Source organism: Mesoplodon mirus (genome assembly GCF_964341445.2).
Source record: "Mesoplodon mirus genome assembly, chromosome: 5".
Taxonomy (NCBI): Eukaryota; Metazoa; Chordata; class Mammalia; order Artiodactyla; family Ziphiidae; genus Mesoplodon; species Mesoplodon mirus.
In genome coordinates, this window is record NC_138980.1 from 35,598,391 (window position 1) to 35,717,763 (window position 119,373).

A 119,373-nucleotide genomic window follows, 5' to 3' on the forward strand; every position below is an offset into this window, starting at 1 on the left:
TCTAACTGTGACTCAAGATAAACTTGGGGGGCGGGGCCGTCCGGGGTGCTTCTTTGTGGAGCTGTGTGGATCGTAAGAACTGCCCCAGTCCTCAGGTGAGCGCTAGGGACACGGGAACGATGTGTAGGTTCCCGGAGCCCAACACACAAGGTAAGCGCTCAACGCTGACTTCTACATTTGCTGAATAAAAGAACAAACCACAGGTAATGTAGCGACCAGCAGCCACGTCGCGTGACGACGAAATTTTAACTAGTCGCTGCTCACCTCTAGAGGGCGAGGGCGCAGCGCCTTCTCCTCGGAACTTCAAATTCACTGCGACGCCGGAACCTTTTTTTTTATTATTTATTTTTTAAACTTATTTTATTTATTTTTTTGCGGTACGCGGGGCCCCTCACTGCCGTGGCCTCTCCCGCCGCGGAGCGCAGGCTCCCGACGCGCAGGCCCAGCGGCCATGGCTCATGGGCCTAGCTGCTCCGCAGCATGTGGTACTCTCCCGGACCGGGGAACGAACCCATGTCCCCTGCATCAGCAGGCGGACGCCCAACCACTGCGCCACCAGGGAAGCCCTCGCCGGAACCCTTTGTTGCGCCCTTACCGAGGTTGCAACTGGGGAGGGAATACAGACGGACTCGAATGTTGACAGGCGGGGATCTGAACCAATGAAAAGGCAAGCTGTGTACGCAGCAGCCAATAACAGTGGCTGAAGGAAGTGACGGAAGCGGAAACACAAGGGATAGATAGTCGGGGAAGTTCGACAAGCATTCAGCCTAATTAGTACTCTCGTGATCGTGAGAGGAGTAGGAGGTAAAGATGTCGGAGCGAAAAGTTTTAAACGTAAGTGTTGGGCAACTAGGGTTTTCGACCTGGGGCGGGACATCTCGGAGCTCGGGCCGAAGAGGGCTATTTATACTCTATTAGGGCCTTTGCTTTCTTCCCCAAAGGCCTTCTGCAGGGCGGGGCTCTCTAGACTCCTCCTAATCACCTTCTGCGCGGGGTGGGCCTTCACTAAGCCTTCCCTTCGAGACTGGGGTGTACCCAGTCACCTGTGGGGGCGGAGCTTAGGCTATTTACCCCATCACTTCTTTTTTTTTTTTTCTTTTTGCGGTATGCGGGCCTCTCACTGTTGTGGCCTCTCCCGTTGCGGAGCACAGGCTCCGGATGCGCAGGCCCAGCGGCCATGGCTCACGGGCCCAGCCGCTCCGCGGCATATGGGATCCTCCCAGACCGGGGCACGAACCCGTATCCCCTGCATCGGCAGGCGGACTCTCAACCACTGCGCCACCAGGGAGGCCCACCCCATCACTTCTGATTGGATTTTCTGAATGGAATTATCCAATCACTTCCCTTGGGGGAGGAGCTTCCTTAGGATATTGGTATTCCCACTTTACATCCTCCCCTCCAGGAGGCGTGGCTCTAGTTAAGTCTCTCCCCGCTTGGGGTTCTAGCCAATCGTGTTCCTTGGAGGGATTAGGCTTTGCTAAGGTCTTCTGCTCCGCTGACAGGGACCCTTCCAATTGCCTCAACTTCTCCCAGTTCCGTTGGGGAAAACTGAGACTCTTGGGGTGTGGAGCTGGTCTCTGGAAGGCAGGATTCAGCTTCTGGAGAAGAGCGCTCCGGAATTCTGAGTCCCTGTTCCCCGCCCTTCAGCAGGGTGTGTGCTCCCAGGAAGGGGGTGAGCTCCCCCAGCCTGGGAGTGTGTAAGCCTAAGATGTCTGGACGGAGTAGAGAGGAGACCTCCAGACTGGTGGCTTGGAGCCCAGCATGATGTCCCTTGCAGTGACTAGACTCAGTGCTCTAATCTTTTAAACACCTATATTAGGAATTCAGCCCCAGCCAGCCCCAGTGCAGTGTGCCCTACTTCGAGTCCGTGAAAGTCCTTCCATCCCGAGGATCCAACTGGCAGCCCAGTTATTTCCATAACTTGCTGGTAGATACTTCTGTGTCAGGCACAGCTCTAAGTGCCTTGTTCATCAGGTCTTCTCAGGGGGACAGGTTATCCCTTTTTCAGATGAGGAAACTGAGGCCCAGAGAGGTTATGTAATAGCCAGAGAGTAGAGGAATCAAACCCAGACACCCCTCCCCGCCAGCTCTGTAACTGATGCTTCTAATCACTGTACCACAGTTTCCCCAGAGCTGTGTCCCTGGGTCTGAATCCTGGCTCTGCTGCTCACACTGTGTGACCCTGAGTAGCTGAAACCACCAGAACTCAGTTTCCTCTTCTGTGGAATGGGTACACCATTCTCTGTCTCATAGCGTCTTTGCAAGAATTCTATGAGGCAGGAGACATAAAGCTCTCTGTGTACTACGTGGAGCCTGGTAAGTGCTCCAAACGCAAAGTGCTTTATTTTCTGATTATCGTATGTAGTTCTCTTTCATAATCCAAACTCTCCTTCCCCACATCTCCCATCTCAGGCTCCTGTGCAGAAAGAGTTAATGCAACAGGCTTGAGGCTGCTGCCTTAGAAAGGCTGGCTTGCAATGCTGGACTTTGGCTGGTATCCGGGAACCTGAATTTTGGGATGATTCCCAATGTTCTCTGAAAAGAATGGCTCCCTGGGGTTAAACTGTTTGTACAAACAGTGCGGTTTATGCTGAGCACCTGCTCCCCTCCGGGAGTCTAGAGTCTGGAATTGTCATACGTGCCGGGTAGAGGTGCCTACACACCAGCCCCCAATGAAAACCCTGGGTGCTGGGTCTTCCTGAGCTTCCCTGGGGGACATTTCACACACGTTGTCACAATATATCACTGGGAGAATTGACTCCATCAGGAGAAGTCTCTGGAAGCTTGCGTCCAGTCTCCCTGGGCCCCTCCCCACATGCCTTTTCCCTTGGCTTGTTTTTCTCTGTATCCCTTTGCTGTAATGAATAGTAGCCATGGGGACAAGTGTATGCGAGTCCTAGGAGTCCTCTCACCAAATCCTCAAACGTGGGAGTGGTCTTGGGGCCCCAGACACAGCTCCCCAGAGCCCTTTCCCTCTGCCCCCGGCCTGCCGCTGCATCTGAAAGCAGCTCCCCTGACCCTTCCTTCCTCCCCACAGAAATACTACCCACCCGACTTCGACCCTTCAAAGATCCCCAAGCTCAAGCTGCCCAAAGACCGGCAGTACGTGGTGCGGCTGATGGCTCCCTTCAACATGAGGTGAGCGACCCCGCGGGGCCCCTGCACTGGTCGTGGTGGACAGACCCAGTGCCCAGCACCCACAGAGAGCGTCCCGTCCCCAGTGCTCAGACCAGGTCGTTGGTCCTGGCTCAGACGTGGACCCAGTGAGCGAGTGACCGTGCCAGACCTCACCCTCCTGCCGTTCAGGACTAATCTCCCTGATGTCTCGGAGCTCCCAGCTGGTAGCTGGTACCTGTGTTGAGATCTCAGTCACTGGTAGTAAGAGTGAGCACACGAGACAGGGTCCTGTATGTACATTCACATCCTCCAGCAGTCCTGTCCGTTCCCGCCCCAGGGCCTTTGCACAAGCTGTTGCCTCTGCCTGGGACACTTTTCTTTCTGCTCTCACATGGCTGGCTCTTTTTTTTCTTTTTTGGCTGAGTTGGGTCTTCGTTGTGGTGCGTGGGCTTCTCATTATGGTGGCTTCTCTTGTTGCTGAGCACGGGCTCAAGGTGTGCGGGCTTCAGTAGTTGTGGCTCGTGGGCTCTAGAGCGCAGGCTCAGTAGTTGTGGCGCACGGGCTTAGTTGCTCCGAGGCATGTGGGATCTTCCCGGACCAGGGCTCAAACCCGTGTCCCCGCATTGGCAGGCAAATTCTTAACCACCGCACCACCAGGGAAGCCCTGGCTGGCTCTTTTTCACCCTTCAAGACTTGGCTTAGATCTCACCCCCTCAGAGAGGCCCTCCGGATCCCCCTCCCAACTCTCTCCATCCTTCCCACCCCATCACAGTCCCCAGGCCTCGTCCTTCATACCGCCTCGGAATTACTGTACCTCACCACAATTTTTCACATCTTAGCACATCTGAAATGAAGTGGTAATCAAAGCCGCCTTTGTTAGTGAAATTCAGCCCGTGTTTACGTATTCTTTCTCTCCTCCTTCATTCGTTTTCCCTCAGCAGTCACTTACTGGGCACCTGCTGGGCACCTGCTGTGCACCAGGGCCTTGGCTGGGTGCCAGGGACACTGTGGGCATCAAGACTTGCCCCCCCGCCCCGGGACTTCCCTGATGGCACAGTGGTTAAGAATCCACCTACCAATGCAGGGGACACGGGTTCGAGCCCTGGTCCGGGAAGATCCCACATGCCACAGAGCAACTAAGCCCGTGCGCCACAACTACTGAGCCCGCGTGCCACAACTACTGAAGCCCGTGCGCCTAGAGCCCGTGCTCCGCAACAAGAGAAGCCACTGCAATGAGAAGCCCACACACCGCAATGAAGAGTAGGCCCCACTCGCCACAGCTAGAGAAAGCCCACACGCAGCAACGAAGACCCAACGCAGCCAAAAATAAAAAAAATAAATAAATAAAAAACACTTGACCCCCTCGAACCGTCTGGTGGGGAGTAGAGATAATACACAAGGGCTCAGGCGTATTCACGAAAGGTGCATGTAGGACACATAGATGGTCACGAGAGAGAGAGAGGGACTGGACGGTGGCCAGGGAGGGAGGGCGCTTTGCTGGGTGGTCAGGCAAACGTCGGAAGAAATGCCAGCAGAACCGGGATCTGAGGGATGGAAGGTGTCACGGGCTATGGGCATTGCAAGGGTGAAGGCCCGGAGGTGGGGCCGAGCTGGGGTGTTTGTAGGAACAGCCAGGAGGCCAGGGGGCACAGGATCTGAACAGGAGGGGCCGCGGGAGGGCAGGGTGCGCCAGCTCTGCCTTGCTCCTTGTGGCACCCCTCCTGGTGGAATCCGCCCTTTGGAGGTCAGGATGCCCCATGAACTCCAGGCTTGCTTCCGGGAATGGGTGATAGGCGAGTCTCACCTAGTCTATGTAGTCTGGGTGCTTCCCAAGAAGGCAACACTTTAGCCGAGACCCAGGCAGATATTAATGAGAAGAGTATGCCGTCTAAGGGAATCAGTACACACAGTGGGGCAGTCTTCTTGGGGGGGTTGGGGAGCTTCCCGTCCCTGGAGGTATGCAAGCAGCCATCTGCCAGAATGCTAAAGCGTCCTACCAGTAAGAACCAGGGTACCGAGATGGCTTGAGTCCCTGTCCTGACCCACAGGTGTAAGACGTGTGGAGAATATATCTACAAGGGCAAGAAGTTCAACGCCCGCAAAGAGACAGTGCAGAACGAGTCCTACCTGGGCCTGCCCATCTTCCGCTTCTACATCAAGTGCACGCGCTGCCTGGCAGAGATCACCTTCAAGGTAGGTGGCCGGCCAGGCTGGTCCTTCCTCCCCTGGGGGTCAGTGCTCCTGTCCTCTCCCTCCAGGGAAATCCCATTTCACCTTCTCCGCAGGAAACAGCAAAGGTTTGGGGAGAAGTTCACAGCAGTGTTGTTTATAAAGGCAAAAAACCAGAAGCAACCTAGATGTACGGTGACAGGGGATTCAAGGGACAAACTACTGTACAGCGGACTATTGCACAGCCAGTACCAGTCACCTTTTCACTCTGTTGCTCTGAGGTGGCATGAAGGTTTGGGGAAAGGGTGAAGAGAATTTATAGTGTGCACTTCACATACCTTTGGACTGTTGGAGCATTTTTGTTTGCTAGGGACTTTTTTCCTTCAGTTAAAAAACAAGATTTGGTTAAAATAAACAAAAAGTACATTAAAAATGATACTTTAATTTTTTAACAACAGTTTTCTGAGATATGATTTTTATATATGCCATGCAATTCTCCCTTTTAAATTGTATAATTCAGTGTTTTATATTCCTGACGTACCAAGCTGTCTTCTCTAATTCCATGATGTTCTCTTCACCCCAGAATTAAGCCCCAACCCTATCAGCAGTCACTCCCCATCCCTCTCCCCAGCCCCTGTCAACCACAAATCCACTTTCTGTGTCTGTGGATTGCCTGTTGTGGACATTTCATTATCAGTGGAATCACTCTGTAGCCTTTTGTGTCTGGCATCTCTCACTGAGCATCATGTTTTCAAAGTCCATCAATGTTGTAGCATGTGTCAGTGCTTTACTCCTTTTCAGGGCTGAATAATATTCCACTGTATGGATGGGCCACGTTTTCTTTATCCATTTGCCAGCTGATGGACATATGGGTTGTCTCCAGAAAATGGTTTTTTTACCTGAATTATGAAGTATGTATATATTTAGATATTAATGAATACATATGAATTTTTTTAAAGACTAAAGAAACTATGGCAAAATGTTATAAATCGGCCTTTATAGTGAAGAATTTCAAATAACTAGGATTGCATATGTGTGTATATATACGTGTGTGTGTGTGTGTGTGTGTGTGTGTGAGCAAGCATATGGTAAAAACAGAATTCCCACAGTAGTGCAGGATTAACACTGGAAAATTTGTTTACTGCTCCCCTCTGCCCAGCCAGCCCCCATGCATAGAGACATTTATAACAGTTTCTTGTATGGCTTTCAAAAAAAGTGCCCTGCATACACATGCACACACAGGGATCACTATCTTCCCTGCTTTTTCTTTTTAAATAGTAAGCTTCTTATTTTGGAATACTTTTAGATTTACAGAGAAGTTGCAGAGAGTTCCCATCTGCCTCTCACTAGCTTCCCCTCCTGTTAACGTCTTCCATTTCCACAGTGCATCCGCCACAGTAAGAAACCAACACTGGATCATTACTGTTAGACAAATTCCAGACATGACATGGATTTCAATCTTTCCACTAATGTCACCTTTCTGTTCCAGGGTCTCATCCAGGATACCATGTTATATTTTTGCTTCTCCATTTTATAAACACAAATAGGAGCATGCTCTATACATACTTGATATGTAATTCATAATTAAGGGAAGAAGGTCAAGTGTGTGCACACACACACACAGACACACACACACACCAGAAAAGATATGTGAAGAGGCCCAGAGACTTTTATTTGCAAACATGTAGAAGGTGAAGGGCAGCAGGGAGGGAGTGGGCAGGTGGAAAAGGGTCTGCAGGTCTATGCTGGGGAGTTCAGCGATTCTGCAGAAGGGGACAGGAGCACTAGAAAGAAAGAACTGTACTCGCCAAAGCCGTAAGGCAAGAAAAAGAAAGAATTGGTATTAAGAGGAGTGAAACACGGAGAGAAGGTGTCCCAGGCTGCTGGCTGCTGTTCAGCAGAAGCTCTTGATGCTCAGAGATGTAGGAGCTGATGTCTGCCCTATTTTCCCTCCCAGACAGACCCCGAAAACACAGACTACACCATGGAACATGGAGCCACGCGGAACTTCCAGGCTGAGAAGCTCCTGGAGGAGGAGGAGAAGAGGGTGCAGAAGGAACGGGAGGACGAGGAGCTGAACAACCCCATGAAGGTGAGTGTGTGTGTGTGTGTGTGTGTGTGTACGTGCACGTGCACACACGTGTGCCTGTGCTTGGGTGCTGGTGGAATCAGTGCCCCTTCCTGCCTCAGGCCTCCAGGCAGGGTGATGGGGTGGGGAGTGTGGACATCAGAACTCTAAGATGTGCCCAGAGCCCTGACTCCTGGTCACACACCTCATCCAGGCCCAAGACTGTGCATACAAGTATCCTATTCCTGTGACTGAGTTATGTTAGGTTAAACTGTGGCACAGTCGCCCTTGTAAAAGGGAGATTATCCGGATGGTCCCCTTAATACGGGTCTAGAGTCAGAGACAGAGGACGTCAGAGACAGAGGACGTCAGAGACATGAAGGACCGACACTGTGGAAGTGGCCACGTGGCAGGGAACAGCAGGCAGCCCCTAGGAGCTGAGAACAGCCCCTAGTCAACAGCCAGTAAGAAGGCAGGGACCTCAGTCCCACAACCACAAGGAACTGAATTCTCCAGCAGCTTGAGCGAGCTCAGAAGAGGGCCCTGGGCCCTTGATCTCAGCCTAGCAAGACTGCCAGGGAACCCAGCTGTGTCGGCCCAGACTCCCAACCCACAGAAACCAGGAGACAATGAATTCGTGTTGTTTTAAGCCACTGGGCTGGTGGCAAATTGTGGCACAGCAAGAGAAAACTAACACAGGGAGTCAGGAAGTTGGACTTCAGAACGCCAGGTGCTTCCTGCAGCCAGCTGCCCCGCAGTTTTCTAAGGAGGTTCCCATTAGGCTAGTTTGGATTAAGACTAGAAACAGAGAAGGAAACGTTCTCTTGACCATATCCTGGCTGTGTGACCTTGGCCAAGGCACTTGGCCTCTCTGTGTCTCAGCGTCCTCATCTGTAAAATGAGATGAGGGGCTTCCCTGGTGGCGCAGTGGTTGAGAGTCCGCCTGCTGATGCAGGGAACACGGGTTCGTGCCCCGGTCCGGGAAGATGCCACATGCCGCGGAGCCGCTGGGCCCGTGAGCCGTGGCCGCTGAGCCTGCGCGTCCGGAGCCTGTGCTCCGCAACGGGAGAGGCCACAGCAGTGAGAGGCCCGCGTACTGCAAAAAAAAAAAAATGAGATGAGAATTGTGCCCCCCTTGTACACTTGTGGTGAGGGTTAAATGAGTTCATACACATAAAACTCTTAGAACATAGCTTGGCACATAGTAATTCATAAATGTTGATACTCCTTTTGTTGTCCCTTAAAGAAGTTATTTTCATCTTTAACTGGACATTTTTTTTCGTCTTTCTCATAAATAGTAGAAAGTCCATGTTCTCCTCTGTCTCCTCCCACCCCCATAATTCCCATCTCTTCCTGGACCCTCACGCCTCTGCCAGCTATGTTTTCTGATCAAGCCATGTCAGATCTGATCTGATGTCTTCAGCAGCCGTGCGGAGCAGCAGGGAGGGAAATAGGCCTTAGAGGCAGTTTGCTGTATTCCTGGAGCTCCCTCAGTGCTGTCCATGTGCTGCTCTAGTTACTGCTACACTGGCCAGCATGGGGTTATTACCCTGGTACTGGTTAGCTGTCCCTGTGTAACAAGTCGACTCAAAACCTTGCAACTTCCAGCATTTATTATCCCACAGTTTCTGAGGGTCAGGAATCCAGGAGTAGCTTTGCTAGATGGTTCTATGGATCCCTCCCAAGGTCACAGTCAAGCTGTCTGCCAGGGCTGCCTCATCTGATGGCTCAGCTGGGGCTGGAGGAGCCACTTCCAGGGTGGCCCCTTCACGTGGCCATTCCCTGGAGGCTTCATGTCCTGTCCACGTGGGCCTCTCCACAGCGCTTCTTGAGCCTCCTCACAACATGGGGGCTTCTCCCCCTCCCCCAGCAAGAGTCCCAGAGAGAACAAGGAGGAGGCCCAGGCCTTTTATGACCTGTCTCGGAAGGGACACACCGTCATTCATCGTGTTGTGTTCATCAGAAGCAAGTTACTACACCAGCCCACCCTCACAGGGAGGGGAGTTAGGCTCCACCTCTGGAAGGGAGGAGTGTAAAAGATTTTGTGGACGTATTTTCAAACCACCACAACTGCCATTTCCCAGAGGGTTAGTTCAACAGGGTCACATGGCCAGGAAGTAGCCAAGGCAGGATTCATTCCCAGCCCCGCCTGGCTCCAAAGCCACCTCTCTTGAGACCTGGAGGGGCCGACCTCACCTCTCTGAGCCTCAGTTCCTTTGTCTGTAAAGTGGGGGTTATTGCGAAGATTAAACGAGATTATGTCTGGAAACGGCCTGGAGCCTGGCATACACCAGTTGCTCAGATCGTCTTTTTTTTTAATCTTTATTACTTTCGCTTAGTGACGGAGCCAGGCTGGAAGCCCAGGCCACCTGGCTCCACCGTTGACCCAGCCGCATGGTCTTGGGCAGTCACTTTCCCTCCCCGAGCCTCAGTGTTCCGAGCTGTGAAATGGGTACAGCTGCGGGACCAGGTGCTGTGGATCGAGGCCCCAGGGTGGGGGGGGTCTCCCCTTGCCTGTGGTGACCCCAGAGGCCAGGCAGGCCGCGTGGAGGGGTGGAATCCCAGCTCACTCAGCCCTGCGTCTGCGCACCTGCCAGGTGCTGGAGAACAGAACCAAGGACTCCAAGCTGGAGATGGAGGTTCTGGAGAACCTGCAGGAGCTCAAGGACTTGAACCAGCGGCAGGCGCACGTGGACTTCGAGGCCATGCTGCGGCAGCACCGCCTGTCGGAGGAGGAGCAACGGAAGCACGAGCAGGCGGAGGATGAGCGGGAGGCGGCGTGAGTCCCCGCGTGCCCGCCCCCCGAAGCCTCTACAGGGCCCTTCCCTCTGCCTGGAACCTCCCCTTCCGGATCTTTGCACAGCTCCCTCACGCGTCACCATCTCAGGGAGGCCTTCCCCGCATCCCCCTCCCCATCTCGCTTTGTGTCTCGTGGCGTCTGTGTTAGGGCCCCCAGGATCACCCCCAGGTTTGATGAGTTAATTACAGTGAAAAGTTACAGGGAAAAATCAGCAGAAGGAAAAGGCAGGTGGGGCAGAGTTGGCGGACCGGGCGCAGACTTTCAGACGCCTCTCCGGGTGGAGTCCCACAGGACAGGCTTAATCCCCCCAGATGGGACGTGACAGTAGAGGGAGGGGCGGTCCCCGGGGAGGCCCACGAGACCCAGCCCGGGGTTCTCACTGGGGGCCGGTCACGCAGGCACCTTGACCCGGCACGGCCGAGACCCCAGACCCAGGAGGAGAGCGGGTGCCTGTGCGGACCCCGTGTCTGCACAGACAGTGTCGGGACAGGGAGCCCCCCATCAGTGAGGGTGGCAGGAGCCCCCAAGTCCAGATCCAGATGCCACCCCAAGGGCTGGCCTGGTGAGCCAAGCTTTCTGAGGATATGGGCTCAGTCCTGCTGTGTTCATGCTTTTGCCCGGCACCTCCCACTCTCTGGAAACTTCTTGTTGATTTGCCCCTTTCCTGATTTATTATCTATCTACCCTCATCTAAACTCTGAACAGGGACTTGGTCTTACCTCTGCATCCATGGCCTGGAACACGGTCAGGCACATACTAGCTGCTGTTGGGTTGGCAGGTCAGTGATACCATAAATAACAGTGAGAGGAGTCTGCATTTATCGAGCCCCTCCTCGGTGCCAGGCACTGTTCTGAGTTTGGCTCTGTCGTTAACGGTGGTCAAGAGAACTGAGGTTCAAGGAGCTCCCAGCACAGCCCTGACTGAGGCCCCCCAGCTGGGGTTCAAACCTGGACTGGTTCTGGCCTCCAGGCACTTAACCACCCCACTGGGCTCAGTGGACAAAGAACTTTTTTTTTTTTTTTGGCTGTGTTGGGTCGGGTCTTTGTTGCTGTGCGCGGGCTTTCTCTACTTGCAGCGAGCAGGGGCTACTCTTCGTTGCGGAGCCCGGGCTTCTCACTGCAGTGGCTTCTCTTGTGGAGCACGGGCTCTAGGCACGCGGGCTTCAGTAGTTGCAGCACATGGGCTCAGCAGTTGTGTCTCGTGAGCTCTAGAGTGCAGGCTCAGTAGTTGTGGCGCACGGGCTTAGTTGCTCCATAGCATGTGGGATCTTCCTGGACCAGGGCTCGAACCCGCGTCCCCTGCATTGGCAGGCGGACTCCCAACCACTGTGCCACCAGGGAAGCCCCCGGACAAAGAATTTTTTTTAAGTTATTTGTGCATCCCCATCCCTCACTCAGTGAGATCAGAACAGGGCAGCCAGGCAGTGCACCTCAGTGTGTGTGTGTGGGTCCCAGCCATTGTCCCACAACAGAGCACGTTCCCAAGTCCCACGTTCCTTCCCACAGGGCCTTAGTGGAAGAATCTAGGAAACGAAGACTCCTGGAAGACTCCGATTCAGAGGAGGAGGATGCTCCCACCCATCCCCAGCAGGCCTTCCTGCCCAACCCCACTGCCATCCTGGATGAGGTGAGTGGGGCCCGCCTGCATCTCCACATGCTCTCAGGTGAAGCAGGGACAGAGTAAGCCAGAGGTTGGCTTAACTTTGTCTTGAAAGGCCAGTCTGGGTCGTAAGTGGTCAACTCTACCATCATAGCACTAAACAGCCGTAGATAGTACATGAATGAGTGGGCGTGGCCGGGTGCCGATAAAACTTTATTTACAAAAACAGGTGGCAGGCCTCCCGGACTGTAGTTTTCCACCCCTGCTTCAGCTGCAGAAACAAGGAGACTCCCCACACTTAGAGACATCAGGCAGATGTTTATTTCTCAGTCACTTCACAGTCCTGGGCTGGACTCCCAGGCAGCCCTGCTCCATGCAGTCACTCAGGGATCCAGGCTCCTCCCATCTCCTAGTTCTGCCCCTTCCTAGAACATGGATACCAACTCCACGGTCACAGCTGGCTCAGAGCACCCTGGGGTTCCAGCTGCAGGAAGGCGGAGCATGTGTGGAGGACCACCAGCCAGCGCCTGGAGGCCCGGGTTCACATGCAGCCCACCTCCATTCCCCTCGAGTCCCAATGGCCGGGCATAGTCACATGGCTGCATCCTGCTGCAAGGGAGGCTGGGAGCTGCCTCCTCTAGCTGCCCTTGCTGGCAGAAAGAAAGAAGAGGATTTGGGGAGGGAGCTAGCATTTTCTGCCACAGGTGTCTTATCCAAGGTGGTCAAGGCCACTCTGGTTTGTTAATCGAAGGAGGGGGTTAAAGTGGATAATCATAAATAGCACAGACACCCCCAGAAACTTAATATTTTAATTCAAAACATGTTCCTGGTCTGTATTAGTTAAATACAAGTCCAGCTACTGGACAGGACCCAAGTGACAGCCACTTCAACTACATGGAAGTTACTTTTCTCTTGAATAACAGTTGTGCGGGGCTGTGCAGAACAGAGAAGGTGGACCCTGGTGTCTGGGTCCTCACTGTCCTGCCATCCCAAGGATGATGCCCTCATTACAAGGCAGCTCAGTGCCACGTCTGCATCCCAGCCAGTGGAAAGAGGTGGGGACAAGGGAGGAGGACATTGAGGGTAACTCTACCCTTGATTGAGTACATCCTTCTGCTCACACCCCATTGGTCAGGACTGAACCACCTGACCACATCCTGCTGCAAAGGGGGCTGGGAAATGTAGTCTTTCACTGAGGCAGCCATGTTCCAGCTGAGAATTCTGTAAGTGTCTGAAGAGAGCGGGTTTGGGGGTCATGTACTCTCACTCTCACCCATTAACCTTTTGACATAGAACCAAAGTGTTTTCCTTGAGGCTGTGTCCTTGATCAGAGTTCTCACGCTGTCTCTCTTGCATAAACCAGCCTCAGAATTCATGGTCTAAAGCTTCTTCTTCTTTTTTTCTTCCAAGTGGAACAAGAGATTGAAGGTGCTTTCAAAGCAGTCTGGCCTTGTATGATTCCCCCCAGTCTTTTTTTTTTTTAATAAATTTATTTAGTTAGTTAGTTAGTTTTGGCTGCATTGGGTCTTCGCTGCTGCTGCGCTGGCTTTCTCTAGTTGCAGCGAGCGGGGGCTACTCTTCGTCGTGGTGCCCGGGCTTCTCACTGCGGTGGCTTCTCTTGTTGCGGAGCACGGGCTCTAGGTATGTGGGCTTCAATAGTTGCAGCACGCAGTCTCAGTAGTTGTGGTTTGCAGGCTCAGTAGTTGCAGCACACGGGCTCAGTAGTTGTGGCTTGCAGACTCTATAGAGCACAGGCTCAGTAGTTGTGGCACACTGGCTTAGCTGCTCTGTGGCATGTGGGATCTTCCCGGACCAGGGCTCGAACCCATGACCCCTGCATTGGCAGGCAGATTCTTAACCGCTGTGCCACCAGGGAAGCCTACCTGCCAGTCTCTTACAGTTACCTTGCTCGTAGCTAATTTGATGGTGGACTTCTTGTATTTTGCTTTACACAAACTTCACCATAACTTTTACGGAAACATCTCTCTTTCACTCCTCTGTTCCCTGGGTTTAGTTTAATGGGGACATGTAATGGCGTTTGATGAAAGGTGAAGGATAGCAGCTAGCTCCGCCAGTCAGTTCAGTGGTTCCAGATAAGCAAGCTTCGGCTAGGACTGCCGGTCTCTCCCTGCGCCGCCAGCGGACGGCTTCTGTCTCGGTTACCACACAGCGGGGAGGCAGTGAGGCTGCTGTGTCCTCCTCCTGCCCCCACTCCCCGCCCCAGCTGTGCCAGCCCCCTCGGATGGGCCAGGCTCAGTCCTGCCTCCCATCTCTGCTTGCTGACCTCAGCACTGCGTTCTGACCTCTGCTCTGCTGGCCCCCGATCAGCAGTAGCTGTCCCCCCAACGCTGTCACACCACCCTGACTTCTTTCTTTCACATCACTGATCAAGACAGTGGTGTCTGGGGACTTCCCTGGAGGTCCAGTGGTTAAGACTTCCTATTCCCAATGCAGGGGGCACAATTTTGATCCCTTGTCGGGGAACTAAGATCCCTCATGCCCTGCAGCCAAAAAAAGGAAAAGACAGTGGTGTCCTGAGCATCTACTTGCTCATCCACCCTCTTCCTCCCCAGATGGTGAGCTCTGTGCGGGCAGCCCCCTGCCGTCATGCTCCCCCTGCACCCTCAGCTCCCAGCTCCGACAGGGCCTCCTGCATCTAGTGGTTTCCAGTTCCTCTATTTAAACATCAAACAGATAAAAGGGGTCCCTTCTGGTGCGACTGAAGAGCTGGAGGTGGGGCTGAGCCCCTCTCTGCCTCCCGCTAACTGGTCCCCAAAGTGGGTGCCCCCATCTTCTGTCATTCCCTCAAACATGTTGATTGAGCACCTACTACAGACCCAGCAGTGAACAAGGCAGGACCCCGCAGCTTGGTTGCGGAGGCAGTTAATAAGGCAGTGGAGGCCACTGCGGGCACAGATGTGCAGCACGCACTTGAGCTTGAAATGTGAGGAAAGGCTTCCCAGGGGAGCAGATACATGAGATGGGTATTGGAGGCTGAGTAGGAGTTCACCAAGTGAACTAGAAGCAAAAGGGGCATTCCAGGTGGAGGGAATGGCATGGGTAAAGGCGTGGAGGTGAGTGGTCACGGTGTGATTTAGGAAGTGTAAGCGCAGGGTGTGGGGGGCCACAGAGGAGTTTCGAGCAGGAGAAAGAGAGTTGGTCAGCACAGCAGGGGGAGTGGGAATGGTAAAGATCCTGACTCAGCTGGGGACTAGGAACCCGGCTGCCAGGGAAGGAGCAGGATCTGGGACAGACCCCCCAGTCATGCCTGCCCCCTGCTACCCCGCCACAAACTGCAGGCCCCAAAAGCCAAGAGGAAGGCGGAGAGCTGGGAGCGCAGTGTGGGCACCTTTGGCAACAGTCCCCAACTGTCTGGCCTGGTTGTGGTGAAGAAAACAGACCTGGGCCGCAGCATCCAGCGAGGAGGAGTCCTGCCCACCCCAGGTAGGTTCCTGCAGTCCCTTAGCTTCATGCAGTGCCAAGGGCGGCCACCAGGTGGCAACAGCACCCCCGGTGTTGTTCCGGTGCGGGGTGAGGTGTGCCCCCAACCAGGGGTAAGGGGAGAAAGGCTGCTGTTCCCTTTTTTCTTGTAATTACAAAAGGAGCAAGTGCTCGCTTTTAAAACCCGAGTCAGGTAGAGGCGTGTAGGACAAATTGTCCGATCCCACGGCCGCCCATATCCCAGTCTTCCGTTGTACATAGACGCCAGCCCCAGCCTCCAGGTTGGTTCCTGGACGTCCGCACCTCGGTGGTTGTGTCGCCGATGCTCTGTGTGTGTGGCTCTTCGGACTCTCGGGAGATGGAGAATTAGGGTGAGGTCGGCCCGACGAGGTGGAAAGAGCAGGCTTCCAGGGCAGGCATCCCTCCGCCTCCGCGCGCTCGTTCTGTGGCCTCGGTCAAGGGCCCTCAACCCCGGTCCTCAGTTTCCTGTCCTGGAAGATGCTTATGACAACGGGACCAACCTCGTAGGGCCTCGTAGGGTTTGGGGGCTGATTCCATGAGCTGCTCCATGTCGGGCGCCTGCAGTAGATCCTGGCAACCAGTGAGCCTTGTGGATACATGAGCCATTGTTATCAGAACAGTTATTACCCCATTTATCAGATGAGGAGACTGAGGCCCGGAGAGGTGAAGCCACACAGCCAGGGTGGGTGGTGGAGCCAGGGTCTGCCCCTCTTTGTCACTTGGGACTTGGAGTGATTCCGTTTTCTGTGTTGCACCCCCGGCACGGGCACCTCTGCCCACCTAGATCAGCTTTCAGAAGCGGAACTGCTGGGTCAAGGGGTGTGCGGGTTTAAACCGTGATGGGTCTGCCAGGCACTTTCCACAAAGGCTGCAAACAAGCAGGAATGGCCGAGCCCGCTCTCCCAGCCTCACCCAGGCCGAGCCCGCCTGGAACTGTCCCGAGGTGGGCTGCCGGGACGAGGAGGCACGGTGGGCTAGCTCTCGCCTCTCCCCCAGATGCAATGAAGAACGGGCAGGTGGCTGGCCCTGCGCCCCAGAAGTCTGGCACCTCCTCCCTGAGCCAGCTGGGTGTGTATTCCGACAGCGAGGACAGCAGTGGCAGCAACTGAGCCCTGCCCCCAGGCCCTTCCCCAGGTCAAGATCACACAGCCAGCTCCAGCCCATAGTCGGGGCAGGAGGCCCTGGGACCAACCAGAGTCACCACTGGACAAGCACAAATGACCTCCAAGGCTGGTGGGGTCAGCAGGGGCTTCAGCTGAGGGACTCAGTTTCTCTCCCGTCCCCCCACCTTCCCCGCTCCGGAGCTCGGGGTCCCCAGCTCACATGGCGACATCCCCGGAGCAGCTTCTGGCAGGACTTCGAGGTCGTCGCGGCTGACATCCTGAGATGCTTTGGGCACGTGGGTGAGCCCACCCACCAGTGGTTGGCTCCATCCCTTCCCGCCACAGAACCATCTGGAACCCATGAAAGGAACCTGCTGATCTGGCCTGGGGGTGCCTTCTCTCTGCCAGCATCTGAGGAGGGAGCTGCAGAAGCATGCAACCTAGCCAGTCCTGGACTCTTGACTCTCAGAAACTACGAGATAATAAATGTTCAGTGTTTCATACACTCAGTTTGGGGATAATTTGTGAAGCAGCAGTGGAAAGCTGATAACGGTCATGTAAACCAGCAAGTCTGATTCCAAAGCTCATGTTCTTTCAAGGTTGCCAGATTCCAGCTCATGTGTTCCCCTCCTGCTGCAGTATTTTCTAGTTGAAGGTCCTGTGTCCCCGCCAGACTGCTTCCCAACTTGATCAGCCCCCATCTCTGGTCTCCCGCCCCTCCCGGGGTCACAGATGTTAGCCCTCCTCTCACACACAGACACACACAGACTGTCATCTGGCATTTGATAATGAGGCTTTGTGTTTTTCACTGTCAGAGTTTAGGGGATGAAACGCCCCCACTTTGGGGATTTGCTTTCCTACGGTGATTTCCTTGCTTAGGGGCAGCACAACGAGGTGAACCGGGGTCCAGCCAGGGCCTCTGATGAGGGCTTGGGGGTCTTATATTACAGCTCCATGGCTGCGAAGACAGGACCTGGGTGGGTCTGATTCCAAAGCCCTGATGGGGACTCCCCTGGCAGTCCGGTGGTTAAGACTCCGCGCTTCCACTGCAAGGGGCATGGATTCGATCCTTGGTTGGGAAACTAAGATCCCACGTGCCTCTCGGTGTGACCAACAACAAAAAAAAGCCCTGATGGTGGGGACTGAAGCCAGCCCACACTGGCAGCTAGTGAGAACTGATGGCTCGTGCATCTCTTCCCAGTTTTGCACCCAGCAGCATCATATTTATGGCTTAAAATTGGCCACCACGGAGTGTTTACACCATGGAAATCGGCAGATGCTTCAAACCAGTTCCCCACGCCAGAGCCAGTCGTGAAGCCCGTACCAGCGCACCACTGCCCGTTTTCCCCCCAACTCAGCATCCTGCAGACAGTGCCCTGGACGTGGGCCATTCAGAGACTCTGGGTTAAAATGTCATCCAGGGAATTCCCCAGCGGTCCAGTGGTTAGGACTCGGAGCTTTCACTGCCGAGGCCCTGTGTTCAATCCTTGGTGGGGGGACTAAGATCCCAAAAGCTGCTCGGCACAGCCTAAAAATAAAAAATAAAAACAAAAAAAGTAAAGAAGTCACCCAGCTTAAGTAGTTGTGAAAAGAACTTGGGGGGCTGAGGGCTCTCTGCTTCATTTCAATTCATTCCTTCAGACTGTTTTCCTGAACTGCCATTGCTCTTAATCCACCACAATTTTTGCCATGTACATGCACCATCCGTTGCTATTATTTACTTAACATTATTGTTAACCTGACTCCATTCTAAAACATGGGTTACCAAACTGTGATCCACAGGCCAAAGGTGGCCTGTGGCCTGTTCTTGTAGATAAAGTTTTATTGGCACACCTACACACCCATTTGTGTGCATATCACCCATGGCTGCCTTTGCTCTCCAGTGGCAGAGGTGAGTGATTAAAACAGGGATTCGGGGGCTTCCCTGGTGGCGCAGTGGTTGAGAATCTGCCTGCCAATGCAGGGGACAGGGGTTCGAGCCCTGGTCTGGGAGGATCCCACATGCCGCGGAGCAACTAAGCCCCGTGAGCCACAAATACTGAGCCTGTGCGTCTGGAGCCTGTGCTCCGCAACAGGAGAGGCCGTGGCAGTGAGAGGCCTGCGCACCGCGATGAGGAGTGGCCCCCACTTGCCGCAACTAGAGAAAGCCCTCGCCAGAAACGAAGAGCCAACACAGCCATAAATAAATAAATAAATAGATAGATAGATAGATTAGATAGATAGATAGATAGATAGATAGATAGATAGATAGGGATTCGGGCTTCCCTGGTGGCGCAGTGGTTGAGAGTCTGCCTGCCGATGCAGGGGACCCAGGTTCGTGCCCCGGTCCTGGAAGATCCCACATGCCGCGGAGTGGCTGGGCCCGTGGGCCATGGCCGCTGAGCCTGCGCGTCTGGAGCCTGTGCTCTGCAATGGGAGAGGCCACAACAGTGAGAGGCCCATGTACCGCAAAAAAAAAAAATAATAATAAAGCGATTCTGTGACCTGCAAAGCCAAAATATTTGCTCATATATCATAATAAGATGTAAACAAATGGTAAGGTAGTTCTGATGGGAGTACCTAGGAGGTGTGCCTACTGCTTGTGGCTCCCTGTATTAGTTACCTAGTGCTGTGTAACCAGTGATCCCCAAATCTAGCAGCTTAAAACAACAGGAATCTAGATGTGGTTTCACTGGGTTCTCGGCTTCAGGGTCCGTTACAGCTGCAATTGAGATGTTGGCTGCGGCTGGGGTCTCACTGGAAGGCCCGACTGGGGTAGGATCCGCTTCAAGCTGACCCACGTGGTTGTTGGCAGAATCACTTACTCACGGAACGTTAGCCAGAGGCCACACTCAGTTCCTTGCCTGCACGGACTGGCTTCATGAGGAGAGTCTGCTAGAAGTGACGGCCCATCACTGTTGCCGTGTTCCACGTTTAGAAGCCAGCCACAAATCCCTCCCACGTTCCAGGGGAGGGGCTCACATGGGTGTGACAACCAGGAGGTTGGGGTCATGGGGGCCACCTGAGGGTCTACCTGCAGACCCCCCTGCCCAGTGAGCTTTGCAAGGGTCCATGTGTTGATGAGTGTGTCCCCAGCACCTAAGACCAGTCAGGCACTTAGTAGGTGCTCAATTAATGTATGTAGCCTGAGTGGGTATCTCCCCATTCACAGTTGAGGAAATTGAGGCCCAGGGAGCCCCACGCTTCTGCCCACTCTCCGCCACCCTCCCCTTTCCTCCACAGTGCACTGGAATTGTTTCTTTAATTCTTATTTTCCCTGCAGGCTTTTACACTTTGTTCTCCCACCCGTGTCCTGGGAACAGTTTGGCTCCTGGCCCCCAATTTTCTTACAGGGGTTCCCAGGGCCGAGCAGGCAGAGGGACAGCACAGCAAAACTTTGGGCAGGGGGTCTCTTGTGTGTGCTGACCCTCCAGGGCCTCAGCCTGCACGCCCCCTCGCTCCCTGCCTTGAGCCCGCCACCCCGAGATCCACACCCCCTTTTTGCTCTCTGGAGCCTGCCCTTCCCCGCTCGCTGCCAACAGTCCCCATTCCCCACGAGTTCCATGTCTGTCATCTGGTCCTTGGGAGCTGTCAGGCCTCATCCGGAATCTCCGCCATCAGCTCCCCTGGGGGCTGCCTGGCTGCCAGAGCACATCAGAGGGACTGGGGGGGGTGGTCTCCCCTATGCAGGAACCCCCTCCCTCCTGAGCCTGGGCTTCACAAAGGAGACAAGGGTCCGCTCCTGCTTCCCAAGTTCTCACTGAGGGCCAAGCGCTGCCCCAAGCTCCCTCCATGCCAGGGCTCTGAAACCCACGCCCTCGGGCACATGCTCCCTTACCCACCGCCCCATTTTACAGATGGCAGGAGGCTCCTTGGCCAAGGGCTCAGAGTGGGTGAGGGGCTGGACCTGGCTTTGAAACTGCGAGGCTCCAGGGCTAAACCTTCGATCACCACACCCTATAGACTGGGAGCTTCCAGGGAATGGTCTGTGCTTCCCCCATCAGGTTGGGGCCTTGGAAGGCCAGTGTTAGACGGGGAGCCCTTGAAAGCAAGCACATATTTCCTGTGTCAGACTGGGTACTTCGAAGGTCAGTCTTATGCCTCCTCCAACAGACTGGAAGCTCCTAAGGTCAGAGCCATGCCTCTCCCTTCCAACTGGGAGCCTGTTAACGCTTGCACACATCTCCTCCGTCAGACTGGGGGCTTCTGAGGGCAGGACCATGTCTCTCCCATCAGACTGTGAGCTGAAGGCAGGGCTGTGTCCAGGAGCTTCTGAGAGCAGAGGTCATCTCTCCTATCAGACTAGGAGCTCCTAAATCAGGGCCGTGTCTCCTCCATCAGATCAGGAGGTTATAGGCCCCACCATGGGTCATCCCCACTTGGTTCCCTCCTGTCCTGGTGCCTTGGCTCCCATCTCCCCTGCAGACATGGGGATCCGTGAGACAAGAGCAGGCACAGCCCCCAGCCGGTGACCTCCTATGGCTTCTTCCTGAGGTCCCATCCACCCTAAGCATATATTGAGCACTTACTGTATGCCATACAAGAAAATACTATTCAGGGGCTTCCCTGGTGGTGCAGTGGTTAAGAATCCGCCTGCCAATGCAAGGGACACGGGTTTGAGCCCTGGTCCGGGAAGATCCCACATGCTGTGGAGTAACTAAGCCCATGCGCCACAAGTACTGAGCCTGTGCTCTAGAGCCTGTGAGCCACAACTGCTGAGCCCAAGTGCCACAACTACTGAAGCCCATGCGCCTGGAGCCTGTGCTGCGCAACAAGAGAAGCCACTGCAATAAGTCTGCGCACCTCAACGAAGAGTAGCCCCCACTCGCCGCAACTAGAGAAAGCCCCGTGCGCAGCAACGAAGACACAATGCAGCCAAAAATAAATAAGTAAAAAATAAATACATTTATTTTAAAAAAATTTTTTTAAGGCACCCAAAACAGTGCCAGGCAGTAAGCGCTCAACAGAGGTTAGCTGTTGTTCCATTTCATAGATGGGAAAACAGGCCAGGTCACTTACTCAAGGTCAGGTGGGCTGGGATTCCAGAAACCCAGCGCTACCCGGGAGGAGACCTTGGTGGAGGAGACCCTGATAGACCGTCTTTCAGACCCTGAATACTGGGGGAAAAGAGGTCCCCTCAGCCCAGGACCCCCAGACCACTCACCTTCTTGCCTTTGTTCATGCAGTGCCCGCCTCCTGGCTTTGCTCTCTTGCTCCCTCCTCCCCCAATCAGAAAGGCAAAACCCAAGAGGTTACTGGCTATTCAAGGTCATACCACTGCAGGGCCACAGGACCTCCAGCCTGGCTCTAACCCTCATCCACCATCTCCCGCCCCTCCTCAAGCCCCCTCCCTGCTCCTGCAGTGGGAGTGGGGGCAGCCCCAGGAGAAGCCAGCTCAAAAGCTCAGGAATGTCAAACGCCGTTTGATTCTGCCTCCAGGGCCTCTAATTGCTATTCCTGACACACACCGGAATTAGAAGGCCCCTTTCAAATATTTATACCTTAGACATAGCGTATTTATCTGACAGGGAGAGGACTCGGATTTGATGAGATCTGTCAACAGCTCATCCCCGAGCCGGGTATTGCCTTGCAGCTGACAGAAAACAGGACAATTACCTGCCAGTGCTCCCGGGGCAGTCCCCAGGGATGCTGCCTTGTCGCTGATCAGAGAGGGCGGGGTGGGGTGGGGGTCTGTGTGAGTGCTTTTCGGGAGGGAGGACCGAGTTCAACAGGTTCGTGTGGAGGCCAACTCAGCCAAAGCAGGAAAGAGGAGGGGAGGACATACGGATGCCCCTGCTGCCATGAGGCGCCTTGCCTCATCGGCTCTGGACCTCAGTTTCCCCATCTGGAAAATGGGGCTAACAGTGGAGGGGAGATGGAGAACCTCTGATTCCATGAAGAGACCTGATGGGGGTCGAATGCCACCCCAAGCCAGGCCATATCACAGCATCCAGGCAGAAATGAGCTGCGGGGTGTGGATCCCCTCTCTGTGCCTCAGTTTCCCCATCAGGAAAAAATGCCACATCCTCCTGACGATCTTTCCTCCAGCTTTCTGAGTTTTTCCTATTAGAAACCCCATTTTTCAAATCAGGAAAGCAAAGCGTGGCCTGCATAGACATTGCCCAGGCCCCACTATTCTTTGGTGGGGGGCGGAGTGGGGGAGAGCTCACAGCAGTGTCAGCTCTGACTTGTGTCTGGTCCTGCCTCCCCTCCAAGCCACACGCCCAACCTAGGGGGCTTGGAGAAGGGAATCTGAGGTTCCATCCTTCCTGACTACTCCTCTCTTACTCTTTCTATTAGGGGTCACTGAGCAAGCCCCCTTATGGGGAAAGAAAAAAAAAATTTGTTTGCTCTGGAACTGGCCAGCAGCTCCCTTTGCCTCTCTTTTTTTTTTTTTTTTTTTTTTTTTCTTTTTGCTGTATGCGGGCCTCTCACTGTTGTGGCCTCTCCCGTTGCGGAGCACAGGCTCCGGACGCGCAGGCCCAGCGGCCATGGCTCACGGGCCCAGCCGCTCCGCGGCATATGGGATCCTCCCAGACCGGGCCACGAACCCGTATCCCCTGCATCGGCAGGCGGACTCTCAACCACTGCGCCACCAGGGAGGCCCCCCTTTGCCTCTCTTACTCCCCCCAAATCCTTTAGTGTCCTCGCCCCCTGACAGCTGCAGCTGCCAACAGGCAGCCAGGCTAGGCGAGACACCTCTCATTTCTGTCCCCCTCCCGGCCTCCACTCCCAGAAACCACAAAGGGACAGATGCCGAAGGCACACTCCAGGCACAGATACCATCTCCTTTCCCCTGGCCAGCTGCCCCAAACCCCTTCCCCCATCCTGCAATTAGTCCCCTGGGGAGAGGGGACGGAGAGGAGCCCTCCTGGGGGAGGGGAAGCCAGAACCCCGTCCCTTCCGTTGCAAACCCCCCTTCCTTCGGCTGCGTCAATATCCATTTTAGCCGGTGACCTCTGGAACAATTTCCACACACCCAATCTCCTGGTCAGTTTCGCCGCCAGATCCTGGTTCAATTTCAACCCTCAATAGTGGTCACGCTCACCCCCTCTGCTGGTCAATTTCACCCCTGCTCGCGGTCAAGTCCAGCCCTCCATTTCCCGGCCAATTTCCACCTCCCCTCCCTCTCCCCCTTCCCCATCTCAACACCTCTCGCTCTCCGGGGCAAGGTCAGCCCCTGTGGGTTTCCACCTCCCGTGCTCCTCGCTCGCTCCTGCCAGCCTCGGTCCTCCGGGTCACTGTCCAGCCGCCGCGGCCTCGGCCCCCGCCCCTCCCGCCCCGCATACCCCCTCCCTCCCCGGGCAGATGCTCCCCTCCCTCCCCAGAACAGCTGAAGGTCTCAGTCACCTCCGGGGGGAGCGCAGGGGGAGGGGAGGGGAGGGGGCGGGGAAGCCTTGACGTCGCTGCCCGGGACCCGGCCCGGGGCTGGTAGGGGCTGGGGCGTCCGTCTGAGAGCCCCCTCCCCAAAAGTCCCACCTCCCGGGCGCGCGCCGGCGGCTGCGGCTAAAGTCTCTCCGAAAGCGTGAAGGGGGATTGGAGATTTTATTTTCCTTTGTGCCCGCGACTGGGGCCGAATCGAGGCGGCCGGGCCGGGGGCCGCGGGATTGGGGCTCCCCCCGGAGCGGCGAGGAGCGCAACAAAGGATGCGCCGCACCGGGGTCACCGTCCCCGCGGCCCAACTTTGCGCGCGGCGCCCGAGCCCCCGGGGAGCCTGCCCGCTGCCCTGAGAACCCAGGTGTCCGGGCTGAGCCAGGGCTTGGGGGCGTCCGCAGGCGGCGCTTTCCCCGCCCCCGCCCCCAGGAGGGGATCCCGGAGCTTCCCGGAGGCAACGGGTGGCCGAGCCGTGCAAGGAGAGCGCGCTGCCCGCGGAAACTCCGCGGATGCCCCTCGCTCTGGCTGGACGACCCCGCGCTCGGCGTTCAGAGCCCTACGCGGCGCCCCCTTCCCCCGCCGTCCTTCCAGAGCCGGGCTAAGGTGCGCTTTTGCTTCTCCTCCCCCTTCCTCCCTCCTCTGTCTCCTCCTTTCCCCCCCCCCCGCCTTTTCCCCCTCCTCTGAGCCCAGCCAAGGGTCACACCTGATCTTTCTCCTCCTCCTTCCTCCCTTCCTTCTCCCCCTGCTCCTCCCTGGGGACTCTGCTGAGGAAGGGGGCCCAGAAGAGGGCATGTGGGTCCTCTTCTGACAGTGGCCAGGTTTGGGGTGACAGGCGCTCAAATGGCCAAGTGGCTACGAGACTACCTGAGCTTTGGCGGTCGGAGGCCCCCTCCGCAGCCGCCCACCCCCGACTACACGGACAGCGACATCCTGCGGGCCTACCGGGAACAGAAGGATCTGGACTTCGAGGACCCCTATGAGGATGCAGATGGCCGCCTAGAGACCGACTCCGCGGGACCCGGGGACTCCAAGGGCCCTGGAGACACCAAGTACGACTCTCCAAAGCACCGGCTCATCAAGGTGGAGGCAGTCGACGTGGCCAGAGCCAAGGTCTTGCTGGGCAGCCCCCGGGAAGAGGTGCGTGGCTAAGGCCCAGAGGTTGGGTGGCCCCAGGAGACTGGGTGGGGCGGCCAGGCTAGGTTTCCCCAGGACTTTGAGGAGCGTGTTTTATGTGTTACCCCAGGGAAAGACCAGGGCACCAGCCGGACACTCCCCAATCCTCCATCCGCTTGGTGGAGTTTGATATCTGCCCCTTTTTACTGTACAGCGCTGGTTGTCCTCCTCCCTCTCTGACTGGCTTTGTGCCCCTGTCCTCCTGCTTCCTGATTCCCCCCTTCTGGATCCCTCTGGACAGCTTCCCTTCCTCTTAGCAGCTGAAGGGATCTTCCTTAAACAGATCTGAGTGAGTCAGTTTCCTGCGGGCACTTAAACATCCTCACCACTACTCTCCACCCTTCCTCTCTTATTACTCCCATTTTACAGAAGTGAAAACTGAGGCTCACAGAAGAGAAGCGACTGGCCCAACGTCACATGGCTGTAGCTTGTTAGAACTTGAACCCAAACCTGCCTCCAATGCCCATGCTTTTTTTTTTTTCCAGTACTTTTCCTAGAGGATCACGGGGTCCACCCCAAACCCTCAGTGGAGAGACAGAGAAGGCTTCAAAGAGGGTTACGGTAGGCTGTGTCAGGTAGTGGTTAATGGCACAGAGAAAGGTAGGAGGAAGCAGGGACTCAGGGAAGCAGACAACCTAGGATCAAACGCTGCTTCTTACTTATCAGCTGTGTGACCCTGAGCAAGTCACTTGCCCTCTCTATGCCTTGGTTTCCTCATCTGTAAAATGGGGATAAGGTACTTACTGAGTATTGGTACTACAAGTAAATATATGTGAAGCCTTTAGAACAGTACTGGCACCTAATCATTAAAATGATTGAAGGAGGGAGGTAGGACCTGTGTCAGGGAGAATCAGAACAGCACAGAGGAAGAGAGCAAGGGAAGCTCTATCTGCAAACACTCGCGGGTGGAAGAGAAAACTACTTGCTTGGAGGGGATGTATCAGATGACACAGAGACAGCAGGCAAGAGGTGTAGTATCGCCCAGCAGGGGTATTCAGAGCTAGGCTTGGTCCCCCTGAGCCCTTGACTCCCTCCCCTTCCTTTCTGTCTTCAGTTGGAAGTCGACACCGAGTACTCAGACCCCTTTGATGCCCAGCCGCACCCGTCACCCCCGGATGACGGCTACATGGAGCCCTACGATGCCCAGCGAGTCATGAGCGGTGAGTGGGCAGAGCTTGGGGGAAGGTGATAGGGTCCCAGGTGGGAGTGGGAGCTGACCAGTGTCCTCGGCCTCCCAGAACTGCCATACAGGAGGGTGCAGCTATATGACACTCCCTATGAGGAGCAGGACCAAGATCTGGGAGATGGGCCTCCTTCAGGGTGGAAACCTCGGCAGAGCCGGCTGCCCCAGGAGGATGAACGGCCAGCAGACGAGTATGACCAGCCCTGGGAGTGGAAGAAAGACCACATCTCCAAGGCGTTTGCAGGTGCTTCTCTGACCCTGACCTCTGAATGCCTGTGTCCCTCTATTTCCTGCTCTGGTCAAATCCCCTGTTTCAACTTACAGAGTAAATCCCCATCACCTGTCACTTTGGTAGTTTGTTAATTCTCACTGAAGTGTGAATGACTGATAGTCATAATCTTCCCAGGAGAATCTGTAACTGCCTTGGAGACTGAAACCCCATTTATTGATTGATTGATTGATTGATGCCACACCGGTGGCGTGGCTTGCGGGATTTTAGTTCCCCGACCAGGGATTGAACCCAGGCCCTCAGCAGTGAAAGTGCAGAGTCCTAACCACTGGACTGCCAGGGAATTCCCTGAAACCCCTTTCAGAGTGCAATAGAACCTACTCATTCTGCTCAGTATAGTGCAGGAATAGGTTTGATGTCAGACTAGATCTGGGTTTGTGTCACTTGGGCAAATCCCTTTATCTCCCTGAGTCTCAGTTCCCTTACCTGTAAAATGGGGATCATTCTAGTACCTATCGAATAGGGTACTTGTAAATTGAGTTCTAAGGTGCTCAATTACACAGTAGCCATTGTGGAAGAAGGTGGCATATCCTGGAGTCAATTCATAACTGAGTTGGGTAAGCTTTGATAAGTCTCTGAACCTCAGTTTCCTCTTCTGTAAAGAGGGAATAATAAGGTCAGCTTTAAGAAATAAAATAACTTGGACTTCCCTAACGGTCCAGTGTTTAAGACTTCCATTGCAGGGGACACGGATTCTATCCCTGGTCAGGGAACTAAGATCCCACATGCTGCATGGTGTGGCCAAAAAAAAAAAGGAAAAAAATAACTTGGACCAGGAAGAGTTGTGCGTACCCAAATCTGCCCCAGAAGTTGTATGACTGTGAGGGAAATTGGAGCTCAGTGCCTCAGTCTACCTGTCTGTATATTGAGGGTGGTTTTCTAGCTCTATGAGTTGGCCAAAATCCGGCAGAACTTCCCACCCACCCCTCTAGCCACACCCCCTGCTCTCTGATTTATCACTCAGGGAACTGCCCACCCTTCCATGCCACCAGATTCAAGAATGACCACACCCCTTTCTTCTGAAGGCTAATTGGTTGCTTGCGTACCAATCCCGCCCCAGCCTTAAGCCCAACCCCTCCTCTTCTGGGTTCTGATAGGTTGCCCTAAGCTGGCACCGCCTTCCTACTGAAATTCCACTGGCTTGCCCCCACCCCACCCTCTTGAGATAGGCGGGACTTAACCATTTTCTCTTTAAACCTTCTCCAGTGCAGTTTGACGGTCCGGAGTGGGAAAGAACCTCAGGCTCAGCCAAGGAACTCCGGAGACTCCCGCCCAGAAGCCCCCAGCCTGCAGAGCGCGTGGACCCGGCCCTGCCTCTGGAAAAACAGCCGTAAGTGGGGAAGTTGAAGGTGGACTTGAATCCCTCCCTGCCCCACACCAGCCACAGATTCCTCGGGCCAGGGGGGCTGGAGGAACTTTCACTCATCCACTTCATTCATTTTTTCAACTAATCTTCGCTGGGTGACAGTGTCTCTGTGGGCCAGACACCCAGCTCGGTGCAAAGCAGAATCAGATGGCGTCTCCATTCCCTCCGGCGTCAGATTCTGGGTTCAAATCCCTTCTCTATCTTATGGCTGTGTGGCCTTGGGCAAGTCACTTAACCTCTCCAAACCTTGGGCTCAACACCTCCAAGACAGTGCCTGCCTCACACAGAGTAAAAGGGGATTTCCTCCCTTCCCTTGAGTGGGGTTTATAAGGCTGAGATCAAAGAGACATCTTTCTCACCCCCAGGAGATCTTGTGGTGAAAGTGGGAGGAGCAGGATTTTGAAGGGGTCCCAACTTTAGGCTGGGTTGAAGCTCACAAGCTGGGAGAGTCTGGGTGTTCTCTGTGTCTCTCCAGTCTAGGAGCTTCTCAGGGAACTCCCCGAGCCCCCAGAGCCCAGCCCTGTGAGTACCAGGGTGTGTTTATCACAGTCATTCCCAAACCTCTTAGGTAAGCAGTACAGAACTGCCTAACTAACACAAGCACAGGGGATTTTCTTTCAATACAAACAACTATTTGGTGCTCATCTGTCTTTGACACTTCGCTCCCACTGCTAACTTCTCTTTGAGCACATTAAAGAAAAATGTTATGTAACAAATGGTACAGGTGGGTTGGGGATACAGGATGTGGTGAATCTCATGCAAGTGATATGCAAGTGATTCGAGTTGGGGGATTAGGGAGGGGTTGAGGACACTTGGAGACTCAGCTGAGGGAGGCTGTAAAAATCAAGGTCGGGGTATGTGCTGAGTTGGAAGAGCAGCTCCAGGTTGACCTGGGTTCAGCTCCCTCCCAGGGAGAACCTTGTCTGCCTGAAAATCAGGCTCCTCTTGAGAAATCCAAGGGAATTTGTCTCGCTTGTTTGCCTGGACGTCCCAAGTCCTTCAAAAGAGCTGTGCCTGCATCCAGCCCCAGGACGTGTTGGAAAGGGGGATTGATTGCCCTTCAGGAGACCTCTGTCCCCACCCCCTAGGTGGTTTCACGGCCCGCTGAGCCGGGCAGATGCCGAGAACCTCCTGTCACTCTGCAAGGAAGGCAGCTACCTCGTGCGGCTCAGCGAGACCAGCCCCCAGGACTGCTCCCTATCCCTCAGGTGAGACCGCAGCCCCCTGGAGGGACAGAGAGGGTCACAGGACTGCATGCTTCCCGGAGCAGAGGGGTGTGTCTCCAGCAGCCAGTGGGCGGGATTTCCAGGGCTGATGGACAGAGCTTTCAGGCCAGGGGGTGGGGCTTATGGGGCTCGTGGGCGGGGCTTCCAGGCCAGGGGGCGGGGCTTCCATAGAGGCCACCGGCTTGGTTCCGACTGAGAATGAACTCCCTGTCACTGGAGGTACGCAAGAAGATGGAGAGGAAGTCATACCGTAGATCTAGGGCTTGAGGGGAACCAGGGACCCTAGACTGAGGGTAACTAGTGAGGAGCCCAGGACAGGTAGCACAAGGTTTCAAGAGGTTTGGAGAGAAAGTGCCTTCTGTGTTCCTGGGGAGGGACCCCCACCTGGTAGGAGCTCCAGCCTGTCTTGATAGGGGACAAGTTCGGAAGGCATCCCCGCAATGTGCAACTAGCCAAGAGCTTGACGCCAAGCGGCTGTTAATCAGAAATATTAGGGGATGCCAGCGTCGGGCTCCTGGGGGCCATGAGGGGGTGGCTTTAGGGTTGGAGAGTGTGGGCGGGTCTGGAGTGCTGGGAACCCCCTCTGACTCCTGTCTCCAGGAGCAGCCAGGGCTTCCTGCATCTGAAGTTTGCTCGGATCCGAGAGAACCAGTTCGTGCTGGGTCAGTACAGCGGCCCCTTCCCCAGCGTGCCGGAGCTGGTGCTCCATTATAGCTCCCGCCCACTGCCCGTGCAGGGCGCTGAGCATCTGGCCCTGCTGTACCCCGTGGTCTCACAGACCCCCTGACTGAACCTCAGCGCCCCCGCCCTGGGCTGTGAGGACCCAGATCAGTGGCTGCAAACGGTGGAGGTCTTTCCAGTCCTGGGGAAGGCTGTATGGAGAGACCCCCGTGCCCCTCCAGGCTCTGGGTCTTCATCAGAGCCGCCCTGCTCAGCCTCCTTCTGGGTTCTACGGATCAGAATTGGGTCTCGAAGCCCTCCTCTGGCCTGGAAAATAAATAAGTTATTGTGTGTTTCAAGTGTCCTTTCTGGGAGGTGGGGATCTCAGCCCCTCAGAAGGAAGAGGGGAGGCAGACCCTTGGAGGGGGAAGAGCATCCCCAGCTCCTCGTTTTGGGGATGGAGCTGGGGTTGGAGTCTGAATGGCTCACGGGGAGGGACCAGAATTCAGAGAGCTGGAGACAGGCAGGGAGAGAGAGGCATGGAGGCAGATAAAAACCCGGAGACAGTGGATGGAGACCAGCAGATTAAAAAGATGGAGAAACGGAGGGGGCGAGGCTCTCAGGCCAACCCTGCCCCCACCCTGCCCCTCCTCCCTATCCGGGGCGGGCGGGCGGGCAAGGGCTGATGCTGCAGAAAGGACATCTGTCCCCATGGAAACAGCAGAAGTGGGGGAGGGGAGCCAGGCCCAGCTGGTGTCACTTCAAGGTGACAGTCGGGCAGGAGACCCCGGGGGCTGATAAATGCCAGGAAGCCCCGATCTCCCCCCGCACCCAACTCCAAGCCTGCCTGGCGGGGAGATACCAGCTGGGGAGGGGTGGTGCGTCCAGCTCCGGGCACTGTTTTGAAGCCAGGGGCATCACTTCTCTGCTAATTGGACATGTCTCTCCAAGAATAAGAGGCGGAAGGCTTGCGAGTCGTCAGAGCCCCCTCACCACAGTGGTCCTCTGAGACCCCCCTGATGGCTCCTTAGATCTCTTTAGCACTCCCAAATTGCCACAAATTCTGGCTTTGCTTTCTTCATGAGCCTTTATTGGGTGTTCTGTGGGCAAGGAAGAGGTCCAGCCTCATAGAAATGAGGAGGGGGTGTGTCTCAGGGTGAACTGCTGGACTTCATGATCCTCTTGGAATAAGTCACATCTTTACGTAGCTGCTGGGGGGTCCTCTCTGGGTCTCTGGGGGTTCTGATTCATCTTCCCACTTCAAGGAATCCTCTTGGCCTTGGCTGCCCAGAGGAGCCTGGGCCAGGAGGGAGGACTCCAACTGCAGAGATGGGGTGACTGGGCCTGGGGCTGGAGGAAGACTTGGGAGCCAGAGGCCACTTGGGGGTGGGGGGCCAGGGGAAAGAGATCGAATAGAAGCTTTGGCCCTTCTGATTCTTGCTGGAGATGTCCAGCACCTTCCCCTACACAGGCCTTGCCTCACTCTTCCTTGGGGCCTTCCGGGGCTGGTATAGGGCATTGCTGTAGACTGGATTCCCTGCATTGGAAGGAGGGGGGTATGACACCAAGAGGGGAGAATCACTTAAGAGAGCCTGGCCCTCTCCAGCCCACTTTCTGGAGGCTTTGTCTATGCCTCTGAAAAAACATGGGTGTAGGGGCCAGCCTTCCCCATCTATTCCCCTTCTCTGCCTCCCAGCCTCACCCTCGCTCCTCCCAAAAGGGGCAGGTATCAAAGTCAGAAGGGTCTGCGTTCCATCCTTGTCAAGCAGCTGCAGTTCCCGCCTCCGCCGTGCGGGGGCGGGGTCGCCAGTGGATGGCGGTGCTCGTGGGAACCGTCCGCCCTCCGAGCGGCTACCTGCGCCGTTCCTTACCTGCGTCTCTATTCCGGCAGCGGCGGCGGCCCCAGATCCAGACGCCCAGAGCGAAAGCGGCCACGGCCACGGCCCCAGTCACCAGCAGTGCGAAGGAGAGCCCTGGGGAGGCGGTGGTGGTTTGTGGGCGGTCTGACTGGGGACGGGGGGCGGGGCTGGAGGAGGGACACGTGGGCGGAACTCACCTGAGAAGCTCCGGTTCAGTAGCCAGCCATCTGCCGAGAAGAAACCTACGTCTCAGGGGAGCTCACCTTCGAGTCCAGCTTCCTGCAGTCCTTCAGGGTAAGAGCCCGTCTACCCCCTGTGGGACCTCAGGGTTCTTGCCCCTGCCATGCTGTGTGAGTTCAGGCAGGGATTTGCTCTGAACCTGTTTGCTCTTTTGAAAAAAGGATACTAATCATTCCTATCTTCTTGGGTTATTGTGAAGTAACTGCGGAATTTTCTCATCATGAGCTCCATCATCCCCACCATGAGCTGCACCACCCTTGTCATGAGCCCCATTGCTGCCGCCCCATAGGCTCCACCGCTCCCATCACAAGCCTTATCATCCCCACCCTTAGTCCCATCACCCTGAACATGAGCTCCATCATCCTCATTTTGAGCTCCACCATCTTCACCAGGAACTTTACCAACACCACCATGAGCTCCATCATCCTGATCATGGGATCTATCGTCCTCATGGCTCCTGTTTTTTGAGCGTCTACACTGTGTCAATCCCAAGAAAACTGAGCCTCAGAGAGCCTGAGTCACTTGCTTGGAGACACACACACAAGCAACAGCTGGGCCCTGCTTTGAACAAAGGTGTTTCTCCCCTCAGCTTCCCTCTCCCTTCCCTGTTTCAGAAAGAAAGGAAAAAAACCAAACCAAAACAAACAAAAACTTACACGGGCCTGAATTTTTGAGTCTTGCTGAATAATCAGTATCATAGAACATAGTAAGTCTTCAGTAAACTTATGTTTACTGAGGACTTACTATGTCCAGACCCTGCAATAAACTCTTTAGATATAATCACTTTAAATTCACCTAATCCGATGAGGAAAGCACTATTAGCTGAATTTTGATGACTAAGGAAACAGGCACAGAAGGGTCAAGTCACTTGCCCAAGGTCACACAGCAAGTGAATGGCAGAATGGGGATGTGCTTTCAGGTCTGTATAACTGACATGAACCCCAGCCAAAGGCGCCTTCTCCTGTGACTAAGACGAGACCCAGAGCCCCCAAGCCCTTCATCTTGCAGGTTCTAAAGTTGGCAGTGGTCCCAGGGTTCCAAGCAGCTGTTCAGGGATGGGAAAGCCAGCTGTGGGGAGCTGGACCTGTGCCCGCTCACTCTCGCTCCCTCACAGCTGCCAACAACTCACAGCCTGGTGCCTCTGCTACCCTGCCTCTGCTAATTGGTAATTGGCCCCCTCATCACTGGAGGGGTGGGGGGCAGGCAGGACAGCCATAACACACCGCCCCGGAGGCAGGCAGTGGGTGGGTCCTGCCAGCTGGAGACAAATGGGCGTCTCTTGGGCCTGGGAGCCTGGGTGGTGCTTCATTCTGCCTGATATGGGCCAGGCATGTGCCCAAGGCCCTCGGGAACCGCTGAGAGAGAGCAGGACCCCATCGGGTCAACCTGGGTCTCCGGCCCTTATGGCTTGGCCTATAATGGGGTGTCATGCAGAGTGGGGGAAGTGCATGAGGTGGGCTCTGGAGAAAGCTGGCTGCATCCCCGGCTTGTGTGTGTGGTTGGATGTGTCTTGGCCCTTGCTGGGCCTCAGCTTTATCCTCTGTAAAGTGAGGCAGCTGGCTTAGCTGATCGGGAAAGTGGCTTCCAGCCTTGAGAGTCCATGGCTTTCTTTTGAGTTTATTTGTTTGGCCGCGCCACACGGTTTGCGGGATCTTAGTTCCCCGACTCACCAGGGATCGAACCCGTGCCCCCTGCAGTGGAAGCGTGGAATCCTAACCCCTGGACCCCCGGGGAATTCCCGAGAGTCAGTGGTTTTCAATTCTGGATTCTGGAATTCTAGAATTTTCTGCTCCTACACACTTTGTGATTGCAAAATTCTAAGAGTCTCTCTGGGACTCCCCTGGTGGTCCAGCGGTTAAAATCCATCCTGCAATGCAGGAGACACCAGTTCGATCCCTGTTCAGGGAGCTAGGGTCCCATGGGCCGCAGGGCAACTAAGCCCATGCGCCACAACTAGAGAACCTGAGTGCTGCAACTGGGACTTAACACGGCCAAAATATAAATAAATAAATATTTAGAAAAAAAAATTCAAAGAGTCTCTCTTTTTAAAGTATTTAAGACCGGTTTCCCTGGTAGCACAGTGGTTAAGAATTCACCTGCCAGTGCAGGGTACACAGGTTCGAGCCCTGGTCCAGGAAGATCCCACATGCCGCAGAGCAACTAAGCCCGTGTGCCACAACTACTGAGCCTGCGCTCTAGAGCCTGCGAGCCACAACTAGTGAGCCCTCGAGCCACAACTACTGAAGCCCGCACACCTAGAGCCCCTGCTCCGCAACAAGAGAAGCCACCACAATGAGAAGCCCACGCACCACAACGAAGAGTAGCCCCTGCTCAGGGCAACTAGAGAAAGCCTGTGCAAGCAACAAAGACCCAACACAGCCAAAAATAAGTTAATTAATTAATTAATTAATATTAAAAATAAGTAAATAAAGTATTTAAGACTACAACTCTAAGATTCTAGAATCTTCCATTCCTTTATTTCAGTGTTTCTCAACTTCTTTCATTATCACTCCCCTAAGTAGACTTTCTAAGAACCTTAATTTGTTCCCCAATGAAATGTTAATACCGCAGACATTCTGTAACTCTGTTTATGGGCTGTCTGCATATAGATGCTTTGTACATAACAAGAGTAAGATTTTCTTTGCTCCCAAGAACAAAGGACTGCCTCCTTAGGAGTGACAGTCCCATGCAGAACATATGCTGTAATTCTCAGAGCTTAGAATTTATGTCCCTAGGATTCTAGAACTGCAAGATTCTATCTTGTGGTTTGAGATTCTGGAATTGTCCTCGGTACAATAGAAATGTGTCCATATGTTGACCAAAAGACAAGTTCTAGATTGTTCACAGTAGCCTTATTCATAATAGCTAAAACCCAGAATATGCCCAAATGGTCATCAGTAGGAAATTGGAATGATTGGTGGTGATGGAGGCTGCTCTGCAGCAAGGATGAGCCACTGCTCCACACACCAACATGGAGGAATCTTCCAGACATCATGTTGAGTGAAAGATGTCGGAGACAGAATATACTCTGTGAGTCTATTTAAGTAAAATGTGAAACCAGTTAAAATAGATTTATGCTGTTAGAGGTCAGGATGGTGGGGTGGGCATGAGGATGGCATCTATGAGGAAGCAGATACGTGTGTTGAGCATGGTGGTGGGTACCCAAGTGTGTTCAGGTTGTGAGAATCTATTGCTGTGGTTTGTATACAACCCTCCAAAATTCATATGTTGAATCCTAACCCCCAATATGATGGTAACTGGAGGTCGGGGCCTTTGGGAGGTGATTAGATCATGAGGGTAGAGCCTTCATGAATGGGACCAGTGCTCTTATAAAAGGGACCCCAGGGGACTTCCCTGATGGTCCAGTGGTTAAGACTCCATGCTTCCAGTGCAGGGGGCACAAGTTCGATCCCTGGTTGGGGAACTAAAATCCCACATGCCATGCGGCATGCCCCCCCCAAAAAAAGGACCCCAGAGAGTCCCCCGGCTTCTTCTTCCACGTGAGGACATAGCTAGAAGGTGCAAGCTATGAAACATGAAGAGGGTTCTCACCAGAACAAAACCTTGCTGGTACTTTGATCTTGGATTTCCAGCCTCCAGAATTCTGAGAAATAAATCTGTGGTTTATAAGCCACCCAGTCTGTAGTGTTTTGTTATAACAGCGGCCGAACAGACTAAGACATCCATTGAGCTGGCCACTTACAGTGTGTGCATTTCTCTGCTTGTAGGATGTACTTGAATAGCATGTTTTAGGGGATTGTTTTGAATCAGAATCCAGAATTATATATATTCAAGGGTTTTTGTTTTTGTTTTTGTTTTTTTGCGGTACGCGGGCCTCTCACTGTTGTGGCCTCTCCCCTTGCGGAGCACAGGCTCCGGACGTGCAGGCTCCAGACGCACAGGCTCAGTGGCCATGGCCCACGGGCCCAGCCGCTCCAAGGCATGTGAGATCTTCCTGGACCGGGGCACGAACCCATGTCCCCTGCATCAGCAGGCAGACTCTCAACCACTGCGCCACCAGGGAAGCCCTCAAGGGTTATTATAATTGTGATATCTTGGAAAAGGGCTCAGCAAATACGGCCCATTGCCTATTTTTTTCAATAAAGTTTTATCGGCATCCAGGCCCGCCATTCCTGTAGGTCTGCCTCTGGTGACTTTCATGCTGCAACGGCAGAGTGGAGTTGTTGCAACAGAGGCTGTCTGGTTTACAAACTTCTTGCATCTGCAGACTTTCTGTTCCTAGGAACCTGATTTGGAGAATTTATGTTTCTAGGAGTTTGAGATTCTACAGTTTTAAGATTTCTAGAAGTTCCAAGTCCCCGGCTTGCCCGCACATGCTCTCATACCCGTCTCCACCAGGAGCTGTGTCCCACTGCCCAGGGCCTCCTCCAAATCAGGGATCTCCATGGTCGCCCAGCACACGTAGAGCCCACCGTCATTGAGGCTCACGTGGTCCAGCTGCAGGGTGAGATTGCCAGGCGGCTGCCAGGAGAGACGGCCCCGAGGCCCGCAGACACCCACGGTGAGACTGCCGTTGATGATGTGTGTCTGGCACAAGATGTCACCATCCTTGGTCCATTCAACGTGTAGCCGCTCCCAGGCCTGGGCCTGCGTCACCTGGCAGGCCAAGGTCACCTGGCTGTCCTGCCTCACCTGCAGCAACTTGGGTGCCTGCTGCACACTCAGGCCTGTGGCTCCTTGCAGGGCTGAGGGACAGAAGAGGTGAGTGAGGCCTTTCTCAGTGTGTGTAAGTGTGTGTGACTTACTGCATTAGCCAGCCCACAGGGATGAGGCAGTAAGAGTCTGAAAGCTTGCTGTCTGTGTGATCTTTGCAAGGTTCTTGCTGAGGCTCAATGGCCTCATCTGTGAAATGGGGATAAGTCTCCTGGCACTGGCGAGATTTCAAGGTGGACTGTGTGACGTGTCCGGCTCTCAGCCACACAAATATTGCCTCACGTGAGCCAGACCCTGTCCTGGCCACTGTAGACACAGACACAGAGGTGACTAAGACAAAAATCCCTACCCTTGTGGAGCTGAGGTTCTGTGGGGAGAGAGAGACACTGGAAGTCGTGAAATGAGAATCCTGATGGAGGGAAGGAAAGGGGAGTGGCAATAGGGGATAAGGATGAAGTGAGAGGATCTACTTATAGAGGATGGTCAGGGAAGGCCTCTCAGAGGAGGTGACATTTGAACAGGGATCTGAATGGTAAGAAGTAGTCAGTCGTGGGAAGGAAGATATGCAGGAAGAGCACTCCAGACAGAGGGAATGGGCCGTGCGAAGGTCCTGGGGCTGGACCGTGCCTGGTAAGTTTCAGGAACAGTGAGGAGGCCCCGTGGCTGGAGAAGAGCTTGCCGGTGAGAGGAAGTGGGATCCAAGAAGTCAGCAGGGGATGGCTTTTTCGAGGCCTGCAGGCCATGGGGGTGGGGTGTGGTGGAGGTACAGAGGTGGGGGCGGGGAAATGGGAGCAGTTTAGTTTTTAACCTAAGTGTGATGGGAAACCAGGGGAGCAGGGAGGAAATGTGGTCCAATTTAAGTTTTAAAAAAATCACCCTGACTGCCATGGTGAGAACAGACTATGACACAGGGAGATCAGGTGAGGCCAGGAAGTGAGGGTCCAGGAGACCAGTGATGTGGGCCGGACCCTGGAAAGAAGTGGTCAAAGTCTGAATACATTTTGAAAGTTGCCCCCAGAAGGACTACAAGAAGAACTGAATTGAGAGAGAGGGAAAGAGGGACAGTGGCAGATTTCCAAGGTTTAACCTGAGGGACTTTGTGAATGGTGGAGGCTTTGGGCCAAGATGGGGGACACCGAGGGAGAAGCAGGGCTGGAGGGGAAAGAGTGAGTTTGCTTTGGGCCATGAGAAGTCTGGGGTGTCTGTTAGACTCCCCTTCAAGTTCCTGGTCTTTGGGGTGCAGTTGTAGCTGACGCTAGAGAGAGGAGATCCAGGGAACAGGCAGAGGGAACAGCAGGTGCAAAGGCCCGGAGGTGGGATCAAGCTTGATGTGCTGGGATAAAAAAAAGAAAAAAGTGGGCTTCCCTGGTGGCACAGTGGTTGAGAGTCCGCCTGCCGATGCAGGGGACACGGGTTTGTGCCCCATTCCAGGAGGACCCCACGTGCCGCGGAGTGACTAGGCCCGTGAGCCATGGCCGCTAGGCCTGCACATCCGGAGCCTGTGCTCCGCAATGGGGGAGGCCACAACAGTGAGAGGCCCGCGTACCGCAAAAAAAAAAAAGAAAAAAGGAGAGAAGAGTCAGCAGGCTGGCCACGGGGGAGAGAGGGAATGCAGAGGAGAGAGGAGATGAGAGAGGCCAGCGGAGCCAGGTCACGCAAGACTCGTACGCAGGTCATGGTGTGAATTTTATCCTGCGGGCCCCTCTGAGGATCCTTGCTAGAACCCTCCAACCCTTGTAAAGTTCTGAGTATCAGGGAGAGAGATGGGGCCTATTTGGCAGCGCAGAGAGACTGAGGTTTCGAGGGGCTCTGTATAGGAGGGGCAGGAAGCTGGGGTGATGGGTCGCAACAGGGTGGGGGTAGAGGGGAGGGAGGCCCAAGTACTCACCCCAAAACTGTGCCAGGAGGAGCAGCACCATGCCCAGGGAACCCATTCCTGGCCCATCAGGCTCCCCTCTCCCAGCTGGCATCCTGCCCCCCGCTCTCCCCCTCCTACGTGACGGACTTCCTGCCACAGAGACATATGTGACACTCCACCCCCACCACAGAAGTATATGTGACACCCGGGCAGCCAGCAGACGTCTGGTGGCCACTGCTGCTTGGGGCTCCACTTCCTGTCACCTCCTGCCTCAGTTTCCCAGAAGTTTTTTTTTTTTTTTAAATCTGAAAAGCAGTATGCGTATGTGATGGAGATCATGTGAGTGAAAATCCTTCTAAAAGACTATACAAACACACCTAGACTGGGGGGGACACATTGAAGGGCAGGTGAGGCAAGGGGAGGGGAGGGGAGCAGGTGGCAGAGGCCTGAGCAGGGGACAGAATGGCAGAATCCTAGCCTCAGTTATTTTGCCTCCAAGTTGTCTTCCTTTGGGGTTCAGAGGAAGGGATTTCTGCTGATGGCTTTGAGTCCCACGGCAGGTAGGGTGGCTCCCCGTCTCCACAGCCTGGGGAGAAGTTTGGGGGCCCAGTCGAGGGGGTTCACAAGCTCTGGACTTTCTCCCAGCCCTGCACGCATCACCCCACAGCCGGCAGTACCCACCCTGGAGGAGGAGGCATACTCCTAGGCCTCAATGTCTCACCCCCAACCACAGTGTGACCTCCTTTTTTTCAACGAGAAAGAAGAGGGTCAGTGTTCTTGGCAGAATTGTTCCTGTCAACCACAGGGAGGCCCCTGCGGTGGCGCTCTGCCCACACTTTCCCAGGAAGTGCCTCCCAGCCTCCTCCTAGCCCTATGGATTCTGGGCAGGCAGAGAGGCTTCTGGAGGAGATGTGAGAGCCTGGGGCTTTGTGAGATGCATAGGAATTCAGTTGTGATTTAGGGAGGGAAAGGCGGCATTGGAAGCTGAACATCCGCTTGGGCAAAAGACTTTGGCTTTTCAGTAAATGTAAGCCGTGAGTAGTTGCAGGGGGCAGATCTCTGGGCCAGGTGGAGGTGGGTTGCAGTGGAATTCCAGTTTGAGTGGCAGCTGAGAAGTTGTGTGGGTGAGAGAGTGGGGAGACTGAGGCACTAGGAGTAGGGTAGGCTCAAGGCCACATGGCAATCGAACCCAGGCATCCTGCCTCCCAGTTCCGGACTCTCTCCAGCTCAGACATCATTAGCAATGTCGGCTGGTACGACCCGGGCTCTGTGGGTCTCGGCTCTCGGCGACCCTAGCGCAAGAAGGACTACATTTCCCAGCCTGCCGCGAGGGGCGCGCCTGCGCCCTGCGGCCAGTGATGGAGCGCTGACTGGGGGCGCGGCGGCGGCGGCGGCGGCGGCGGCGGCGAGGGCTCGGCGGGCCATTGGCTACCGGCAGCGGCAAAGGCAGCTTGGGGACTAGAAGAGCGAGTGAGACCCGCGGCCCTGGCCGGGGACGACCTGGGCTGCAGCCATGGAGGACCAGAGGGTAAGACCGGGGCGGGGCGGGGCGGGGCCCGCGGCGGGGGTATACAAGAGGAGGGGACCAGGTGATGCCGCAGCTCCCTCCCCGCCCCCCCGCCCCAGCTGCTCTGCGGACGAAGCCCCACCCCCACCGCAACCGCGCCCGGATCTAGCCCCGATTCTAGACTCAGCCCCCTCACTCTCGCCACGACCCCACATCATCTTGGCCTGGGTTCGGGCACATCCCCTCCATGTCCCCCTCGCCCTCCCAGTACCCCGGACCCAGCCTTGATTCCATCCCCCACGCCTTCCACCCGGATTGCGGACCAGGTGTCCCGGCCCCCGCCCCGCCCCTCCTCGGAGGACGCCCCGCCAGCTCAGCACTGGTGACCCCATCCATCCCGCGCCCCCAGGAAAAGCACCCGTCGGAGGCCTGGGTTAGGGATACAGGCCCCAGCAGCATCCCCCCACGCGGCCTCCTTCCCTCCCGAATCCCCTCTTCCAGGCCTCCTTGCCTTTTGGCCCAGGGTCTGTCCCTTCCTGAGAAGCTCTCTCAGAGCCTCAGTTTCCTCCCCTGTGAAATGGGCATGCACAGGGTGCCTAATGCCTGCCCGCTTCCTGAGGGTTGTAGGGCCACAGCTCCGCCCAGGGCCTGCTGTTGGTGGATGCCCAAGCTCACTGGAACAGTGGCCCCTGCATGCCCTCCCTGGATGCCTGGAGGACAGAATGGGGGGCCTCAAGTCGGGGAGCCCAGCCAGGCTGAGGGGCTTACCTGTGCACGCGCTTCCCTGGGGGCAGGAGGCTCTGCGGAAGATCATCACGACACTGGCTGTGAAAAATGAAGAGATTCAGAGTTTCATTTACTCCCTCAAGCAGATGCTGTTGAACGTGGAGGTGAGGAAGTCACCCCCAAGGAGGGAGGGAGGGGCAGCCATACGAGCTAATCTGCTGATGTCCATGGGACTCGTGGGCCTGGCTGCCACGGCCAGGCCTGTTTCCCCACCTGAGCACCGGCTTTGACAATCCTAGCCGTTCTGACCGCGCAGTGTCTCTCCAAGGCGAACTCGGCCAAGGTGCAGGAGGACCTGGAAGCCGAGTTCCAGTCCCTCTTCTCCCTCCTGGAGGAGCTGAAGGAGGGCATGCTCATGAAGATAAAGCAGGACCGTGCCAGCCGCGCCTATGAGCTGCAGGTGTGTGTGTGTGTGGTGGGCGGGTCGGGGGAGGGTGCTCTCCTGGACCCCCGCCCAGACGCCATCCCCCATCTCACCCCTCGCACTCAGCAGAGCCCAGCTGACCTTAGCATCTTCCTCCAAACCTGCTCCTCCTCCCGTGCCCCTTCCCAGAGATGTCCCCAAGTGTCCCCGGTGTCCAGAGCCAAACCCTCTAGTGGTGTCGGACACACCTCCTCTTTTTCCTGGGGTCTTCCCAGCCTCCTCCCTGGCCATGATCTATTAATGTCCCACCCACCTGCTCTCCTTCTTTTTTTTTTTTTTTTTTTTTTTTTTTGCTGTACGCGGGCCTCTCACTGTTGTGGCCTCTCCCGTCGCGGAGCACAGGCTCCGGACGCACAGGCTCAGCGGCCATGGCTCACGGGCCCAGCCGCTCCGCGGCATATGGGATCCTCCCAGACCGGGGCACGAACCCGTATCCCCTGCATCGGCAGGCGGACTCTCAACCACTGCGCCACCAGGGAGGCCCTGCTCTCCTTCTTAATCCCCTCTCCCATCCACCCCTCCTCTCCACTGCTGCAGCCCCACCCGTACATCTGGCTATTCCTCCCCACCTGTCCTCACCCAGCGCTTCCAATTTCTCAGCCCTTCCCACTGGTGCCCCAGATCTGAGGGCATCACCCCTTGCCAAACACCCCCTGTGAGTCTCCTGGGGTCTCAGATTCCAAGCTGGGGTCGCTGGAGCTGTACCAGAACCTCCTGGGCAACCTCCTAACAGCCCAGATTCCCATCCCTGGGGGATGTGGAGCCCTGGGCTTAGATGTGGCCTGGGCATGTACATTTCTAAGGAAGGGATCCCCAGGTGGTTCTGATGCCCTGCCCGCAGAGGGCCAGCCTCCCTCTCCCATCTGCAGTTGGAGAAGGGCATGGTACCCTGGATCCCGAAGGCAGTGGGGAGCCCTGGGAGGGCTTGAGGCAGTGGAGTAAGGTGTCTCTTCTCTCGGTGTCATGGCACCTGCAGAACCAGCTGGCTGCCTGCACGCGAGCCCTGGAGAGCTCTGAGGAGCTTCTGGAGACGGCCAACCAGACCCTGCAGGCCACGGACCGCGAGGACTTTCCTCAGGTAGGTGCTTCGGAAGCCAGACTGGTAGGGCTGCCAGATAAAATACAGGACCCCCAGATACATTTGCATTTCAGATCAACTACGAGTAATTTTTTAGTATAAGTATGGCCCATGCAATATTTAGTCTAAGTACATCCCAAAGATCACATGGGACATATGCTAAAAAAAACAATTCTTCATGGTTGATCTGAAATTCAAATTTAAGAACAAATAAATTTTTTAGTATATCTCATGCAAATGTTTAGTATAAATATTTCCCAAGTGTTGCATGGGACATACTTACACAAAAATACATATTCATTCTTTATCTGAAACTCAGATTTAACAACGAATAATTTTGTAGTCATATGTCACGTGCGATATTTAGTATAAGTGTGTCTGAAATATTGGATGGGACCTACTTATACTAGAAGGTCATTTCCTCTTTATCTGAAATGCAAACTTGACTGGGCATCCTATAAAATTTTTATTTGCTAAATCAGCCAACTGTATGTACTGGGTACTAGGCAGGAGGTGGAGGTGGGAGCCTGTCTTCGCCCCCATCCCTTCGGGGCACAGCCAAGGTTTTCTGCCCCAGTGTTGGGGCACTTTGCCACATAGATGCCTGGCTGGGCCTCAGTCTTCCTATCTGTATCCTGGCTTTCTGATTCAGTCAACACAATTCTTTGGATTTTATTCTGTCCCTCTTTCTAGGCTGCCAAGCAAATCAAAGATGGGTAAGATGCTGGGACCTGGCTCCCACCCCATTGCCCCACCCCTGTTGTGAAGGTGGGAATGCCCAGGTGAGGGTCCCTTGGCCCAGAGCACTGGACAGGAACAAGGGGGAGGGGGTCCCCTACACACACTTCGGAGGACTAGGCCTGGGCGTCCACCTCCTTCCCTGCAGTGTGACAATGGCCCCCGCCTTCCGGCTGTCATTGAAAGCCAAGGTCAGCGACAACATGAGTCACCTCATGGTGGACTTTGCCCAGGAGCGGAGGATGCTACAGGCGCTCACGTTCCTGCCTGGTGAGAGGGGAACTTGCTGGAGGGCTGGAGGGCCAAGATTGCAGGGAAATGGCCCGGGAGTCTGGGGGGCCCTGAGATAAGGCCTAGAGTAGGGCTGACAGCCATTTGTGGAAACCCCAGAAGGCCCCGCCCTGGGGTGGAGCCCTGAGAATTCCCACCCCCAGTGGGTGGAGCCATGAGGAAGACCCACCCTGTGGCACAGCCCTGAAGAAGCCCCACCCACCAGGGGTGGAGTCCCATAGAGGCCACACCCCCAGTTGGTAGTGTTCTGGAAATGTTCTACATCTAAATGGTGGAATCCAGAGAAGGCCCAGCCATTTGTTGGTTAAACCCTGAGAAAGCTCTTCCCTACCCTCCACCCTTTGAGGAGGTTCCACCCCCAGGCCCCACAACCCAGAGGGACCCCGCCCCTGGGATCTGGAGGATGCCCCGCCCCCAAGAAGGTCTATTATGTGGGCGGGGTTACAGCAAGGCCCGCCCCTGCAGGCACAGTACCCTGACACCCCTCTCTGCTCTGTCCTGGGCAGTGCCTAGCGCCCCTGTGATCGACCTGGCCGAGTCCCTGGTGGCCGACAACTGTGTAACCTTGGTGTGGCGCATGCCGGACGAGGACAACAAGATTGACCACTATGTGCTGGAGTATCGGCGGACCAACTTTGAGGGCCCGCCCCGCCTCAAGGAGGACCAGCCCTGGATGGTCATCGAGGGCATCCAGCAGACAGAATACACCCTGACCGGTAAGGGCAGCTCACCCTTCCCCATCAGTCAACCTGGGGCTCATGGAGAATCCTCGAGGCACGTGGGGTGTGAGAGCAGCCAGGCTGGACTGATGGGGAGCAGCAGAAATAACAATAATGAAAAGGATACTGGTGACAGCCACTGTACCATGTGCTGAGGGCTTACTATGAGCTAAGCATTTTACCACATGTAATGGGCATGCTTATCATCACCATTTTACAGATGAAGGAACTGAGTGAGGTACGGGGCGAGAGGGCCTCCTCCATCCCTGTCTTATCTCTATGATCCAGCTTTCGTTCATTCATTCATTCATTCATTTTGACTTAATGCCTACAGGGTACCAAGCACCATCCTTGGAGTAGTGGGGAAGCAAAGTGGGTGAAAATCCCTCCTCTGGTGGACTGGTGTTTGGGGGACTACCCTCCCAGGATTTGGGGATTTCCTTGGCAGTTATAAGAGCAGAAAGCCTCGGGGAATCCATCCAGCTGGTAGGGGAGGGTCTGAAGGAAGATAAAATTAGGGGTCCCTAATGAGTTAAGAAGCCGCCTGAGCCAAGGGAAACCCTCAGGGGCAGGGAGAGTCTTGCTGACAAGATAACTATCACCAGGGCTCTTGGGCAGTAATCAGCCTGCTCCTTATCTGTAATCAGCATGCATGGTTAATAATGATCATGCTAATTGCAGGAAAGAAAAGCCAGCAACCTGCAAGAAGGCCTGAGAAACTCTTGGCTTATCCTTTGCATGGGAATCAAAATAAACACATCCCATTTTTTTCCCCAAATCTTTTTTTATTGTGGTAAGATACACATAACATAAAATTCACCATCTTAACCATTCTTAAGTATACAGATCAGCTTTTCAGTGCGTTTATGATGTGGTGCTACCATCCTCCTGACCAACCATCTCCAGAACTTTTCATCTTGCAAAACTGAAACTCTATCCCCATTAGCTTTTTTTTTTTTTTTTTTTGCGGTACGCGGGCCTCTCACTGTTATGGCCTCTCCCGCTGCGGAGCACAGGCTCCGGATGTGCAGGCTCAGTGGCCATGGCTCACGGGCCCAGCCGCTCCACGGCATGTGGGATCTTCCCAGACCGGGGCACGAGCCCGTGTCCCCTGCATCGGCAGGCGGACTCTCAACTACTGCGCCACCAGGGAAGCCCCCCATTAGCTTTGTTTGTTTGTTTTAACTTTTTGGCCGCACCACACGGCTTGCAGGATCCTAGTTCCCCGACCAGGGATCGAACCCGCACCCTCATCAGTGAAAGCTGAGTCCTAACCACTGGACCACCAGTGAAGTACCCCTGTCCCCATTAGCCACTAACTCCCATTCTCCTCCCCGCAGCCCCTGGCACCCACCATTCTACTTCCAGTCCTTATGATTGTTACTACTCTAAGTACCTAATATAGGTGGAATCACACAGTATGTCTGGCTTATGTCACTAAGCATCATGTCCTCAAGGTTCACCCACGTGGTACCCTGTGTCAGAATGTCCTTCCTTTTTTAAGGCTGAATGATAGTCCCTTGTGTGGCTATACCCAGCTTTCTCTAGTAGTGGCAGCTTACATAACTAGAACTCAATACCAGAACAAGAAAGCTGACACGGGTACATTCTGCAGTGTTGATTCACTTTTCACCAGTTTTACACACACTCACTCTTGTGTGCCTGTGTAATCCCATGTGCAATTTTATCCCATGTGTAAATTTGTGTAATCACCACCATCATCAAGGTGTAGATCTTCTCCATCACAGGCTCCTGGATGCATCCTCTTTACCTCTCTGGCCTTTTCCAGAATCCATAGGGCAGGAACTTGAATCCCTCAAAAGACCTGCTATATTCAAGATAATGATGAATTCGCTCACCTATGTAAATAACCTATGTGGTTATTTGCAGTCCACCTACTCTCTCGTTGATTGTTTGGAAGACAGGAAGGTTTTGGTTAAGAGTTTATAACTTACATTCCTTGACCCGTCTCATCCTCATGTGAACCCTGCTCAGTGTTGGGGATATGATTGTTGGGTTGCAGAGTAGGAAACTGAGGCACGCGCTGTCAAAAGTCAGATGGGTTCGTGATTCTGAAACCAAGCCTCCTGGGTGGTAGGTAGTCTTAGCTCTGGGGCAGTAGATGGCGCTGCTGAGCAAACCACCTTACTCTCAGAAAAGGGGCTCCAAGGAAGGGTGAGGCAGTCTGGGTGGGCACCTGGAGGAGGTTAACAGCCAGGCTGAGGCCCAAAAGAGAAGGGGGGTAGAACAGACTTCCGGGCAGAAGAACAGCCTGATCAAGGGCTCAGAGGCCAGAACACTGAGCCTTTGTGCCTGGAACTAGTTAAGTTTGCAGAGGGAACAACTGTAGGGAGAGGGGAGAGGAGGAACGGGGACTTTACCCTGAGGGCAAGGGGATCTATGGGAGATTTCAGAGCAGGGGGTACTAAGTGTTGTTTGGGATGCCCAGAGAATGGGCACCCTGTGAGGAATGCCCAGGAGGCAGCCGGACATGTGGTCTGAGCTAAAGGTTGGGCTGTGAGTGCTGTGGGTGGAGAGGTGGTGTCTGAAGGGTGAGAAGGGGACAGTCAGCAGAGTGAGGTGAGCAGGGGTTCCAGACTGAGGCACCCATACATTTGAGGGTATGGGGGAGCCTGCAAAGAAGACCAAGGGGGAGCAATCAGAGGGGGCAGCCAGGAGAGGGCAATGCCATGGCTGCCAAGGAAAGATAATGTTCCATGAAGGAAGGAGTGGTCAGCCAGGAGATCCTGAAAGATGAGGATTAACAAGGCCAAAGGAAGGAGAGGGAGTGAGGCAGCCGAGAAGGGGGTTGTGGACAGCTCTCCAAAGAGGTTTTGCTTGAGGGAGAAGACAGCTTGATGGTTGCTTTTGTTTTGTAAGATTAGAAGAAATTAATAATATTTTTTTAAAAGTATAGAAATGGAGGGTAGGATATATTCTAGTAGTATGGAAAGTCTTTAAGGAACCAGGCATGGCTAGATCCAGGGGTTCCAGCAAATGACTCGCTCAGCTCCGTTCCCGGCACTCGTTGGCTCTAGGGCCTGCATTCTCAAGGAGGCTTGCTGACGTGCTGGAAAATTTTCTCAAAAGGGGCTTCCTCCTAGCTGGCCAGCCCAGAGGAAAGACAGAATCTGCTCGTTATAACACTAGAGTCCCAGGGCAGATTCTGATTGGCTAGTTTGGGTCATGTGCCTATCCCTGGACCAATTGGTGTGACTGAGCCATAAAGCATCCTGATTGGCCAGTCTGGGTTGTGGGCAGAACCAAGTGATACCCCACAGGTGAATGAGGGCAAGGATGGTTTCTCAGGGATGTCATTTATAAGATACTCCTTAGAATGAAGGGTGGTGGGATTACTGTGGGACACAGGGGCCTCTAATCTATTGCTCAAAGTGTACATAATGTTGATTCCTCTGTTGTCTCGTAGGTCTCAAGTTTGACATGAAATACATGAATTTCCGTGTGAAGGCCTGTAATAAGGCAGTTTCAGGCGAGTTCTCTGAGCCAGTGACCCTGGAGACACCAGGTGACTGGCTCCCACCCCTGCCCTGGCTGAGACAGCATAAGCCCTTACTCCCAGGGCCCCAGGGACTGGTGTCTGAGGAGAATCTTCTAAGTGGGATTCTATGACCCTTTTTGCCATGGTTGCCAGGAAGCTCAGTGCTCGGTCCACAGTAGCTTCCTTAGCCTGAGTGTCTGGTATAAACTTTGTATTGTTCTTTGCATTTGAAGTTGATCCCGTTATACCTGGATGGTTTGTAGACACACATACACACACACAAACACACACACACACACTCTCTCTCTCTCTCTCTCTCTCTCTCTCTCTCTCTCTGTCTTACAAAAAATGGCTAAGCACGCTATAGAATTGGGAATGGGATATCAGTACTGAAGACAGATTTGTTAGCCTCCCACAGTGACACTTTTGAATGTCTTGATAGGAAGTCCTTCTGCAATCTTGCTTAACTCTGTTATGCTGTAGCCCAGCCCCTTTCCGGGGATTAATCCCCAGTGGAAGCACAGGGCAGCACAGTAGTTTGAAAATGGCTTCAGACCTGGGATACCTTTAGGCAACAAGCCCTTGGTCTTCACTCCTCTGGCTACATGTTCTGCCCTCTCCACTCTTCCCCGTCTTGTCTCTTGGTGTCTTTCTGCCTGTTGTCTCTGTATCTGTCTGTCTCTGAATCTTTGTCCGTTGGTCTCTTTTGCTCTCTCTCTGTCTTAGTCTCTGTTTCTTTGTGTTTTTCTGTTCTCTGTCCCTGTCATGGTCTGTCTTGGTCACTGTCTGTCTCTCTCTGTGCCTCCGGGTTTCCCCATCTCTGTGACTCCCACGTCTGCCTGGCCCCAGCGTTCATGTTCCGCCTGGATGCATCCACATCCCACCAGAACCTGCGGGTGGATGATCTCTCCGTGGAGTGGGACGCCATGGGCGGGAAGGTGCAGGATATCAAAGCTCGCGAGAAAGATGGCAAGGGGCGGACGGCGTCTCCCGTCAACTCCCCAGCCAGGTAGCCTGCCCTCTCCCCTCCCTGAGTCTCTGGTGGAGGAGATCAAGCTGGACATGGACACACAAAGCCCAGTGTGCTCAAGGCTGGGGTGGAGGGAGGGATGTGGAGCTGGGGGACCCAAAGAGTGAATGAAGGGAGAGGAGACTTTGACGGTTGAATAGGAGTTTTCCAGATGAGGAAGGGGACTGGTGTGTTCTGACATGAGAGGCCCTGTGTATGAAAAGAACCACAGACAGTCAAAGAATGATGAAAAGTTCCTGGTGGCTGGGGTGGACCAGGGAAGCCCTCCGATGGGAGAGGTGAGTTCTGAATTGAGACTTCCCCTTCCCTGTCGCCCACAGAGGTACTCCATCTCCCAAGAGGATGCCCTCAGGTCGTGGGGGACGGGATCGCTTCACAGCTGAGTCCTACACGGTGCTGGGTAAGGAGGAGGGAAGATGGGAGGAGAGAGGAGAACTCTGGGCAGGACCCTGATGGGGGGTGGTGGGAGAGAATTCCTTTGGCTGGGGAAACTGAGGCAGCTATCAACAAAGCTTCTGTGGGAATGGTCCCAATAATGTGTTATTGTGACACTGGAGGAATGGGAAGATTTGGGGCTGAGGGATTATTGGGGGGAATCAGAGCTTATGGATGCTCTGGACTGGGGAGTGGCTGGGCAGGAGCTTGAGAGGGGATTTCCTGGGGTCTGTGGAGTAGCTGAGACTCAGGGAGTAGCTGAGCCTCGGGGAGTAGCTGGAAAGAACAGTTGCCTGTGGAGCAGGCAGGTTTGTGGAGGAGCTGAAGCAAGACAGGGGCTCGGGGAAGTGGCTTAGGGTGAGTGGAGGAGCCAGAGAGAGTCGCTGAGTCTGAGAAGTGGAGAGAATGGCTAGGATGAGAGGAGCGGTTAGCACCACAGGACTGATTGGATCCTGTGAAGGAGAAGCTGGAGTCCGAGGAGGACCTGGAGTTCAGGGGAATCACCACTGTCCAGAAAAAAAGCTTGAAAAAGAAGCCAGGGTAAATGAGGAGGCCAATGTGGTCTGTACTTTGTGGCAGGTGGCGGCGAGGAGGGCATATATTTAAGGAGTAGCTGGTTTCTGGGAATGAGTGAGGAGAAAAGCTACCATCTGGTGGGGCAGGAGTGTGCGGAGAAGCTGCAGCTCAGGAGTAGCTGGATCGGGGAGTAGCTGAGGCGGCAAGAATCTGGATCCGGGGTCTGGGGAGGATGTGGACTCAGGGAGTAGCTGAGATCTAGTTGAGGCCTGGAGAAGATCCGGACTTAACGAATACCTAGGGACGCCTGGAGTATCTGGAAGGAACAGCTGAGGACCAAGCAGTATCTGGAGGGAATAGCTGGGCTCTGGTTGCCCCTTTGTGAAAGGGTACCTGGGACCCGATTCTACCCAGTGCCCCCTGCCCGCTCCGCCCCACAGGGGACACGCTGATTGACGGCGGGGAGCATTACTGGGAGGTGCGCTATGAGCCGGACAGCAAGGCTTTTGGCTTGGGGGTGGCCTACCGCAGCCTGGGCCGCTTCGAGCAGCTGGGCAAGACAGCTGCGTCCTGGTGCCTGTACGTCAACAACTGGCTGCAGGTCAGCTTCACTGCCAAGCACGCCAACAAGGCCAAGGTGCTGGACACCCCCGTGCCCGACTGCCTGGGCGTGCACTGCGACTTCCACCAAGGTGACCCCGAGCCCCCGCTGACCTCTCCGGCCACCCCTGTCCGCCGTCTCTCTGCCCAAACCCCTCTTACCGGTCCCCCTGTCCCTCTTGCCCTCCACCCCAGGCCTCCTGTCCTTCTACAACGCCCGCACCAAACAGCTGCTGCACACCTTCAAGGCCAAGTTCACACAGCCACTGCTGCCGGCTTTCACGGTGAGGCCTCCTCCGCGGCCCAGGGGTAAGAGCGGGTGTGGCGTGAGGGCTGGCTTCACTACTGAGCCTCTCTGTGTCCCCCCCGACGCCGTGCCCCAGGTGTGGTGTGGCAGCTTCCACGTGACGGCAGGCCTGCAGGTCCCCAGCTCTGTGCACTGCCTGCAGAAGCGGGCCAGTGCCACCAGCAGCTCCAACACCAGCCTCACCTAGGCCTCGGGACGGCCCCTCAGCCGCGCTGATTTCGGGGGCGCGCCTCCAGGCCTCGGCTGTTTCGGCGGGGCACCCTCCTGTCACTTGCTGCTTGGAGCCTTAACTCCTGATGGGGGTCACCAGTGGGGAGCGGGCACGGGGGCGGGCCCTCCTCCCCACCTCACCTCCTAATAAAGGTCAAACACTGGCCAGGCGGCGCTGCGGGTATTATTTTCAGGGCTGGGTGGCACTGGGTGTGCCTGGCCCTCTCTGGACCTCAGCTTTCTTGGCTGTAAAGTGGGCTTTTCTTGGGAATTGCCTGGCAGTCCAGTGGTCAGGACTCGGAGCTGTCACTGCTGAGGCCCGGGTTCGATCCCTGGTCGGGGAACTCAGATCCTATGAGCTGTGAGGCACAGCCCCCCCCAAAAGGCTTTTCTTGAGGGTCAGGAGGCAGGTTTTGCTGAGCTGAGGACCACTGTGGGCAGTCATCTGAAGGACCCCGCACTGCCCCACCCAGCCAAGCCAAACACGCAGGTCCTGGGGTCACTTGAGCTTTAATTCTGGGAGGAGGGATCTGACTGACCGACGCGCCACACTTGGAGATCGGCCCGCTGGTCCCCTGTGCACCCGGCTGCGTGCTGCAGCGCCAGTCTCCTCTGCAGTTTCACTTTCAGCTCTGCTGTCACATCTGCCAGCCCTGGGAGTGGGGAGGGGGGTGGTCCCTGAGGCTTCAGCAGCACCAGGGATTCCCCAGTCCAGGCTGTTCTCTCTTATATCCACCCAGGACTGCTGCAGAATTTTCGGGGCCCAGCATAAAGTGAAAAATGTGTTCAGTGGACATGAGGAATTTCAAGATGGACACAGCAGAGCATTAAACCAAGCGTGGAGGTCACCCATGTGTGACCACAGGGGTCCCCCGCTTGTGAAGCCCACCCTGCATTGACCCCTTACCTGTGGTCGGGGAGGAGAAAGCCTGTGTTGAGCTGACTGCCAGCTTCCTGGCCAGGCCACTGTTGAGGTCTTTTTTGGGCTCTGGTGGAGAAGGCAGATGAAGGCTGAGGCTGGCTCTTGGCTGGATGGGCAAGGGGCTGGGAAGAGGGACCCCTACCTGACTTGGGCACAATGGGTGGCTTTGGAGTCTTTGCCTGAAACATGGCCAACTTCCTGGGCTTCAGGACAACTGGTCGACTAGGGGAAAGCACTGCATGGACAGAGACGTGGCATGTCACATCCAGTCATTAGCCCGCTCCTCATCTCCAGCTCTCATCCACCCCAGCCGCCACCCACCGTCCTTGTTCACGTAGTTGGCAGCTGGGGCATCTCCAATGGGGATCACATAGTTCTCATCCTGGTTCAGTAGTGGGGGCAGCTTGTCCTGGCTGGACACAGGCGCGATGGACGAGGGAAGCAGCTGCTTAGGGCCACCCCTAGGGGGTGCAGGACCTGGTGGGAAACTGTGGTCACTGTCAGGGCCCACGTGGTGCAGAGACACCTCAGGGTGAGGATGTATGTGCACACCTCGTCGCATGCATGTGTCCCTGTGCATGTGTGTCTGTGCACGTGCCTGTTTATGAGTCTGTGTGTGTGTGTCCCTGTGTAGCATATACATGGACACTGGGTGAATTTGCGGAAGTTGAATATATGCAAAGGGTTTATACACACGTGTGCATGACATCGCATGGATGCTAAGGTATGTGCTTGGGTGCTTGTCTATATTAGTGTGTGCATGCATGTATGTGTAAAAGTCTGAATTTGTGCTCTTGAGTGGGTATGTCTGCATTTGTGTGTACGTATGTGATTGTGATGTGAGGTATGGATATGTGTGCTACATGGGACTGGAACTGTGTGACACCCGTATTCATGCATGTGTGGAGCCACTATCTACATAGCGCTTCTGATTATGCAGGTGGACACATACAGGTTTGTGTTCATGAGTGTGGCCTGTACGTATGTATGTATACTTGGGCCCGTCATGCACGTGGGGTCCGAAGCATCTGCCCAGCCCAGGGAGAACTATACTGCTCACTCCACAGACCTTTCCAGTCTCTTCTTGCTTCGTAATCGGGACTACCTCCCACCCTGATTTCCCATCTCTACCTACTGAAATCCTTTGAGACCTTCAGCAAACACCCCCTCCTCCAGGAAGACTCCCCTCTACTCTGCCCTGCCTCCTCTTCTCCCAGCTCTAGGTGCCACGCCTTCCCCCCCCACCCCCCCAGCCCCAGGTTCGACTCCTCAGGGCTGGGACTATCTGTGCCCAGCCATGCCCGCCCCCTCCATAACCTGGAAGCCCCTAGAGAGCAAGGTCTGGGTAATTTCTCGGTCCCTGCAACTCTGGGTAGAAGATTGGGCACAGGTCGCGCCATGAGGTTCCTAGGTCTTTCCCCACTCTGCCCCAGTGGCGTCCGCGGGGACAGGGCATCACCTGGGCCGGGGGCCGAGGGCGCCACCCACACACTCTCGCCATTCTCTTTATCCGCCTCCACGTAGCCTGCAACAGAGAGGGCGACCTGAAGGAGGCACGGCGGCTGGGGGCTGACCCAAGGGTGTCCGGGTCGGGGAGGGGGCGGGAGGGGCGTGGACTGGGCCCCCTGAGTTCCCTGAGGCTGTACCAACCTATCACTTTCTCGTAGTCATCGTCCAGCAGGAAGGGCATCAGCTTCTTATTGGAGCGCGACACAAAATAGTTGACCACTGCGTCGAGCGAGGTGCAGGAGAACTGGGGTCAGATAGGGGATGTTATCAGGGCTGGCGGGGACGGGGAGCAGACCCCAGCCATTGCAATTCCCGGGACCCGGGCCCAGCGCTCACCGGCTCCTCCAAGTCGATCACGTACTGGGGGCCCTCGCGCTTCACTTTGTAGTGCCGGACCACCGGCGTCCTGCAAGGGCAGGGGCAAGTGAGTGGCCTGGGTGAGGACAAAAAAATGGCCTGCCCCTCGTCCGGACCTCGCCACCATGGAGGGCCTAACCCCGACTTGCTCCCCTGCACACTGACCACGCCACATCCTGGCGTGGGTCTCTGCTGGGGACCAGGCCCTCGAAAGACGCCACCTCCTAGAAAAACCCTGCGCCTGGTCCTGGCACTGCCCCCGAGGAGGACCGTCCTGTATGGATTCAATCCCGGGAGGCCCCGCCCCCGGCTCCACATTCTGCCCGGCCCCGCCCCTATATCTGACCACACCCCCGCGCCCGACGCCTCTCCCACCCCGGCGCCGGGGCCACGCATGCGCACCCGTTGAGCGTCTGGAGCGTGCTGACCGACACTCCGCCCGCGCCGTCCCCGCTCGGCCGGAGCAGCAGGTTCCCGCACTCGGGGTGGCGCTCCAGGAGCAGCTGAGCCTCCAGCCGGCTCACTTTCAGGAAGCACCTAGGGCGGGCCGCGTCACTCACCAGGACAGGCCCCGCCCCCAGAGACACAGCCACGCCTCCCCACGTAACCCCGCCCCTGGGCACCCAGCCTTGCCCTCCCGTCCACGACATGGTTCCTGGAGACCCTGCCTTGCCCGACCCCAGGCCCAGGCTCTGCCTCTGGAGGCTCAGGCTATCCTGCGGGCACACAGGCCAACACTCAGAGACCCACACCCGCCTCCCAGGCACCTATACCCTCTCCTGGAAAACTTGTCCCGCCCCCAGGCCCCTAGGCCCGCCCATGGAGAGCCAGGCCCGCCCCCAGGCAGCTAGACCCGCCCCAAACACCCAGTAGGGCTCCCAGCTGTGAGACCTAATTCCCCGCCCCTTCCCGGAAGCAGTCTTACGCTCAAGACCCAACGCCTGGAGACGCCGCTCACTGCCCTCTCCGGCTCCAGGCTGTCCAGCCCGCCACCATCCTGGAGACCCTCGGGCACTTACGAGGGCATCACGAGCGCACGTCGTGCCTCTTCTTTGGCCAGGGCCTCGGCCATCATGTACAGGTGTCCGGGCAGCAGGGTCAGGTTGGACGGGACACGGAGCTGAGGGGGGCATTGGGGCGTCAGGGGATGGGAGGCTGTGACTATGTCACAGAGGGGCAAACTGAGGCCAGAGTGCGGATACAGCCAGGATGGGAACCCAGGTCTGGGGGCTCCAGAGCCACCTGACACCTCAGGGGCAAAGAGGGCATAGAGAGGACTTCGGTGATGAGGACAGAGCAAATGCTAGCATGTAGGGTCTCAAACTCAACGGCCTGCAGGGGGCAGACTGGGAACAAATGAGTAACCTAGAAATCAGGAATGTTTACTAACACTCCTGGTTTTTAAGTGATAGCAGCTGACTTTTTTTTTTTTTTTTTGCGTTACGCGGGCCTCTCACTGTTGTGGCCTCTCCCGTTGCAGAGCACAGGCTCAGGACGCGCAGGCTCAGCGGCCATGGCTCACGGGCCTAGCCGCTCTGCGGCATGTGGGATCTTCCCGGACCGGGGCACGAACCTGTGTCCCCTGCATCGGCAGGCGGACTCTCAACCACTGCGCCACCAGGGAAGCCAATGACTTTTAAATTTATAGCACTTTGTTGGCAAAACAAAATACGTTTATGGGCTACACCTGGCTCATAGGCCGCCAGTTTGTGACCAGTTTGCTATACTGGAGAGGTTTGTTTGGGGAATGAAGGTTGGAAATTAAAAAGAGGATTTTGAGCAGGTCTAGTGGGGAATGGGGGAGAGAGGGGCCGAGGACGACCACCCTTACCTCCACCACCGTCAGGATGAAGCCTTTCCACATCTCCCGAGACTCCAGACTCTCTACCTAGGGAGGGAAAGAAAAAGATTTTGTGTCGATGAGTCTCGGTCTAGTCAGCTGTGAAATGGGAGTGAGGAATAAGAGTCCCTGTGTCCAAGGGCTGTTTTGAAGATTAAATGAGCGTGAACAGGTTAATTTAGAATGATGTCTGAATATAAGTTCTTAGTAATGTGGGGTACTGTTATTCTTTAATGTTATTACATCAACATTAAAAAAAAACATAAGTCAGATCATGTATCTCCTATGCTTGAAACCCTCCCTTGACTCCTACCTCCCTCAAGGTAGAAGCCCAGGTCCTCCTTGTCACCCACAGGCCCTGTACAACCTTCCCCTTTCCCTCCCCCCAACCCTCATTCCCTCCCTCTCTCCCCCTCTTTCACTCTGCTCCAGCCATAGGGGCTTTATATATATATATAATATAATCACATATATATATCACATATATATATATCACTATATATATATATATATATATATATATATATATATATATATATATAAAATCACATCTTCTTTATCCATTCATCTGTCGATGGGCATTTATGTTGCTTCCATGTCTCGGCTATTGTAAATAGTGCTGCAGTGAACATTGGGTTGCATATATCTTTTCAAATTACTGTTTTCTCCAGATATATGCCCAGGAGTGGGATTGCAGGATCATATGGCAGCTCTATTTTTAGTTGTTTAAGGAACCTCCATACTGTTCTCCATAGTGACTGCACCAATTTACATTCCCACCAACAGTGTAGGAGTGTTCCCTTTTCTCCACACCCTCTCAAGCATTTATTATTTGTAGACTTTTTGATGATGGCCATTCTTTCTGGTGTGAGGTGGTACCTCACTGTAGTTTTGATTTCCTTTTCTCTAATAATTAGCGATGTTGAACATCTTATCATGTGCCTCTTGGCCATCTGTATGTCTTCTTTGGAGGAATGTCTGTTTAGATCTTCTGCCACTTTTTTTTTTTTTTTTTTTTTTTTTGCGGTACACGGGCCTCTCACTGCCGTGGCCTCTCCCGCCGCGGAGCACAGGCTCCGGACGCGCAGGCTCAGCGGCCATGGCTCACGGGCCCAGCCGCTCCACGGCACGCGGGATCCTCCCGGTCCGGTCCTGGTCACGAGCCCGTGTCCCCTGCATCGGCAGGCAGACTCCCAACCACTGCGCCACCAGGGAAGCCCCCTGCCACTTTTTGATTGGGTTGTTTTTTTTTTTTTTTTTTTTTTATTGAGCTGTATGAGCTGTTCGTATATTTTGGAGATTAATCCCTTGTCAGACACATCATTTGCAAATATTTTCTCTTACTCTGTAGGTTGTCTTTTCATTTTGTTTATGGTTTCCTTTGCTGTGCAAAATCTTTTAAGCTTAATTAGGTCCCATTTGTTTATTTTTGTTTTTATTTCCATTACTCTAGGAGGTGGATCCAAAAAGATATTGCTGCAATTTATGTCAAAGAGTGTTCTGCCTATGTTTTCCTCTAGGAGTTTTACAGTATCCGGTCTTAAATTTAGGTCTTTAATCTATTTTGAGTTTATTTTTGGGTATGGTGTTAGAGAATGTTCTAAGCGCAGGGATTTTTAATTGTCTTAGTCACTGCCGTGACACTAGAAGAGTGTCTGGTACACAGCAGGTGCTTAGTAATGTTAGCTAAAAGATTGGATGATGGCAGTGATGGTCCTTGTGGATCATATCTTGTTCTGGGCACTTTACATATATTATCCCACTTTTCAGTTGAGGAAACTGAGGCCCAGAGAGGTTAAGTGACTTGCCCAGTGTCACCAACCCAGTGGTAAACTTTGTGTGACTCCATGCTAGTATGTGTTAATGGTGGGTGCGACAACAAGGAAGGGTCTCCTACCAGCCCCACCTTAAGACACCTACCTTGAACTTGATCTCCTGGTTCCGCAGGACCAAGCAAAAGTGGGTGCCAGGGTCATGGGAGCTCCCCCAGGGAGCTTCATCTGTGAGCTTCACAAACACACCTAGGTCTAGCTTCTCCATATGCTGGGGGCACAGTAGACAGGGTCTGAGCACCAGGCCTGTGGCCCCTCAGGCCCCCTGTCTTACACATACCATCCACATCCTCTGCTTGGTCCCTGGGGTCAAGGTGGGCCAATTCTTGAGCCTTCATTTCCATCCTTACCTGGGAGTCCCGATTGCTATTGTAGAAATAGAGAGTCAGGCCCTGGAGGCCTGCCCAGAACTTCTTGTAATCCTGTGGACCAGAGTTGGAGAAAGAGAAGGAGGTGAGGTGGCGAGGCTGGGTACCTCCATCATAGTCTACCTCAGGACGTTTGCACTGGCTATTCTCTCTGCCTGAACACTCTTCTCCCAGATCTTTACATAGTTTCCTTCATCACCTGCTTTGGGTCTTTGAACAAGTGTTGCCTTCTCGGGGAAGCCCTCCTCATCCATGGCCCGGCTTCTGGGGATCTGTTACTCTCTGAGAAAGGACCAAAGGGAACCTACAGGGGTGGGAGCTTTAGGAGTAATTTGTGCTAACTCACTTTATGGTTTTCCATCCATCCACCCACTCATCCATCTGTTCCACCCTCCCATCCTTCCACCCTCCCAACCACCCATACATACATATAACCTCCTGTTCCCTTATCCACCCTGTAAATTTAACATCTCCTAGGTGCCAGGCATTGGGCTAGGTGCTCAGTCTACAGTCAGAATTTCACAAGGCTCTGGACACTAGAAGGTCTGTAGATTCAGGATTTCCCCCTCAGGATTCTGAATTCCAAATGTCCTAGCTCTCTGGAGGCCGAAGGGGTTGATACAGATCAGATTATAAGATTCTAGAGTTTTTTTTCACCAAATATTCCCTGAGCACCTACTCTGCGCTCAGCTCTGTTGCAAGCAAAATAATAAATGGGGCATGGCTTCTTTTTCTAAATAGATGACATTCCAGGAATTCCCTGGCGGTCCAGTGGTTAGGACTCCGTGCTTTCACTGCAGGGGGCACAGGTTCCATCCCTGGGGGTGAGGGGTGGGGATGGGGACTAAGATCCCGCAAGCTGCATGGTGCAGCCAAATAAAATAAAATGATGTTTTAGAAAGATAGAGAAAGCATAATACTTAAATCCTCCAAAGAAGAGAAATTAGCACCCTCAGGGAGGGATAGATCCTGGACCAAGAGATCACAGAGGAGGAGAGAAGCCCTCCAACTGGGAAATCTGGGAAGACTTCCTGAAAGAGGAGGTACTTTAGTTAGTCCATATTGATAACGAGGGTAGCTCTTATATTGACAGCGATCATCCATCCATTAATCCACCTATCAATTCATCCGTCTGCCTACCCATCCATTCATCCAGCCACATATCCATCCATTCATCCTTTTTATCCATTTATGTACTCACCCACCCATCCATCCACCTGTCTACAAGCATGCCTCATTTTATTGCACTTCACAGATATTGTTTTTTTTTTGTTTTTTTTTTTTACAAATTGAAGATTTCTGGCTACCCTGCTTTGAAGAAGTCTTTCGGTGCCATTCTTCCAACAGCGTTATTTTTAAATTAAGGTACATACATTGTTTTTTTAAGATAGAATGCTATTTCACACTTAATAGAGTACAGTCTAATGTAAACATAAATTTTATAGGCACTGGGAAGCCAAAAAATTCATATGACTCACTTGATTGCAATATTCGCTTTACTGTGGGACTTCCCTGGTGGTCTAGTGGTGGGACTTGGTGCTCCCATTGCAGGGGGCCTGGGTTCAATCCCTGGTTGGGGAACTAGATCCTGCATGCCACAACTAAGAGTTTGCATGCTGCAACTGAGAAGCCCGCCTGCCGTAGCTGAGGATCCCACATGCTGCAACTAAGACCTGGAAGCAGCCAAAATAAATAAATACATACATACATAAATACGTAAATACATACCTACATAAATAATATATATTTGCTTTATTGTGGTGGTCTGGAACCAAACCTCCAGTGTCTCCGAAGTATAGCTCTCTGTATCCATCCATTCACCTACCTGTCTCTCCACCCACTCACCCATCTGTCCATCCATAGGTACATACTACATACATACATTTAACATTTACTGAAGACCTACTATATGCCAGGCACTGGGAATTCAGCAGTAAGTGATTAAACTCACATGGTCAGACCTACTTTGTCATGCACCAGCTATGTGCCATCCATTTCACATTGTTCAAGCTATCTGTGCCTCAGTTTCCCCACCTATAAAATGGCAATAATAATGGCGCCTGCCTGGGACTTCCCTGGCAGTCTAGTGGTTAAGACTCTGGGCTTCCACTGCAGGGGGCACAGATTCGATCCCTGGTCCAGGAACTAAGATCCCACATGCCTCTTGGCATGGCCAAAAAAAAACAAAAAAAGGTACCTGCCTTAGAGACTGTTGTGAGAATTGGGTGAATTAATACATGCAAAGCTCTGAGTCATACCCTTGGCATATTAAGAGTTATCCCTCGGGACTTCCCTGGTGGTGCAGTGGTTAAGAATCTGCCTGCCAATGAAGGGGACACGGGTTCGATCCCTGGTCCGGGAAGATCCCACATGCCATGGAGCAACTAAGTGCGTGTGCCACAACTACTGAGCCTGTGCTCTTAGCCCACAAGCCACAACTACTGAGCCCGTGTGCCACAACTACTGAAGCCCGCTGCACGTAGAGCCCGTGCTCCGCAACAAGAGAAGCCACCACAATGAGAAGCCTGAGCACCACAAGGAAGAGTGGCCCCGCTCGCCGCAACTAGAGAAAGCCCGCGCGCAGCAACGAAGACCCAACGCAGCCAAAAATAAATTTAAAAAAAAAAGAGAGAGATATCTCTCTTCTGTAACCATGCCTATGGCCTTTTCAACCCATTTTATTGTTTTAGTTTTAATTTTAATTTTATGTTTTTGGCCTCATGGTGTGGCCTGTGGGATATTATTTCTCCAACCAGTGATAGAACCTGCGCCCCCTCCAGCGGAAGTGTGGGATCTTGACCATTGGACGACCAAGGGAGTCCTTTTTTTTTTTTTCTCTCCATTTTATAATAGAGAAAACCGAGGCACAAAGATGCAGAGTCACTTGTACACGGCTTGGGAGTCAGGACCGCGCAGAGCAGGGATGTGAACTTGGGTCTCATCCTCTGGGGCCCTCGCGCTCTTTCTTAACCCCTGAGATCTCCTGCCTCTGGATGCTTTCTAGGCTGGGGAGGATGTGGATGCGTGGAGGCCAAAGGACGGGAGGAGGAAACTGCCAGGGCAAAGGCAGAGAAAAGCCTGGTTGGTTTGCTGGTAGGAGGTTTGCTGGTTGGTACTGGTAGGAGATGAGTATGCGGATGGGGGGGGGATGGGCCTTAGTGGGAACCAGGCTGGGCTTTATTCTGAGAAGAACAAACACACACACACACACACACATTGGGCCCCTGGCCAGTATCTGGTCCTGTGGGACGTAGCCCCCATTAATTCTCACTGTGCCTCCTCACAATCTACTGACTTTGACCCCTGGGTCTGAAGTTCACAGAGTTAGCTCAGGGTTGGGGGGGGAGGGGGGAGGTGTGGGAATCAGAAGACTCCCCATTTCCTGGAGTAAAGTCGCTGATCCTGTTTGTATCCGAGAGAGACATAAAGAGACCAAGACAGAGAGAGATGGAGCCAGGCAGGGAAAAATACAGAGAAAGAGCTCAGATCAGAATCAGAGACACAGAGAGAGACACAGACAGACAGACAGAGGGACGTAACCTTTCCCAGCCCCCAGTCCATGCCCTGCCCCACCCAGCACCCACCGCATTCTCCTTGGCCGGCTGCGGAGGTCTAGGCTCAGAGAGGTGCTGCACCTGCCTAGGCCACCCAGCAGCGCCAGCTCCCTGGCCCGTCTTACCCGGTCTCGGGGTCCCTTCTTCTCCAGGAAGCTCTCGTGGTAGTGTGAGAGCAGGCTGCTCTTGGGCTTGGGGACCCGGGGTGGCCTCAGGGCCAAGGCCATGGCGAGTCTTTGGCCTGGCCTCTCCCTACAGTGGGTGCCCCAGCTGAGCCAGGAAGCAGAGAAACAGGTTCCAGGGGAATTTCCTCTCTTCTGTCAGCTCCCGAGCTCCCTCCCCTGCCAGGGCTGGATGGGGGCTGGGCCTGGGCAGGTCCCGAGATCCTAGGGAAATCCCCTCCTCTCTGGTGCCCAGAAGAGGTCAGGGAGGCCTGGCTGGAGTAAGGGAACAGAGGAGAGAGCTGCTGGGAGCTGTCAGTGCCAGGGCATCAGGAGGGGGACCTGCCTAAGCAAAGGCCTGGAAGGGAGAGGACGGAGTCTGGTGCCAGAGTGGTGAGGAGATGAGACCAGAGAGTGATACAATGTCCAGGAAGCCCGTTAGGCTGCCTGGACGTTAGAACAATCTTGTTTGTATCTACCAAAAATCTTGCAGGGATTTTGACAGGAATAGCACTAAACCTGTATATCAGTTGAGGGAGACCTGACATCTTTTATGTCCTGTGTTGAGTCTTCCAACCCACAGACATGGTCTTTCTCTTCCTTCCTTCCTCCCTCCTTCTCTCTCTTTTTCTTTCTTTCTTTCTTTCTTTCTTTCTTCCTTCCTTCCTTCCTTCCTTCCTTCCTTCCTTCCTTCCTTCCTTTCTTAGTAATTATAAACGCCATTGTATTTTTACTTCCAGTTTTCACATTCATTGCTAGCATACAGACATGCCATTGATTTTTGTGTGCTGATCTCTTATCCTATAACCTTGCTGAACTAACCCACTTCTTAGTTCAAGGGATGTTTTTGATAGATTTCTTGTGATTTTGTACATAGGCAATCATGTCATCTGCAAATAGGGTTAGTTTCATTTCTTCCACCTTTCCAATCTGTATGCCTTTTATTTCCTTTTCTTGTCTTATTGTGCTGGTTAGCACTTCCAGGACTCTGTTGAATAAGAGTGGTGAGGGTGGACATCTTTGCCTTGTTCCCAGCCTTAAGGGGAAAAGTGGGATTTCCCTGGCATTCCAGTGGTTCAGACTCCATGCTTCCACTGCAGAGGGCATAGGTTCAATCCCTGGTTGGGGAACTAAGATCCCACATGCCACGCGGTGCGGCCAGAAGAAAAAAAAGTGTTCCATCTTTCACCATTAAGTACAATGTTAACTGAAGTTTTGTAGACGTGCTTCTTCAAGTTGAAGTAGTTTCCCTCTGTTCCTAGTTTGCTGAGAGTTTTTATTATGAGTGGGTGTTGAATTCTGTCAAATGCTTTTTCTGCATGAATTGATATGTTCTTATGATGTTTCTTCTTTAGCTTGTGTGTTAGTTTTCTGTGGTCGATATAATAACATCACAAATTTAAAGGCTTAAAACAACACAAATGTATTATCTTACAGCTCTGTAGGTTAGGAGTCCTACGTGGATCTCACACAGCTAAAATCAGGTTGTTGGCAGGGCTGTTTTCCTTTCTGAAGGCTCAAAGAATGAATCTATTTCCTTGCCTCTTCCAGCTTCTAGAAGCTTTCCTCATTCCATCCTCCATCCACAAAGCCAGCAACTGTGGGTAAGAACCTCACATCATATCGCTCTGAATTTCTTCCATAGTTATCTCCTCCTGACTCTCTTCGACTTTTTTTTTTTTTTTTTGCGGTACGCAGCCCTCTCACTGCTGTGGCCCCTCCCGTTGCGGAGCACAGGCTACGGACGCGCAGGCTCAGCAGCCATGGCTCACAGGCCCAGCCGCTCCGTGGCGTGTGGGATCTTCCTGGACCAGGGCACGAACCCATGTCCCCTGCATTGGCAGGCGGACTCTCAACGACTGCGCCACCAGGGAAGCCCTCTCTTCCACTTTTAAGGACCCCGGTTATTACATTGGGCTCAGCAGATAATCCAGGATCATCTCTTTATTTTATTTTTATTTTTTTAAATTAATTAATTAATGAATTTAGGCTGCACCAGGTCTCAGTTGTGGCATGTGGGATCTTTTGTTGTGGCGGGCGGGCTTCTTAGTTGTGGAATGCATGCGGGATCCAGTTCCCTGACCAGGGATTGAACCCCGGGCCCCCTGCATTGGGAGTGTGGAGCCTTACCTACGGGACCACCAGGGAAGTTCCAGGATCATCTCTTTATTTTAAAGTCAGCTGATTAGCAACTGTAGTTCCATCTGCAACCTTAAATCCCCTTTACCATGTAAGCTAAATATTCACAGGCTCTGGGGATTCAGACATGGACACCTTCAGGGAACCATTATTCCACCCACCACAGTCTCTTAAATATGGTGGAAAACACTGATTGAATTTGGCATACTGAACCAGCCTTGCACCCCTGGAATAAACTTCACTTGGTCATGATGTATATAATTCTTTTTATGTATCGCTGAATTCTATTTATTAATATTTTGGTAAGGATTTTTGTGTTTGGATTCATGAGGTATATCCTGTAGTTTTCTTTCTTTGTACTCTTCTTATCTGGTTTTGGTGTCAGGGAGATGCTAGCTTCATAAAATGACTTGGGGAGACTTCCCCTGTGGTCCAGTGGTTAAGACTTTGCCTTCTAATGCAGGGGATGCAGGTTCGATCCTTGGTCAGGGAGCTAAGATCCCATATGCCTCGCGGCCAAAAAAAACAAAACATAAAACTGAAGCAATATTGTAACAAATTCAATAAAGACTTTAAAAATAGTCCACATCAAAAAAATCTTTTAAAAAAATGAATTGGGAATTCGTCTTTGAACCTTCATAAAATTCTCCATCTGGACCTGGAGATTTCTTTTTTGGGACTTTTTTTTTTTTTCCCAAGCAAATGAATACTTTTATTAGCATGGTAAAAAACATTTTTTTTAAACACATAGGGTTTTGACCTCAAATACTTGTCAGGTCTGCTACAGAAATGAACGTGTAGCTAAACAATTTATGAATCTTGAAGATACCTAGTCCCTTTTTAGGGACTTTTAAAATTACAAATTCAATTTCCTTAGTAGTTATAGGGCTGCCTGGACTTTATACGCATAGCAAAGAATAGCCTTTGGAATCTACTCAGGAACTGTGTACCTCTGGGCAACCTCTTCATCTTCATCTTCTGAACTGTCTGGTAATGTTGATTATACTATCTGCCATATAGGGGTGCTGTAAATGGTTAATGGTTAATAAGGTCACAGCAGTTAGTTGTTTGTTTTTTGTTTTTTTTTGTTTTTGCGGTACGCGGGCCTCTCTCTGTTGTGGCCTCTCCCATTGCGGACCACAGGCTCCGGACGCGCAGGCTCAGCGGCCATAGCTCACGGGCACAGCCGCTCCGTGGCATGTGGGATGTTCCCGGACCGGGGCACGAACCCGCGTCCCCTGCATCGGCAGGCGGACTCTCAACCACTGCGCCACCAGGGAAGCCCTAGTTGTTTTTTTAAAAAAATTAATTTATTTATTTATTTTTGGCTGTGTTGGGTCTTTGTTGCTGCGCACGGGCTTTCTCTACTTGCGGCGAGTGGGGGCTACTCTTCCTTTCTGTGCCCGGGCTTCTCATTGAGGTGGCTTCTCTTGTTGCAGAGCATGGGTTCTATGAGTGCAGGCTCAGTAGTTATGCCTCGTGGGCTCCAGAGTGGAGGCTCAGTAGTCGTGGCACACGTGCCTAGTTGCTCCGCGGCATGTGGGATCTTCTAGGCTCAGGGCTAAGACCTGTGTCCCCTGTACTTGCCGGCAGATTCTTAACCGCTGTACCACCAGGGAAGTCCACACAGCAGTTAGTTTTAATTTTATTTATCAAAGGCAATGGGGAGGGAGGTGGTCATAGTTGTATTTTATAAAGATCTCTCTGGGGCCAGCCAGGGTGAGAGATGGACAGGGTGTGGGTGAGTGTGGAGACCTGAGTCCCTAGGAAATTATCCAGATGGGAGAGGCTCGAGATCCAGCCCTGGGTTTTATAAGAGAGCCAAAGAGAAAGTAGGCAAGGGTATGGGGGAATAAACGGGCCAGTTTGAGCTCTGCTGAGTCTAAGGGGCTGGGGGATGCCTAGTTGATGGCTAGCTCCTTGCGTGGGTGGTGAGATGACTCCGAAAGGAGGTTTGGACTGGACACAAAGTGAGTGTCAATGAAATTTAACTATCAAGTTAAGAAAAAGAAAAAAGGGAATTTTATTTGTGCCAAACTGAGGATTATAAGAGAGGAAGCAGATTCTCAGAAAGCGCTGAGAGCTGTTCTGCCTATTAGAAGCTGAAGGCACAGTCATATACATTTTATTTATTTATTTACGCTGCACCACGGGGCATGCGGGATCTTTAGTTCCCCAACCAGGGAGCGAACGCGCCCTCCCTGCAGTGGAAGCATGGAGTCTTAACCACTGGACCGCCTTGAGACAAAGGATCATACATCAAAATGACATACTGATATTTTACATAAAGTTCACCAAGGATAGATAGTCCAGGTAAGCCCGTAAAAGGGAGGAGCAGGCTTCCCTGGTGGCGCAGTGGTTGAGAGTCCGCCTGCCGATGCAGGGGACGCGGGTTCGTGCCCCGGTCCGGGAAGATCCCACATGCCGTGGAGCAGCTGGGCCCGTGGGCCATGGCCGCTGAGCCTGCGCGTCCAGAGCCTGTGCTCCGCAACGGGAGAGGCCACAACAGTGAGAGGCCCGCGTACCGCAAAAAAAAAAAAAAACAAAAACAAAAACACGGAGGAGCAAATCATCCTGATCCCCTACGGAGCTGGGAAAGAACACTATTAAGAAGTTACATTTACTGTTGAGTAGGCATTCCCATCTTCCCATGTTTGAGGATCGCTGGTTAATGTGTAATGCAGGTTGGGGAGAGAGGGAGGAAGGAGGTCCAAACAAACAGAGAATTTTGTTTACTTTTTCTTGTCCTGCCTTAAAATACAAATTTTATTTCATCATGAGTAATAATAGTCATTCACATTCCCTAGCTCTTAACTCTTTGTCAAGCCCTGGTCTTTAACAACTCTTAAGTAGGAATTATTATCCCCAGGAGGAAACAGGGAGGTGGAGACACTTGGCCAAAGTCACAGAGCTGGGAAGTGGTGGAGCAGGATTTGGAGCCAGGTCCAGTCTGATTCCAGATCATCCTGGCTGGACACCTACGCCCCTAACATCCTGTCCCCTCTTCCAGACCGGGGTCGGGTACACCCATCTGCGGCTGAGCCCAGCCAAATGTGCCCTGCAGCTTAACGGAGCCCCCACCCCGGGCTTTAAGCCCTGCGAGGGGCTGGTGAGTCCCAGCGCTGGGAGGTGGCCCTGCGCCTCGGAGCAGAGGTCCCGGGACAGTGGCCACCGAGAAAAGAATGGGCTGCAGCTGTGCGGAGCAGTTGCTGGGCTCAGCCCACATGCACGGAGGGCTAGGGTTGGGTGGGGGGTGGAGGCCGCGAGCCAGGTGTGACCCGCAAGCTGATTGGCTAGCTGAGGACAAGACCCTACAACTGATTGGATGCGTGAGGCCGGAGTCTCCTGCTGACTGCTAGAGGAGGAGCACTTTACCACTGATTGGCTGAAAGGAATCCAGCCTCTACCGTCTATTGGCTGAAGATGAAATGACCCAGTTATAATTGGTTGGCTGGCTCTGCTGTGATCCAATCATGGAATCAGTCGAGGGCCGCTGGGGAGGGTGGAAGTTAACCCTTTAGAGACTGCCGACCGGCTTGGGCGCTCTACAGTCGTGGCGCGGGGCTACTTCCCCATTCTATCCCGTAGCCCCAGGGCAGTGTGGCTCATTCTCCCAGGCCTCAGTGTCTCCCCGGTCCCGGCCGCGGACCTCAATTTCCTCGTTCGTTGTAGTGGGCTGAGCCCCCCTTGTCCCCCAGCCCCAGGCCTCAATCCTGTAGGCGATGGCCTCGGGTGGAGTCATTGGTTCTCCGAAAGCCTAAGTCCCCGGCCTTAGTTTCCCCAATGGTACTCTGAATTCTCGGCTACCAGCCCCCTCCCATGGAAGGTGGCCTCAGGCCTCAGTTTTCCGAATGGTCCCGGAGGGTTGAGCCGCCACCTCCTTCTCCAGCGTGTGCAGGCCGGAGGCCTGACTTTCCCCGCTCGCTCCTGCTGACCCGCCCACCGGCGGCGGTCAATGGCTGGGGCGCTTCCTCCTCGGGGCGGAGCCACGTCACGTGCCGGGAAGAAAGAATCAGAGGCCCGCTGGGCGTGGGGCTGAGCGGCCATGGCAGGTATGGCGGGCTTGGCAGGCGGCCGGCAAGGCGCTGGGTGGGGTGGTTGGACCTGCTCGGGGTGCGCGGCCCCGCTGCAGCCTGTCGCTGCCCGCAGCTCCGGAGCCGCTGTCCCCCGCGGGCGGCGCGGGCGAGGAGGCGCCGGACGAGGACGAGGCGGAGGCCGAGGACTCTGAGCGGCCGGGGGTATCGGGTGGCGCGCGCAGCGGCGGCGGAGGCGGCGGCGGTGGCGGCGGGGCCGGTCCAGGGGGCTGCGGCGGGCCGGGGGGCGCGCTCACCAGGCGCGCGGTCACGCTGCGGGTGCTCCTCAAAGACGCGCTGCTGGAGCCCGGCGCCGGGGTGCTGTCCATCTACTATCTGGTGAGCGTCCCCTAGCCGCATGCCATCCTAGCTGGTGCAAAAGGGGAAACCGGAGTCCAGTGTACTTTTCTTGCAGCAGGCCGAGCCCCGGTGTGGGGAGGGGAAACTGAGGTACGGAGCATCCTGACCCAGCACGAGTCCTTCTGGGCGGGAGAACATTGTTCACCAAACACTCCACTCCACAAAGGAGAAACTTAGGCTCAGAGAGGACACTAGTGCCTTCCTGACTGTGTGACCTCACTCAACCTCTCCGTATACCAGTTTTCCCATCTGTAGAATGGGATTTTCTTTCCTCCCATGGGGTTGCGTGAGGATTCAGTGAATAAAGTGCTCAGCAGTATGCCTGCTACGCAGTAAGTGTTTTATAAGTGTTTGCTATTATTACTATTACCGTTACTGTTGTTGTGCCCTTTGTGAGTGGCCGCAATTTGTGAATTGAACACCTGCCGTGTGCCAGGCTGTGTTGGGTGTTAGGGACACAGCAAAGATCAAGAAAGACCCTGTTCCTGCCCTTTGGGGCTCACAGCCCAGTGACGGGAGGGGGGACAGTCATATAACTGGACAGTTCCAATCCAGGCTGATCGGGATGGTACCTAAGCTGGAAGCCTTCCTGGAAGGAAGCAGGAAGCGGTTACCAAACCCTGGGAAGCAGCATGGGGTCAGGGAGGACTTCCCAGAGGAGGGGTCTTGATGGGTACCAGCTCCTGGGCTCAGCCAGCCCACTGTCACTGCAGGGGAAGAAGTTCGTGGGAGACCTGCAGCCCGATGGGAGGATCGTGTGGCAGGAAACGGGCCAGGTGTTCAACTCACCCAGCGCCTGGGCCACCCATTGCAAGAAGCTGGTGAACCCGGCCAAGAAGTCTGGCTGTGGCTGGGCCTCTGTCAAGTACAAGGGCCAGAAGCTGGACAAGTACAAGGCTGCCTGGCTCCAACGAAACCAGCTCCATATACCTGCAGCTGCCGCCGATGAGGTGCGTCCTTCAGCCTCCCTGACTCGCTGTTGGATAAGGAGTACCAGAGAGAGGATGTTGGAGCTGGGGCCTTGAAAGATGAACAGGAGTTGGTCAGAGAAAGGTGAATGGAAGAGTTTTCCAGAGGAAGGAATGGCATATGCAAAGCCTTGTAGGAAGCAACACATGCCTCCTTAGGGAACCATTATTAGCTGATGCAGCTGGACATTCAGATGCCTTAGTAGCTGAAGGGGCTGGAGACATCGGCAGGGACCAGATCTGGGAGGGTCTTGAATGCCATGATAGTAATAGATATTTTTTGAATGTTCACCAGCTGGGTTGAACTTGGCCAAGGACCCTCTCTGGGTTCCTAGTCCTTTTCATACGTAAAATAGAGATGATAACGGTACCCAGGTGTATTACACACACACACACACCTGGCTGGCAAATCTTTAGGGCCACTGGCAGGCTGGAAACTCAGGCAAGAGTAGATGCTGCAGTCTTGAGACAGAATTCCTTGTTTTCCAGGAAACCTTAGTTTTTGCTCTTAAGGCCTTTCAACTGATTGGATGAGGCCTACTGACATTATCAAGGGTAATCTTGTTTATTGAAAGTCAGCTTACTGTAGATGTGAACCACATCTACCCAAGGCGTTCAAAGCAACATCTCGACTAGTGTTTGATTAAATAACTGGGTACTATATCCTAGCCAAGTTGACTTTTAAAACTAACTTTCACACCATGCCATAGGGCTATTCATTCAGCAAGTATTTTAGTAAATGCCACCTGTGTGCCAGGCCCTCTTCTAGGTGCTAGAGATAAAACAGAGACCAAAATGAGAAAAAATCTCTGCCTTCATGGAGAGAGAAACAAATAAGTCTATCTTACTGTACGTTGGCGGAAGTAAGCAGGGGCAGGGGATGGGAGTGGTGGGAGGGTTAGGGTGGTCAGGGAAGGCCTCACTGAGAAGGTGATATTTGATTAGTGAACTGAAGGAGGGGAGGGAGGGAGCCATAAGGCTTTCTGGAAAACAGCACATGCAAAGGCCCTGAGGCTGGACTGTGGCTGATGTTTTTGAGGAACAGTGAGGCTCCAGTGTGTCTGGAGCAGAGTGAGCAAGGGGCAGAGAGGGAGGAGGTGAGGACCAGGGCCGGGGCTGGGGGGAGGACAGGGGCAAGTCGTGCAGGACCTCATGGGCTGCGGGGTGGACTTGGGCTTCTACCCTGAGGGCGGTGGGAGCCCTGGAGGGCTGTGGGCAGAGGAGGGGGCGGGACCTGACTCAGGTGCTCACGGCCGCCCTCTGGTGGCTGCTGTAGGGTGTAGGGAGGACAGACTGGGGCCGGGGCGTGAGAGTAGGAGCCGGGGAATCGGGGTGCAGGTGATTGTACAGATCCAGGTGGCTGATGGGGTGAATCAGGCCAACCATTGAGGGGGGAGGAAGTGGGCAAGTTCTGGTTAATTCTGAAAGTGGATCTGATGGGATGTGCTGATGGATCTGATGTTGGTGTTAGGAGATGTTCTGAGCAAGTGGGTAGACAGGATTGCCCTCATCAGAGATGTGGGGAGGAGCAGGTTTGGGGGGATGGTCGGGGCAGGGTGGCCATGTTGAGTGTGAACCCCCCGCGAGGAGATGTCAAGGAGCAGCTGGACCCCGAGTCGGGAGCTCAGGAGAGCCCCAGGCTGGAGTCAGGACTGTGGGCAGTTGTTCAGGGGGTAGATGGGGTTTGAGGTCACCCAGGAGGGATGTGGGTGGGGAAGGAAAGAGGCCCGAGGACCCAGCCCTGGGCCAGCGAGTGAGATGGGGGAGAATAAGGGGGTCCAGGAGAGGTGGGAGGGAAGCCAGGTGAGTGGGGGGTTCCCTGAGGAGTTTCTGGGAGAAGAGGAACTGACCCGGGCAGACGCTGCCGAGAGGGGGGCGGGGCGACAGAGACTGAGATGTGACCATTGTGTTTGGACACAGAGAGGTCACCTCGGCAAGGGGTCTTGAGGAGAGAGTAGGGGGAGAGGTTATTGAGAGAATCTGGTAAAATAATCCATGCAAAGTGCTGGCTTGCTTGCTGGATGAATGGAGCAACAAGGCATATGCTAAATGCTTTGCACGCATTCTCATTTCACCCTTACGCCACCCCTGTGAGGCTGGAGGTCATTGTGCCGTTTTACAGATGAGGAGACTAGAGCCCGAAGTCTGTTTGTAATAGGCAGAGGCGGGATTCGAACCTGCGAAGCTAGTTCACAGCCTCGATTGTTTCTGCTCACTCCCTCCCTCTAGTGGGCACCTGGGGCAACGACAGGAACCGAAGGCTCAGGCCAGCCAGAGGTCTCTGTGGAACTTGCCGGGAGGGTAGGGAGCAGCCAGCTGAAAGTCCCGTCGCTGTCCCCCCAACCCCGACCCCGCCAGAGCCCGGCCAGCGAAGGAGAGGAGGAGGAGCTAATGATGGAGGAAGAGGAGGAGGAGGTTCTGACAGGAGTCTCAGCAGAGGACAAGAGTCGGAGACCACCGGTGAAGGGCCCCTTGGAGTCTGTCTATCTTGGTGAGAGGTGGGAGGAGGAGGGGAGGAGGAAGGGCAGGAGGCCGACGGAACTCAGGTGGGGGCAAGTCTGGCCTTTCTTTTCCTTAGAGCCCCCGAGATGCCTGGCTGACTTCCCAGCGCCCGCTGCCTAATTTCACTCTCACTGCCTGACTTCTTTAAGCTCTAATACTACATCTCTTGGTCCCACTGCCCAATTTCTTTATCTGCTGCTGGATTTCTTCACCATGCCGCCTGATTTCCTTGCTCCCCCATAGGATTTCTTTGCCCTGTTGGCTGATTTCTAGCCCTGCTGCCTGATTTCTTTGCCCCGTTGCCTGGTCCTCACCTGACTTCCTGAGCCCTTCATCTGAGTTTTTAAATCTCTTCTGTCTGATTTGTTAACCTGCCGCTTGCCTGATTTTTAAGGCTGCCCCTGGAGTGGTTTTTTTTTTTTTCCCTCCGGCTGCCTGGTCTTCATTTTCTAGTTCCTGGCTGGGGAAGGAACTGACACTGACTTTTTTTTTTTTTTTTCCCCTTACCCCCCAACCCCGCAGAGGCCATGCTCCCAGGGAAAAGGGTGGAAAACAAGATCCGGGTGCCTGTGCGCTACTGCATGCTGGGTAGTCGAGACTCTGCCAGGTCAGATACACCCCATGCCTGCCGGGACCCTCACCCCCCCATCGCTGTGAGCTCTTGCCGGCATATGGGGAACAAAGGCAGGGGTAGGGTGGAGACAAGGCCTCAGGTCCGAGCTGGCTGTGGGCAGCTGGGGAGCCAGCGTGGGGGTGAGGGAAGGGCCTGGGGGTTCCTGAGGCTGTGGAACCCTCCTGGCTCCTTCAGGAACCCACACACCCTGGTGGAAGTAACATCCTTCGCAGCTATCAACAAGTTCCAGCCGTTCAACGTGGCCATCTCTAGCAACGTGCTGTTCCTGCTGGTGTGTGCCCAGCTCCTACCTTGCCCCTTAGGGGTCAGGGGCTCTCAGGCCTGGGCAGGGGGTGTCCCCCCACCCCCACCCCGACCAGAGGATCCCTGGAAGGTCGGCTCCATGAGAGCAGAGACCTTGTCTGCTCTGTTCGCTACCGGTAAACAGTAGGCACTCAATCAATGTCTGAATGAAGAAGGAGGTGGGTGGGCTGACCCCGTCACAACGCAGGGGCCCTGGCCCTCAGGACGGCCTTGGGGCGGTGGTGTGCAGTCTGAGTGGGTCTTCCAATGTCCCTCCCCTCCCCAGGACTTCCACAGCCACCTGACCCGCAGCCAGGTCGTGGGGTACCTGGGCGGCCGCTGGGACATCAACAGTCAGAGTGGGTATTTGGGGCCTGTGGGCAGGGGGGTGTTTGGGGCTGGGGTCGATGTCCACACCTTCTCCCGCCTCCGTGCAGTGCTCACGGTGCTGAGAGCCTTCCCCTGTCGGAGCCGGCTGGGGGACACGGATACCGCGGCCGCTGTGGAAGAGGAGGTGAGGGGGCGCACGGCGACTCGGCGTTCTGGGGAGGGCTGGCGTGGACACAGCTGTCTTGGCTACCACGTCATGGCGCCTAGCACCGTGTCGCTGCTCAGCAAGGGTGCAAATGGGTGTGTGTGACCTCCGGTCCCCTCACCTGTGACCCCCACTGTCATACTTCCTTCTGTATAGACGCCGCCGCCGGCCCCTTCCCCTCTCAGCCTGTCTGGCACCTGGTAAAGGCCGATAAGTATTAGCTGCCGTCCTTAATGTTTTCATAGGGTGCTTAGTACGCGCCTGCGCTCCACACTCAACCTTGTCACAGGGCACAGGATGGGTGTGGATTCCGCGCTCGCACGTTTCTCCGCCCACTTCTTCCTTTCTCTTTACCCTATCTCTTTATTTAACTATTGATTGAGCGCCTACTATGTGCCGGGAATTGTTCCTTGAGCTGAGGATACAGCAGTGAGCAAAATAACCTTTTACCTTAGATTTATGCGAGGAGCATCTTTGGTTTTTTTTGGGTCGCACCCCTTGGCTTGCGGGATCTCAGTTCCCCGACCAGGGATTGAACACCAGGCCCTGGGCAGTGAAAGCGTGGAGTCCTAACCACTGGACCGCCAGGGAATATAGCAGCAACTTTTTTACGTTATTTGTTGACTGTCCCCCCCACTGGACTCGCTGAGGGTGGAGCAGGGTGTGTCTCTGTCACTGCTGTGCCCTCAGGCCTGGTACACAGCAGGCGCTCATTAAATGCTGGCCGCGTGGGGCTGGATGGGTGCCAGGCACGTGAGCGCACTAGGGCTGCTAGAGCCCCCGGCCCCGTGCTTCTCTGCCCCCAGATTTACCAGAGCCTGCTCCTGCGAGGCCTGTCCCTGGTGGGCTGGTATCATAGCCACCCGTACAGCCCGGCGCTGCCGTCGCTGCAGGATATCGACGCGCAGATGGACTACCAGCTGCGGCTGCAGGGCTCCAGCAACGGCTTCCAGCCCTGCCTCGCCCTGCTCTGCTGTGAGTCCCGGGAAGGGGTGGGCGTGGGGCCCCAGCGGGCCACCGTGCCTCCATGCCCAGCCCCTTCTCTCTCTCTCCTCCCCCAGCCCCTTACTACTCTGGTAACCCGGGCCCAGAGTCCAAGATCTCGCCCTTCTGGGTGATGCCGCCCCCTGAGGTAGGCGGGGCTGCTGGGGGTAGGCTGTGAGGCGTGGGCGGGCCCCTGTGTGGGCGTGGGAGGGGTCAGGAGGCCTTGTTAGCAGTAGGAAGCCAGTACTCTTGTTCCGAGCTCATCTGGGGAGCTGGGGCCTGCTTCTCTCATCTGTGAAATGGGAACATAATCATTGCCCTGAGGCGGTGGGTGTGAGGGCTGTTGAGAAGGTGGGTGCTCTGCCTGTAGCATATGCTGCTTTTGCCACCAGCGTAGCCTCCTTCCTGAGCCCTGTCTGGTTTCATTCCCCAAGTCCATCTCGGGGTCAGAAATCAGCTTTAGAAAGGAATTCCGGAGCCATGGCCACTCCTCTGTGTGTGGTGGGGTGGGTGCCACCCTGCTTCCCTAGTCGCATTGCTGGGTTCCTTTTTTTTTTTTTTTTTTTTGCGGTACGCGGGCCTCTCACTGCTGTGGCCTCTCCCGTTGCGGAGCACAGGCTCCGGACGCGCAGGCCCAGCGGCCATGGCTCACGGGCCCATCCGCTCCGCGGCATGTGGGATCCTCCCGGACCGGGGCACAAAACCACGTCCCCTGCATTGGCAGGCGGACCCCCAACCACTGCACCACCAGGGAAGCCCTGGGTTCCTTTAAGGTCTCGCGCGGCTTTGGATCTGATCCGAGTGCGGAGCCAGGCCTGCAGTATCAGTTCCCTGACTCCCAGCCCTGGGCACTTCCTGCTGTGCTCTGCCATCTTGGAGGGGGGCCGGGTTGGGGGTAGCTAGTGGTGACTGGCGTGTGTCTCTGCCAGCAAAGGCCCAGTGACTATGGCATCCCCATGGACGTGGAAATGGCCTACGTCCAGGATGGCTTCCTGACTAATGACGTCCTTCATGAGATGGTGAGTTCACTACCGCGTGAGGTGGGTGGGGGTGGGGTGGGTGCCCTGGGAGGAGCAGGTGGGAGCCAAGGGCGCCCAGCTGGATGGACGTGACACTGTAGGACTTGGGAAGCGCTGACTGAATGAGCCACATCAGGGCCCAGTCAGGCTCCTCTTCGGCTCCTGAAAATCACGGGCTCTTAGGATCAAGTCCCAGATCCTTGCCTCAGCCCCTCCTACCTCTCCCCCCTCGCCCTCCTAGCTGTTCTGGAACACGCTAGGGACGCTCCCGCCTTGGGCCTCTGCAGCTGCCAGAGATTCTCCAAGTGGGGACACGTGAGAACCTCAGGTGTTCCTCAGACGAATAGCAAGCAGGCACTTGAAACAAACGGAGCTAGTTCGTCACACCTGTGACTTCACTGATGTTACTGCTCTGGCTAAACCGTGGAGCCCTGTCAGGGCCGGGGCGGGTATAAAGAATCCCATTCAGTGTGCTCGCTGCTTCTGTGGAAGTTGTCTCCCCCTCCGGGGGGCCCTCCTGCCAAGCCCCTAATTTCTCCAGGACCTGGGTAACGTCTACATGCCACACTGCCTTAGACTAGAGGCCCCCGAGGGGTGGCAGCAGTGTCTGTCCCACTTGCTGCCGTATCCTGAGTGCCTGGCCCGGGAAGCGTGGTTGCTGGGGCTCACCTGCCCCCCATTCCTTAGATGCTGCTGGTGGAGTTCTACAAGGGCGCCCCTGACCTCGTCAGGTTCCAGGAGCCTTGGAACCAGGAGCACACCTACCTCGACAAGCTCAAGGTGAGACTCATGCCGAGTCCCGTGCAAGCCCCTCCTTTTATAAAGATCTCCGGGAGCCCCAGGGGCCCCGCCCCCCCCCCCTCTGAATATATCCGTGGGCAGCCTGAAGAGAAGTGAGTTCTTACCTGGGCCTATACAGAAATACTTCAGTCAGAAATGAATGCTACCAAAGAAAAGTCGTGTTTTATCACATGGGGGTGGTGACGCTGGTGGACATCACCATCGAAACGCAGATGAAAATGCAAAAGCCCCGTAGACCTCATCACCCCTGGGACATCCCAGCTGGAGATGCTGCTCCGGGCCCTGCTTGTCCCGGGGCCGCCCACGGAGGTGCAGGAGGGGTTCTGAATCTTAAGCAGCAGCAAAGCTGAACAGAGCAGAGCGGCTGGTGCCAGGAGTGGGTTTGTTTAGCCCGCTGGCCCTACCGTTGGTTAACGGGACGTGTCGGCAGGGGCTCCGCATATTTCCTGCCTGAGAGTCGTTCTCAGAAGACACTACCCACTCCGCTTTGCAGAGAAATATCTTCATGCGTTTGCTTGTTTTGTTCAGACTTAACCGTGACCAGGGCTTAAAGCTGCCACTGGTCACCTCCCAGCCCGGTGCTAGGGGTGGGGGTGGGGTGGCCTTGGCACACAAGGGGGGCGCGTGTAAGAGCAGGATTTGGAAGGTGTGGAGGAACCTCACCCCCAAAGGATGACGTCCCCAGGCCTCGAGGTGTGGCTTTAGGGACACGGCTGCGTGCTTGGGTTAGAAAAGCCCCCTGGCAGGCTGCAGCCCTGAGGCACCAGGCCTCCTTGTTTCAGATCTCCCTGGCCAGCAGGACGCCCAAGGACCAGGGCCTGTGCCATGTGCTGGAGCAGGTTTACAGCGTCCTCAAGCAGGGGAGCTGAGAGCACCAGCCTCCAAGGACCGGGGAAGCCTTTGGTCAGATGTGGCTCCCCGAGGCTCTGCGTGAGGGGAGTGGGCCCAGGGCCTTTGTGCTGCTTTGTTCCTGTGTGACTGAGGTGTGTGACGGCAGGGGCTCACATAATAAAGGAGAAACAGCCTAGGCATGTGTCTCACGGATGCAGGAGAGGTTGCTGTTCATGCAGCCGTGGCTATGGGGAGGGGCTGTGCTGGCGACTGGGCAGATGACAGCCATCCCTCCCAGGCTCTCTGGGCTGGTGCTCATGTGGGCCCCACCCTGGCTGGAGACCCCTTCGGGAGGGCCCACTCCACCCCGCCCCACCCCGCAAGCAGGCAAGAGGCTGTAGAAAGAGACATTTAATACTTTTTTTAAAAAAATCAGGATTACATTTTGATCTGCCCTAGGCTGGGATGTCTGTCTCCTCCAGGTACTGGTGACCGGGGACCTCTCAGAGGAGCAGGGAGGGCCTGGTGTCTTTGGGGGCTTTACCGGGTCACCAGAGGAGGGGAATGTGAACCAGGCCGGGGGTCCCCTGTTTAGCCAAGTTTTGGATTAGGCAAGAGGGGAAGTGGGTGCAGGGGTGGGGCCCTGCTGGTCTGGGCAGCTGCCTACCTTGGTCTGGAGGAGATGGCCTGGGCCACTGTCCAAAGAGGGTATGGTGGCTGGCTCACCAGGGTGGTGCCCGTGACTCCCCCAGGGGTCCCAGCAGCCAGGGGTCTGGGAACATTCACTTAACAAAGGCTTTGTGCTTGACCTTCCACATAGTGGAGGCTGGGCTCCCATAGTCGTGTGGGCTCCTGTGGTCGCATGTATGTGTGTAGGCTGGGCTCCTGTGGTTTCTGTGTGTGTGTGTACACGCACGTGCGTGCTGGCAGCTTATGCCAGAGAGATGCTCCATGTGCTTGGCTTGGGATGCGGTGGTGGGCATGGAAGTTTGGGGCTTAGTGCCCTGCAGCGGGGAGATGGCCTGTCATTAGGGGCCCTGGCTCAAGAACCCCAGGCTCGCCTTTCCCCAAGTCCCCAGCCAGAAGAAAGGGGTGAAACCCTTCCAGGAAGGTGGCATCTGTAGGCACTCGGGGGCCTAGGGAGCTCTGGAGGGGGCTGGTAGTGTCCGGGGGGAATTTAAAAGCAGGGTGGCGAGTCTCAGACAGGGGTCTTGCCCAGACCACCCCATCACACTGATGTTCAGTCCTTTCCTGTTAAAGGCAGGTCTCCGGGCGGAGCTGGATGGAGGTGGGAGAGGATGCGTGTGCGTGTGCGTGTGTGTGTGTGAGACAGAGAGACAGAGAGACAGAGAAGGGGGGCCCACCTGGAGTTACCAGTCCCTGGAGGGGTGGGAGGAGTTAGTGTTTCTAAGAGCACCTTAGTGTGAGCCTCCTGGGGTGGGGCGGGCGGAGCTGGGGGGGCAGAGTTGTGAGCAGCAGGGAGGAGGAACACTGCCCAGCCCCCAAGACGGCCACGTGGAGTGGGGAAGGGAGCCCCCACCTCCGGGGGTGAGCACTAGTGTAAACAGGGGCCCCGCTGCCCTGGGGCTGGGTCAGGCCCAGAGCGGGCCACCCCACAGGCCGTGAGCACTGCCCAGCTGCGAGGCCTGTGGAATGCAGAGATCTGGATGGAGGGGCGGCGGGCCGACACACCACTGGGACGCGGTCACTGGGGCAGCGGCACCAGCACCTCCACGTAGCTGAGGGGGAAGAAGCCCGACTGGCCGTGGAGCATGCCCTCATACCAGTTCTCGTCGATCTGATTGGTCAGCGTGATGATGTCACCCTCGTGGAAGCCCAGCTCCCCGTCGTTCTCAGGCTCAAAGTCATACAGGGCCTTGCAGCTCGGCTGGTCCAGGGGTGCTGGGGGCGGGGGGAGGTCCAGGCTGTCACCTGCCCCTGTGGGTGCGCAGGGGGATGTCGCCTCCTTTCCCCTCCCCCCACCCCCTTGTCCTGCCCACTCACTGCTTGCTCCCTCCCCGGTGGCCCCCACTGCTATCAGAAGGAGCCAAGTGACAAGGGGAGGGAAAACGGCTCTGTGAGTGGTCACCAAAACGCTCCTGGGAGGAGCTGGGGACACCCAGTGGCATCAAGGTGACAGTGATCAGAAGCACACAGCTCTCAGGGTACCACTTGGAACAGAGGGAAGCCCAGCTCCACTTCTACTAGAGAAGGGGTGGAGGAGAAGGACCCTTGGGGCACAGATTAGAAGGCGGCATCATAAACAGAGGCAGGGGCACGGGGCAGGGCCTGGGCCTCTTGGGGACACTCACGCATGCTCCTGCTGCTGGGGGTCCGGGTGGGCTTGTCGGACGATCGGAAAGATGATGAAGCTGCTTGCAGACAAAGAACAGAGGTGGGCTGAGAATGCTGGCGCAGGGCCTGGTGCCCATCCTTGGGGCTCCTCGTGCAGAGAACTGGCCCTGCGGTTGGATGGGTGGCAGGCTGGGGGCTCCCCCAAAAGGGCCTGGGGCAGAGTGGTGCCCTGTCCTCCATTACCTGTGATCTTGGGGGCCGTGGCGCAGGGGAAGCCCCCGTTGGACTGCTCAGGCTCTCCGAGGTCCAAGGGCTCCCGGGGCTTGGGCTTATACTCCCGCTTGGGGCGTGAAGAGGCTTCCCGCATCCTGCATGTGGAAGGACGCCTGTGAGCGGCTGTAGAGCCACCTCCTGAGCCCTCGTGTGTCGAGGTCAGGGAACAAGGCCTCCACCCCCAGCTATTTATGCTGCTGCCCTGGGACTCGGGATGCACGTGGGAGGCAGCGAGAGGGGGCCCCCAGGCATGTATCTCCAAGGCTGCCTACAGGCCTGGTCCTACTGCACCCAGAAGCCGCCTCGGCAGTGGCGGCTGGGGAGCTGGTGCCCAACAGATACCCACCCCTCACCAGGGAACCACTGCCCACCGGGACTTCCCTCCTCAGGCCCTGGATGCTACCTGACTGCAAGATGGCCCTTCAGAGACAGGGAAGGAGGAAGGGGCTCCCCAGGGGCAGGGCTGGCCAAACCCTCGCCCCACAGGACATCCCAAGCCTCTCCTCTGGGGACCAGGATGAGCGTGATGAGGTCCTGCTCCCTCCTGGGACCCCCGCCCCGACTCATGCAGCCTGGGGATTCTTTCTGAAAAGGAAGTAACCCCGCTGCCCTGGAAGGAACATGTCACAGTGGGGCTGGGTTGTCCAGGGGCGGGGGCATCCCACGGGTCCCCCAGGGCTGGCCCCAGCAGCCACAGCACCCAGCCACCGGGCCTCCCAGCCAGCAGGGTGGGCCGGGGCTCCCGCGGGGAAGGCCAGGGGACCAGGCTCACCTTCGCTTGAGCTTGTCAGCCAGCTCGTCCAGGATCTGCACGGCCTGCCGGTGGTAGTCCAGTTGGGCATCCACCAGGGCAGAGAGCTGGCTCACCTGCTCGATCTGCAAGAGACCAGCCAGGGCTGAAGAGCTGCCCTCCTCCTGGCCCCCATCTCTGGCTGCCTCCTGTAGGGAGCCTTCCCAGATTGTTCTAGACGTGGGCCCAGCCCCCGCCTGACCCTTGAGCTGCAGCCAGAGGAGGGTGAAGGGCCTGAGGAGACCCCAAAGCCTCAGTGAGCCAGTGGCTTCCTCTGGGCCTCCTGTTCCCCCTTCCTTCCCTTCACACCCTGAACAGGCACAGAGCCTGCCCACTGGCCCTGGGAAGTGGGCACTGCCGCTGGGCTCCTGTCTCAGGGGCTCCTCAGGGTGGTCCCCGGCAGGCCGGTGTGGTGGGTGCACGGGGGGAGGGGCTCAGGGCGCACACACGTACGTCGGTCTCCAGAAGGTTGTGCATGCTGGTCTCAGCCACCTCCTTGGACTCCTCAAACTTCTCCATGGCCTGGCGCAGCTCCTCATCGGGGATCTTGCCCTGCCGCTTCTTCTTGTAGTCAAAGTCCAGGCGGCGGCCCTCCAGCTTCTTCAGGTGGTGCTGGGGGCCAGGACGAGGGTCACAACGCGTGCCTGGGATCTCGGGGAGGGCCACCTGATGCCCTGCAGCCCTTCCCGCTGGGAAACCTGGCCCGAGCTGGGCTGTATGTGTGGGGGTGGAGGGAGGGGGTAGGAGCGAGGATGGGCCTGGAGCGGCCCCGCATACCTGGATCTCCTTCAGGTCCTTGTCGCACAGGTTCTGGAGGGGATCGATGAAGTTCTGTTTCACCTCTATGTCCAGGGAGTCCTTCACCTCAGCCAGGCGCTTCATGGACTCCCCCGCATCCAGCAGGGCGTCGCCTGGGGAGAGGATGGAGTGACGGAGGAAGCCGTCACAGGAGGCCTTGGCCTGCGCGGCCGAGGCACACCCCACGGCCAAGGACCTGGACGCCAGAACAGAGAACGGAACAAGGGACCCTTAAGTCTGACCCGGAGCCACGGGGGCCGGTGGTGACAGGTGTTCACAAGCCGCCCTCCCACCTCTTGGTAGGCACCCAGGTCCACCGTGGGCCGGGAGGGTGGCTTTTGCATGGCCGTGATGCTGTAGGCAGCCCTCATCCAGGGGACCAGCCAGCCCTGGAGAAGATCCTCGAGCTACGGGAAAGTGCCAGCCTGCTGGCAGCACAGAGACTCTGGCCCCAAGCTCTCAGGCCCGCCCCGGCCTCCAGCCTCCCCCCAGCCTCCCCACAGCCTCACTAAAGTTGGACTCACCGAAGTTGGACTCGCCGCCCAGCTCCTTCCCATGGCGGATCATGCACTCGCCCAGCAGGCCCTCCGACTGCGGGTAGCCAGGGTTCTTCACCTGCCCTCGGATCTTGGACACCGTGTTGAGCATCGTCAGCTTGGCCCGCGAGGCTAGAAGAGGGCGGGGCCGGGTGGGTGTGGTCTCTCAAGGAGCCACCAGGCCGCCAGCTGCCCCTCTCTGCCCGGGTGCTTGTTTATTTCTGAAGTGCTCCCTCGGCCCGAGGAACCAGAGCGTGAGAAGAACCTCCCGAAGAGACGTCCCCCCTCTGCTCTGGTCCTCGCGCAGGAGTACTGGCAGTGGGCAGGAGAGGGGGCCAGCTCCTCGAGACCCCCAGAGAAGCGGGGTAGGCAGGTAGAGGTGTGGACAGGTACAGGTGCCCTCTACCGGGGGTGGGAGGTGAGGGGCGTGCCTGCACCTCTACCAGCTCCAGTCTGTCCCCAGCGTAGGCCTCAGGTGGACATGGCTGCTTTTGCTGCCTGTCCTGCATCCTCTGCCTTTCACTACAGGAACCAACATTCGGATTTTTCTCCAGGAAAAGTCCCTGCCTCCCTCTCAGCCTCGGAGACCCCACCTCATGCTCCAAAGGCAGGCTTCTGGCTGGGGCCTGGCACCTGATTCAAATTGGTCCAAAGAGTTGACTGGGGGGAGAAGATGCTCTTTTCTGCTGGGGCCATTAGCTCTAAGGATAATTTAAGGCTAGGGTTGCCATGAAAAGCGAGAGCTGACAGTAAAGCAGAAAGGAAACGCACGGCCCTGAGGACATCCTTTGGATGCCTGGATCCAGCCATGCCTGAACCCGCCCACCCCTGGGCATTTCAGTTCTGTGGGCCCACGCACTGCTTCTTCATGCTCCGGTAACCAGAAGATTCTGGACTGACAAGAGACCCGAGGAGCTGGGGGCAGACCCCCTGCAGCTGGCTGGTGCCCTACCTGGGTTGGGCTGCAGATACTCAATGGTTCTGGCCAACACTTCTGTCACCGCCTTGCTGGTAACATCCACCTTCTGTAAAGAGAGTCCACGTGTGGGGGTTCAAAACCCTCAGGGCGCCTGAGGCCAAACGAGGAGCACCTGGACAGCCCTTGCCCTGGTCCCAGTTCCCCAACTGCCTCAGAGCCCACGCAAGAACTGCCCGCTGCTTCTGGGGGCCGCCTTGCCTCCCTGCCTCCTTGCTGTTGGCTGTGCTGTGTGCCCCCGTTGCTGCCTGCTCTGGGCTGGGGGGAGGCCTGCAACCCACCTAGAACCTCCCGCTAAGCCTCGCCTCCCCCTGGATGCCAGGGCCAGGCCCTATGGGGGCTGCTAACACTGCCAGCGTCAGACAGGCGCCCCTCTCCTGTTACCTTCTCCATCTCTTTGAAGTCATCGTCCAGCTTGGTCCCTTCAGCCCCTCCGACCTTCTCACTGACCAGCTGGGGAACGAAAGGAGGAAAGAGTGTGAGCCTCAGGGGAGGAGGGCGAGGGCTCAAGCATCCACGATGGCTTCCCAGGGATGCTGTACGTAGCAGCCAATGGCAAAACGGGGAGCCAAACGAGCTCCTGCTCCAAACCCACACACTCCTGCAAACCCAGGGCCGGGGGCTCCTCCTGCCGGAAGCCTTCCCTGGCTGCACCCACCCGGTCAGGCTGCGCTGGCAGCTCCGCAGCCCCTGAGAGGGTCCCCCACTCCCGCGGGGTTGTGCAGACTGTCCGGGCCCCCCTCACAGGGCCACGGGGCCCACACCCGGACGGGGCTGCTGTGGTTCAGCGAGACGCCCAGGCTCACGGAAGCCCCTTCGCTCAGGGAACTGTGGCCTTCCTTTCCCACTGAACTCCTGCCTCTCTGCGAAGGACTCTTGGGGACCAAGGGTCTGCATGCCCCAGGGGCACCTCTGAGAGGCGAGCAGGTCCTGAGGCCAAATGAACATGAGGACTGCCATGGGACAAGCGCCGAGCGGGAGGGAAGACCTGCCCCACACGGGCCGACTGTGGTGCCCAGAAGTCACTTCTTGCGTGCACGGGTGTGAACACACACAAACACACAATTTCCTGGTGGCCAGCGGCAGTCTTTGCCCACTTGTCAGGACTGCTCCCGGGGCTCCTGAAGGCACCCTAACCGTAACCCTAACCTGTGTGGTCTTGGGCTATCAGCTTCACTGGGCCTCAGTTTTCACCTCTGTAAAATGGGGTAACAGGTGTGCACTCACCAAGCTGTGGCCAGGCTCCCGTGGGCTGCTGTGTGCAAGTGTGTGCTCAGGGGTACTCCTGCGACACCCGTGCTGCCCACACCGACGACTGCTGTTACTTTCCCCACGCATCTTTGTTCTTCAGGGGAACCACAGAACTGTAGGGCAGGCCTAGCCTATAGGCCTTTATCCCTGCCTCTCCCCGCCTGGGGTCGAGGGGAGTCTGGGGGGAGCTGCATGTCCCTGCAAGTCAGTGTTCTCATGGCAGCTGCACCCTGGGAGCCCAGGAGGGGACGGGGCACAGAAAGGAAGCAGGGCTGGCTCAGGGCCCCTCCACCATGCACCAGTCTCTGGGGGACCTCCAAGGGCAGGCAGGGGCTGCCCTCCTGTTTTTGACTTTATAAGGAAAGACTCTGGTCTCTCCTAGGTGTTTCTGGGGTGTTCTACTTTATTTCATGGGGCAGTTTCACTTCTTTTGATTATGGTAAAACAGGACGTTCTCAAATTCAGTGGTTGCCAGAGGGAAATGAGTTAGGTGTCTGATGTGAGACAAGACACTTCTGGTGAACTGAAAGGGTAGCTGAAGTGCTGGGGCTCAAAAACCACACTTTCCGGGCCGAGGGCCTGCTCAGTACAGGGGACACGGGCGCCCCCAGGGAGCAGCCCCTGGCGGGGACTACGTCCTTCCTCTGAGAGGAGAGGGCACAGGCAGACCCCACAGCCTCTTCCAGGCCCTCCAGGAGTGTCACCTCCCCATCTTCCCTGGGAGCCCTCTGACAGCTCCCATGCGGGGCCTCCTTGCTCTGGCACCTGGGGGGCTGTGCTGGGAACATCTGGGTCCCTACCAGTCTCCTCACCCTACCCCGACCTGGGAGCTCCAAGCTCCAGTCCCTCAGGCTGATTTGCCCCACGTCCCTTCTCTCCAAGGCCCACAGTCCGGAACTGGCACAAGTGGACAAAAGGATGACAAAAGGCCAAAAGGGAAAAGTGGGAAAAAGCAAGCCACATGCCAACCATATCAAGAGCATCAGCAAAGGGAGGCTGTGCTGAGAGCTGGGCTGTGCTCCAGAGGAGGGGCCTGGGGAGCCCCCAGGAGGAGGCCAGAGGGCGGGGAGTGCCCTGTCTGTGTGGGAGGCCAGGACCCTGCTGCTCAGTCCTGCTCAGGGACCCCGCACACACCTTTTCGGGCCCGGCAAGAGCAGGAGCACCGCCATGGAAGTAACACCTTCATGTGTAGCGTCTGCATCCAGCACTCCCCACAACTGACGGTGTTCCCCGGCTGCGGGAGAGGAAACTGAGGCGCAGCCCTGGCAGGGGCCCTGCGGGCTGAAGCCCACTCTTCTCTCTGCAGTTGCCGCCCCCACCCCCACTCCGGCCCGTAGTGCAGAGGGGCTGGCCCCGCCGGCTGAGGCACCCCCCCGGGGTGGGGGAGGCAGCAGAGGGGGTGGGGGAGTACTGCCCACTCTCCGGCAGGGCCATGACCACGGTGGTGTGGAAATCATGGCCTCCTGGGCCTGCCCAGCTGGGTGGGTGCCTGAGTCACCAGCAGTGGACCCACACTAGCTGCCACCGTGAAACCCATGTGGGTGCCTCCCTGGGGGAACGTGGGGCCCAGGCCAAGCCACGGCCCCAGCCACCCCCGCCAGGTGACAGCCTGGGCTGAGGGGTCGCTGTGGAGAGGCTGCACTCGGCCAGAGCTGGCAGCGGCCTTCGGAGATGAACTCGCTGTTGCCCATCACACGGGCCTCTCAGATCTCAGCCTGGCTCCCCACCTGCACGCCTGGCTTCACTTCCACCCTGGCAGGGCGCTCAGGGACCGTGAGTCCCATGAAGGCCCAGAACAGGGTCCTTTCTGAGGAGGCCGGGCAGCTGTCTGGTAAAAAGGTCCACGGGTGGTTCTGAGACCAGCCACCAGGTGGGACTGCTGAGTGAGTGCTGCTCTGAGACCCTCTGAGCGCGGGCCTTCCTGTGTCTGTCGGTCCCCTGTGATGGCAGCTCTATCGAGGCATTGCTGGCCTGTGCACGGCCCACCAGGGAGTGCACACCTCCGCCCCGCAGGAGGCTCCCTCTGCAGCCTGTCCCTCTGGCGGTACCTCCCCGGGAAACTGCACGAGCCAACCCCCCACCATATGTTTGGTCTGACCTATGTTACTGCCCTTTTATTATTTCTAACCTCCAAGAGGAGCGTGCCCTGCCTGCAATTCAGCCTGCAGGCACCTCCAGGGCTCCAGCTCCAGGTCCCCCTAAGTTCAAACTGCAGAGGTGGTTACTACCAGCCAGAAAGTGGAAGGACCCCCAACCTGTTCACTTCCCCATGTGCCGACCCATTTGGGCTGCTCCACCAGCGACGGCCCCAGCCCAGCTCCCACCTGGACTCTGAATGGTCAAATTTACGACGACACGACCCCCAAGTGACTGCGACAGGCAGAGGGCACCCACTTCAGGCTCTCACACAGAGGAGCAGTGGAGCCGTGTGGTCTGAGGACACCTGCCCCAGGCACCTGGGAAGTGAGCGAACTTGGAATGGAGATGGGGCTTCATCCCTGAGGACCTACACGACCTCCACCCATGCAAGCCACCCGTGGGCACTCATAATAAAGACCACTCAGAGAAGAGGCTGTTCTCTCAAGGACTGGCGTTCTTCGGCCTTCTGGCCTTGGCCATGTTTGGAGAGGAGCGAGGAATCTGACACGCGGGAGAGAAACAAAGAATGCACAGTGGAACAATCCGAAAACACAAGACATTGTACGCCAAGAGCCGGCAGGACAGCCGCTCCAGGAGTCGGGCAGAGAACAGGAAGGCAGGAGAACCTTCTTTCCCCCAGGAAGGGACGTGGGGACGGATGGCTGCCCCAGACCAGGCAGGCACGCTGCAGTGGCCCCTCGGGGGCAGCGGAAGCTCGAATCCTGCCAAGTGGGATGCACCAATGCGAGGCCTTGTAATTGAATCATCTCAGTGGGGAAACCCGATCAATATGACATGGAAAATAAACAGCCGATCTGCAGGCTCGGTGACCGGGGCAGACGATCCGCTTTGATGAATTAAGAGTTTAAGTAAAAAGAGCAGCAGGAGGAGGCTGGCACAGAGGAGCCGGGAGAGAGAAAAGCAGGGCTGCTCAGGGCCTCACAATGCAGGATGGATGCTCTGCACGTCCTGCTCAGCACCCTCGCGCCTCGTCCAGCCGGCGTGCTCTGTGGGGCCGCTTGCCGCGCTCCAGGTTAACAGCGGAGGTCCCCATCCTCTCCTGACTCCCCCAACTCCCCTCCTGCCCTCTGCCTGGCTAACTTCTCCCTGCCCCCACCCCACGCTACAACAGAGCAGCCCCCGCCTCTTCCTCCCTCCTCAGCGGTGAGGAGCCCAGCGCTAGGCGGAGGGGGCGCACGTTGGGGGCAGCTGCTCTCAGGCACTAGCTGGAGAGTTGGACTAAAAGGCATGGAAGGACTTCCCTGGTGGTGCACAGGGGTTAAGAACCTGCCTGCCAACGCAGGGGACACGGGTTCGAGCCCTGGTCCAGGAAGATCCCACATGCCGCGGAGCAACTAAGCCCGTGCACCACAATTACTGAGCCTGCGCTCTAGAGCCCGTGAGCCACAACTACTGAGCCCACGTGCCTAGAGCCCATGCTCCGCAACAAGAGAAGCCACCGCAATGAGAAGCCCACGCACCACAACGAAGAGTAGTCCCCACTCGCCACAACTAGAGAAAGCCCGCGCGCAGCAATGAAGACCCAACGCAGCCAAAAATAAACAAATAAAATAAATAAATTTATAAAAATAAATAAACAGGGCTTCCCTGGTGGCGCACTGGTTGAGAGTACGCCTGCCGATGCAGGGGACACAGGTTCGTGCCCCGGTCCGGGACGATACCACATGCCGTGGAGCGGCTGGGCCCGTGAGCCATGGCCACTGAGCCTGCGTGTCCGGAGCCTGTGCTCCGCAACGGGAGAGGCCACAACAGTGAGAGGCCTGTGTACCGCAGAAAAAAAAATAAAATAAAATAAACAAAATTAAAAAAAGAAAAGGCGATGGGGGTGAAAGAGCCTTGGGGTCCAGGCCCAGTCGCCCTGCGGTGCGGTCCCGTTCCAGCCATCCTCAGGTCTGGGTCAGTGAATGCCCTGTGGCTGAGGCGCTGTGACCCAAGGCTGTCAGGTGTGAGCACTTCCGGCTCCAGTTAGCGACCACCGTTGGGAGTGGGGTGGACAGGCCCGCTACCCCGCCGCCAGGGCAGAGGCTGTGCTGGCTTTGAGGAGCGCCCCTCTGGCGAGGGAGATAAGAACATCAGGCAGAACAGAGACACAGTGATAAGAGCTGCAAGGGAGGTTTAAACACGCCAAACATGCTCCTGGCTGTGTGAGCTGCGGGGGCCAGTGCTGTCCAAGCCAGACCTCAAAGGGCAGGGTTCCAGCAGGCAGAGCCTGGCCGGGCAGGCGTATGGTGTTCTGGGTGAGACCCAGGTTCGGAGGCACAGGGGCTGCCGATCCTGGTCCTCCACGTGCCAGGCACTGTGCGGGCGCTTTCCATACATCCTGCCATTGATTGTCACCCCTCTGCGATGACAACGCAGGGACCTGCACACCCATTCTACAGATGAGGAAACCCCGGGGTGAGAGATGGAACAGCAAGGCTGCGAGCTGAAAGTGGAGAAGCTGGGAGCTGCGCCCAGAGCTGTTGGACTGGTCGGTCCGTCCCTCCCTGCTCCCTGCAATGCAGGACCTGCCGTTAGGGCACGGGGCCTCCGAGGCTGTGGGGAGGAGGCGGAGTGCCTGTGTGCAGAATGCCCAGACGTGGGAGGTCCCGGGAGGCAACTGCAGTGACTCCCGGGCAGGGCTAAGAAATTCCTGAATGGGGAGGACGGCACAGGGACGGGAGGCAGCGACACAGGGATGGACTCGTTCACCTCTACATCCCTTCCAACTGCTACTCCCCTTCCTGCTGGCCTCCCAATACTTGGGAGCCGCTTGCCAAACACCTCAGAGCAGCCCCTTCTAGTTTCCTTTATGGCCTTCTGTCTCATGACTTGGAGAGCCCACGACACGGGCAGAGCCCAGACTGGCCTGCTACCCGGCCAACACATGAGGCCGCTGGCCTTCTCGAGTCTCCTTTCTCTGCTTGGGCCCTGGGCCCCTGACTCAGAGCTGCTGGCAGACATACCAGAGGGTGCACTCTTTGGCTAACTGACGCCCTTTCTGGAAAGGCGAGCCGAGGGTGCTTCTGGGGAGGTAAGGTGCACGGTGCACTGCCACGCTGAAGCCTCCTGTCCGTCCCTGCCCAGAAACCTCCAGTGGCCCCCGTGTCGGGATGATTTCCAGATCCTGGGCCCTTGTGAGTACGAAATGCTTGCCGATGGGGGCGGCGCTTGGACTCCAGGCAGCTTGGATCCTACGTGGCTCTGAGAGTAAAGGCCACGAGGCGTGGGGCCGGGCCACCGCCCTAAGGGACGAGGGAGAGGTGCCACTGAAGCAGAGGCCACAGAAACACTATTCATACCCAACTCCTCAGCCCAAGGAGGCAGGCCAGCAGGAAGCCTGAGGGCTCTGGCAGCAGGAGAGCTTTCATCTGTGGCGGGTCTTTAGTAAATATCTGTGAGCTGATGGAGAATAAGTCACCACCCCCTTTGTCAAGCTCCACAGAGGGAAGTGTCCTGACAAGTTAGAACTTCCTTCAGCATACCGGGAATTCTGAAATTTTCCCGGTTTGCTGGTACCCTTCACGCCTCCGGGCACACACTTCCTCTCCTCCTAGGGATCAAAGCTACGCGGTTTTTAAAAAGCAGCTCTGTGAACAGGAGCAGTGGAAATGATCAAGCAGGAAAAGGCTTCTGAAGTTACTTTTCCCGTGAAAACCCCCAGTTGGGCACCACGACCACCAGGTCTGGCCCCAAGGGGCAGACATGGACCCACAGACGCCCCTCCACACAGCAGTGTGTCAGGGTGTATCTGGAACCCAGTTCTGGCAGCACAAAGACAGTGGCTTTGAAGCCCAAGGTGTTCTCTCAGCAGGACGGACGGCACCTCTGGCCTGAGGCCGGCGGCTGAGATACTGGCTCAGAAGCAGAACCCCTCAGGTCCCCGAGGCTGCAGGGACAAGCCAGCTGCAGGGTCCCCCAGGTGGTGGCGGGGGAAGCGTTTGGCTGTCTCTGTGGAGAGGAGACGGGCCAGGGGGCCTGGTCTGAGCTAGCCTCTCGCAGTCTGAACCCCCCTGGTTCTCTGCCCCCGCCCCGTGGTGCCCCTCCCGCCTCCCTGCCCAAACCTTCCCAGGGCTGGCTTGGTGGGCAGCAAGCTGAACGCCATGTGAGTCCCAGTGGCTGTTCCCCTGCGTGGCACATGCTGCTAAGATGAGGGGGAAAACCGTTACGTGAGAAAAACCCCCTCAAAGTCACGTCTGGCTTAATCTGAGAGTCTGGTCTGGACATGGCACGGGCAGTGGGAGCAAAGCAGGAACCGGCTGTCGGAAAGAATGGACTAGGGAAGGCAGCAATGGCACATGGGGACAGTCGCTCAGTGACTGTCAAGGCAGTGACGAGCTGGGGGACAGAGCTCCCGAGATGGACTGGGGTGTAGCCTCAGCCTCGTCTCAAAGCCCCGACCTCTGCTTCTGCAGGCTTCGCGGGTCCCAGTACCAGCAGCCAGAGGCTCACCCAGAGCAGACATCCAGAGAGCTGCCCCTTCAGCCCCAGGCTGATGACCATGTTGCCAGACCTCCCGCTGCTGTGACACTGCTTTCCTGATGGGGCCTCAAACTGGCTTTAAGCACCCCGGATCCGTCACGAGGGCCCCTGTGTGTAAACCAGGCCTACCCTGCCCTGGCTCAGACTCTCCTCACTTCTCCCCAGGACCCCTCCTGGCTGCTCTCCCCTCCTCGGCCTTGCTGGGCCTCCTGCCCACGGCAGCCCCCGAGAGCTGGATCCAGAACCCTCTGTGTGTCAGGGTCTGCGCCCTCTCCAGGCTCCTGCAATCCCAGGGCTGCTCCCCTCCTCCTGCAGGGGCTGGAGGCCGAGGCCTGGCCTGACCCCCTGTTAGTCTCCCACGCGCCCGTGCTCGTCTCCGAGCGCAGGGACCCCGTGTGTCTTGCTTTCTGCCATCACCCAGCCCAGTGCATCTGGCCAAGCACCCAGGCCCCTTACTTTTGGGGGGTCCTCTCCTGGCCTCGCAGTGGAGTGGCAGCTCAGAAGGACACAAAGCTGGAGGAGGAGCGAGGGGCTGGGCAGACACGGGTGGCTGTGCGGTGCCTTTCCTGTTGCCTCAGCCCTCTGTTTGAGGAAAATGCCTCCCTCACCCCGAGGTGACCCAGCAGTCCTTGGAGATGGGGTGACAAGGAACTCACTCCTTGCCTGGCCCGACCTCCACGTGGAGCTCAGCTGAGTGTCGGCCACAGGGGCCCAGGCTGGCCAGTGTTTCCCCTCGCAGCCTGTGTGGCCAGAAGCCACAGGCCCGAGTGCCCTCCTGGTGGGCTGTGGAGGGGTGGGCACTTCCTCTGGGGACCAACACCCCCCGGCCCAGAGCGTTAGCCCGGGCTCGACTCTAATGATGGTTGGTCCTGGGATTCCCATTAAGACGCCAAGTTCCTCCACAAGAAAGCAGAAGCACTTAACAAGAAGCGTTCCCTGCTTCCATTCATGGTTAACCAGTTCCCCAGGTCATCTGGTAGAGTCTGGGGGAGGAAGTGGGCCCTGCTGGGTGCTGGGACAGGTGTGGAAAGCAGGCTTCAAACTGAAGCACTTCTGGCTTGTGGGGGGAGGCAAGACTGCTGGAGGGGAGAAGGGACCACAGAATGTGCATCTTTTAACGTTTCTATGAAACACAGCAGAGACTGCATTGTTCCTTGGACCCGCGGCCTTGCCAGCCCTTCTGTCAACCTTGAGGATGGGATAGAGCCCCAGAAGGAAGAGATAGAGCCACTGGGGATCTCCAGCACCCATGTGGCCCAGCTGCAGTCTCTGGGCAGTTATCTCTACCTTATAAATGGAGCAACTAACACCCCAGGAGGTGACCCGCCTTTCCCAGGGCCAGGCAGTGTAGTGTAGTGTAGTGTGTGTGTGAGACCAAGCCAGACAGGAGGGGTAACTGGGTCCCCAAAGTCTTAAACCACCTTGCTCTGGAGGCTGCCCTGCATCTCCCTGGTTTGCTTCCTCATTTTCAAAGACTGGCCAGGGCAGTCAGGGTGCTGTGGAGACGAGGGCCGGCCCTCAGGATCCGGCCGCAAATCCCGCCCCTCCCGCTTGGCTGGGGAAGCGTCCGAGCAAGTGTGAGGCCACATCGCAGCCCCTGGGAGCAGGCGGTCAAGAGGACCACAGCTGTTCCTGGACAGTGACAGTAGGGGACGACCACCCAGGATGACACCCTACACCACACTAAGTGCACGAGCCTGGAGGCGGAAGGCGTGCGTTGGAGGGCCAGCTCTGCCCTGAGCCTTCTGGAACTCCAGTCTCTCACACGATACCCACCACTCCAGGGTGGCATGAGGCCACAGCCCCTGGAATAGCACAGAGCTTTCTATGAATACCAGTGGAATCCCGGACCGGGAGCTGCTCAGGGAGGAGGACACCAGTCACACACAGACCCCTGCGTGGGACATGATGCAGCTCATGTGGGGGAGAATCAGACGGGCCCCGCCCCAAATGTTATCGGGGGAGGTGAGGGCCAAAGCCTCAGGGCCTGACTGAGGAATCTGGGCGGCAGACTGGGGTGTGGGCTCAGGACTTTGCCTCCTCCGGGACACAGGGAGGGAACAAGGCCCGCTGAAAAGGGGCTCTAAGGGGGGCCTGATCCCAGCTGGCATCCCGGGCTGTGTTGAGGGTTTTTACCCAATGACCGAGGCCAGCAATTACTTGAGGCTCATCTCTTAGGAACAAATCTCATCTGGAACTCTTGCCAGAGCTGAGAAGCCTGGGTATAAACCGGCCTCATGCCTTTTAATTTCTCATCTCAGGGACGAGGCAGGAAGGCTGCATGTCACACAACCAGGAAAATCAATTTCAGATGAAAACTCATAAAAAGAAACACCCAACCCACAAACAAATGAGGTAATAAATTCCCGAGTCCTGCCGCGCCCGCTCCGCACCGCTGACCGCGTGCTGTGCCGGGGTGCGCTGCTGGGGAACTACCGCCCGCAGATCCCCCCCTCAGGGCAGCACGGCAAACTTCGGTCCCCACAGACGAGTAAATGAGGTGTTTTGCAAACTCACCTTTTGTCAATGGCAGAGCTGACGCAAGAGCAGCCCTTCAGGAAGAGACAGGAAACGGGGCTTGGAAACCCTGTGAGGCGCACAGCTGTGCGGCCTCCAGAAAGCACCGGAACAGACCCTGCATCCAACACCATCACCGCAGCCTACTACGTAAGAGACTGTAGGCACCAGGTCACAAGTCTCACAGAGGGCCACGTGTACCCCAACAGCACCAAGCTAAGGTGACAGAACGATCTAAAAGCCCAGAGCCCCAGCCTCCTTGGAACACAGATGCTGTCCCCCCATCTCTACGACCACTTCCATTCTGAGACACTTAACTAATGTGAAGCCACCTCTTCGAGGAAGCCCTCCTGATTCTCCATCGCTCGCCTCCTTACCCAGGTGGGAGTGACCTGGCCACTGGCCACCTCTCCCAGCACACTACTGGCACCTCCTCCATCAAGGCCAGAACCCCCCGCCCCCTCTGGACCTTACCTTGGACCAGGCTCTGTTCCACAAAGGCACCCACCTCACCTCATGTCAGACCCTCTGCCCTGCTGTTCCTTCTGCCCCAGACTCTCCCATGGTTGGGTCCTGTCCATCTGGTTCCCCCCTCCCCAGTGGGGCTGTCCCTGACCCACCCGTCACTCATCCTTCTCTCAAGCCCCCCTTGTTTGTTTACAGCCCTCCTCCCACTGGACTGTGAACACCAAGTGAGCAACCCCAGCACTGCCGTACCTGCACTCGGAACGGTGTCTGAGACTAGGAAGTGCTTAGTTGATACTTAGCACCCCATGGGAGGAAGGAACGACCTCACAGGGGTCTGACCTCATGGCGCCATTCCACAGTGGCTAGGTACTGGGAGGGCTGCGGACCCAGGAGCCGGCCGGATGACAGCACCCCCTACCCCTGAACCCCCAACTTTCCTTTGCGTTGCTTATGGGAAGTTCCAAGTTAGGCGGCACTCTGCCTGGGGGCTGCCAGTCGAACTCCCCACTCTCCACCCAGGGTCTGCCCATAGCTGGCCCCCTCACCAGAAGGTGAAGGGAAAGTTTGCAAAGGAAAAAAATCTGAGCAAGCTGGGCCCAGGCTGGCCTGCATCCAGAGGACCCTGCTCCCAGAGGAGGAACCCCCTGTGAAAGGCATATGCCTGCAGTTTGGGAGGACAGGACACGGGAAAGGAAGGCTGACAGGCAAACAGGCTCTGAAGGCCAGAGGGAAATGGCCCCCAAATGGGCCGGGCTGGAGCCATAGGGGCCGCACACCTAGGTTCTCCAAGGATCATTGGGGGCGACCTCTCAGGGAGGGCAGAGCTCGGCCTGGGCGCTCCTCCAAGAGAGATCCAGGAAAAAGCTGAGTGGGCGCTGAGGAACATACCCTAACCTGGCTCCACGGCTCGCCTGTCACCCCAGGGCGGCGGCACCAGGTGACTCAGGGTCACCGAGACCAGTTTCTTCAGGCGTGGCTACCAGAAGCACCCGGGCGGGTCATGACCCCAGGATAGTACACGGCAAGCCAGGGGAGGTGACCCCATCAGCCCCTCTCGGCACAGCGGACCAGCCCCTCTGAGGGTTAGTGACGGGCACTGCGACACTAGGCCACGTGTTAGATGCCGGCGCCCTGTCACCCTGCACGGCCGCTCCTCCCACTGTCCCCCACCCTATTTGTCCAGGGGCACCTTCCCTTCTAAACTGCAGAGTCAGTCCTGGAAACCCGGAGCTGGAAGGAATCTCAGCACACAGATGAGGAGATCAACAGGGGCCTGCTGGGGCCAGGTGGGCACCAGAGCCGCCGCTCCTGTCCCCGGCTGCCATCCATCCTGCAGTGGCAGAGGGGGTGGGCCTTCTCCTTCTCAGGACGCACATCAGGCCTGGCGCACACGCTCCCTGATGTTACTGCCTGTAACCGCCCCAGTGGTGGGTGAGCACCCGACTGAGGGGTTCCCGGGGACCCCGCCCTAGAACACAGAGAGGAGAGCAGTTCTCAGGGGCCATCTCCTCTGCCACAGCTCACCTTCATTCCAGCAACAGCACCTGGGAGAGCCTCGCCTCCCCACCCAAACGCACCCTGTCCCCAAACACTGACTTCCCGTTGGCTGCCAGCTGCTGGGATGGGGCTGGTAGAGCAGCAGGGGGCCTGACGCCCAACAGGTGATGGGCAATCAGTATTTGCTGAGATAACACAGACCTCGCCCTTAGGAGCCCAGGGGAGAACACCGCCAGTCAGGTGTGTCAGTAACAGGCCAAAACAAGGGTGTGCCCAAGAGGTTCCGAGGCAGGGCTGGGGACGCCGGGGAGCAGTGGGGGTGTGGACCACAGCACGGGGACTGGATCCGGCTCTGTCACCGCACTGTCACTTAACAAGAATGTGGACCCCTCTGAGCCTCAGTTTCCTCAACTGTAAAACGCGGTGCTGATGACGACCCGTGATGACCCGGGTGTGAATGTGCTTCAAGCACCACAAACTGCTCTAAAAAGACGAGCCTGCCAGTCCCGCATGGCGCGTGTCCCCAGGAAAGAATGAGGCCAGGAGGGCCGCGTGCAGGGAGCTCGAGGCGGGGTCCCCGTGCAGGCCAGGTTCAGAGGCAGGATGTGCCGAGTGGCTTGGATGACGGGGGCATGAGAACGCCAGTGTCTGTGCAGTGAAGGCCCTCTGTGAGAGATCTGTGGTTCCGCACACAGAGGGACACGTGTAAAAACTGTGTAAACCGTGTCGTTAGCAGGCTGGCATGCTAGCTCTTCCTTTGCACCAAAAGCTCCTGGAGATCACAGCCCAGACTCCAGAGGGCTCACCGCACTAAGTGTACTTGCTGACGGATGGCCGTGATACACGATTCTGAAGCTCTGCTTGGAAGCAGAGCAACAGAATTTGAAGGAAGAAGATGGGCAGCAAACCCCTGCCAAGCCCTGGCCCAGGCTACTGCCAGCCTCTGGGGCACACCCCTCCTCCTGCTTCTGCCCAGCCAACCGACGCGGCCTGCTGGCCGACCCTCAGTACCCTGAGTGGCTTTCTGCCCTGATCCTGGCTAACACGACTATGCCCCTGGGATGTCCCACCCTACCTTGGTGTATCAACAGTTTGCCCATCCTTCAGGATGGTGCCAGTATGCACCCCCAAGATGCTACACTTACGCTCTGGGCGTGGGAGACCCTACCCCCTAAATCGGGGGTCTTGCCGCATTTGCCTAGATGGCTGGGTGATGCTGACTCAAGGCACTTCTCAGCAATGCCTTTTTAATCTTTTTTTTTTTTTTTTTTAATATTTTGGCCGCGCTGGGTCTCCATTGTGTGCACAGGCTCTTCATTGTGGGGCTTTTCTCTAGTTGTGGCGCACGGGCTTCTCTAGTTGTGGCACGCAGGTTTAGTTGCCCTGCAGCCTGTGGGATCTTAGTTCCCCGGCCAGGGATGGAACCCGCGTCCCCTGCAGTGGTAGGCAGATTGTCAACCACTGGACCGCCAGGGAACTCCCTCAGCAATGCCTTTCTATGTTGATTTTTGCAGGAGTAAAGCAGCCCTGCCCTCGTCCTTGCTTCTCTGCTGTCACCTTGTGACGTGTGTCTGGTGCTGCCGCTTGCTGAGCTAGGAGCCGTACGCATATTCAAATCTCTCTCCACCCGATGACGATGGTCTAGTAGCCAGGGCCTTCCCCTGCACCCAGGCCAGCCTCTGCTCCCCTGGAAGGACTGAGCCCACAGACAGGCGGTGTCTGGACTCCTGGACGAGGAACAAGAACACAGTAAGGCAGGCCAGTGACCCGGAGGCCCCAGCACTGGGGGCTTCGCTCTGCTGCCTGCTGAGGACAGTCTGCATCCTCCTCTCCCTTCTCCTTCCCGTGTCCACATTCAAAGCCAGGGTCCAGGTCACCTCCTCGTGAGTCATCCCTGGTTTCTCCATTCAGGGCGCATGTCACAGGACCCTGTGTCACTGTATCTGCCCTATTTCAATCGCTCAGCCACTGTGCGTGTCTGGGACACTCTCCTGCCCTGAGCTTACCTGCTCCATCAGAGCAGGATGGGGCTGAATGTCTGGGGTCAAAGTCAGCAGGCCAGCTCCCCACTTGAGAAGGTTGCCCGTATTCATTCAACAGATAGTTGTATGTGCCAGGTATAGTAGAGGGAAAAAGAGGTGGATACTACAAGCTCACACAAAAATGGCACCACCTTACGGACCTAAGATAAGGAGCCCCTTCCTCCTTGTGGGGAGGGAACCAGGTAGGAGTTACAAGATGTCCCTGGACTTGGCTTTGAAGGATGGGTTGAACTTGGGGGCAAGAAGGAGAAAAGGACATGACGTGAGGAAAGGCAGAGACAGAGGACGCGGGGTCTGCACCAATGCAGAGGACAGAGGCGCTGAGGGCCGGCTTGGAAACCAACTCCCAGAATGTGATTCTGAAGCGTCCCCTTTGAAGGTGTGGGAGTGATTAGTGAAGGCTGCCTGGCACGAGCCTCTAGTGTCCGTGACGGGAAGAAAGGCACGCCATCAGGCTCGAGAACTGCCGACCTCTGTCTACAGTAGATGGGAAGTGATGCAGGTCGAAATCCCACTGTGGCATTTCCCGGAGGTTTAGACGGGCCACAGCGTTCTTTGTGTAAAACCTGAACACAGAGCTGGTCTTCAAGCTGACGATGGAGGATTCCCTATCAGTCCACTAGCTCGTAAGTCACCAAGGTGGGATTCCACGAACCAGGTGACGACTTCCATGGAGCACTGAAACGAAGATGGCTCGGTGGGAGGCCCGCTCTTCGCACAGCACCCATCCATCAGCTTGGCAAAGCGAATCACTCCTATTTCCTCTTTGACCCCAGCCGTTAAGTTGGAGGTGAGAGCTAAGGGAGGATGAAACACACGTGCTCGTGTGTACATGCGCGCGCGTGCGCCCACACACTCTTCAATGCTGAGCTGAAAACCTTTATCCAGACAAAGCTTTAAGACATTAAATGGCCAGGAGTCTAGAGGAACACTTGGACCTTGCCTGCGGGGACATCCATGTGACCGCTCACTGCGACGCCGAGAGCAAAAACGCGGCAACGTCCTAAATGCCCACTGCCAGCGGAGGGAGGACAAGTTGTCGTCGGCACACAAAGGACAGCAGGGAGCTGTGGAAGCAAAAAAACTCGAACCACATGCTCAGTGTGGACGACGCACCCCAGCAGTGCTGAGCGAAAAGAGCAGGCCAAAAAAGCTCCCATGTGACACCATTTTCAGGAGGTGTAAACTTGCAAAACAAAGCTGCAGACTTTTTAGCGGTAGATTCGTGTGCAGTGATGTATCAGGGAGGGGCCCTCGACTCTAACTGTGCTGCTCGTGTTTACTCAAGCTCCTGTGGGCGTTTGGCTATCAGCTGGCCATTCTTCACCTTTCTCTCTACAGCTGAGACATTTTAACACAAACTCAAGTGCCTGAAAAGGGACGTGCCCTTTACGATGCACTGGCACTGCCTGGTGCGGGGAACTAGCTGAGTGCAAACTCCCCTGGACGGCGGTGGACTCTCCTCCAGGCTCTGCTGAGAGATGAGCAGACGCCTGGACCGAGACCGGGCAAAAGGTCCTCCTCCCCACTCCCTGGAACCAGCAGGCCCGGACTCCCGGGTCCCCAGTGCGCCCCTGTCTGCACAACTTCCCACAGCAGCCTCCCAAGCCTGGCAGTCTGGAGGTGGCAGAGGGACTATGCCGACCGGTGCCTCCTGCCCACCCTGGGCCGAGGCCAAGGGCATGGGGTGCTCTGAAACAAAGCGGAGAGAGCGCTCAGCTACCCTTGAGTCCACTGGGGGGAAAGGAATGGTGATGTGGAACTTCCCAGAGAGCCCAGGAGAAACACCTAAGGCTTCTCAGCCGTGAAGTAAACACATCAAGGCTGGGGGCAAAAGATGAACCTCAGAGCCAACCTCTGAGGGCAGCACACACAACTGTATTGGGGCAATCAGTGGGGAGCTGCAGCAGCTCCAAGACTCCTCAAGGGTGAAATGCTGACTTGGCGGGACAGCAAGGATTCTCAACCTTGGAGGAAACACCCCAGGGAGAGGAGATAAAGGAAAACCCTAGGCCAGGAGGTTAGGGTTAGGGGACGGAGAAATCCCTCCCTTGTCCCCGTGCCCTCACCGCCCTCTTCTAGACAAAGGCTGACCCTGAAGGGCCAGGGCTGCCCGCCCGACTTCAGACAATCACGGCTCTGATGACCTGAGGCCATCAAGCTGATGGACACCTACCTGCCTGCCTGCGTGCCTGCCCAGAGGCAGCCGAGGGGCCTCATCCTGGGGAGGCAGCTGGCAGGAGATGAGGAGGGGGCCTCGGGAGTGATAAAGTTCCCGGTTTCCTTCCCGAGGGGCGTCCTAAGTCTCCTCTCACTCCTGGGGCCAAGACCCAAAACGACAGAGGAAAAACCATCAGTCAGCTGCTCCACTTTAGAGAAAGTGGGACTGGATTGAGGTGTGCTGGCCAAAGACGTCTGAATTATCGGCCAAGGTGGTGTCAGGGGACTGAACACACAGACTGAACGGTGCCACTTACTGTCGGGCCTCTCCCCAGACACTTGGGAAATGCACCCTCACCCCAAAGCTCTCTCTTCTGAGCCTTAATTCAAGTCTGCAGGATTTCCTGGCTCCATGGGAAGACGATGAGGGGCAGGGGAGGGGGTGTCAAGAGAAGAGGTAACACAGGGACAAGTGAGAAAGTTATTCCCACTGCGACGCTCTTTCAGTACCCCTCGTTCTGGAAAGGAAAAACTTTCCAGTGGGCACTTTTAAAAATTTTTTGGCTTTTTATTTTTATTTTTTGGCCGTGCCATGTGGCATGTGGAATCTTAGTTCCCTGAGCAGGGATCGAACCCATAGCCCCCTGCAGTGAAAGTGCAGAGTCCTAACCACTGGACCGCCAGGGAAGTCCCTCATGGGCACTTATTGTTTCAGCAACTCTTTAATTAGAGGGAGCAGACCCCAGCCTCCGAGGTAAGGAATCCAGGAGGAATCGATTACATTGCTTTGTTTCTGTTGTATCTGGTGATCCGGTTACTATGATTTAGAGCAAGAAATAACATCGAGATCTCTTTTAAAATAAATTTAAAAAGTGAGTCTATTTGAAAGTCAAGTTAACTAATTGATTCAAGGCACAGGCTTAGGTGGTTGGTTCCAGGTATTTACTGCAGGCCCAGGAGCTGGTGTGATGGACACAGCACCTCGGGGAAGGTGGCGGGGCTCCCTGGGCCCCAGAGTGAGGACAGGGAAGGTTAGGGCCCGCAGGTGAGGAGGCTGGCCTCAGGTGCACTGGGCCTACGAGCTTGTTGCATTTCCAGTACCAGCCAGACGGGCAGGGACCACCATCTAGAGGGTGGTTGGGAGTGCCATGACTGGGGATGAAGATCTGGAGGACAGGTGCATGAGCAGTGGCAGGTGCCAGGGAGGTCCCTCAGGTCCTGGAGGGAGAAGGCCCAGAGGCAGGGGTGACAAGCCCACAGGGGGAACCAACGGGGCAAAGCGGAGGAGGGGGTGAGAGAGCTGGCCAGCTGACTCAGGACACAGGAGAAGAGGCAGAAGGGCGGCCAGGTGTGGAAGCCAGGGAGGGGCTGCACACAGGACCCGGGCTAACACCGGTCAAGTCTAAGAGGTCAGAAGTCCAGGGGCAGAGAGCAGGCTTCTGAGGCCAGAGTGGTGGGGCCTGGGGAAAGTGGAGCCAGGGAACTCCTTTTCCCAGCAGGCTGGGCACCTCCAGTTAAGTTCAGGCCTGGCTGTGGGGTTGAAATGACAGAGACTGCCCGTGACACAGGTTGGGCCCCTCTGGCCCAGTCAAGCGCCGGTCCCTCGGCCTGGAGCCCTCAAGACAGATCCTAAACCAAAGGGAACAGCCTCTGAGCTTTGATTTCTTATCCTTTAAACCAGTCGGACCTGTTCCTGACCGAGGCCTCCACGGCCTTGCCAGCCACCTGGCTTCGTATGGGCACCGCCACGGGCACCGGACAGCCCCATTCCCGCTCTGAGAAGGAGTCCACCATTTCTGACAACTTGGCCAACAAGCCACGACCCGTGGGGACCCGGGCCTGTCACCAGCCGCCAGGCAGCCTGCTCCCTTAGGAGCTCACACCCAATGAGAAGAAAAGCGCACTGGGTGTGAGGATGTGCTGGGTGTGTGGCACGTGGGCAGGAGACCACCAGGGAGGGTGGAGAAATATTTGGGGGGGGGACCCGGGAGATGGCAAGGATACAGGAAGATACACGCAGGGCTCTGAGGACAAACGGGAAGTGGACAGGGAGACCCGGGCTGGGGTGGGGAAGGAGGAGGGAAGGTATGAGCCCGAGCAGACCTGTTGGACTGGAGCGTGCTGGCTGCGAAGGGGAGGGTGGGATTGAAAGCCAGGACCAGGGCGGGGGCTCCGGAAGGTCCTGAATGCCAGGTTGGAGCTGGAACCGCACCCCAGGTCGGCGGGGGACGCTCCTCTCAGCAGACCCCAGCCCTGTCTTCTCTAGGTGTGCCCACACGGCCGCCCCGCTTTTGTGCTCTCATGACCTACGATGTGGGGCAAACTCCATCCAGCTGACCTTTACTGAGTTCCTGGGACAGCGACCCACTGTCCTCCTCACCACCCACCCCCTCCCGGGGGGCGGGGTGGGAGGCAGCTCACGTCACTGGCCGTGACAGCCTGGGTGGGCGTGGTACCGCTGGAGGGGTTTAATGCCCAGGTGTGGAAATCTGAGCATCCAGGCAGCGGCTCTTCCCAGGGCAGCCACGGCTGATGCTGAGTCAGGTCCTTCAGAGGAAATCGCACGTCTGTTTTCCTGCTGTGGTTGGGAGTCTCCGCGTGACCCCCTTCTCGGGCCCAGTCAGCAGGTTTTTCTAGGAGCTGAGTGGAAAAGGAAGACGAGGCCATCCTCTGGGAGCCTGAGTTTGTGGAGCCCTGGTTACCGCTTAACAGGAAATGAGCAGAATTGGACCCAAACTGCAGTGCTCGAGAGAAGTGGCTGCAAATCCAGCCCTGGGGAGGGGGGCGGGGAGAGAAAAAGTTTGGGTGGTGGGGAGAAGAGAAAGAAGAAGAGGAGGAGGAAGGAGCGGGCTGCAGAGAGGAGGGGAGAAGAGAGGAACCGGCTGCTCCACAGTCTGATACATCCTTCCTCAGCTTTCCAGGGACAGCTTTAAAAAAGAACCAGAAAAAATCGCCCCTGACACTTCCCCGGGCACTTAAAAGCCAGGAGGGTTTGAGCACAGGGGGTAAAGATGCCTCAACAGGCCTGCTCACCCCTCCAGTGGCTGGAAGGCTCCAGCATCAAACCCCCCTTAAACCTCAGAAACATCACCCCACCCCCCGCCATGACCTCGAAAACCAGAAATAGAAGACAATCTGACTTTCCTCTGCCACTCCGCGGCCAACGGCAGCCCTGCAGTGTCAAAATGTGCAGATGTCTCTGAAATCTTATGGAAGAAGTTGGCTGCACGCCCCAAATTAAAAACTAACTTTCCCCAGATTGGATCCATTTCAAAATACTGGCAACAAAGTGCAGAGGGCTGAGACAGAGGCCAGGGTAGAGCTAACTGTGGCCCACATGCCAGGGTCAAAGGCCATGGGACACGCACACCAGAGGCAAATGGCAGGCCTGAGGGGCCCGGTCAAAGCCTGTCAGTTTGTCCTCTGAGGAAAGAAGCAAAGAGATGCGCAGATGGACACTTGACGGGCGAGCGGAGAGCTCAGGCCCCCAAAGGCACTAAGCGCTTGCTTGGATGTTGGCTCCGGAGGGAGGCTGGGTGGATGGGGGGTGGGTGGGTAAATAGCACCATTTCCTTAGTTCACTTGCTAAGTCAGTGACAGTTCTGGGGTCGCAAAACTGTGACAGCCTCCAATTTCTGAAACCAAACGGAGAGACTGTGGAACCCCTAACCTCACAGGCTGTTATTAAGTGGCACACGGAATATAATTAAGTATCCTACAGCTTTGCCTCAAAACATACCCAGATAAGCAGGGCAATTAGCTCCCACGGGCCCTCTTTGATAAACTGCTCTTTACCACACACAGGATTCTGAGTCAGAGGTGAACTTCAGGTCTGATGTACCGCAGTCATGGGCAGCAGAAACAGAACAGATGACCCCTCGCTTCTGGTATGTTAATAACAAGAGTACGCAGGATGCTGCTTGGCTACAGGGCGCCTCCCTGATTGCGAACAGCGGGTCCTGCCCAGGAGGTCGGGTTAACCTGGTTTTACAGACAGGCCTGGGGAGTGGTGGAGTTTAAAGAGGCCCCTTGGCTCCTTTCGGGAAGGGCAGTCTCAAATCTCTTCTGTAGCTCCACAGTGCGGCCTAAAACACAGGGCTGGTTACTCCACCCAGCAAGCTGGGGACGGAACCCTGATGGAGCAGGACAGGATCATCTCTGCCCAAGGTCCCGCAGGGACACCGCTAGGTCAAGGGTCTTCCTACAGAATGAGTCAGCAGAGTGGCTTCCTGTAAGAGTGGACTTAACCCAGTTCCCATCGCACATGGACATGGCAATGGCCAAAGGCCCTTCCCAGGTCTGCTGTCCCGAGGCAGAAGGTCTTCCGGAGGTTAGCCTGCAGCTGCTCAGCTCAAGGGTCTGGGCCAGAGACCACCCCCACCCCCAGACCTCGCCTGACACCTGTTGCTCCCGGCTCACAGGTTCCACACTTCGATTCGTGCTGAGACTAAGGGGTTACAATTCCAGATTTTTGTATCCTAAGATCACTCCATGTCCACTACTTAGCAGGCCAAGAACTTTACTGGGAAATCAAAAGCATGATTCCATAAAACGAAGTTTAAAAAATGGGTCAGAGGGACTTCCCTGGTAGTCCAGTGGTAAAGAATCCGCCTTCCAATGCAGGGGACACGGGTTCGATCCCTGGTTGGGGAACTAAGACATGCCACGGGACAACCAAACCCGTGCACCAGAACTAGTGGGCTCACGTGCCTCAGTCAGAGAGCCGGCATGCCGCAACTACAGAGCCCACACACTCTGGAGCCCTCATGCCACAACTAGAGAGAGAAGACCCGCACGCCACAACTAGAGAGGAGCCCACGCCGCAGTGAAAGATCCTGCACGCCTCAACGAAGACCCTGTGGTGCCACAACTAAGACCTGATGCAGCCAAAAAAACAAAAACAAAAAAGGTCAGAGCAGGCAGTATCTGGGGGTGTCGGACATTCCCCCGGCTACTGCTTACCCCAATACGTTGGGGTCCTGGGCCCCCCGTCATACCCCCACCCCATGCCTTTCCCAGGAAGCTCGATCTTTCCTCCTAGACACAAACCCGGAGCCTAGCGAGTATCCAACAAACGTCAAAGCTATGGGATATGACGGTCATGAATTTCCCTCCTAGATCGGACGGAACCAATCTTTCAGTTTAAACTCTCTCCCTCCTTTCAGGCCAAAAAAAAAAAAAAAAAAAAATCAGGCCAGCATTCCAGGCAGCTGCCAGACCTATCCCTAGTTACACTCTCAAATCTCCACACAGCCCAGCCACAAGAATTATCAGGAAACCAGTTAGAAGGTTAGGCCTGGAAATTAATGTCACCCAAACACACCACAATGACAAGTGAACTTCTGAGCCTAGATCTCGCTGCTGGGTTCCTTTACCCACCTCAGTTCCCCAGAAAGGCTCATAAAAGCATCTCCCCGGATTCTAGGTGTGCATGAGTACCAGAGGGCTATTGAGTGGCATTACACAGCGAGGCCGGAGGGGACCGAAACCACGGGCCCGAGACAGACGCCCATTTCTTTGGCTGCTTCACTCCATACATTCAGCTTTCCTCAGCTCAGGTGACCAGTTCCTATTAAGAAGTAAAAACCCACAAACTTCCCGCTCAAGCTCAAACCGATTTTATTTGAGACCTGAAAGTTTTCACCAGAGATGAACTGGCGTGGAATCTGCCAGTATACTGCCAGACACCGGGACCTGGTTTGTTACCAGTGCCACCAAGGAGGTAGAAACTTTTCATTAACATCACAGCCTCACCTTCGAGAAACCCAGCTTCTCTATTCCCAGCTCTCTCTCACACATCCACCTGGCTTCTATTTCTCAATTTAGAAATGACGCTCTTACAAGCCTTGGAAATCAAGAACCCGTTTCAAAGTAGGGTTTCTTGCTACAGAAACGTTGGCGCTTCTCTCATGCGGGGCCAGATAATTCTTTGTCGCGTAGAAGACTGTCCTGTTGTAGGATGCTTAACAACCATCCCCAGCCATTACCTACTCCGTGCCAGTAGCACCCTCTCCCCAAGGTGTGACACTGTCTCAGACGTTGCCAAATGTCCCTTGGGTGGTGAATAGGGCGGGAGAGGGGAGGGTTAGTCGCCCCTAATTGAGAGGCACCAATGCAAGCTTGTACCTTCTTAAAAATGCCAGATGCCAAAAAACACTCTGGGGTTTTCCTGAGGACTTGGGAGGGGGAGACTTGGTGTCTGGATGCTGAGTTTTACGCATGTGTCCATCTGCATATATGTGGTTATCTGCATTTCGAGAATTCGAAAAAGCAGGCAGCTGCCAGAAGAATGCCCAGGAAGGATTTTTTGTTGTTCTTCTGTTTGGGTAAAATTATCCTCACTTTTCTCAAACCATAAAACAGTGTTTCTCAACCTCAGCACCGTTGACGTCAGAGCCGGGTGACTCCTGGTTGTGCGGGGCCGCCCAGTACGCTGTAATATAATTAATTACCACCGTGTTGTGACAACCCAAGATGCCTCCAGACATTGCCAATGTCCTCTGGAGGGTAGAACTGGCCCTGGCTGAGAACTACTGTCCTACAGGAAGACAAATGCCCCCAAATCCTTTTGTGTAAAAAGGGGACAGTGTTTACCCTTAGGCCAGATAAGTGAGACCAATTGAGACCGACTGGTTTAAAGCATATTACCTGTTCACGCAGTGAAAACTCAATATATATTATTACAACTTAACAAGAATGTTACCAGACACAGACGACCCTACTTGAAAGAGGTGTTCCTAAGATCAAGAAAAGAAACACAGGGCTTCCCTGGTGGCAGAGCGGTTAAGAATCCACCTGCCAATGCAGGGGACACGGGTTCGAGCCCTGGTCCAGGAAGATTCCACGTACCACAAAGCAACTAAGCCCGTGTGCCACAACTACTGAGCCTGCGCTCTATAGAGCCCGCGAGCCACAACTACTGAGGCCCGCATGCCTAGAGCCCGTGCTCCGCAACAAGAAAAGCCACCGCAATGAGAAGCCCGTGCACTGCAACAAAGAGTAGCCCCAGCTCGCCACGACTAGAGAAAGCCCGCCCGCACACAGCAACGAAGACCCAACGCAGCCACATAAATAAATAACTAAATTTATATATAAAAAAAAGAAAAGAAACACACAAAGAGGTGGACACATCCAGATAAACAGTGGAGGTCTATGGAAACTATTGCAGAAGGGAATGGAACACAGTCAGGGTGATTCTTGAGAGCACAACTCAACATGGAATCGGTCAGGAGGCCAAGACGACAGCTCTCAGAGGAGGACGTGTCGCAGCAATTCTTTGGGACTGGGCCTCAGAATATCGAGATAATAAATTGATCCGCACCACCAGCTTGCACTGCTCTGAGCTTTCCAGATTTCCAAGCACTCCCCACAGGTCTGAATGCAGGCCATCCTTCTTTCCCCGAGAGGAAAGGCTCTGGTGGAGGGCCTGAGAGGCCCAGCTGCTTCCTCCGGCACAGCATATCTGCTGGGGACAGCGTGGGCCACCAGCACGGGCCCTCACGGCTGGCGTCGGGGCAGGGAGGGCTTCCAGAGACCTGTCTATATGAAGGAACAAAGTGGCCCAGGAATTCTTCCGAGACCCACAGTTCCTGCGAGAGGGGCTACGTCAGGGCCCAAGATAGTGAGCAGCACTCCAAGGTGCTCTGGTCAAGTGTGCGGGGGTGGGGTCTGAGGCCTGCTGGGCAAGGTCTAACCCAGGGCCAGGTCACTTAATTCCATCCGGCTGGGGCAAAGGGCTGTACTCTCAGCAACAATACTAGAATCCCTCTGGATTAAACCTCTCTTCCTCCAGGGTTTAGCCTGGAGTCTAGAGATAGACCCCAAATATCCTTAGCCCTGGACAACTACTAGGGTCATTAGTTTTCCCCCTCTAGGGGCAAAAGGTCCCGGCTGCGTATTACTGGGGACTCATCTCTCTTCCCTCCCACTGGACCTCTCCAAATTGTGGGCAGAGTCTGGTTTGCCAGCACGGGCCAAACAACTCCTATGACTGTTGCTCGTTCCTTCCTGGAGTCTATCCACACAAACTCCAGACCTAAGGTTCTCATAGGATCAAGGGATCTGGGACTTCTTGGATCTGAAATTATAAACTGAATTTTGCATTCGCCCAGTTTTCTGAAGAGTGGATCCACTCAGCTTTCACCAGACTCGTGAGCAATGAGGCCTGGACTTTCCAAAACACCTGTTCTATCTGTCAAAGTAGAACACTTATATTCTTGGATTCTGCATTCCACTTCCGGGAACTTATCCTGTAAATCCAATCCCACCTGTGAGCAGAGATATTCACTGGCTATTCACGATAGTATCGTTTGCGGCAGAAAACTACTGGAAACAACCTAAACGTCCATCGATGGACAACTAATTAAATAAATTATGACACACTTCATGGAATGGAATGCCACATACCCATTAAAAGGATACAAGAGGCTCTAGGGGTAGCTCTGGGGAAGGGGGAGGAGGGGGGGGAGGGGAGGGGGTTTTCCCCTAAGGACATTTAGCAGCATCCGGAGACATCCGTGGTCGGTGGGGGGAGCTCCTGGTATCGACTGGGTAGGGGCCAGGGATGCTGCTCAACGCCCCACAGTGCCCAGGAGGGCCACCACAACAGAGAATGACCCAAGATGGAGAATTCTTGCTCTAGTGCGATCTCCGAGACATTTAATGAAAAACATCAATTACACGGTTCTGTGTAGACGATGTTACCGCTACGTCTGTGTTTTTAAAGGAGAGGCATACCCTTCTCTTTGGTGATTGGTGAAAGTCCCTGTCTCTGGAGAGAGGGACTGGATGCCTGAGGGAATGAAGTGGGAAACTGACTTTTCACTCTACCCTTTCAACTTTGTACCCGGCCCAGTGAAAAGGTTTTTTCGTTTGTTGTCTTTAAAAAAAAAGAAAAAAGAAAAAAAGAAAAAACAAGAATTGTTCTAGACACAAAATTTCCCCTTCCCTGGGCTCTCTAGCAAGAGTCCTGTGTCGACAAGCTCAGGACTGCTTCTTCCCCTTCTCTCCCTGCCCCCCCGCCCGCCCGCCCTTTTAGAGGGAAGGACGGGAGGAGAGGCGTCCACGTCCGGGGCCAACCTCTGGGTGCACCTCCGCGCCTCTAAAGCGTCTGCCCACCCGTCTCGAGGAGACTGGAGCCCACATGGCGGGGAGGGTCTGGGCCATCTCGCACGCAGACTCCCGCCCCTCCTAGGCTGTCCCCACCCGGCGGGGGACGAGTGCCAACGCCGCCCCCTCAGTACCCACGGCTCCCTCCCGAGCAAGCGCGTGGCCGGGCCCCACCTCCGAGCAGCCTGGGGCCCGGAGCTCGCCCCCTGCCTCGGCCTCCGCTCACCTGGCTCGCCTTGTAGAACTGCTTCTTCAGCCCCGCTACCGACATGCTGCCTCCCGCCGTCGGGCCTCCCGCGCGGACTCAGCGAACCGGAGGGACCGTGCAAGCGACAGGCTTCCGGGCGCCGCCAACCCCCTGCGCGCCTCAGCGGGCCCCTACGGAACCGCCTCCGCCACCCTCCAGCCAGCTCCGCGCCCGCCCCGGCGCCGCCTCAGCCCCTCGCGCGCCCGCGCGGCCAGGATATTACATGGCAACCACACACTTCCGGTGCCGGCCTCCGCGCGCGCACGCGCGCCACCCCCCCCCGGCCCCGTCTGCGCACGCGCGCCCCCTGCCGGCCAGGGAGCGCACGCGCACTCCGCCTGCGGATGGAGCGGCCGCCTGGCCCAGTGAGTGGACCGGGGCGAACCTAGAGGGGCTGTGGCGGCTGCAGCGACCCCTCGAGTCCCGGAGGTGGGCCTGACGTCTTAGGAAAGGCGCTTAACACCTTTTTGCAGAGGTTGGGGAGGCGAAGGGGCAGGTAGAACTCCAGAGGCTGGGTTTACAAACCTTCGGATACCTGTTCGGTAATCTCAGCTATACCCAACTCTTCTGTGGTCTTCCACCACCATCCCGTCCGGCCCCGTGTTCAGCCATTCAGTTGCCCAAGTCAGACATCAGGCTATCACTTATAACTCCTTTCCACTACCCCAACTGTCTTCTGCCCTGATCAGACTATTCCACCAGCCTCCTCTCTGGTGTGCCCACCTTCAGGTTCTCCCCTCCAATTCATCTTCTACAAGGCAGCCCGAATGATGCTGCTATAACGGAATTCAGATCACATCAGCCCCCTGTTTAAAGTCCATCTACTGGCCTTAGCATACACTCCCAATTTCTTAACATGGACTACAAAGCTTGTATAATTTGGCCCCATCACCTTGTCTAACTTCGGCTCTCTTCGTCTTCTATAACCCATGGTCCCTGTTGCCTATGGATTTTGCTAACATTATTCCTCTCATGCACATTCTTCCCCAATCTTTCCCCAGTCCCTTGTGCATAAAAAAGAACTCTATTTGGAATGTCACCTCCTCCAGGAAGCCTTCCCAGATTGATACATGTTTACTGATATTGATTTTTTCATCAATTGTTATTTTTATTGAATGAATTGGAAATTAATAATGAATCGAAATGAGTAAATGAGTCCAGAAAGAACAGTGTGGGGGCCAGCTGCACAATGGATAACGTGTCTGACTACGGATCAGAAAAAGAACAATAACGTGACTAGAGCTAAAGTGCTTGCAACTTCAGTGCTGAAATATCTGACAGAGTTGAGTGATTTTGTAAAGCAGAGGATTGCTGGAAGTTTACAAGTGCCTCAACAGAAGGACTAGATCAGAGGATTGCTTTAGAATATGCATGCCCCAACGTCTTTCCCCAAGATCCTGATGGGGCTATTGTGAATAGTTTGAAAAATCTACCATGTGATTTTGATGGGCACCCTGAATGGTGATCCACTGGTCTAAATCATTTCAGATGCCAGAATGTCAGAGAAGGAAGGGAAAACATCCTAATGGTTCAGATGAGGAAACTGAGGCCTTGAGTAAGACATGACTTGCCCAAAGTGATGTCCTCAAATTTCCTATTTTTCCACATTATTTCCAAACAATTCTACTGATTTAATTATCCAATCTACAGAATAAATAGAGTTCCAAAATTGGGCTAAATTTCACTCTTCTCTCCTCACTTCTGCTCTGCTTGAGAGGTTAAATTGGTGCTGAAGAAAACCTGTCCTAAGGCTTGCAGGCTGACTCTGAAGGTCTCTGTTCCGTGTAATGCTTTTAACTTACATGATCACACAGTTCAATTAAATGATATTTATGTATTCACTCAAATATTTATTGGGTACCTACTAATGTATGTCACCGGTAGGTCCTGCCCGGTAGGTCCTGGGGATACTGTGATAAATGATTCCTGCCCTCATGGAGCTAATGACAAAAACAGAAATGAATTCATTAACCAATAACACGCTCATAAATAAACACAAGCTGTAATTGCTCCAAGAAAAAGAACAGTGTTTTTGTAGGAACTTCATCTTGTTGGGGGTTGGGGAGGAAAGGCTCCTCTGGGGTTTCAATCTAAGATCTGAAAGTTAGGTAGAAATCAACCAGGAAAAGAGCTGCGGAAAGAGTGTTCCAGGCGAGGAAACAGCATGTGCAAAACCCTGAGGATTAAACCAGAAATATCCATTTCATTCATTCCCTCTGAATATATTTACTGCCTCTCAAATGCTTCTGAAGCGATGCCCAGAGTTTATTTAATTAATTTTATTTTTATTGTTAATATAAAAATAATTTATAATTTTAAATTGCTGTGGCTGTATTCGGCCTATGTCCCATTAGGATAAAAAAAAACTTGTCTTCAGCTCAATCGCAGCTTCAGGTTGTCACCGGCGCCCTACGTAAAGCGTTTCGTCATGACGTAGAGCCTGACCCTCCCTCCTCCCAGAGACATATCCCACGAGCTCAGCCAATCACAGTGTCGGGCTCTCAACTTGACACCACCCACCGCCAATCGCAGGGCGCCTGCTCCCTGCCAACGACAGGCGGCCGAGAAGAAGCCCCGCCCACCGCGGGAATATCAATAGGGGAGCCATGGGAGCAATGGAAGCCTCGGCTCTCGCGAGGATGCTCCCGGAGCTCCCCTCTTCCCGAGGAGGACCGTCACGTGACCCGGCCTCACCCAATCCGCGCGTGGGCCGCGGGGGTCGCTGCGGTTCCCGCCAAATACGAGCGCGGCGGCCGCGGCAGCAGCGGCGCGGGCGGGAGGGCGAGCAGCAGCGGCCGCCTGAGCGGAGCCCGCGCCTCCGCCGCCTGAGGGGAGCTCGAGACGCCGCCGGGGCAATGCTGGAGGAGCCGGAGTGCGGGGCGCCGGGCGCCCGCGTAGCGGCCGCAGGTCGGTTCCGGCCCACGCCGAGGGGAAGCGGGGGCGCGGCGCGCGGCCTGTGCGGGCTGAGGCGGCGGTTTGGGGGCGGACGGGCCTCCCGGCCCCGGGCCCGCTCCTCCCCGCCTGGCGTTCGGTCCGTGGAGCCGTTAGCAGTCCCGAGGAAGGGCCTTGCAGTCTGAAGGGCACCCTCCTTGACGTTATTGTTGCAGCCGCAACCATTTTTTTTCCGGCACTTTTGCGTCACTTTGTCCTTCCAGAGCGCTTTGCGGTGACGGGTGTGTGTGTGGCCAGGAGGGGAAGCTGAAGCCCAGGGAGGCGAAAGGGAGGGGTTTGCAGGTTACCGAGTGCGTTTGTGTCCCCTGGACAAGTTGGAACCTGCAGCGGCCCTGTGGCCGGGTGGGGAAACTGAGGTCCGGGGTCACACGGGCTTGGGGACCAGAACAGCTGCGTCTGCGGGTCAGGGCCAGACCAGGTAAGCGGCCCGGATGGTAGGGGTCTCGGGTTCTTGATGCTGCCGGATATGCATGGTGAAGACTTGTCTTTCTGCTTCCTGTGTCTTTGGAGGGGGCTTTCTGGCTCCTGGCAGGCCCCCCAAACGTGGGGTGGTGAACCAAGGAAGACCAGACGGCTTGTCTCCCCTGCTTGACTCCCATTTTACCACCAGCACTTGGCACAATGCGTGGCACATAGTAGGTGCCCAATAAAGATGGGTTGGTTGAATGAATTAAGGGTTGGTAGGGACATCAACTAGTCTAGTTCAGGGTTTTTCAACCTCAGCATTACTGACATTTGGGGCCATCCTGTACGCTGTAGGGTGTCGAGCAGCATCCCTGACCTCCACCCATTAGATCTCAGTAGCAACCTCTTCTTCCCAGTTGCGACAACCAAAAATGTATCCGAGGCATTGTCAAGGGGCCCCCTAGCTGAAAACCAGTGTGCTAATTGTTTCCAGACTTCGGGATTTCAAAGAGACATAGAATTCATATAAATAAAGTTGGGACTGATTGTCATTTGACCCATTAAGCATGTTTAATTTAAAAAATTTTAAAGCACCATCTGTTTTGACCATGCACCATAAAAGGGAAGGATGTTTTAATGCCAACTAAAATTATGAGGGATATAATCTCAGGATAAAGAGCAGTGGTAAGTTTATACAGAAGTATTTGTTAATTTGTATGTGTACCTTTGAACAATCTGAATCCCTGGATGGGATCCCGTTTTATGTCGACCTGAGGTTGCTTCTGGGCCCCGGGTCACCTCTGTTCCACTTGCATCAAAGCTGGTGACTCAGGGCCATGCCAATAAGGCCTTGTGGTTGTCCTAAAAATAAATTTAAGTGGCTAAAGATTATGTATCCTTCAGCTGATGGGGGGAAATCCATGTTTTTGGTAACTGAAAACTTGAGAATGATATCTTGAAATGGGTAGAAAGGAAATGTGAGTCCCTGGGTACTTTTCTTATATTCCAAGCTTGGAAGTGGGGAGAGCAGCTTCATCTAAGGGCAGCTGAGTTTTTTAAAAGGCCCTGATCTGCTTTTAAAAAATACTCACTTGTATGTATCTTTTTAAAAAAAAAAATGTGGATTGGCCAAAATAACTAAACTAGACTTTTCCAAGCCAGATCTAGCGGGTGTCAGCTTCTAAACTTATTCTAGCCATTTGAAGATATTTATCCAAAGATTTGGTTCTATTTATAGTCATTGCTGCATCAGCTTTGATATTGTTACGCTTTTTTTGAGATTTTTTGTGTGTGCGTGCAGGAAAACATTCTGCCTTATCACTTCTTGACAGCACTTGGCAAGCTTGAAATGCTTTAAGATGTATTACCTTCTATAAACTCTGTTTTGAAAGAAAATAAACCCTATTCTACTTTTACAGATTTGTTGGTGGGGAGGGGTTGGTTTGGAGGAGGATGATTTGGGCTTATATGAATGGTGAAATCAGTGATACAATGTTTTCTCTCATCTCTACTTTTACTCAGTCTTCTTTTCATTGTCCCTGTTACTGTGTTCATTGGTTTCCCACTATGTGCCAGGCCCTGAGCCCGTGCCACAGGTACAGTGTGGAACAAGTCTCCCTGCTGTCATAAAGCTGGCGTTCTGATGCGGGGGGGAGACATAAATAAACACAGAAGTCTCAGAGTGATATGCTCAAGGAAAATAAAACCAGCTGTGACGGTGTCCAGGGCAGAATTTCTCAACTCATTAACATTTTTGGGCCAGATAATTCTCTGTTGTGGGGCGCAGTCCTGTGTGTGGCAGGATATTTAGCAGTATCCCTGTCCCCTACCCACTAGATGCTGGTAGCACCCTCTCTCCAGTCATGACAGCCAGAAATGTCCTTAGACGTCACCAAATGTTCCTGGGGAGGTGGGATTAGGGGCGAAATCAGCCACACTGGACAACCACTTTGTACACAGTAGGTACTGCATGTGTGTTTGCTACTTCATTATTTCCAGCACTTAATAACTTATCCTTTGACACTTATTCACAGCCATGGATTGCAAAGACAGACCAGCTTTTCCAGTCAAGAAGTTAATACAAGGTAACTTTCTGGGAATGGGTTAAATATTTGTTCCTGGTTTATATCCTTCATTGTCCGCTCAATTATATTTTCCATTCCCCTTGAGCAGAGGCCATCTCTTGGGGTCCCCAGCAGAAGCCTCCAAGGGGCTGAAGGGGAGAAAACAGTTGCATCTTACAACTGGAAGCTGGGAAACCCGTTTCATTACACTGCTGTTGCCAGGAGCATATCCAGAGGTTGCTGCCCTTACAGTTGGATTTCTCTACTCCAGCACTATTGACATTTTGTAATGTTTTTGTCATGGGGGGCTGTCCTGTATACTGTGGAGAGTTTAGCAGCATTCCTAGCCTCGTCTCCCAAGTCGTGACAACCTTTAATGTCTCCAGACATGGCAGGCACAGCTGCCCCTGGTTGAACAGCGTTTTATAGGACGTGTCCCCAAATCCTTTCGTGTAAAAAGGGGGGTGGATTTACCCTTAGGCCAGGTTAGTGGCTGGACTGTATAAAAAAGGATGGTTTCTGGTTTTCAAAGCTTGGTTATCTGGTTCCCCTGTAGCAGTTTGCCTTCTCCTGTGTCAACTGATAGCAGGTTTGGTGTTGGTGGGAATCACATGAAGGGCAACCGTCTTCTGAGGTTAAAGAATTAGGGGCAAACTGTAGAATCCAAGGGCATGATAATTTTATAAACTGACCAAAACCAGGCTTGTTTGTTGAGTCTATTAAATTAGAAAATAGTTAATAAGATGTTTGGGCATTTGAGTACATGTGGACTCCTTGGGAAGTCACTCACCTGAACTTCCTCACTCTCTTGAGGTGTTGCTGTGTATCTCTTGGGACCAGCCAGAAGGCTGGCATGCAGTGGGAGGGTACTTGTTTCATTGTCAAGAAAAGCTAACAGCTTGGGATGCTGGGAGCAGAACGAAGTCTTTCCGCAAATGGATCTATCTCTTTCGCTTTTCAGAGCCAGATGCACTTATCTTCAAACAAAATTTCCACCCATAATAAAAAACTTTGGAATTTGAACTGAATCTCAAACAGATCGGAAAGTGTCTTCTCCTTTGAAATTCTTGCAATGTCCTCGCTATGAAAGCTTCTCAGTTTTTTGTTTGTTTGTTTGTTGCTTTTGCTTTTAATTAGGATGTTGGAAAAGTACATAATGAGAAGATAACCCCTTTTTAAACTTTAGAAAGTCCCCCCACCCCCAAGCACAGCAAGGTCGATTACTCATTGAGCACGTGGAATATTAAAGCATTGATTGTCACTCTTCACACTCTCACTCAACAGACGGCCTCCTTCTCTTTTGGTTTCAGCTCGTCTGCCGTTCAAGCGCCTGAATCTTGTCCCAAAGGAGAAGACCGACGACGGGTTGGACGACATGGGGGGCGCTCAGGGTGCTCCTGTGCAGGGTCATGTCCCTGGTTTAGAGACCTCTTTGGACCACTTGGAGGACAGCTGTCACATGGGCTCCGACATAGATTTTAGGCCAAAACTTGTCAACGGGAAGGGCCCCTTAGATAACTTTTTAAGAAGTCAAGTCGAAACCAGTATTGACCAGCCTGTGGTCATAATCGGTTTGACAGAGGACTCAAGTGGCCCACCGGACGGCACCGTGGGCCACAATAAGCTAAATTCTGCAGCCTCTTCCTCCCAGGAGAGTGTAAACGGGGTCACAGACGAAGCTGGAGATGACAGGGGGCTGCCAACGGTCAGTCAGAAGGACGAGCTAGTGTTTCCCGAAGAGGCCCTTTCAGACCTCCCGTGCAAAATGGAGGCAGGGGGTGCTGACTCAGGGGACGCGGAGAGGAGGGGACTCGCACAGAAGGGCTCGCCCCAAAGCTGCCCCGAGCTGACCAGTGGCCTGAGAACATGCTCAGAGAAGGACCAGGACGGCTGGAGTGGGGCCAGGGGCATCCTGTTCAAAGGGAAGGTGCCCGTGGTTGTCCTGCAGGATATCCTGGCTGCCAGACCCCAAGCCAAGTCTCCTCCTGCCACACCTCCGGGCCAGTCTGTGCCCTCCGAGAGCGAGACACTGGAGTCCAGCCCCGAAGAGGACTCTGTCCTGAGCCATTCGTCCCTGAGCTCCTCCTCTCCCACCAGCTCACCCGAGGGGCAGTCTGCGCCCGCCAAGCAGCACAGCAACCCTAGACCCCTCCCCGCCTCCACACCCGTCCGCAGAGTGAGTATCTCCCCCGAATCAGTGCCGTCGGAATCCAGAGGCTTCTGGGTACGGCCCCTCCCTCTTCACCCATGGACGCTGTGTCCCCCAGATGGCTAGTGGCCGAGCAAGTGGCGCCGGAGACCAAGTCCTGTGACTTTCCGGCATCGAAAGCCATTGGGGTGTTTGGTTGTGTGTACGTTGCGATATGCTGATGGATCCGTGAGTCGCCGGTGTGTCGGTGCCATCCTGGTAGTGCTGTTCACGTAATTAACGGTGCTGGTCATCTCAGCCACTTTAGTGACTAATGGGTGTAAGTGGACGGCTGTGACCCTCGACTCAGCCTTTAGCTTCAGCTCCCTGCACACCTCCTGTTCCAACACAGACTCGTAGGGCCATTGCTGTCAGCAGTCAGTGAGCGTTGGTGGAGAGACCCCAAGCAGGAAGAATAAAACGGGCATTCTTTAGGGTCAGCTCTTGTCAGCGCGGCCTGCCTATCTTAAAAACCTCACCCAGAATGGCGAGAACAGGAGCGTCCTGGCACCATGTTTAAGGACCTGGACAGGTGACTTTGGAAATGCCTGTTTCTGTTACTGGCTTCCGAGCGGCACGGTGGCCAATGTCTCTGTTCTCACCTGTCCTTGAGGTCCTGTGGGTAAAACTGATAGAATCAGTCAAGAATACCAAAGCATGTTGAACAGTGTTCTTTGGGGTTTTTTTGGGTTTGTAGCACTTGTGTTTGTTCACATCAGGCTCTCACATAAGATTGGATCCTGGGGTGGGTTGTTCATTTGCTAACTGTACCTGCTTAATCTGACCATAAACCACCAACCTCGACTGCTTTCTAAAATTTGATCTCTAAGGGACTATTTTTCTAGATGATTCCATTTCTTGTCTTTTACCCCCTTGAGGAGATTGGAGAATGGGAAAACGGCTTCCTCTTTAGGTACACAAAATATCAATCAAGAGCGGGGTTGTCTTTTTTCCTTCTAAGTTTCTAAATGTGGCAGACTGACATACTCATTTTTTAAACTTCCATCTGAGCTTTTACCCAGACTCAAAATCCGAGTTTGAGTCCCTTGCCGTCAGCCATCTTGTTCTGTTCTGTCCATCCAGTTGCTCAGAATCCTTCCAGACTGCTGCTGCTGCTTTGCAGAGCTACTTTGTCACATGACTCATGACAGCCAGTGAACCTGGAGAGCAGGACATGTACACATGTTTCCATTCTCCTTAATAGCTTCATTTTTTTTTTTAAGTTTGTTTTTATGCCCATAGCCAAGCCTGAGGACTGGGAAGCCATGCAATTGGGCCTTATCACAGAAGAGTGTTACATCTCGTCCGCTGGCGTGAGTGGCCATGCAACATCTGAGCACATGAAACCAAGTGTGCTGCGTTTAGGAAATCCTGCCTTTGAGACACTCAATCTGGGTCTGAACACAGGCTTGGAGTTTTGTTTTTTTTTTTTTTTTTGCGGTACGCGGGCCTCTCACTGTTGTGGCCTCTCCCGTTACGGAGCACAGGCTCCGGACGCGCAGGCTCAGCGGCCATGGCTCACGGGCCCAGCCGCCCCGCGGCATGTGGGATCCTCCCGGACCAAGGCGCAAACCCGTGTCCCCTGCCTCGGCAGGTGGACTCTCAACCACTGCGCCACCAGGGAAGCCCAGGCTTGGAGTTTTGAGATGTTCTAGAAGACAGTGTTACCACACAGCTTTACAGATAATTCATACTGCAGGTGGCGAAGCCTTCAGGCCCCCCGACCCCTGCCACCCAGCCTGTGGCAGGAAATCGCCCCAGTCACCCACAGGATGGGAGTAGAACCCCGTGACTTTGGATGACAACACAGGTATGAGAGCGAAATGGAATGATCACCAGGAGGTGCCTGAGGGCCTGGCGGAGACAGCCCACCTTGAGCCTCACACACTCAGCTTTCCAGTTTAGCTCCTCACCTTTCGGGAGTGCTGGATTTCCTGGTTGGTTGGTTGGTTTCATGGTTGGTACCTGACTTTCACACCTTTCCCTGCTGTGGGCCCAAGTTTTTCCTGACCCCTGTGACTGTGGGGAATACTATTATTCTTCTGTTTTTCCTCTCTGTCTCCTCCTCCTCCTCTCCAGACTGTAGGCAGACACTTGTTGAAGGCTTACAGGTTGTTTCCTATTACCATGTCATGTGTGTGGTTTTTATTGGGCTCTGTTAGTTCTGGACTTGGAATCGTAAAATCTCTGCATTTGGAACCCCTAAGCATTTGCTGGTCCTCTATTTTGTGTGTGTGTGTGTGTCCTGAGAGAGCTTTGTTTCGTTTTTGTTTTTTAATTTATTTATTTATTTTTGGCTGCGTTGGGTCTTCGTTGCTGCGCGTGGGCTTTCTCTCCTTGTGGCGAGCAGGCTTCTCATCGCAGCAGCTTCTCTTGTTGCGGAGCACAGGCTCTAGGTGCTCTGGCTTCAGTAGTTGCAGCACGTGGGCTCAGTAGTTGTGGCTCGTGGGCTCTGGAGTGCAGGCTCAGTAGTTGTGGCACATGGGCTTAGCTGCTCCGTGGCATGTGGAATCTTCCTGACCAGGGATCGAACCTGTGTCCTCTGCATTGACAGGTGGATTTTTAACCACTGCGCCACCAGGGAAGTCCCTGTTTTGTTTTTTAAAGTACTCCCAGGTATCTAGAGAGTCCGACTTTGAAAAACAATTTAGGAATACCTTTTTGAGATAATCCAGGGTCTCTTGATTAGCCAGAACGTGGCTATTTGTCATCAGAGCTTTTTACCACCTAGGATAGAACCATTTCTCCAGTTTGTTTGCAGTTAGATGTGTAATTCAGCCTACATTATTGATGACTCAAGAGTATTGTTCCATAAAGGATTGTGTGGATACGGTGGTGTTATTGGAATCTATGGCTTGCCTCTGTACGGACGCTGGAACTGTCTCCCAGGTAATTTAAATTATACAAGTATTAAATTCTCCATGTTTAAAAAAGATCACTGAAACATTGCAGCCCCCTTTGGCTTTTTTCTGTCCCCTAGGTTGCCACTATCTTCATCTTACATTTCTCTGTGTGGTGTGTATGTGAGAGATCCCTAGGAATAAACAGTATCATTTTTGTTTCTTTACATGGGCCATATAGTGTAAATATGTTTCTTTTTCATTCCAGGGTGTCTTAGCAATTTTTTTACATTGGGATGGGAAGATCTCTTTTTTTTTTTTTTTTTTTTTTGCTGTACGCGGACCTCTCACTGTTGTGGCCTCTCCCGTCGCGGAGTACAGGCTCCGGACGCGCAGGCTCAGCAGCCATGGCTCACGGGCCCAGCCGATTCACGGCACGTGGCTTCTTCCCAGACCGGGGCACGAACCCGTGTCCCCTGCATCGGCAGGCGGACTCTCAACCACTGCGCCACCAGGGAAGCCCAGGAAGATCTCTTTTTAACTGCTATATCATACGCTGATGGTCCTGTGATGGTGTGGATAAACTGCAGTTTGCATAGTCATTCTCCTTGATGGATATTTCTGTTGTCTCTAATTCTTGGCCTTGACAGACAATAGTTGTCATGAGCTTCCCTGAGTTGTTAAGTGGAACTGCAGGCTCACAGGAACGGGCGTGTCAGTTTTTGCCTGCTCTCAATCCTCACATGCCTGGACCAGTTAGGGTCGTGTCTCCCCTCCACCTGCTGTCCCTCCCCTGCTGTCAGGTTTCTAGCTGCTGAGGGGCCTGTCCACAGCCGCCTCTCCTCCCCTCACTTACTGCTGCTTACTTGCTCTGGGCCTAGAAATTAGACCTCCTTATATATCACAGCAGAGTGAGTGGGCCCTAGGATTCTCCCGAATAAAGTGCAGGAATTTTACCTCACAGACGTGGTTATAGCTGCCTTGACTCTTTGGGGTAGTTGATGTGTGTGTTTCAACCTCATTGTGGAATCCTGGATCTTGTTTTTTGGTAGCTGAGTTCCAGGTCGGTAAAATGTGTGGCCTATATTTTGAGAGAGTTTTATAAATACTTGGGCCAAAGGTCAAGAAGATTAAAATTATATCAGTTCAGTAAGGTCTATCCGAGTGCCTGGTAAAGCAATAGAGATACTAGTTTTAAATAAAATCGTAACTGCTCTGGTTGTTGGATATCGTTAAGCCAGCTCTCGGTAGTCACGTCAACTCTCTCATTCCTGGACTCACAGCAAAGGGGAAGATTGTGAAAGGCACTGATTCTGCAGCTGAAATTCAACAAGTA

The 119,373-nt window shown here is 55.1% G+C and overlaps 8 protein-coding genes across 15 annotated transcripts in view; 5 read left to right on the top strand and 3 right to left on the bottom strand.

Moving 5' to 3' along the window:
* The first annotated feature begins 723 nt into the window (after positions 1–723).
* YJU2 (YJU2 splicing factor homolog) lies at positions 724–18,077 on the top strand. 4 transcript variants are annotated; one of them, XM_082620785.1, is made up of 8 exons: positions 724–834; positions 3,038–3,138; positions 5,166–5,310; positions 7,244–7,378; positions 9,952–10,133; positions 11,660–11,780; positions 15,053–15,197; positions 17,520–18,077. In XM_082620785.1, the coding sequence occupies exons 1-8, from the start codon at positions 811–813 to the stop codon at positions 17,819–17,821; spliced, it is 1,155 nt and encodes a 384-aa protein (XP_082476911.1). In that variant the 5' UTR covers positions 724–810; the 3' UTR covers positions 17,822–18,077. The 4 variants fall into 4 exon arrangements, with proteins under 4 accessions (XP_082476911.1, XP_082476913.1, XP_082476914.1 ...); XM_082620787.1 differs by lacking the exon at positions 17,520–18,077 and adding an exon at positions 16,177–16,823 and having other exon boundaries at positions 15,053–15,210; XM_082620788.1 differs by lacking the exon at positions 17,520–18,077 and adding an exon at positions 16,212–16,823.
* Positions 18,078–24,511: 6,434 nt separating this feature from the next.
* SHD (Src homology 2 domain containing transforming protein D) lies at positions 24,512–29,913 on the top strand (the record flags this gene model as incomplete). Its single annotated transcript, XM_082621715.1, has 6 exons — positions 24,512–24,808; positions 25,899–26,004; positions 26,083–26,271; positions 27,523–27,646; positions 28,771–28,890; positions 29,509–29,913. 6 exons carry the CDS (start codon positions 24,512–24,514, stop codon positions 29,693–29,695), a joined length of 1,023 nt encoding a protein of 340 aa, XP_082477841.1. The 3' UTR covers positions 29,696–29,913.
* Positions 29,914–30,676: 763 nt separating this feature from the next.
* Positions 30,677–38,282, bottom strand: TMIGD2 (transmembrane and immunoglobulin domain containing 2). Its single transcript, XM_082622044.1, has 5 exons — positions 38,230–38,282; positions 36,014–36,373; positions 31,625–31,654; positions 31,440–31,541; positions 30,677–31,105 (listed from the first exon to the last, which is right to left on the bottom strand). Exons 1-5 carry the CDS (start codon positions 38,273–38,275, stop codon positions 31,032–31,034), a joined length of 612 nt encoding a protein of 203 aa, XP_082478170.1. The 5' UTR covers positions 38,276–38,282; the 3' UTR covers positions 30,677–31,031.
* Positions 38,283–39,611: 1,329 nt separating this feature from the next.
* On the top strand, positions 39,612–50,641 carry FSD1 (fibronectin type III and SPRY domain containing 1). Of its 2 annotated transcripts, XM_082620806.1 has the most exons (13): positions 39,612–39,727; positions 40,501–40,596; positions 40,761–40,892; positions 41,893–41,994; positions 42,688–42,710; positions 42,881–43,002; positions 43,530–43,739; positions 47,170–47,268; positions 48,091–48,250; positions 48,592–48,671; positions 49,663–49,914; positions 50,018–50,106; positions 50,206–50,637. In XM_082620806.1, the coding sequence occupies exons 1-13, from the start codon at positions 39,713–39,715 to the stop codon at positions 50,314–50,316; spliced, it is 1,491 nt and encodes a 496-aa protein (XP_082476932.1). In that variant the 5' UTR covers positions 39,612–39,712; the 3' UTR covers positions 50,317–50,637. The 2 variants fall into 2 exon arrangements, with proteins under 2 accessions (XP_082476932.1, XP_082476933.1); XM_082620807.1 differs by lacking the exon at positions 50,018–50,106 and having other exon boundaries at positions 50,206–50,641.
* A 192-nt stretch (positions 50,642–50,833) lies between these two features.
* On the bottom strand, positions 50,834–61,010 carry STAP2 (signal transducing adaptor family member 2). 2 transcript variants are annotated; one of them, XM_082620783.1, is made up of 13 exons: positions 60,847–61,010; positions 57,150–57,221; positions 56,884–57,010; positions 54,959–55,011; positions 54,147–54,247; positions 53,530–53,664; positions 53,107–53,176; positions 52,912–53,014; positions 52,721–52,786; positions 51,583–51,738; positions 51,404–51,496; positions 51,247–51,327; positions 50,834–50,992 (listed from the first exon to the last, which is right to left on the bottom strand). In XM_082620783.1, exons 1-13 carry the CDS (start codon positions 60,946–60,948, stop codon positions 50,850–50,852), a joined length of 1,302 nt encoding a protein of 433 aa, XP_082476909.1. In that variant the 5' UTR covers positions 60,949–61,010; the 3' UTR covers positions 50,834–50,849. The 2 variants fall into 2 exon arrangements, with proteins under 2 accessions (XP_082476909.1, XP_082476910.1); XM_082620784.1 differs by lacking the exon at positions 50,834–50,992 and adding an exon at positions 50,999–51,084.
* Positions 61,011–66,987: 5,977 nt separating this feature from the next.
* Positions 66,988–76,314, top strand: MPND (MPN domain containing). The gene is made up of 13 exons (XM_082620777.1): positions 66,988–67,073; positions 67,171–67,433; positions 68,168–68,404; positions 70,781–70,913; positions 71,447–71,531; positions 71,733–71,829; positions 72,127–72,199; positions 72,278–72,354; positions 73,182–73,350; positions 73,437–73,507; positions 74,289–74,378; positions 75,066–75,158; positions 75,962–76,314. Exons 1-13 carry the CDS (start codon positions 67,067–67,069, stop codon positions 76,046–76,048), a joined length of 1,482 nt encoding a protein of 493 aa, XP_082476903.1. The 5' UTR covers positions 66,988–67,066; the 3' UTR covers positions 76,049–76,314.
* Positions 76,315–76,406: 92 nt separating this feature from the next.
* Positions 76,407–107,789, bottom strand: SH3GL1 (SH3 domain containing GRB2 like 1, endophilin A2). Of its 3 annotated transcripts, none has more exons than XM_082620789.1 (10): positions 107,569–107,789; positions 82,063–82,131; positions 81,655–81,727; positions 80,691–80,834; positions 80,146–80,279; positions 79,822–79,980; positions 79,351–79,454; positions 78,549–78,673; positions 78,323–78,385; positions 76,407–77,912 (listed from the first exon to the last, which is right to left on the bottom strand). In XM_082620789.1, exons 1-10 carry the CDS (start codon positions 107,611–107,613, stop codon positions 77,716–77,718), a joined length of 1,113 nt encoding a protein of 370 aa, XP_082476915.1. In that variant the 5' UTR covers positions 107,614–107,789; the 3' UTR covers positions 76,407–77,715. The 3 variants fall into 3 exon arrangements, with proteins under 3 accessions (XP_082476915.1, XP_082476916.1, XP_082476917.1); XM_082620790.1 differs by having other exon boundaries at positions 78,323–78,382; positions 107,569–107,788; XM_082620791.1 differs by lacking the exon at positions 78,549–78,673 and having other exon boundaries at positions 77,727–77,912; positions 78,323–78,382; positions 107,569–107,788.
* Positions 107,790–110,319: 2,530 nt separating this feature from the next.
* Positions 110,320–119,373, top strand: part of CHAF1A (chromatin assembly factor 1 subunit A) — a 26,844-nt gene continuing 17,790 nt past the window's right edge. The window contains exons 1-3 of the mRNA XM_082620237.1: positions 110,320–110,496; positions 112,980–113,030; positions 114,320–115,185. Coding sequence (XP_082476363.1) covers positions 110,445–110,496; positions 112,980–113,030; positions 114,320–115,185 — 969 coding nt within the window. The 5' untranslated portion in view covers positions 110,320–110,444. The remainder of the gene's footprint in view (positions 110,497–112,979; positions 113,031–114,319; positions 115,186–119,373) is intronic.

Excerpts from the sequence above, each read along its gene's own strand:
- FSD1 (XM_082620806.1), top strand. Across the intron at positions 41,995-42,687 it reads ACCGCGAGGACTTTCCTCAG|GCTGCCAAGCAAATCAAAGA; the intron begins GTAGGTGCTTCG and ends CCCTCTTTCTAG. Across the intron at positions 48,251-48,591 it reads CCCGTCAACTCCCCAGCCAG|AGGTACTCCATCTCCCAAGA; the intron begins GTAGCCTGCCCT and ends TGTCGCCCACAG.
- TMIGD2 (XM_082622044.1), bottom strand. The coding sequence starts at position 38,275 with ATGGGTTCCCTGGGCATGGTGCTGCTCCTCCTGGCACAGTTTTGGG. Across the intron at positions 31,655-36,013 it reads ACAGCTCCTGGTGGAGACGG|ATGGCTGGCTACTGAACCGG; the intron begins GTATGAGAGCAT and ends TCTTCTCGGCAG. Across the intron at positions 31,542-31,624 it reads ACTGAACCGGAGCTTCTCAG|GGCTCTCCTTCGCACTGCTG; the intron begins GTGAGTTCCGCC and ends CCGCCTCCCCAG.
- SH3GL1 (XM_082620789.1), bottom strand. The coding sequence starts at position 107,613 with ATGTCGGTAGCGGGGCTGAAGAAGCAGTTCTACAAGGCGAGCCAG. Across the intron at positions 81,728-82,062 it reads ACTTCAAAGAGATGGAGAAG|AAGGTGGATGTTACCAGCAA; the intron begins GTAACAGGAGAG and ends CTCTCTTTACAG. Across the intron at positions 77,913-78,322 it reads CCCCAGCAGCAGGAGCATGC|CACCCCTGGACCAGCCGAGC; the intron begins GTGAGTGTCCCC and ends CCCCGCCCCCAG.
- YJU2 (XM_082620785.1), top strand. The coding sequence starts at position 811 with ATGTCGGAGCGAAAAGTTTTAAAC. Across the intron at positions 5,311-7,243 it reads TGGCAGAGATCACCTTCAAG|ACAGACCCCGAAAACACAGA; the intron begins GTAGGTGGCCGG and ends TTTCCCTCCCAG. Across the intron at positions 15,198-17,519 it reads AGGAGTCCTGCCCACCCCAG|TTTTGCACCCAGCAGCATCA; the intron begins GTAGGTTCCTGC and ends ATCTCTTCCCAG.
- STAP2 (XM_082620783.1), bottom strand. The coding sequence starts at position 60,948 with ATGGCCTTGGCCCTGAGGCCACCCCGGGTCCCCAAGCCCAAGAGCAGC. Across the intron at positions 57,222-60,846 it reads AGAAGGGACCCCGAGACCGG|GATTACAAGAAGTTCTGGGC; the intron begins GTAAGACGGGCC and ends TCTGGTCCACAG. Across the intron at positions 50,993-51,246 it reads TTTCTCCTCCCCGACCACAG|GGCTGGCAGATGTGACAGCA; the intron begins GTAAGGGGTCAA and ends CCCCACTCCCAG.
- MPND (XM_082620777.1), top strand. Across the intron at positions 68,405-70,780 it reads CTGCAGCTGCCGCCGATGAG|AGCCCGGCCAGCGAAGGAGA; the intron begins GTGCGTCCTTCA and ends CGACCCCGCCAG. Across the intron at positions 72,355-73,181 it reads CGGCCGCTGTGGAAGAGGAG|ATTTACCAGAGCCTGCTCCT; the intron begins GTGAGGGGGCGC and ends CTCTGCCCCCAG.